This window comes from Leptodactylus fuscus, chromosome 5 (genome assembly GCF_031893055.1).
Source record: "Leptodactylus fuscus isolate aLepFus1 chromosome 5, aLepFus1.hap2, whole genome shotgun sequence".
Taxonomy (NCBI): domain Eukaryota; kingdom Metazoa; phylum Chordata; class Amphibia; order Anura; family Leptodactylidae; genus Leptodactylus; species Leptodactylus fuscus.
This window is the reverse complement of record NC_134269.1, coordinates 212,886,454-213,030,632: the sequence shown is the minus strand read 5'-3', so window position 1 is coordinate 213,030,632 and position 144,179 is coordinate 212,886,454. Positions and strand designations below refer to the sequence as shown.

The 144,179-nt window shown below is 43.7% G+C and overlaps 1 protein-coding gene across 1 annotated transcript; it reads left to right on the top strand.

Moving 5' to 3' along the window:
• Positions 1–83,053: 83,053 nt before the first annotated feature.
• AGBL3 (AGBL carboxypeptidase 3) lies at positions 83,054–143,388 on the top strand. Its single transcript, XM_075275308.1, has 20 exons — positions 83,054–83,123; positions 90,483–90,589; positions 94,123–94,174; positions 106,064–106,249; positions 106,420–106,527; positions 117,786–117,936; positions 120,944–121,732; positions 124,330–124,486; positions 124,639–124,765; positions 125,799–125,899; positions 132,063–132,181; positions 132,343–132,409; positions 132,676–132,765; positions 134,763–134,831; positions 137,408–137,512; positions 139,420–139,473; positions 139,695–139,740; positions 140,972–141,151; positions 142,050–142,236; positions 142,894–143,388. The coding sequence occupies exons 2-20, from the start codon at positions 90,524–90,526 to the stop codon at positions 143,294–143,296; spliced, it is 3,057 nt and encodes a 1,018-aa protein (XP_075131409.1). The 5' UTR covers positions 83,054–83,123; positions 90,483–90,523; the 3' UTR covers positions 143,297–143,388.
• The last annotated feature ends 791 nt before the right edge of the window (positions 143,389–144,179 follow it).

Genomic DNA, 144,179 nt, shown 5'->3' with positions numbered 1-144,179 from the left:
GGAAGTTTTTAATGTTCCTTCAATCGAAATTAGAAAATGAGATTTCTACCGCTTTATCCTCAAGTGGAGGAGAGACACAATGAGCGAGGATGATTAGCAATTTACCCGTACATAGAGCTTTATGGGTTTTCAATGACTGGTAGAAGAAATTAAGGGGTGAACACACGCTGGCGAGCATAGTGAGATGCTGAGCAAGCGTTGGAGCATGCGATATAGTAGCGAGCAAATAAAAACATAGTGGTGACCACGCCGTGATGTAGTCGTGAGCATACAGTGAAGTAGTGAGCATACATAGTACACCATCATGAGCATACAGTGACATAGGGAGCATATCGTGGTGAGCTTACCGTGATAAACACATAGTACGCCATGATGAATAGATAGTCGTGAGTGTACAGTGAAGTAGTGAGCATACATAGTACACCATAGTGAGCATACAGTGACATAGGGAGTGTATCGTGGTGAGCAAACCGTGATAAACACATAGTACGCCATGATGAATATACAGTCGTGAACGTACGGTGAAGTAGTGAGCATATAATGGTGATCACACTATGATGAGCATATAGTCATGAGCATACATTGATGGAGTAAGTGCATAGTGGTGATCACACCATCATGAGCATACAGTCGTGAGCATACATTGATGGAGTGAGTGTATAGTGATGAGCATACCGTCATGGGCATGCAGTAAAGTAGTACAGTACTGAGTACATGAGTACAGTAAAGTAGTAAACTCATAGGTTTGAGCACTTAGTGGTGACCACGATCAGCATACAGTTGTGGGCGTACCGTGAAGTAGTGAGCGTGGTTAAGCCGATCTTGAGATTTCAGGATCGTTTTTAAAATCCGATTTCCAATCATTTTACAGCCGATCCTGATCACAATCGTGAAATTTGCTTGATCGCCGATCGGGAGCCGATCTTTCCTGATCCCGATTGCTCAACCCTAGTCAAAACTTCTCTATGGGAAAAGTCACTTTTAGGGTTGAGCCGATCTTGAGATTTCAAAATCCGATTTCCGATCATTTTCCAGCCGATCGCGATCGTGAAATTTGCTCGATCGCCGATTGGGATCTGATCTTTCCCAATACTGATCACTCAACCCTAGTAGTGAGCATACACAGCGGTAGACATAAGTGGTTTCCATTCAGACTAGTGGTGACTAGTGACTACTGGTCTAGTGACCAGCTTACAATATGCTGGTGCAGATATTGGTGACTGCTGAGCAGAAAGTAGTGTGAGCTTACAAAGTAGTGAGCAAACAGTGGTGAACATACAGAGAGTGGTAAACATACAGTGGTATGAACATACTAGTGAGCATACAGTGACGTGATGAGAATACAATAGTGAGCATACACTGGAATTGTGAGGAGACAGGGGTGACCAGCCACTATGTCACTACTCTCCATGTTACAGACAGAAACTTGGACAGCTAGAGCAACTCAACAACTTGAGGAAAGGATTGAGCGATGGGGATTGGGAAAGATCTGATCCCGATCGGCGATCGAGCAAATTTCACGATCACGATCGGGATCAGCTGGAAGACGATCGGAAATCGGATTTTGAAATCTCAAGATCGGCTCAACCCTAAAAGTGACTTTTCCCATAGAGAAGAATTGACTAGGGTTGAGCAATCGGGATCGGGATAGATCTGATCCCGATCGGCGATCGAGCAAATTTCATGATCGCGATCGGCTGGAAAATGACCGGAAATCGGATTTTAAAATCGATCCTGAAAACTAAAGATCGGCTCAACCCTACTTGAGGACCCCAGCTAGTAAGAATTGTCAGGTAGTACAAGGGTGTCCTCCGTTATGGTAATTAACACTATACCCCTTCACCACACTCGACTAGGGTGACCAAAACCCCTTTACAGGAGTGGTGACCTCATCCGCTTCCCTGCTCAGGACCACCAAGAATGATTACTTTAACCCTTCTCTGTCCTTGACCACCAGGGATGCCGACATCAATCCTTTCTCTACACTAGACCACCAGGGATGTCGACATCAATCCTTTCTCTACACTAGACCACCAGGGATGCCGACATCAATCCTTTCTCTACACTAGACCACCAGGGATGTCGACATCAATCCTTTCTCTACACTAGACCACCAGGGATGCCGACATCAATCCTTTCTCTACACTAGACCACCAGGGATGCCGACATCAATCCTTTCTCTACACTAGACCACCAGGGATGCCGACATCAATCCTTTCTCTACACTAGACCACCAGGGATGCTGACATCAATCCTTTCTCTACACTAGACCACCAGGGATGACTCCATTACCCTACTCTACCCTAGACCACCATATCCTGATCTAGACCACCATATTAACCCCTTCACTACTCTAGTTCACCACAGCTGATGACATAAACCCCCTCCATGCCCTGGACTACCCTTAACCCCTGCAGTACCCTTTCTTTTTATACTACCCCACCATGGATATTCATTTTACCTCTTCAGCACCTAGACCACCAAAGAACCTGTCATTAACCTATTGACCACCCGAGACCCCAGGACAAAAAGTCTAAGCTATGCTACATCAGCTCGTAAAATCATTACAAGGCGTCAGCCAATTAACCTTTGTCCGCCATAATTTATTGTTCCCAGAATCCTGTCCTGCCTGACATCAATGAGGCTTTACCACCCCGCTGTGGGAAATACATTGACTGCTAGTATGGCAGACCCCCGACACCAGAGTGCAGAGCACTGTACACACTAGATTATTGCTAACAACATAAACCTGCAGGGCACGCTACTTCACAGAGACATATCTCTATACAAACTGACTGAAAAACCAAGATATTCCCCATCTATTGCCTAGGGAGCAGCGATCACTTTCTCCAAGTTTCTGACACTCAGCGTGATGTGCCGTAGATATATATTTAGATAAATATAGTCACTGCTTCCTCGAAACTAATTGGGACAATTCTATCTTCGGTATGGAGCCTGCCGCATAGCGGAGGGCGAGAGGTGGGTGATATGTTGGCTCATTAATCACAAGCATCCGCATCCATGATACTGATTCACAGCACGCCCGTAACTGGAAGTCATATCGCATTGAGCATAAGAGCAAATTAGGGTCACCGACGCGTTTCGAGTCCTGAAGATTCTCGCATATTATAGAGAAGACAGAATGGATCGAGATGCTAAAACCTCGGGTCAAAGATTACACACTTGAATCATGATATTATTTTTCTCCTGGGGTAAAACACAAGGAATTGGACTACATTAGAATAGCGTCTGTCCAAATAAATTCTACGATGCCTTGAAACTAATTGGGGCTATTTCATCTCCAATATGGCGGTAGAGAGAAACAGAGGGCTCATTACAGGCACTGATAACGTAGATTTATGTGGGGGTGCTTAAGAATAACCAATTGGAAGCGACAACATACTGAGTCTAAGACTAAAGTACTGGATACCAACGCATTTCAAGTCCTGACACTTTTACTATAACACACAGGGGACACTGTGTAGCTGTCTTGCACCTAGAAATTAAAATTTTGGCATTAAATATGACAGACATGAACCACAATTTTACTTCTCTCTCAACTGAGATTCCTTACAATCTCAATAAATTCTCCAATAGCTGGAAACGTGTTGGTACCATTAAAGTGTTGTATAAGGGGTTTGCTGTCTTACAGGGGGATAAAGTGGGTCATTATAGGAAGCAATAATGTAAATTTGTGGTAGGCTAGAGAATAAGTGAAATAACAATAAGCATAATAGAAAAGTAAGGGCGCCGTCGCATTTCAAATCTTGAAACTTTTACCATATAATATAGGGGACACAGTATATCTTTCTGGTACACAGAGATCAGAATATTGGCCTGAAAAATCTGAAACATGAATCATGTTTTTACTTTGCTTTCCTGGAGAAAAACAGGAAGAGAACTATATTAGAAAATAAATGACAATAAATTCTCCAATATCTTGAAATGTGTTGGCCCTATTCTGTGTTATAAATGGGGTTTGCTGTCTAGCAGAAGGATAAAGTGGATCATTGTACGCACTAATAATATAGGTTCCTGGTGTGCTAAAGAGTAAGTGACATCACACCGAGCACAAATCAAAGAAAGGTCCCAACGCATTTCAAGTCCTGACATGTCTATTGTATTATCTAGCGGACATAGTAGATCTTTCTAGTACTCTGAAATTAAAATATTAGCCTGAAATTCTCACAGACTCAAACCATAATTTTATTTACCTCCCCTAGAATAAAATAGAAGGAGAATTATATGAGACAAACAAAACACTTGAAATGCGTTGGGATATTCTGTGTACACTATAGGGTTTGCTGTCAGTAAAGGGATAAAGCAGGCCATTTCAGACATGAATAATGTGCCCAAGAATTAGAGATATCAAACTAAGCATAGTATCTATGAAAGGCATACAAGTACTAACGCATTTCAAGTCCTGACACATCTTCCATGTTATATAGGAGATACAGTGAATCTGATACATCCAGATATTGAAATATTGGCATGAAATCACACAGACTTGAAACTTGATTTTACTTTTCTCACCCTGGAATAAAATAGGCGAATTATATTAGACAAACATTCCCAATAAATTCTCTGTTAGCTTGGCCCCATACTGCATCGTATTTAGGGTTTGCTGTCGAGTAGAAGGATAAAGCTGGTTATTATTAGTATAGGAACTAATAATGCAGGTTCATGGTGGACTAGAGAATAAGCGACATCACACTGAGTATGATATCAAAGTAGGGTCACCGACGCATTTCAAGTCCTGACACTTCTACCATACCCTAGGATTCCTTGAAACTAATTGAGGCTGTTCCATCTTCAATGTGGAGTTTGCATTGTAGTTGAGGGATAGAGGAGGCTCATTACTGGTACTGATAATGAAGATACATAAGACTAAAGTAAGCTCATCTACGCACTTCGATTCTAACACTTTTTCCATCTTATATAGGGGTAGAGTGTATCTTACTTGCACCTGGATATTTAAAAAATGGCTTGCAATCTTGCAGTCATGAGCCATGATTTTATTTCTCTTCTGTAACGTAAAACAGGAAGTGAATTATACAGTATATAATATTAGATAAATAATTCCAATAAATTCTCCATGCTCTTGAAATGCGTTGGAACAATTCTGTGTTGTATATGGGGTCTATTGTCTAGTTGAGGTATAAAACAGCTTATAGGCAGTAATATTACGGGTTCAGAGAATAACACATTACAGTAAACATATTACTTAAGTAATGCAACAAACGCATTTCGAGTCCTTACAGTTCTACTCCCCTGGAGTAAAGTAGGGGAAGATTTCTATTAGACAAACAATCCCTATAAATTATATGGTAGCATGAAACGCATTGGTACCTTTCTATATTGTATATAACGTTATAAGGACTAATAATGTTGGATTGTCATGTGTTAGAAAATAAGTGACATCACACTCAATTTAGGCAACAAAGTAACGCACAAACAACGCATTTCACGTTCTGATCCTTCTTCCATATTAAAGAGGGGACAAAGTGTCTATTTCTTGGACCCAGCTATTAAAATGTTAACATGAAATATCTTAGACTTGGACCATTTTAACTATTTATGGTGGTTGCTATCTAGTAGAGAAATAAACCTGATTTTTATAGGCACTAATAATGAAGTTTTAGAGATGAACAGATATCACATTAAACATAATATCACAGTGCGGATACCAACGCATTTTGAGTCCTGAGCCTTCTACCATATTATATAGGGGAAATAAGTATCTTTCTTGTTTCCAGATACTTAAATATTGATATCAAATGTCACAGACTTGACATCACACTGAACATAACACCAATGAAATATTGCAAACGCATTTCAAGCCCTGACACTTACACCATGTTATTTAGTTGACAATGGTGATCTGTCTTGCACCCAGATTTTTATCATCATTCCCTGCAGTATCATTGAAAGAACTGAAATTTTACATGAACCTCCAGTAGCTTGAGAAGGTAGTGATATTGCACCAAGCATAAGACCAAAGTAATGTCAACAACGCATTTCGAGTCCTGACACACTCTATTCTTTAGTTGACAAAGATGATCTGTTTTGCCCCCAAATTTTTATTATCATTGCCTGGAGTATCATGGAAAGAACTGAATTTTTATGAGAGCCTCAAGTAACTTGAGACAGTAGTGACATTGCACCAAGCATAAGACCAAAGTAATGTCAACAACGCATTTCGAGTCCTGACACTATTCTAACATATAAGGTACAGGATATATTTTCCTGTCGCCAAGACACTCAAACATTGGTATCACAGATTACAGGCCTGAATTATTTAGTTTTTCGACCCTGGAATAAAATAGGAGACTTAGAATTATAGAAGACAAAATTCTTTCAGTGACTTGAAACGCATCGGTCCCAATCTGTCTACACGACGGAATGTATGTTATATAGATTTACAGGGTGATAGGATAAGTAACCAGAAGTGACATCACACTGAACATAGACCAAATTAGAGTTAGCAATGCATTTTGAGTCCTGACATTTTCGCTATATTATATAGGGGTTGAAATGTACAGTATCTTCGTGACACCCATGTAATAAAGCTCTAAAAATCTAAGACTGCAAATTTTAATCTTACTTTTTCTTTTTTTAGAGTAATTTTTGTTTCACCCTAAAGCTAATTGGGACCATTTGTGTCTTGTCTATGGAGCCTGCGGTGTAGCGGAAGACAGGAGGTGGGTGATATGTGGGCTCATTAATTAGAGGCGAGCACTTTATAATACATATTCACAGCACGCGGGTGACTGGAAGTGGTATCACACCAAGAGGAGGGGAAATTAGTGTCACCCAACGCGCTTCAGGTCCAGTCACCTTCAGTGTTTTACACAGAGAACAGAATGTACTTTCCCGGCACCCAAATGTTAGAGCCTCAGGGTGACAGCATCGTAGCCTCCAGTCAAGATGTTAGACTTCTCAAGCTGGTCAGATAAGATCAAAAAGTTGATAATATACCGATTGTACGTTACCTGGATTGTCTACGGTCAGGGCCTATTCGTATTCAATGTCAGTGTGAGCAGCATAAATATGTTACATCATACATATCCGCAACCTGTCATGGATGAAAGAAGCTGTGTAGTCAAACTTTTTAGAAAACTTTTTGGGAAATTTTGTCACCAGATATGTTTTATGTAACACTAAACCAAGAGATGACTCAAGTAAAGGAGCTGCTCTCACTGTTTTGGATGTATTTTATTGCGTGTCCTATTGTACATACAACAGAGGGGAGAGGATCCTACTGCAGCCAGTTGTCTTACAGCCAGAGAACTGAAACAAGGAGGTGGAATGTGTGGTTACCTTTCACGTCCTCAGACACATGCGGTATTATATACCACTAGAAAGCCGACAGTGCCCTGAATTCGGCTTTCCCGTTATGTGCCCTCACTGAAGAAGTATCGGTGCCGTTACTGTAGTTCTTCTGTGTCAGAAGGGGCATTTCTGACCGTCTGGAATGCCCCTCCTGGCAGTAGAGTCCATAGCGCTATACTGTGAGGGGGCATTCTTTGACGCTGAGTGGTGAGGAACCCCCCCCCCCGCTGACTTAGAGTAACGGCACTGATCACTCTTCAGCAGGGGCACATAATGAGAAAGCTGATAGTGTCCTGAATTCGGATTTCTAGTGGTATATAATACCACATGTGCCCGAGGACATGAAAAGTCCTCTTTAAAGGGAGTCTATCACTAGAACCAAAAATGTCACCCTAGCCTGCAGATAGATAGGTTAGTGTCACCTGAATTACACAGTGTTTTCCCCTTGTGAATCGCTCCCTCCGTCGTTGAGATATTCCTATTTTTGTCATATGCAAATGAGCTCTTTTGAACAATGGCGGCTCCCTCGTGGCCTGAACATCTGGACAAAAACAATGATATCTCGGCAAAGGAAAGAGCGATTTACAAGGGGAAAACACCGTTTGATTCAGGTGACCCTAAACTATCTAACTGCGGGGTTCAGTTGACAGGCTGGGTTCTGGTGATAGTGTCCCTTTAAGGTGACCATTATCATTGTGACAGTTATAAATAAATTGCACAATACAATACCCGATGATCAAAGCATTGGAAGAGTATCCAAAAATTTAGGGCACGGCCTATAACTATGAGTAGGTGATCTTTTTAGGCTGTTTTTTTGTGCAAATGACAAGAAAAATTTAGTAAAACGTGATAAAAACGAAGAATCGAGGTATAGTATGGGATATTTTTGAAGGAATAATGAACATACTGTACTGTATGTACTTTCTTATCCTTCAAGGTCAGTCTGTGTGCAAGGTAGACGTCGGCGCTGTTACAAATGGCTTTTAATGAATGCAGCCTTTTACGGATTCATCCGGCCATGCAATATACTTTAATTATTAGGAAGGACGGCGCTTTGTATAATTAGCGATGCGCCCTCCAGATCTGAGACTGTACCAAAGTGGCCGCTCCTAATTAATGAGATTACGTCTGGAATCGGACACATTATTTCTGTTACAGAACTATCTGCAAGGACTCGAGGGGGAAGACATATCAACCCCCAACGGGTCAAGGTAACGAAACATATTTACAGTAGGGTTTCCAAACTTTCACAGTACGGAGCCAACCATTGTGCCCCAAGTGACTATCACAATGGCCCCAGTAACAGCCAATGTGTTCCAACCACACTGCCCCAGTGCCAGCCACAATGACCATTGATCCATTTGGTGATCTGACCCATTCAAAAAGTGTCTGTGGTAGATTACTTCTGCCTGGAAGGAAACATGGATCCATGGACAATGCTGGTGCTAACCTGGACTGTCTCATTGGATCAGGTCAAAAACAGCACTGAGCTGTATATGGTGAAGTAACATTAGGTGAGTTGGTAAGTAGAAGACAAGAGCCTCTCAACCTTGCGTGGTTGTGAGATCCACAACCACCAAATAGCTTGTGAACCACTTGGTAGGGGGGTTCTTCCCTACGTCCCGTGGGACCTTAGGTGTCAGTCAAATGTCAGTAGGACCAGGAGATAAGGATCACTGCGCTTCACCAGGTGGATACAAAACCAAACTTTCTTTATTGAAGTCCAAAAGTACACAACGCGTTTCGGGCTTCTACTGCCCTTTCTCAAGTGTAGTGGTTTTGTATTCATCCGGTGAAGTGCAGTGATCCTTATTTCCTGGTCCTCCTAGCATTGGATCAGGACAGAGAATCCCTTATATAAGATGCCCTATGAAAATTGAAATAGTGAGTACAGGTGCGTAGACTAAAGTGCCCTCCAAAGTACCAGTCAGGGGAATGAAGAAAGCAAGCCCAACCTCCCATATTCCTGAGTAGTATGGGTCATTTGGTTTTTTAAGGGTGGCAGGAACCTGTATGGGGTCCATAATGGTGCCAACATCATAGGACACTGTACCAATGAATATACATCCCCTTTAAAGAATCCCTCACCAGCAGAGACTGTTCCTTTAAAGATGTTCTTCCATACTTGCGCACAGTTTCCAGGGACGCTTTACTTCTGGATGGATGCAAACACATCATGCTCAATGCTGGTCTCGGTGGACCTTGAAGCCACACAATCACCTCATGAATATTTCATCTAATGCTGAGTTATTTTTTGCATCTTAAATACATCTCTTCAGTAAAGTTTAACATATAAATCCCGGGAGATAAGAGAAAGAGATGCGATAATTTAATTTATTATGTGTAACTGGGGACATTTATTGTGCGGCCAGTCAATGCTGAAAAACAGGGCATTTCCAGGAGCAAAAAGTTTCCAAGAACAAAACTTTACGGGTTTGTAATAAAGTTTATTGAAGAAACACAGAACACGCCCGCCCTTCAAGCACATGAGAAAATCTGAAGTTCAAAATGGCCGACATATTGGTTGACATCTCAAGGAACAAGGCCTAGGGCATATATAAAACCCAACACAGTCCGGTTTTTTCTTGGATTTGGGATGACTTCTGACTTTGTACACAACTGGACAAGGCTTAAAGGACCCGTACATGTAAGAATAAAGTTAGTCTATCCCACCAATGTCGAAGGCCAGATAGCACAGTGTCAGACTAGCCCTCCAAAGTGACATAGGAACCTCTGGTGGGTCCACGCTCAATATTGGTCCAGTAGAAGACACATAAATTAGACAGGTAATGTGGTCTATTTCCTGGGGTTGTTGGATGGCGGCCCTCCAGAACCTTACTTTAATACCGCAGAGCAATGACAAAAATGAGGCCCCTTTGAGGAGCTGCTTGATTCTATTCTGCTTCTAAGCACCTTCAACTGGAGGACCTTCTGCCCCAATCCATGACTTTTAATTACAAGGACCTGTATACCGAAGAGTAAAGTTAGTCTAACCCACCACTGTCAAAGGCCAGATAGCACAGTGTAAGACTAGCCCTCCAAAGTACCAGCTGAACCCCTGGTGGGTCCAGACTCAATAATGGTCTAGTAGAAGACACATAAATTAGACAGGTAATGTGGTCTATTTCCTGGGTTGTTGGATGGTGGCCCTCCAGAATCATTTTATCCGGTAGGCCCAAGGAACCTTACTTTAATACTGCAGAACAATGACAAAAATGAGGCCCCTTTGAGTAGCTGCTTGACTCTATTCTGCTCCTAACCACCTACAACTGGAGGACCTGCTGCCCCAATCCATGACTTTCCACTAACATTGCTCTACCTTTTGAGATCCCATCGTTGAGTAGTGTCCCACCATCCTGACCTGGTCTCCATTCTTGTGGCCCTATAGGAGCTGCCACTATGGTACACATGGGGGGCGTAACACCCAGTCTCTCACCTTCAATGGTAGGATCAGAGGCCTTCTTGGACATATAACCTCTTATTTTAGCAATTGTTGACTCTCTCGGGGATGGTAAGGAGAAAATATCTACAGCAAATATCAGCCCAAGGTTTTAGTCTATATCGGACGAATAGACAGGTTGTTCAGCACCTCAGATTACTTAATCTTTCTAAATGGTACGGTGACCGATTGCCCTCGCGTTATCGCAGCCTCGACCGCTGTCCGACCTCAGCTGCTGTATGCCCATGGGGGGGGGGGATAATTCATGTTATCTCTGGGAGGCCATAAAGTTATTTCACAGTAATTAGAAACCCAACAAACTCAAAGCCATTTACAGCCGCTCCATGCAGTTTCACCTGCTTTATCTTCTATGCAGTTACCTGTAGATTTCTGAGGTGCCATAAACTTGTCAATGTGAACTGAGTCACGTCTCAGGAAGAGGAAGAATCAAGAATAACCACAAAAAGACGTTGTCCTATGTGTCCTAGTGGTCCTATGGATCAGACTCCATCATGGAAGATTTGTCTAATATCAAGAAGTCCATAAGTCATTCTCTTCTATGAATCCCCTCTGCCATATAAGAAGATGTCTACATGGCACATTCTCGATGGGGAGCCCACTTATAGACTTATTATTCGGGGCTCAGGAACCTAGGGAGAGACAAGAAGACTAGAGATGAGCGAACAGTGTTCTATCGAACTCATGTTCGATCGGATATTAGGCTGTTCGGCATGTTCGAATCGAATCGAACACCGCGTGGTAAAGTGCGCCATTACTCGATTCCCCTCCCACCTTCCCTGGCGCCTTTTTTGCTCCAATAACAGCGCAGGGTAGGTGGGACAGGAACTACGACACCGGTGACGTTGAAAAAAGTAGGCAAAACCCATTGGCTGCCGAAAACATGTGACCTCTAATTTAAAAGAACAGCGCCGCCCAGGTTCGCGTCATTCTGAGCTTGCAATTCACCGAGGACGGAGGTTTCCGTCCAGCTAGCTAGGGGTTAGATTCTGGGTAGGCAGGGACAGGCTAGGATAGGAAGGAGAAGACAACCAACAGCTCTTGTAAGAGCTAAATTCCAGGGAGAAGCTTGTCAGTGTAACGTGGCACTGACGGGCTCAATCGCCGCAACCCAGCTTTCCCAGGATCCTGAATGGAATACACTGTCAGTGTATTCCCGTATACCCGATATATACCCCGATACCCGTTCCAACGGTGTGCCCCCCCACCTTCACCCCAGAAATACCCTGCAAGTCCCCTAGCAATAGAATTGGGGCTATATACACCCACAATTTTTACTACTGGTATACAGTGCCATTGTCTGACTGGGAATTCAAAGAATATATTGGGAATACAAATACCCTCATTTCTTGCTACTGCCATATAGTGCCAGTGTCTGACTGGGAATTCAAAGAATATATTGGGGTTACGTGCACCCACAATTTTTACTACTGGTATACAGTGCCATTGTCTGACTGGGAATTCAAAGAATATATTGGGAATACAAATACCCTCATTTCTTGCTACTGCCATATAGTGCCAGTGTCTGACTGGTAATTCAAAGAATATATTGGGGTTACGTGCACCCACAATTTTTACTACTGGTATACAGTGCCATTGTCTGACTGGGAATTCAAAGAATATATTGGGGTTATAAATACCCTCATTTCTTGCTACTGCCATATAGTGCCAGTTTCTGACTGGTAATTCAAAGAATATATTGGGGTTACGTGCACCCACAATTTTTACTACTGGTATACAGTGCCATTGTCTGACTGGGAATTCAAAGAGTATATTGGGAATACAAATACCCTCATTTCTTGCTACTGCCATATAGTGCCAGTTTCTGACTGGTAATTCAAAGAATATATTGGGGTTACGTGCACCCACAATTTTTACTACTGGTATACAGTGCCATTGTCTGACTGGGAATTCAAAGAGTATATTGGGAATACAAATACCCTCATTTCTTGCTACTGCCATATAGTGCCAGTTTCTGACTGGTAATTCAAAGAATATATTGGGGTTACGTGCACCCACAATTTTTACTACTGGTATACAGTGCCATTGTCTGACTGGGAATTCAAAGAATATATTGGGGTTATAAATACCCTCATTTCTTGCTACTGCCATATAGTGCCAGTTTCTGACTGGGAATTCAAAGAATATATTGGGGTTACGTGCACCCACAATTTTTACTACTGGTATACAGTGCCATTGTCTGACTGGGAATTCAAAGAATATATTGGGGTTATAAATACCCTCATTTCTTGCTACTGCCATATAGTGCCAGTTTCTGACTGGTAATTCAAAGAATATATTGGGGTTACGTGCACCCACAATTTTTACTACTGGTATACAGTGCCATTGTCTGACTGGGAATTCAAAGAATATATTGGGAATACAAATACCCTCATTTCTTGCTACTGCCATATAGTGCCAGTTTCTGACTGGGAATTCAAAGAATATATTGGGGTTACGTGCACCCACAATTTTTACTACTGGTATACAGTGCCATTGTCTGACTGGGAATTCAAAGAATATATTGGGGTTATAAATACCCTCATTTCTTGCTACTGCCATATAGTGCCAGTTTCTGACTGGTAATTCAAAGAATATATTGGGGTTACGTGCACCCACAATTTTTACTACTGGTATACAGTGCCATTGTCTGACTGGGAATTCAAAGAGTATATTGGGAATACAAATACCCTCATTTCTTGCTACTGCCATATAGTGCCAGTTTCTGACTGGTAATTCAAAGAATATATTGGGGTTACGTGCACCCACAATTTTTACTACTGGTATACAGTGCCATTGTCTGACTGGGAATTCAAAGAGTATATTGGGAATACAAATACCCTCATTTCTTGCTACTGCCATATAGTGCCAGTGTCTGACTGGGAATTCAAAGAATATATTGGGGTTACGTGCACCCACAATTTTTACTACTGGTATACAGTGCCAATTTCTAACTAGGAATTCAAAATGCGCAAGGCTCCCGGAAAGGGACGTGGACGAGGCCGTGGGCGAGGTCGGGGGAATGGTTCTGGGGAGCAAGGTAGCAGTGAAGCCGCAGGGCGTCCCGTGCCTACTCCTGTGGGGCAGCAAGCATTGCGCCACTCCACAGTGCCAGGGTTGCTTGCCACATTAACTAAACTGCAGGGTACAAACCTTAGTAGGCCCGAGAACCAGGAACAGGTCTTGCAATGGCTGTCAGAGAACGCTTACAGCACATTGTCCAGCAGCCAGTCAGACTCTGCCTCCTCTCCTCCTATTACCCAACAGTCTTGTCTTCCTTCCTCCCAAAATTCCGAAGCTTTACAGAACAATAACCCAAACTGTCCCTGCTCCCCAGAGCTGTTCTCCGCTCCTTTCATTGTCCCTCAACCTGCCTCTCCACGTCACGATTCCACGAACCTAACAGAGGAGCATCTGTGTCCAGATGCTCAAACACTAGAGTCTCCTCCATCTCCGTTCGATTTGGTGGTGGATGACCAGCAACCCACCCTCATCGACGATGATGTGACGCAGTTGCCGTCAGGGCATCCAGTTGACCGGCGCATTGTGCGGGAGGAGGAGATGAGACAGGAGTTGGAAGAGGAAGTGGTGGATGATGAGGACACTGACCCGACCTGGACAGGGGGGATGTCAAGCGGGGAAAGTAGTGTGGATGTTGAGGCAGGTGCAGCACCAAAAAGGGTAGCTAGAGGCAGAGGCAGAGGTCAGCAGCTTAGGCGAAGCCAGGCCACACCCGGAATCTCCCAAGATGTTCCAGTTCGTACCCAGCCCCGAAAAACTCCCACCTCGAGGGCACGTTTCTCGAAGGTGTGGAGTTTTTTCAAGGAATGCGCCGAGGACAGATATAGTGTTGTCTGCACAATTTGCCTCTCGAAATTGATTAGGGGCTCTGAGAAGAGCAACCTGTCCACCACTTCAATGCGCCGTCATTTGGAATCCAAGCACTGGAATCAGTGGCAGGCAGCAACGGCAGGACAAAGGCCGCCTGCCGTTCACGCCACTGCCACTGCCTCTGCCACTGCCTCTGCCTCTGCCACTGCCACTGCTGACTGTGCTGGCGATGCACTCCAGAGGACGAGCCAGGACACCACTTCATCTGCCTCCACCACTTTGTTGACTTCTACCTCATCCTCCCCTGGTCCTGTCTTATCTCCTTCTCCTGCACCATCAAAGGCACCATCAGGCGTTTCTTTACAACAACCCACCATCTCTCAGACATTGGAGCGGCGGCAGAAATACACTGCTAACCACCCACACGCGCAAGCCTTGAACGCCAACATCGCTAAACTGCTGGCCCAGGAGATGTTGGCGTTCCGGCTTGTTGAAACTCCCGCCTTCCTGGACCTGATGGCAACTGCGGCACCTCGCTATGCCGTCCCTAGCCGTCACTACTTCTCCCGGTGTGCCGTCCCCGCCTTGCACCAGCACGTGTCACTCAACATCAGGCGGGCCCTTAGTTCCGCGCTTTGCACAAAGGTCCACTTGACCACCGACGCGTGGACAAGTGCATGCGGACAGGGACGCTACATTTCACTGACGGCACACTGGGTGAATGTAGTTGAGGCTGGGACTGCTTCCCAAACTGGCCCGGTGTACCTCGTCTCCCCGCCTAACATTCCTGGCAGGGACACGAGAAGAACACCCCCCTCCTCCTCCTCCTCTACCGCCTCCTCCTCCGCCACCGCCTCCTCCTCCGCCACCGCCTCCTCCTCCGCTGTTAGATTGACCCCAGCTACGAGTTGGAAACGTTGCAGCACTGGCGTTGGTAGACGTCAGCAGGCTGTGCTGAAGCTGATCAGCTTGGGGGACAGACAGCACACTGCCTCCGAGGTGAGGGATGCCCTCCTCGATGAGACGGCAATATGGTTTGAGCCGCTGCACCTGGGCCCAGGCATGGTCGTTTGTGATAACGGCCGGAACCTGGTAGCAGCTCTGGAGCTTGCCGGACTCCAACATGTTCCATGCCTGGCCCACGTCTTCAACCTAGTGGTGCAACGTTTCCTAAAGAGCTACCCCAATGTTCCAGAGCTACTGGTGAAAGTGCGGCGCATGTGCGCCCACTTTCGCAAGTCGACAGTAGCCGCTGCTAGCTTAAAATCTCTCCAGCAACGCCTGCATGTGCCACAACACCGGCTTTTGTGCGACGTCCCCACACGCTGGAACTCAACGTTTCAGATGTTGAATAGAGTGGTTGAGCAGCAGAGACCTTTGATGGAATACCAGCTACAAAACCCTAGGGTGCCACAAAGTCAGCTGCCTCAGTTTCACATCCATGAGTGGCCATGGATGAGAGACCTTTGTGACATCCTACGGGTCTTTGAGGAGTCCACAAGGAGGGTGAGCTCTGAGGATGCGATGGTGAGCCTTACAATCCCGCTCTTGTGTGTTCTGAGAGAATCCCTGATTGACATCAGGGATAACTCAGATCACACAGAGGAGTTAGGGATAGCATCCGATCCGTCACAGCTGGAGAGTAGGTCCACACATCTGTCCGCTTCACTGCGTTTAATGGAGGAGGAGGAGGAGGAGGAGGAGGAGGAAGAAGAGTTGTCCGATGATGTGATGGTGATACAGGAGGCTTCCGGGCAACTTCGAATCGTCCCATTGTTGCAGCGCGGATGGGTAGACATGGAGGATGAGGAGGAAATGGAGATTGAACTTTCCGGTGGGGCCAGAGGAGTCATGCCAACTAACACTGTGGCAGACATGGCTGAGTTCATGTTGGGGTGCTTTACAACCGACAAGCGTATTGTCAAAATCATGGAGGACAACCAGTACTGGATCTTTGCTATCCTTGACCCCCGGTATAAAAACAACATCTCGTCTTTTATTCCGGTAGAGGGGAGGGCCAATCGCATCAATGCTTGCCACAGGCAATTGGTGCAGAATATGATGGAGATGTTTCCAGCATGTGACGTTGGCGGCAGGGAGGGCAGTTCCTCCAGTAGGCAACCAAGTTCTCACCGGTCCACACAAACGAGGGGCACACTGTCTAAGGTCTGGGACACCTTGATGGCACCCCCTCGCCAAAGTGCCGCCACGGAGGGTCCTAGTGTCACCAGGCGTGAGAAGTATAGGCGCATGTTGCGGGAATACCTTTCCGACCACAGCCCTGTCCTCTCCGACCCCTCTGCGCCCTACACGTATTGGGTGTCGAAGTTGGACCTGTGGCTTGAACTTGCCCTATATGCCTTGGAGGTGCTGTCCTGTCCTGCCGCCAGCGTCCTATCTGAGAGGGTGTTCAGTGCAGCCGGTGGCATCATCACTGACAAGCGCACCCGTCTGTCAGCTGAGAGTGCCGACCGGCTCACTTTGATAAAAATGAACCACCACTGGGTAGAGCCGTCATTTTTGTGCCCACCTGTGTAAAGCACCCCAACATGAAACTCCATGTCTGTACTCAACCTCTCCAATTCCTCCGCATCCTCATACTCATCCACCATAAGCGTTGCACAATTCTGCTAATACTAGGCTCCCTCCAACATGATTTCCCCCAACTCTGCTGGTTAGAGGCTCCCTCCACCCTGATTTCCACCAACTCTGCTGGTTAGAGGCTCCCTCCACCCTGCTTTCCCACAACTCTGCTGGTTAGAGGCTCCTTCCACCATGAATTTGCCCAAACTGGGCTGTTTAGAGGCTCCCTCCACCATGAATTGGTCCAAACTGGGCTGTTTAGAGGCTCCCTCCACCATGAATTTGCCCAAACTGGGCTGTTTAGAGGCTCCCTCCACCATGAATTGGTCCAAACTGGGTTTTTTAGAGGCTCCCTCCACCATTAATTGGTCCAAAGTGGGCTGGTTAGAGGCTCCCTCCACCATGAATTTGCCCAAACTGGGCTGTTTAGAGGCTCCCTCCACCATGAATTTGCCCAAACTGGGCTGGTTAGAGGCTCCCTCCACCATGAATTGGTCCAAACTGGGTTTTTTAGAGGCTCCCTCCACCATTAATTGGTCCAAACTGGGCTGGTTAGAGGCTCCCTCCACCATGAATTTGCCCAAACTGGGCTGTTTAGAGGCTCCCTCCACCATGAATTTGCCCAAACTGGGCTGGTTAGAGGCTCCCTCCACCATGAATTGGTCCAAACGGGTTTTTAGAGGCTCCCTTCACCATGAATTGGTCCAAACTTGGCTGTTTAGAGGCTCCCTCCACCATGAATTGGTCCAAACTTGGCTGTTTAGAGGCTCCCTCCACCATGAATTGGTCCAAACTGGGTTTTTTAGAGGCTCCCTCCACCATGAATTTGCCCAAACTGGGCTGTTTAGAGGCTCCCTCCACCATGAATTTGCCCAAACTGGGCTGGTTAGAGGCTCCCTCCACCATGAATTGGTCCAAACGGGTTTTTAGAGGCTCCCTTCACCATGAATTGGTCCAAACTTGGCTGGTTAGAGGCTCCCTCCACCATTAATTGGTCCAAACTGGGCTGGTTAGAGGCTCCCTCCACCATGAATTGGTCCAAACTGGGGTTTTTAGAGGCTCCCTCCACCATGAATTGGTCCAAACTTGGCTGTTTAGAGGCTCCCTCCACCATTAATTGGTCCAAACTGGGCTGGTTAGAGGCTCCCTCCACCATTAATTGGTCCAAACTGGGCTGGTTAGAGGCTCCCTCCACCATGAATTGGTCCAAACGGGTTTTTAGAGGCTCCCTTCACCATGAATTGGTCCAAACTTGGCTGTTTAGAGGCTCCCTCCACCATGAATTGGTCCAAACTTGGCTGTTTAGAGGCTCCCTTCACCATGAATTGGTCCAAACTTGGCTGTTTAGAGGCTCCCTCCACCATGAATTGGTCCAAACTTGGCTGTTTAGAGGCTCCCTCCACCATGAATTGGTCCAAACTGGGTTTTTTAGAGGCTCCCTCCACCATGAATTTGCCCAAACTGGGCTGTTTAGAGGCTCCCTCCACCATGAATTTGCCCAAACTGGGCTGGTTAGAGGCTCCCTCCACCATGAATTGGTCCAAACGGGTTTTTAGAGGCTCCCTTCACCATGAATTGGTCCAAACTTGGCTGGTTAGAGGCTCCCTCCACCATTAATTGGTCCAAACTGGGCTGGTTAGAGGCTCCCTCCACCATGAATTGGTCCAAACTGGGGTGGTTAGAGGCTCCCTCCACCATTAATTGGTCCAAACTGGGCTGGTTAGAGGCTCCCTCCACCATTAATTGGTCCAAACTGGGCTGGTTAGAGGCTCCCTCCACCATGAATTTGCCCAAACTGGGCTGTTTAGAGGCTCCCTCCACCATGAATTTGCCCAAACTGGGCTGGTTAGAGGCTCCCTCCACCATGAATTGGTCCAAACTGGGGTTTTTAGAGGCTCCCTCCACCATGAATTGGTCCAAACTTGGCTGTTTAGAGGCTCCCTCCACCATGAATTGGTCCAAACTGGGGTGGTTAGAGGCTCCCTCCACCATTAATTGGTCCAAACTGGGCTGGTTAGAGGCTCCCTCCACCATTAATTGGTCCAAACTGGGCTGGTTAGAGGCTCCCTCCACCATGAATTTGCCCAAACTGGGCTGGTTAGAGGCTCCCTCCACCATGAATTGGTCCAAACTGGGGTGGTTAGAGGCTCCCTCCACCATTAATTGGTCCAAACTGGGCTGGTTAGAGGCTCCCTCCACCATTAATTGGTCCAAACTGGGCTGGTTAGAGGCTCCCTCCACCATTAATTGGTCCAAACTGGGCTGGTTAGAGGCTCCCTCCACCATGAATTTGCCCAAACTGGGCTGTTTAGAGGCTCCCTCCACCATGAATTTGCCCAAACTGGGCTGGTTAGAGGCTCCCTCCACCATGAATTGGTCCAAACGGGTTTTTAGAGGCTCCCTTCACCATGAATTGGTCCAAACTTGGCTGTTTAGAGGCTCCCTCCACCATGAATTGGTCCAAACTTGGCTGTTTAGAGGCTCCCTCCACCATGAATTGGTCCAAACTGGGTTTTTTAGAGGCTCCCTCCACCATGAATTTGCCCAAACTGGGCTGTTTAGAGGCTCCCTCCACCATGAATTTGCCCAAACTGGGCTGGTTAGAGGCTCCCTCCACCATGAATTGGTCCAAACTGGGGTTTTTAGAGGCTCCCTCCACCATGAATTGGTCCAAACTTGGCTGTTTAGAGGCTCCCTCCACCATGAATTGGTCCAAACTGGGGTGGTTAGAGGCTCCCTCCACCATTAATTGGTCCAAACTGGGCTGGTTAGAGGCTCCCTCCACCATGAATTTGCCCAAACTGGGCTGTTTAGAGGCTCCCTCCACCATGAATTTGCCCAAACTGGGCTGGTTAGAGGCTCCCTCCACCATGAATTGGTCCAAACGGGTTTTTAGAGGCTCCCTTCACCATGAATTGGTCCAAACTTGGCTGTTTAGAGGCTCCCTCCACCATGAATTGGTCCAAACTTGGCTGTTTAGAGGCTCCCTCCACCATGAATTGGTCCAAACTGGGTTTTTTAGAGGCTCCCTCCACCATGAATTTGCCCAAACTGGGCTGTTTAGAGGCTCCCTCCACCATGAATTTGCCCAAACTGGGCTGGTTAGAGGCTCCCTCCACCATGAATTGGTCCAAACTGGGGTTTTTAGAGGCTCCCTCCACCATGAATTGGTCCAAACTTGGCTGTTTAGAGGCTCCCTCCACCATGAATTGGTCCAAACTGGGTTTTTTAGAGGCTCCCTCCACCATTAATTGGTCCAAAGTGGGCTGGTTAGAGGCTCCCTCCACCATGAATTTGCCCAAACTGGGCTGTTTAGAGGCTCCCTCCACCATGAATTTGCCCAAACTGGGCTGGTTAGAGGCTCCCTCCACCATGAATTGGTCCAAACTGGGTTTTTTAGAGGCTCCCTCCACCATTAATTGGTCCAAACTGGGCTGGTTAGAGGCTCCCTCCACCATGAATTTGCCCAAACTGGGCTGTTTAGAGGCTCCCTCCACCATGAATTTGCCCAAACTGGGCTGGTTAGAGGCTCCCTCCACCATGAATTGGTCCAAACGGGTTTTTAGAGGCTCCCTTCACCATGAATTGGTCCAAACTTGGCTGTTTAGAGGCTCCCTCCACCATGAATTGGTCCAAACTTGGCTGTTTAGAGGCTCCCTCCACCATGAATTGGTCCAAACTGGGTTTTTTAGAGGCTCCCTCCACCATGAATTTGCCCAAACTGGGCTGTTTAGAGGCTCCCTCCACCATGAATTTGCCCAAACTGGGCTGGTTAGAGGCTCCCTCCACCATGAATTGGTCCAAACGGGTTTTTAGAGGCTCCCTTCACCATGAATTGGTCCAAACTTGGCTGGTTAGAGGCTCCCTCCACCATTAATTGGTCCAAACTGGGCTGGTTAGAGGCTCCCTCCACCATGAATTGGTCCAAACTGGGGTTTTTAGAGGCTCCCTCCACCATGAATTGGTCCAAACTTGGCTGTTTAGAGGCTCCCTCCACCATTAATTGGTCCAAACTGGGCTGGTTAGAGGCTCCCTCCACCATTAATTGGTCCAAACTGGGCTGGTTAGAGGCTCCCTCCACCATGAATTGGTCCAAACGGGTTTTTAGAGGCTCCCTTCACCATGAATTGGTCCAAACTTGGCTGTTTAGAGGCTCCCTCCACCATGAATTGGTCCAAACTTGGCTGTTTAGAGGCTCCCTTCACCATGAATTGGTCCAAACTTGGCTGTTTAGAGGCTCCCTCCACCATGAATTGGTCCAAACTTGGCTGTTTAGAGGCTCCCTCCACCATGAATTGGTCCAAACTGGGTTTTTTAGAGGCTCCCTCCACCATGAATTTGCCCAAACTGGGCTGTTTAGAGGCTCCCTCCACCATGAATTTGCCCAAACTGGGCTGGTTAGAGGCTCCCTCCACCATGAATTGGTCCAAACGGGTTTTTAGAGGCTCCCTTCACCATGAATTGGTCCAAACTTGGCTGGTTAGAGGCTCCCTCCACCATTAATTGGTCCAAACTGGGCTGGTTAGAGGCTCCCTCCACCATGAATTGGTCCAAACTGGGGTGGTTAGAGGCTCCCTCCACCATTAATTGGTCCAAACTGGGCTGGTTAGAGGCTCCCTCCACCATTAATTGGTCCAAACTGGGCTGGTTAGAGGCTCCCTCCACCATGAATTTGCCCAAACTGGGCTGTTTAGAGGCTCCCTCCACCATGAATTTGCCCAAACTGGGCTGGTTAGAGGCTCCCTCCACCATGAATTGGTCCAAACTGGGGTTTTTAGAGGCTCCCTCCACCATGAATTGGTCCAAACTTGGCTGTTTAGAGGCTCCCTCCACCATGAATTGGTCCAAACTGGGGTGGTTAGAGGCTCCCTCCACCATTAATTGGTCCAAACTGGGCTGGTTAGAGGCTCCCTCCACCATTAATTGGTCCAAACTGGGCTGGTTAGAGGCTCCCTCCACCATGAATTTGCCCAAACTGGGCTGGTTAGAGGCTCCCTCCACCATGAATTGGTCCAAACTGGGGTGGTTAGAGGCTCCCTCCACCATTAATTGGTCCAAACTGGGCTGGTTAGAGGCTCCCTCCACCATTAATTGGTCCAAACTGGGCTGGTTAGAGGCTCCCTCCACCATTAATTGGTCCAAACTGGGCTGGTTAGAGGCTCCCTCCACCATGAATTTGCCCAAACTGGGCTGTTTAGAGGCTCCCTCCACCATGAATTTGCCCAAACTGGGCTGGTTAGAGGCTCCCTCCACCATGAATTGGTCCAAACGGGTTTTTAGAGGCTCCCTTCACCATGAATTGGTCCAAACTTGGCTGTTTAGAGGCTCCCTCCACCATGAATTGGTCCAAACTTGGCTGTTTAGAGGCTCCCTCCACCATGAATTGGTCCAAACTGGGTTTTTTAGAGGCTCCCTCCACCATGAATTTGCCCAAACTGGGCTGTTTAGAGGCTCCCTCCACCATGAATTTGCCCAAACTGGGCTGGTTAGAGGCTCCCTCCACCATGAATTGGTCCAAACTGGGGTTTTTAGAGGCTCCCTCCACCATGAATTGGTCCAAACTTGGCTGTTTAGAGGCTCCCTCCACCATGAATTGGTCCAAACTGGGGTGGTTAGAGGCTCCCTCCACCATTAATTGGTCCAAACTGGGCTGGTTAGAGGCTCCCTCCACCATGAATTTGCCCAAACTGGGCTGTTTAGAGGCTCCCTCCACCATGAATTTGCCCAAACTGGGCTGGTTAGAGGCTCCCTCCACCATGAATTGGTCCAAACGGGTTTTTAGAGGCTCCCTTCACCATGAATTGGTCCAAACTTGGCTGTTTAGAGGCTCCCTCCACCATGAATTGGTCCAAACTTGGCTGTTTAGAGGCTCCCTCCACCATGAATTGGTCCAAACTGGGTTTTTTAGAGGCTCCCTCCACCATGAATTTGCCCAAACTGGGCTGTTTAGAGGCTCCCTCCACCATGAATTTGCCCAAACTGGGCTGGTTAGAGGCTCCCTCCACCATGAATTGGTCCAAACTGGGGTTTTTAGAGGCTCCCTCCACCATGAATTGGTCCAAACTTGGCTGTTTAGAGGCTCCCTCCACCATGAATTGGTCCAAACTGGGGTGGTTAGAGGCTCCCTCCACCATTAATTGGTCCAAACTGGGCTGGTTAGAGGCTCCCTCCACCATTAATTGGTCCAAACTGGGCTGGTTAGAGGCTCCCTCCACCATGAATTTGCCCAAACTGGGCTGTTTAGAGGCTCCCTCCACCATGAATTTGCCCAAACTGGGCTGTTTAGAGGCTCCCTCCACCATGAATTGGTCCAAACTGGGTTTTTTAGAGGCTCCCTCCACCATGAATTGGTCCAAACTGGGCTGGTTAGAGGCTCCCTCCACCATGAATTGGTCCAAACTGGGGTGGTTAGAGGCTCCCTCCACCATTAATTGGTCCAAACTGGGCTGGTTAGAGGCTCCCTCCACCATTAATTGGTCCAAACTGGGCTGGTTAGAGGCTCCCTCCACCATTAATTGGTCCAAACTGGGCTGGTTAGAGGCTCCCTCCACCATGAATTTGCCCAAACTGGGCTGTTTAGAGGCTCCCTCCACCATGAATTTGCCCAAACTGGGCTGGTTAGAGGCTCCCTCCACCATGAATTGGTCCAAACGGGTTTTTAGAGGCTCCCTTCACCATGAATTGGTCCAAACTTGGCTGTTTAGAGGCTCCCTCCACCATGAATTGGTCCAAACTTGGCTGTTTAGAGGCTCCCTCCACCATGAATTGGTCCAAACTGGGTTTTTTAGAGGCTCCCTCCACCATGAATTTGCCCAAACTGGGCTGTTTAGAGGCTCCCTCCACCATGAATTTGCCCAAACTGGGCTGGTTAGAGGCTCCCTCCACCATGAATTGGTCCAAACGGGTTTTTAGAGGCTCCCTTCACCATGAATTGGTCCAAACTTGGCTGGTTAGAGGCTCCCTCCACCATTAATTGGTCCAAACTGGGCTGGTTAGAGGCTCCCTCCACCATGAATTGGTCCAAACTGGGGTTTTTAGAGGCTCCCTCCACCATGAATTGGTCCAAACTTGGCTGTTTAGAGGCTCCCTCCACCATTAATTGGTCCAAACTGGGCTGGTTAGAGGCTCCCTCCACCATTAATTGGTCCAAACTGGGCTGGTTAGAGGCTCCCTCCACCATGAATTGGTCCAAACGGGTTTTTAGAGGCTCCCTTCACCATGAATTGGTCCAAACTTGGCTGTTTAGAGGCTCCCTCCACCATGAATTGGTCCAAACTTGGCTGTTTAGAGGCTCCCTTCACCATGAATTGGTCCAAACTTGGCTGTTTAGAGGCTCCCTCCACCATGAATTGGTCCAAACTTGGCTGTTTAGAGGCTCCCTCCACCATGAATTGGTCCAAACTGGGTTTTTTAGAGGCTCCCTCCACCATGAATTTGCCCAAACTGGGCTGTTTAGAGGCTCCCTCCACCATGAATTTGCCCAAACTGGGCTGGTTAGAGGCTCCCTCCACCATGAATTGGTCCAAACGGGTTTTTAGAGGCTCCCTTCACCATGAATTGGTACAAACTTGGCTGGTTAGAGGCTCCCTCCACCATTAATTGGTCCAAACTGGGCTGGTTAGAGGCTCCCTCCACCATGAATTGGTCCAAACTGGGGTGGTTAGAGGCTCCCTCCACCATTAATTGGTCCAAACTGGGCTGGTTAGAGGCTCCCTCCACCATTAATTGGTCCAAACTGGGCTGGTTAGAGGCTCCCTCCACCATGAATTTGCCCAAACTGGGCTGTTTAGAGGCTCCCTCCACCATGAATTTGCCCAAACTGGGCTGGTTAGAGGCTCCCTCCACCATGAATTGGTCCAAACTGGGGTTTTTAGAGGCTCCCTCCACCATGAATTGGTCCAAACTTGGCTGTTTAGAGGCTCCCTCCACCATGAATTGGTCCAAACTGGGGTGGTTAGAGGCTCCCTCCACCATTAATTGGTCCAAACTGGGCTGGTTAGAGGCTCCCTCCACCATTAATTGGTCCAAACTGGGCTGGTTAGAGGCTCCCTCCACCATGAATTTGCCCAAACTGGGCTGGTTAGAGGCTCCCTCCACCATGAATTGGTCCAAACTGGGGTGGTTAGAGGCTCCCTCCACCATTAATTGGTCCAAACTGGGCTGGTTAGAGGCTCCCTCCACCATTAATTGGTCCAAACTGGGCTGGTTAGAGGCTCCCTCCACCATTAATTGGTCCAAACTGGGCTGGTTAGAGGCTCCCTCCACCATGAATTTGCCCAAACTGGGCTGTTTAGAGGCTCCCTCCACCATGAATTTGCCCAAACTGGGCTGGTTAGAGGCTCCCTCCACCATGAATTGGTCCAAACGGGTTTTTAGAGGCTCCCTTCACCATGAATTGGTCCAAACTTGGCTGTTTAGAGGCTCCCTCCACCATGAATTGGTCCAAACTTGGCTGTTTAGAGGCTCCCTCCACCATGAATTGGTCCAAACTGGGTTTTTTAGAGGCTCCCTCCACCATGAATTTGCCCAAACTGGGCTGTTTAGAGGCTCCCTCCACCATGAATTTGCCCAAACTGGGCTGGTTAGAGGCTCCCTCCACCATGAATTGGTCCAAACTGGGGTTTTTAGAGGCTCCCTCCACCATGAATTGGTCCAAACTTGGCTGTTTAGAGGCTCCCTCCACCATGAATTGGTCCAAACTGGGGTGGTTAGAGGCTCCCTCCACCATTAATTGGTCCAAACTGGGCTGGTTAGAGGCTCCCTCCACCATGAATTTGCCCAAACTGGGCTGTTTAGAGGCTCCCTCCACCATGAATTTGCCCAAACTGGGCTGGTTAGAGGCTCCCTCCACCATGAATTGGTCCAAACGGGTTTTTAGAGGCTCCCTTCACCATGAATTGGTCCAAACTTGGCTGTTTAGAGGCTCCCTCCACCATGAATTGGTCCAAACTTGGCTGTTTAGAGGCTCCCTCCACCATGAATTGGTCCAAACTGGGTTTTTTAGAGGCTCCCTCCACCATGAATTTGCCCAAACTGGGCTGTTTAGAGGCTCCCTCCACCATGAATTTGCCCAAACTGGGCTGGTTAGAGGCTCCCTCCACCATGAATTGGTCCAAACTGGGGTTTTTAGAGGCTCCCTCCACCATGAATTGGTCCAAACTTGGCTGTTTAGAGGCTCCCTCCACCATGAATTGGTCCAAACTGGGGTGGTTAGAGGCTCCCTCCACCATTAATTGGTCCAAACTGGGCTGGTTAGAGGCTCCCTCCACCATTAATTGGTCCAAACTGGGCTGGTTAGAGGCTCCCTCCACCATGAATTTGCCCAAACTGGGCTGTTTAGAGGCTCCCTCCACCATGAATTTGCCCAAACTGGGCTGTTTAGAGGCTCCCTCCACCATGAATTGGTCCAAACTGGGTTTTTTAGAGGCTCCCTCCACCATGAATTGGTCCAAACTGGGCTGGTTAGAGGCTCCCTCCACCATGAATTGGTCCAAACTGGGGTGGTTAGAGGCTCCCTCCACCATTAATTGGTCCAAACTGGGCTGGTTAGAGGCTCCCTCCACCATTAATTGGTCCAAACTGGGCTGGTTAGAGGCTCCCTCCACCATTAATTGGTCCAAACTGGGCTGGTTAGAGGCTCCCTCCACCATGAATTTGCCCAAACTGGGCTGTTTAGAGGCTCCCTCCACCATGAATTTGCCCAAACTGGGCTGGTTAGAGGCTCCCTCCACCATGAATTGGTCCAAACGGGTTTTTAGAGGCTCCCTTCACCATGAATTGGTCCAAACTTGGCTGTTTAGAGGCTCCCTCCACCATGAATTGGTCCAAACTTGGCTGTTTAGAGGCTCCCTCCACCATGAATTGGTCCAAACTGGGTTTTTTAGAGGCTCCCTCCACCATGAATTTGCCCAAACTGGGCTGTTTAGAGGCTCCCTCCACCATGAATTTGCCCAAACTGGGCTGGTTAGAGGCTCCCTCCACCATGAATTGGTCCAAACTGGGGTTTTTAGAGGCTCCCTCCACCATGAATTGGTCCAAACTTGGCAGTTTAGAGGCTCCCTCCACCATGAATTGGTCCAAACTGGGGTGGTTAGAGGCTCCCTCCACCATTAATTGGTCCAAACTGGGCTGGTTAGAGGCTCCCTCCACCATTAATTGGTCCAAACTGGGCTAGTTAGAGGCTCCCTCCACCATGAATTTGCCCAAACTGGGCTGTTTAGAGGCTCCCTCCACCATGAATTTGCCCAAACTGGGCTGGTTAGAGGCTCCCTCCACCATGAATTGGTCCAAACGGGTTTTTAGAGGCTCCCTTCACCATGAATTGGTCCAAACTTGGCTGTTTAGAGGCTCCCTCCACCATGAATTGGTCCAAACTGGGCTGGTTAGAGGCTCCCTCCACCATGAATTGGTCCAAACTGGGGTTTTTAGAGGCTCCCTCCACCATGAATTGGTCCAAACTTGGCTGTTTAGAGGCTCCCTCCACCATTAATTGGTCCAAACTGGGCTGGTTAGAGGCTCCCTCCACCATTAATTGGTCCAAACTGGGCTGGTTAGAGGCTCCCTCCACCATGAATTGGTCCAAACGGGTTTTTAGAGGCTCCCTTCACCATGAATTGGTCCAAACTTGGCTGTTTAGAGGCTCCCTCCACCATGAATTGGTCCAAACTTGGCTGTTTAGAGGCTCCCTTCACCATGAATTGGTCCAAACTTGGCTGTTTAGAGGCTCCCTCCACCATGAATTGGTCCAAACTTGGCTGTTTAGAGGCTCCCTCCACCATGAATTGGTCCAAACTGGGTTTTTTAGAGGCTCCCTCCACCATGAATTTGCCCAAACTGGGCTGTTTAGAGGCTCCCTCCACCATGAATTTGCCCAAACTGGGCTGGTTAGAGGCTCCCTCCACCATGAATTGGTCCAAACGGGTTTTTAGAGGCTCCCTTCACCATGAATTGGTCCAAACTTGGCTGGTTAGAGGCTCCCTCCACCATTAATTGGTCCAAACTGGGCTGGTTAGAGGCTCCCTCCACCATGAATTGGTCCAAACTGGGGTGGTTAGAGGCTCCCTCCACCATTAATTGGTCCAAACTGGGCTGGTTAGAGGCTCCCTCCACCATTAATTGGTCCAAACTGGGCTGGTTAGAGGCTCCCTCCACCATGAATTTGCCCAAACTGGGCTGTTTAGAGGCTCCCTCCACCATGAATTTGCCCAAACTGGGCTGGTTAGAGGCTCCCTCCACCATGAATTGGTCCAAACTGGGGTTTTTAGAGGCTCCCTCCACCATGAATTGGTCCAAACTTGGCTGTTTAGAGGCTCCCTCCACCATGAATTGGTCCAAACTGGGGTGGTTAGAGGCTCCCTCCACCATTAATTGGTCCAAACTGGGCTGGTTAGAGGCTCCCTCCACCATTAATTGGTCCAAACTGGGCTGGTTAGAGGCTCCCTCCACCATGAATTTGCCCAAACTGGGCTGGTTAGAGGCTCCCTCCACCATGAATTGGTCCAAACTGGGGTGGTTAGAGGCTCCCTCCACCATTAATTGGTCCAAACTGGGCTGGTTAGAGGCTCCCTCCACCATTAATTGGTCCAAACTGGGCTGGTTAGAGGCTCCCTCCACCATTAATTGGTCCAAACTGGGCTGGTTAGAGGCTCCCTCCACCATGAATTTGCCCAAACTGGGCTGTTTAGAGGCTCCCTCCACCATGAATTTGCCCAAACTGGGCTGGTTAGAGGCTCCCTCCACCATGAATTGGTCCAAACGGGTTTTTAGAGGCTCCCTTCACCATGAATTGGTCCAAACTTGGCTGTTTAGAGGCTCCCTCCACCATGAATTGGTCCAAACTTGGCTGTTTAGAGGCTCCCTCCACCATGAATTGGTCCAAACTGGGTTTTTTAGAGGCTCCCTCCACCATGAATTTGCCCAAACTGGGCTGTTTAGAGGCTCCCTCCACCATGAATTTGCCCAAACTGGGCTGGTTAGAGGCTCCCTCCACCATGAATTGGTCCAAACTGGGGTTTTTAGAGGCTCCCTCCACCATGAATTGGTCCAAACTTGGCTGTTTAGAGGCTCCCTCCACCATGAATTGGTCCAAACTGGGGTGGTTAGAGGCTCCCTCCACCATTAATTGGTCCAAACTGGGCTGGTTAGAGGCTCCCTCCACCATGAATTTGCCCAAACTGGGCTGTTTAGAGGCTCCCTCCACCATGAATTTGCCCAAACTGGGCTGGTTAGAGGCTCCCTCCACCATGAATTGGTCCAAACGGGTTTTTAGAGGCTCCCTTCACCATGAATTGGTCCAAACTTGGCTGTTTAGAGGCTCCCTCCACCATGAATTGGTCCAAACTTGGCTGTTTAGAGGCTCCCTCCACCATGAATTGGTCCAAACTGGGTTTTTTAGAGGCTCCCTCCACCATGAATTTGCCCAAACTGGGCTGTTTAGAGGCTCCCTCCACCATGAATTTGCCCAAACTGGGCTGGTTAGAGGCTCCCTCCACCATGAATTGGTCCAAACTGGGGTTTTTAGAGGCTCCCTCCACCATGAATTCGTCCAAACTTGGCTGTTTAGAGGCTCCCTCCACCATGAATTGGTCCAAACTGGGGTGGTTAGAGGCTCCCTCCACCATTAATTGGTCCAAACTGGGCTGGTTAGAGGCTCCCTCCACCATTAATTGGTCCAAACTGGGCTGGTTAGAGGCTCCCTCCACCATGAATTTGCCCAAACTGGGCTGTTTAGAGGCTCCCTCCACCATGAATTTGCCCAAACTGGGCTGTTTAGAGGCTCCCTCCACCATGAATTGGTCCAAACTGGGTTTTTTAGAGGCTCCCTCCACCATGAATTGGTCCAAACTGGGCTGGTTAGAGGCTCCCTCCACCATGAATTGGTCCAAACTGGGGTGGTTAGAGGCTCCCTCCACCATTAATTGGTCCAAACTGGGCTGGTTAGAGGCTCCCTCCACCATTAATTGGTCCAAACTGGGCTGGTTAGAGGCTCCCTCCACCATTAATTGGTCCAAACTGGGCTGGTTAGAGGCTCCCTCCACCATGAATTTGCCCAAACTGGGCTGTTTAGAGGCTCCCTCCACCATGAATTTGCCCAAACTGGGCTGGTTAGAGGCTCCCTCCACCATGAATTGGTCCAAACGGGTTTTTAGAGGCTCCCTTCACCATGAATTGGTCCAAACTTGGCTGTTTAGAGGCTCCCTCCACAATGAATTGGTCCAAACTTGGCTGTTTAGAGGCTCCCTCCACCATGAATTGGTCCAAACTGGGTTTTTTAGAGGCTCCCTCCACCATGAATTTGCCCAAACTGGGCTGTTTAGAGGCTCCCTCCACCATGAATTTGCCCAAACTGGGCTGGTTAGAGGCTCCCTCCACCATGAATTGGTCCAAACTGGGGTTTTTAGAGGCTCCCTCCACCATGAATTGGTCCAAACTTGGCTGTTTAGAGGCTCCCTCCACCATGAATTGGTCCAAACTGGGGTGGTTAGAGGCTCCCTCCACCATTAATTGGTCCAAACTGGGCTGGTTAGAGGCTCCCTCCACCATTAATTGGTCCAAACTGGGCTGGTTAGAGGCTCCCTCCACCATGAATTTGCCCAAACTGGGCTGTTTAGAGGCTCCCTCCACCATGAATTTGCCCAAACTGGGCTGTTTAGAGGCTCCCTCCACCATGAATTGGTCCAAACTGGGTTTTTTAGAGGCTCCCTCCACCATGAATTGGTCCAAACTGGGCTGGTTAGAGGCTCCCTCCACCATGAATTGGTCCAAACTGGGGTGGTTAGAGGCTCCCTCCACCATTAATTGGTCCAAACTGGGCTGGTTAGAGGCTCCCTCCACCATTAATTGGTCCAAACTGGGCTGGTTAGAGGCTCCCTCCACCATTAATTGGTCCAAACTGGGCTGGTTAGAGGCTCCCTCCACCATGAATTTGCCCAAACTGGGCTGTTTAGAGGCTCCCTCCACCATGAATTTGCCCAAACTGGGCTGGTTAGAGGCTCCCTCCACCATGAATTGGTCCAAACTGGGGTTTTTAGAGGCTCCCTCCACCATGAATTGGTCCAAACTTGGCTGTTTAGAGGCTCCCTCCACCATTAATTGGTCCAAACTGGGCTGGTTAGAGGCTCCCTCCACCATGAATTGGTCCAAACTGGGTTTTTTAGAGGCTCCCTCCACCATGAATTTGCCCAAACTGGGCTGTTTAGAGGCTCCCTCCACCATGAATTGGTCCAAACTGGGGTGGTTAGAGGCTCCCTCCACCATTAATTGGTCCAAACTGGGCTGGTTAGAGGCTCCCTCCACCATTAATTGGTCCAAACTGGGCTGGTTAGAGGCTCCCTCCACCATGAATTTGCCCAAACTGGGCTGGTTAGAGGCTCCCTCCACCATGAATTGGTCCAAACTGGGTTTTTTAGAGGCTCCCTCCACCATGAATTTGCCCAAACTGGGCTGTTTAGAGGCTCCCTCCACCATGAATTGGTCCAAACTGGGGTGGTTAGAGGCTCCCTCCACCATTAATTGGTCCAAACTGGGCTGGTTAGAGGCTCCCTCCACCATTAATTGGTCCAAACTGGGCTGGTTAGAGGCTCCCTCCACCATTAATTGGTCCAAACTGGGCTGGTTAGAGGCTCCCTCCACCATGAATTTGCCCAAACTGGGCTGTTTAGAGGCTCCCTCCACCATGAATTTGCCCAAACTGGGCTGGTTAGAGGCTCCCTCCACCATGAATTGGTCCAAACTGGGGTTTTTAGAGGCTCCCTCCACCATGAATTGGTCCAAACTTGGCTGTTTAGAGGCTCCCTCCACCATTAATTGGTCCAAACTGGGCTGGTTAGAGGCTCCCTCCACCATGAATTGGTCCAAACTGGGTTTTTTAGAGGCTCCCTCCACCATGAATTTGCCCAAACTGGGCTGTTTAGAGGCTCCCTCCACCATGAATTGGTCCAAACTGGGGTGGTTAGAGGCTCCCTCCACCATTAATTGGTCCAAACTGGGCTGGTTAGAGGCTCCCTCCACCATTAATTGGTCCAAACTGGGCTGGTTAGAGGCTCCCTCCACCATGAATTTGCCCAAACTGGGCTGGTTAGAGGCTCCCTCCACCATGAATTGGTCCAAACTGGGTTTTTTAGAGGCTCCCTCCACCATGAATTTGCCCAAACTGGGCTGGTTAGAGGCTCCCTCCACCATGAATTGGTCCAAACTGGGGTTTTTAGAGGCTCCCTCCACCATGAATTTGCCCAAACTCTGCTGGTTAGAGGCTCAATCCACCCTGATTTTCAAAACAAATGTTGGTGCCAACCTCAACTTACTACAAGGGCCAAATTCACTGCTGGTGACAAGCTCTCCTCACTGCAAGTGCCAAATACACATGTTTCAAGGTGTTTTCCTACTGTCAGAGAGGTGGTATTGAGTGTGTAAAGTGTGTAGTTGTTAGGCTGTGATGTTGGGGTAATAGAGGGTCTTTGGTGTGTTAGATGCCCCCAGACATGCTTCCCCTGCTGTCCCAGTGTCATTCCAGAGGTGTTGGCATCATTTCCTGGGGTGTCATAGTGGACTTGGTGACCCTCCAGACACGGATTTGGGTTTCCCCCTTAACGAGTATCTGTTCCCCATAGACTATAATGGGGTTCGAAACCCGTTCGAACACACGAACATTGAGCGGCTGTTCGAATCGAATTTCGAACCTCGAACATTTTAGTGTTCGCTCATCTCTAAAGAAGACAGTACTGTCTGTACCTATACCATTTACAGAAAGAGGCATGGCAGTATAGGCATCATAAGGAGAGATGATAAAGCATTATATATGTCTTTATGTACAAGGAGGAAGTGCTATCTGTGCCTATGCCACTTATATGGAGAAACAAGGAGGCAGTACTATCTATGCCTATAATGTTTACAGGGAAAGCAATTGCAAATTCATAGACAGCAAGAATGAGAGAAAGGAATACTATCTGGAGCTACATAATTTACAGGGAGGCCGTACTATATTACACGAAGAGACAAGGAGGCAGTAGTATCTGTACCAATATCATTTACAGAAGGAGCGGTAGTATTATCTGTACCTATATCAATCATATGAAGACACGCGGAGGAGGTATCATCTGTACCTATATCATATATAGGAAGAGATAGGGAGGAGGTATTATCAGTACCTATATCATTTATAGGAAGAGACAAGGAGGCAGTAGTATCTGTACCTATATCCTTTACAGAAGGAGCGGTAGTATAATCTGTACCTATATCACTTACAGAAAGAGACATGGCAGTATAGGCATCATTTATAAGGAGAGATGACAAAGCATTATATATGTGTTTATGTACAAGGAGGAAGTGCTATCTGGGCCTATGCCACTTATAAGGAGAAACAAGGAGGCAGTACTATCTATGCCTATAATGTTTACAGGGAAAGCAATTGCCAATTCATAGCTAGCAAGAATGAGAGAGGGAATACTATCTGGAGCTATGTAATTTACAGGGAGGCCATATCATCCTACAGGAAGAGACAAGGAGGCAGTAGTATCTGTACCTATATCATTTATATGAAGAGACAGAAAGGAGGTATTATCTGTACCTATATCATTTCTAGGAAGAGAGAAGGAGGAGGTATTGTCTGTACTTACATCATTTATTGAAAGAGTCAGTGAGGAGGTATTATCTGTACCTATATCATCTAAAGGGAGAGACAGGGAGGTAGAACTATCTGTGCCTATATAAATTACAGGTAGATACAAGAAAGTATTAAAATCTATATTTGTATAATGGTTCCTATTTGTGTCAGAGAATCTTTGTCAAAATTCCTTTGCATATTCTATCACTACAGACATTGCAATTGGACATAAGAACATAACAAGAAGAGACAGGGAGACAGCACTATCTGAGTATATACAAATTACTGGCACAGGCTGTTTCTCGATTTCAGATTACACACAGTATCTATTGAATAGTTGTTGGTTTCCAGAATGCAAATCATCCCACTAATCTCTGTGCAGACACCAAACAAGCATGGAACGTGCCGAGAGCGCAGCTCTGAAGTTTGACAGTTGTGAATACAACTCAGAACTGCTGTAAGACAATGTCAATTAGAAATTGGCTCAATTCTATATGTAAACTAATGTGAAGCATCTTTTTAAATCAATGAGCATACAAGGTCAGCAGCAAAGATTTCTAAAGAAAAAGTTACCCAAGGAGAGCGTCATGGACAAGACTTTGCTCCCCATTGCGCCCCGTGTCTCCCTTTTTTTCCAATGTTCTGCATAATCTGCTGAACGGCAGATAAGATAGAATAAGATTATATATACAACGTACAACTCAAAGGGCACCAAGAAACAAGTATTTAAGAAAAACATAACAGGTCACCCTGATCATTTTTCTAATCCAAAGCTCCAATTCCCCAGTAAACACCTAGAGTTAACATTTTAAGTGATTGTATCCACCACTAGGGGGAGTTTAGGAGCGTACTGAAGACAGGTTTACTATTGGTTTCCATTGAAGTTATACATATTTGAGTAGAGTAACATATCTATTGGTGTTAATTAGTGTCCCTATGGCTGTATGAAGTAAAGCGGGGGATATAATATGAAAAGCCAAAAAAAAAGTGGGTTGGGCCAGGTCACAGTATCATTCCCTCCCTTCAGCCTATGTGCAAAAGTTCAGATATCAACTCTGAAACCAAAAAAGTCTGTCTAGTTTAAAACAATAAAGAGTAGACAAAGAGGAGGGAGATGTGGCTGCAGTGTCTCTACTTCAGTATGTGTATGAGAGTCATGCTGTGAGAGGGGAGGAGGAGCTGCATGAAGGAAAATGAGATATATCATGTGAAAAGCCAAAAAGTGAGTTGGGCCGGGGGGGGGGGGGGGTCAGCCTAGATGTAAAATGTAAGAAACCATCCTAAAGCCAAATATATTTATACAGCTTAAAACAATGAAAAGAAGGAGGGAGATGCGTCTGTATTAAGTATTAAGAGTCTTGCTGTGAGAGGGGAGAAGGAGCAGCAGAGGGAACACTCAGAAAACACATCCCTGACTCCTCAGACACCATCTCAAATCCCACATCTTTCTTCATTATTGCTTGACTAAATGTCACAAAACTCCCCACTAATCTTACGTATTGTAAGTCTAGTGCATGCTTTAAAGAGAACTTTTCACCACCCGCCCCAACTGCAACTCAATTCATCTTTCAATAGGCACGGCATCGCTAAAAGCAACGCAGTTGAAATTTTTCCTCTAGCCCCTACCGTTCCTGAGCAATCAGTTCTGGTAGTTTCAGCACAATAATGCTCTCCACTGTCAGGTGGGCGGTCCTGAACTGGACAAGAAAGTCAGGGACCGCCCACCTATCCACTGACAACATAATTGTGCTGAAACTAACAGCCACAATTGCTCAGGAATGGTGAGGGTTAGAGGAAAAATTCCAACTATGCCAGAATCAGTGGAGTGACGCCTATTAAAAGATGCAAAGAGCTGGAGTTAGTGGAGGTGGTGAAGGGTTCCCCTTTAAGGGGTGGAATATGACACAGGAATTATCTTTCAGGTGTTCTTTAGATCCATCTTGATTTTAGCTATAGGACAGTGTTCCTCTTGATCTATTACATATGTATATACCTCGCAGCTCCTGAAGCAACCAGGCCCTGGAGACTAAAGGGGGGCCCAAAGGACAACCTAAGAAGACGTCATATAATAAGTGGGGGCCCCATTACAGGTTGTGCATTGAGGTTCAGGTGCTACAAGTTACACCTGTATTTCTCAGGTTTCATAGATATAGTCCAAGCTGTTCCCGCCAATCTATCAATACCAAGAGGAAAAGCTGAACTTGTAACTAACCTGCAGGTGAACCCGACTAAATGACTTTACGACCATTATCTACTTTATAACCCGGGTCATAAATTCTTCCCATAATATAATCTAAATTTATGATATGGAAGGGAAAAAAAAATACCTCTTCTAGGTATACAAAGACGTAAACAGCTCTACAAGCCAGGCCTACATCGCACACACTCAGGAGAGGATACCTGGATACACATATCATACAAGTCTAATATCCAGCAGAAATGTGCACAGTATAGGAGTAGTATTAGTCAAACATTTTGCAGGAATTTTTTGTTCTTGTTGCCCAGCAACCACTGGTCTTTCTGTCTGGGTGACCACTATTCGGTGGTTTGGTTGGTACACAAAGATATCTTCTATGTCTCTAATCTAACCGGCAAAAGGTCGATATATCTGCCTCTTGGACTTTCTATAAGGGATCCTCCGGACTGTACACAGTGCCCCCCCTCAGCCTTGGCCTTATCTCTATTTAGGACTGAACTCTACCAGCCTTGTCCTGACTCTTATCTACAGCAATGGAGAAGTTATTATACTCTGGTACATAGGAGCAGTATTATAGTAGTTATATTCATGTACATAGGAGTAGTATTATAGTAGTTATATTCTTATACATAGGCGCAGTATTATAGTAGTTATATTCTTATACATAGGGGCAGTATTATAGTAGTTATATTCTTATACATAGGGGCAGTATTATAGTAGTTATATTCTTGTACATAGGAGTAGTATTATAGTAGTTATATTCTTGTACATAGGAGGTAGTATTATAGTAGTTATATTCTTATACATAGGGGCAGTATTATAGTAGTTATATTCTTGTACATAGGAGCAGTATTATAGTAGTTATATTCTTGTACATAGGAGTAGTATTATAGTAGTTATATTCTTGTACATAGGAGCAGTATTATAGTAGTTATATTCTTGTACATAGGAGGTAGTATTATAGTAGTTATATTCTTGTACATAGGAGTAGTATTATAGTAGTTATATTCTTGTACATAGGAGCAGTATCATAGTAGTTATATTCTTGTATATAGGAGGTAATATTATAGTAGTTATATTCTTGTACATAGGAGTAGTATTATAGTAGTTATATTCTTGTACATAGGAGCAGTATTATAGTAGTTATATTCTTGTACATAGGAGTAGTATTATAGTAGTTATATTCTTGTACATAGGAGCAGTATTATAGTAGTTATATTCTTGTACATAGGAGCAGTATTATAGTAGTTATATTCTTGTACATAGGAGCAGTATTATAGTAGTTATATTCTTGTACATAGGGGCAGTATTATAGTAGTTATATTCTTGTACATAGGGGCAGTATTATAGTAGTTATATTCTTGTACATAGGAGGTAGTATTATAGTAGTTATATTCTTATACATAGGGGCAGTATTATAGTAGTTATATTCTTATACATAGGAGTAGTATTATAGTAGTTATATTCTTGTACATAGGAGCAGTATTATAGTAGTTATATTCTTGTACATAGGAGTAGTATTATAGTAGTTATATTCTTGTACATAGGAGTAGTATTATAGTAGTTATATTCTTGTACATAGGAGCAGTATTATAGTAGTTATATTCTTGTACATAGGAGCAGTATTATAGTAGTTATATTCTTGTACATAGGAGCAGTATTATAGTAGTTATATTCTTATACATAGGGGCAGTATTATAGTAGTTATATTCTTGTACATAGGAGCAGTATTATAGTAGTTATATTCTTGTATATAGGGGCAGTATTATAGTAGTTATATTCTTGTACATAGGAGCAGTATTATAGTAGTTATATTCTTGTACATAGGAGTAGTATTATAGTAGTTATATTCTTGTACATAGGAGTAGTATTATAGTAGTTATATTCTTGTACATAGGAGTAGTATTATAGTAGTTATATTCTTGTACATAGGAGTAGTATTATAGTAGTTATATTCTTGTACATAGGAGCTAGTATTATAGTAGTTATATTCTTGTACATAGGGGCAGTATTATAGTAGTTATATTCTTGTACATAGGAGTAGTATTATAGTAGTTATATTCTTGTACATAGGAGTAGTATTATAGTAGTTATATTCTTGTACATAGGAGTAGTATTATAGTAGTTATATTCTTGTACATAGGAGCTAGTATTATAGTAGTTATATTCTTGTACATAGGGGCAGTATTATAGTAGTTATATTCTTGTACATAGGAGCAGTATTATAGTAGTAATATTCTTGCACATAGGAGTAGTATTATAGTAGTTATATTCTTGTACATAGGAGCAGTATTATAGTAGTTATATTCTTGTACATAGGAGGTAGTATTATAGTAGTTATATTCTTGTACATAGGAGCAGTATTATAGTAGTTATATTCTTGTACATAGGAGCAGTAGTATAGTAGTTATATTCTTGTACATAGGAGCAGTATTATAGTAGTTATATTCTTGTACATAGGGGCAGTATTATAGTAGTTATATTCTTGTACATAGGAGCTAGTATTATAGTAGTTATATTCTTGTACATAGGAGCAGTATTATAGTAGTTATATTCTTGTACATAGGAGCAGTATTATAGTAGTTATAGTCTTGTACATAGGAGCAGTATTATAGTAGTTATATTCTTGTACATAGGAGGCGGTATTATAGTAGTTATATTCTTGTACATAGGAGGTAGTATTATAGTAGTTATATTCTTGTACATAGGAGCAGTATTATAGTAGTTATATTCTTGTACATAGGAGCAGTATCATAGTAGTTATATTCTTGTATATAGGAGGTAATATTATAGTAGTTATATTCTTGTACATAGGAGTAGTATTATAGTAGTTATATTCTTGTACATAGGAGCAGTATCATAGTAGTTATATTCTTGTACATAGGAGCAGTATTATAGCAGTTATATTCTTGTACATAGGAGGTAGTATTATAGTAGTTATATTCTTGTACATAGGGGGCAGTATTATAGTAGTTATTTTCTTGTACATAGGAGGTAGTATTATAGTAGTTATATTCTTGTACATAGGAGCAGTATTATAGTAGTTATATTCTTGTACATAGGAGGTAGTATTATAGTAGTTATATTCTTGTACATAGGAGCAGTATTATAGTAGTTATATTCTTGTACATAGGAGTAGTATTATAGTAGTTATATTATTGTACATAGAGGGCAGTATTATAGTAGTTATATTCTTGTACATAGGAGCTAGTATTATAGTAGTTATATTCTTGTACATAGGAGCAGTATTATAGTAGTTATATTCTTGTACATAGGAGCAGTATTATAGTAGTTATAGTCTTGTACATAGGAGCAGTATTATAGTAGTTATATTCTTGTACATAGGAGGCGGTATTATAGTAGTTATATTCTTGTACATAGGAGGTAGTATTATAGTAGTTATATTCTTGTACATAGGAGCAGTATTATAGTAGTTATATTCTTGTACATAGGAGCAGTATCATAGTAGTTATATTCTTGTATATAGGAGGTAATATTATAGTAGTTATATTCTTGTACATAGGAGTAGTATTATAGTAGTTATATTCTTGTACATAGGAGCAGTATCATAGTAGTTATATTCTTGTACATAGGAGCAGTATTATAGCAGTTATATTCTTGTACATAGGAGGTAGTATTATAGTAGTTATATTCTTGTACATAGGGGGCAGTATTATAGTAGTTATTTTCTTGTACATAGGAGTAGTATTATAGTAGTTATATTCTTGTACATAGGAGGTAGTATTATAGTAGTTATATTCTTGTACATAGGAGCAGTATTATAGTAGTTATATTCTTGTACATAGGAGTAGTATTATAGTAGTTATATTATTGTACATAGAGGGCAGTATTATAGTAGTTATATTCTTGTACATAGGAGCAGTATTATAGTAGTTATATTCTTGTACATAGGAGCAGTATTATAGTAGTTATATTCTTGTACATAGGAGTAGTATTATAGTAGTTATATTCTTGTACATAGGAGTAGTATTATAGTAGTTATATTCTTGTACATAGGAGCAGTATTATAGTAGTTATATTCTTGTACATAGGAGACAGTATTATAGTAGTTATATTCTTGTACATAGGAGTAGTATTATAGTAGTTATATTCTTGTACATAGGAGCAGTATTATAGTAGTTATGTTCTTGTACATAGGAGCAGTATTATAGTAGTTATATTCTTATACATAGGAGCAGTATTATAGCAGTTATATTCTTGTACATAGGAGGTAGTATTATAGTAGTTATATTCTTGTACATAGGGGGCAGTATTATAGTAGTTATTTTCTTGTACATAGGAGTAGTATTATAGTAGTTATATTCTTGTACATAGGAGCAGTATTATAGTAGTTATGTTCTTGTACATAGGAGCAGTATTATAGTAGTTATATTCTTATACATAGGAGCAGTATTATAGCAGTTATATTCTTGTACATAGGAGGTAGTATTATAGTAGTTATATTCTTGTACATAGGGGGCAGTATTATAGTAGTTATTTTCTTGTACATAGGAGTAGTATTATAGTAGTTATATTCTTGTACATAGGAGGTAGTATTATAGTAGTTATATTCTTGTACATAGGAGCAGTATTATAGTAGTTATATTCTTGTACATAGGAGTAGTATTATAGTAGTTATATTATTGTACATAGAGGGCAGTATTATAGTAGTTATATTCTTGTACATAGGAGCAGTATTATAGTAGTTATATTCTTGTACATAGGAGCAGTATTATAGTAGTTATATTCTTGTACATAGGAGTAGTATTATAGTAGTTATATTCTTGTACATAGGAGTAGTATTATAGTAGTTATATTCTTGTACATAGGAGCAGTATTATAGTAGTTATATTCTTGTACATAGGAGACAGTATTATAGTAGTTATATTCTTGTACATAGGAGTAGTATTATAGTAGTTATATTCTTGTACATAGGAGCAGTATTATAGTAGTTATATTCTTGTACATAGGAGACAGTATTATAGTAGTTATATTCTTGTACATAGGAGACAGTATTATAGTAGTTATATTCTTGTACATAGGAGACAGTATTATAGTAGTTATATTCTTGTACATAGGAGTAGTATTATAGTAGTTATATTCTTGTACATAGGAGCAGTATTATAGTAGTTATGTTCTTGTACATAGGAGCAGTATTATAGTAGTTATGTTCTTGTACATAGGAGCAGTGTTATAATAATATGATAATATCCTCTCTGCAGTTCTTACATAGTAAATTACTGATTATAGATAATAAATAGTATAGAAGGCTCCACCCAGGTGAAAAGTAAAGTAAATCAGTGCTCCATCCTACATGAAGCGTGATGGGCGGTATACTCTGCCCATAAACAAATTCATCTTCTGCATCACAAAACTTTTACATAATCCTGAGAGTTGATCAGTGACTTGTATGGTCTCCTCACTATATGAATGACAAGGCGGTGACCTCACATGGAGGCGCTATTATTTTGCAGCCTTTGGAGAAACAATAAAGTTTGCTCATTGTATGCATCTTGACTGAACAGCAGTTGCCAAAGTATGTGACATTTCGTTTTCTCCTGCCAGCGCTGTCTCTGTCATCATTTTTCCTGAACGAAGCCTCCAATTGTGAAAACAAAGCAGCTGCTCCCGGTGCTTCTTGCGGAAGTCTACCAGCTGGCTGAAGTGCCATGAACAGGACAATTAAACTGTATGAAAGCCGGGAAAGGTTGGGCTCTGCTCTTTCCACAACAATAAAGACAGCTTGTATACAGAGGCAGCTCGCGGTCTGTCTGCTCAGCGCAAATGTTAGGCTGAATTACTTCTTACCTCCTTTAGATTAAAATATAGTTCACACCAGCCGAAGGGATCATCATAAGTGTCTGCAAATCCCTACACAGTATTCACTCATATATATAGCAATGAAGGTAATATACAAAGTGAATAGTCCAATAGAAGTCCCAGGGGGGTATAGAAGTATTATAGTCGTTATATTCTTGTACATAGGAGGTAGTATTATAGTAGTTATATTCTTGTACATAGGAGCAGTATTATAGTAGTTATATTCTTGTACATAGGAGCAGTATTATAGTAGTTATATTCTTGTACATAGGAGCAGTGTTATAGTAGTTATATTCTTATACATAGGGGGCAGTATTATAGTAGTTATATTCTTGTACATAGAAGCAGTATTATAGTAGTTATATTCTTGTACATAGGAGTAGTATTATAGTAGTTATATTCTTGTACATAGGAGTAGTATTATAGTAGTTATATTCTTGTACATAGGAGGTAGTATTATAGTAGTTATATTCTTGTACATAGGAGTAGTATTATAGTAGTTATATTCTTGTACATAGGAGTAGTATTATAGTAGTTATATTCTTGTACATAGGAGTAGTATTATAGTAGTTATATTCTTGTACATAGGAGCAGTATTATAGTAGTTATATTCTTATACATAGGGGGCAGTATTATAGTAGTTATATTCTTGTACATAGAAGCAGTATTATAGTAGTTATATTCTTGTACATAGGAGCAGTATTATAGTAGTTATATTCTTGTACATAGGAGTAGTATTATAGTAGTTATATTCTTGTACATAGGAGTAGTATTATAGTAGTTATATTCTTGTACATAGGAGCAGTATTATAGTAGTTATATTCTTATACATAGGGGGCAGTATTATAGTAGTTATATTCTTGTACATAGAAGCAGTATTATAGTAGTTATATTCTTGTACATAGGAGTAGTATTATAGTAGTTATATTCTTGTACATAGGAGTAGTATTATAGTAGTTATATTCTTGTACATAGGAGGTAGTATTATAGTAGTTATATTCTTGTACATAGGAGTAGTATTATAGTAGTTATATTCTTGTACATAGGAGCAGTATTATAGTAGTTATATTCTTGTACATAGGAGTAGTATTATAGTAGTTATATTCTTGTACATAGGAGTAGTATTATAGTAGTTATATTCTTGTACATAGGAGCAGTATTATAGTAGTTATATTCTTATACATAGGGGGCAGTATTATAGTAGTTATATTCTTGTACATAGAAGCAGTATTATAGTAGTTATATTCTTGTACATAGGAGTAGTATTATAGTAGTTATATTCTTGTACATAGGAGTAATATTATAGTAGTTATATTCTTGTACATAGGAGGTAGTATTATAGTAGTTATATTCTTGTACATAGGAGTAGTATTATAGTAGTTATATTCTTGTACATAGGAGCAGTATTATAGTAGTTATATTCTTGTACATAGGAGTAGTATTATAGTAGTTATATTCTTGTACATAGGAGTAGTATTATAGTAGTTATATTCTTGTACATAGGAGCAGTATTATAGTAGTTATATTCTTGTACATAGGAGCAGTATTATAGTAGTTTTATTCTTGTATATAGGAGGTAGTATTATATTGATTATATCCTTATACATAGGGACAGCATTATTATTTTCCCTTAGATAAAATACGTATACATGTAACAATCCCCTTGTGTATCTTTACATAGAAACTATGTATACATTTAGTTTGGCAGCTTTAGTTCAATCCTCGGTGCAGTGGGAGATTGTGCCCGGGTCATAGACTCACACTTTAGTAGCTTGTGACAGACTTCATCATGAAAAATGTTTATCTAAGAATCAATAAATTCACAGATAGGGATAAAAAAAAATGTGCAGGGTTAGAAAGTCGGAGGTGAAGAGTTTACTGTGTGAAGTGATGATAGTGATTAGCTGCAGGGTGGTGTGAGCTGGTGGAGGATCAGCAACCTGCGCTTTATTTCATGGGAAATAGATTTTCATAGCGGCTCATTAAGGTGATAACCTCATTAGCTCATTAAAACCAGGAACCAAATGATCGCCATAAATCCTCAGGCGTGGCTGTAAAAGCTGAGGGTACAAAAGAGCAGCAGAAAATCTGTGCAGGGCTATAAACAGCAACAACGCGCCTCCGACCGAAACCCATTCGGCTATTGGGTTTGCATAAATATGTATATCCATGTATTTTTGCATAGTAGCTTTTTTTCTCTGACTTGACCCTCAATGATATAATGCTGGTTTCTTACAGCCACCACTAGGGGGAGCTCATTGTATTTGAATGTATACAAGCTGTGAAGCAGCTTTCTGCAGCAGAAACCTACCTTCACTAGTCTCTAAGAGTCTAATAGCTAAACACCAAGAGGTCTATTTGATCAGTGCGCACCCTAATACTGGGACCCCCTTAAATAACGTCAGTGAGGTTCTCATGGCCACATGTCGGTGCTAGATCTCTGCCTTTACTGTTGTGGGGCCCAGTGCAGTCATGTTAAGCTTCTGCCTGTCCACAACAGTAATGTTCCCCTTATATTAATATGGCCCCCCCAGTGGCCACACAGTATAATGCCCCCCTTAGTGCCCCCGACATAGTATAATAGTCCCACACAGTTTACTGGTCCCTTCTCTGCCCCTATACAGTGTAATGGACAGTTTAAGGATTTGGGAGCCAAATTTTGATAACTATAGAAGGGGCCCAGATCCCTCTCCGTCTTGGCCATGACTAATAAGACGCTCTTTATTCTCTGGCCACCTCTTACTACCGGGCAATGCCAAAGTCTAATCAGTAAAGTGAGATAAGCGGCCGCTCCAGACTCCTTGGCAGGAATAATAAGGTGATATCTAATTACAGCAGGAATCTTTGTGAATGGCGCGCTGGCCCTTTAATTTTCTGTATACCATTGATCCACCGACTTGAATAATACATGTGAGGTGGTTGTGAATATTTATGTAGCGGCTGCACATCCATTAATCCTGACTGGTAATGTCATCTCATTAGGTATAGACTCCATATTATACTGACTTTAGGGGCTTCCACCTGACCTTGTGCAGGATATTGTCAGGTACGAACCCAATTAGAGGATACACGTCAACGTTTTTGGCAGGTTTGGTCACCCATCTAAAGTCTTAACTCTCCTCGCAACGTCAGATGGAATGATAAGGATCATACGTGTTGGGTTTCATCTGCTTGATCCTTTTGTTCATCCTTAGCACGCATATGTTCTCCATGGGAAGAGGAGAATAATCTACAGTAGCGGCTCGTCCATATTGAAATGCAGCTTCATTCTCCCAAAATTGGGATACTGCCTTCCACATTGGATGGGCTGCACTGTCCAAAGTTCTTGGGCCACAACATAGAATTGGTAGTGGGGCCCACAACTGTGCGGCATTATTTATGCTACTGATCTCTTCATATGGAGCACAAGGACCTTTTTTAAGATTCTTTCCACCCAAGTGAAGCCAACCATACACTGTACTCTTCAGTCACGCCTGCATTGAGCGACCATGCCGGGACTCCGGCCCCGATTCCGCTTGAAATATGCAGAAAGAACCCCAGAGAACCCCATTATAGTTTATGGAGCCTGTGGTTCTACATGGGTATCCACCTTTTAAGTGGATTGGGTTTCCATTTATTCCAAAGAATGGAGACCCCCAACACTAGTGTCATCAGTGTTATCTCTTCTGACTTCCCCATACACAAGCGCTCTTGACTTGTTCTTCTGACAAGGAGGAAAGGTTAGGGGACACTTGTCCCAAGAACAAAAGGATCGGGGACACCCGGTATGTTCTTGCCCCAAGAACAAAAAGTTCAACAACGCTTCCAAAAAACGAAAGGGAAGCTCGGGACGTTCTTGCCTAAGAACAAAAGTATCAGACACACTCAACACACTCTCGCTCTCGACGCGCCCTTGTCCCAAGGACTAAAAGATCAGGCTCGCTTGGCACACTTTTACACGAGAACAAAAAGATCAGACACACTTGGAATGCTAATTGCCCATGATAGAAGGATTGGATGTGCCCAAACTGTTCCTAGCCAAGAACAAAGGGGACTCCCTGAACGGAATACCGAAGGCATTGACAAGTGGTGAGCAATGAAAGCACACAGACCCCATAGACTATAATGGGGTCCATGTGTTTTCCGCGTGGTCTCCACACGAGTCATCCAGAGATAAAAGTAGATCATGAAGTACTTTCCTCTCGGCGTGACTCGTGCGGAGACCACGTATGGAAAACACTCGGACCCCATTATAGTCTATGGGGTCCGTGTGCTTTCATTGCTCACCGCTTGTCAATGCCTGCCCCAAAAGGACTCCCCGAATAGAATACCGAACACAGATGTGAACCAGGCCATAAAGGATTAGGCTGTTAAAATCCAAGACCTCATACCTTATCTCCTCTGATGAAGAGTTGGGGGTCCACCCTACACAATATTGGATGGTAGACTGAACCTGCCGAATTCATAACGCCACATACACAATACTACAGACAATACTACATCTCAAGTTCCAGAATCAGCCTCCCGCCCGCGCTCTTACAATTCACAATCAATACATACGTTTATGAAGAATACAAGAAATGTGCAACTAATCTTAAACAGATAATATGGTAGAGAATTCCACCCGCTATAATGACGCTCCATTACGAGCAGCGTCTGCATCGATTCATCTGACGCCTTCTATAGATCGGTTTTGCTGCTTAGATGCTTTCAGACGATCCTTCAGCCGGGGCTCAGTGCAGTTGCGTTCATTTCCTTATCGCATTGATTTGGGTGATATGACGCCCACGCTCTCGGCCTCCATCTTTAATGCAGATACATATTAATATACTAGAGATAAGACCTGACAATTCTATTAATGGCGATAGCTCCTGGCGGTGATCATTAGGTGTAAGAGGTCTGTCTGATAACTGGAGTACTTTGGCACTTAGTTGTAAATCCCCTCCCGTGCGGGGGTGACACTAGTTTTTAAAAAACACAACAGAACTTTGTATTGGCTTTTGTATATTGTACTACGTAGGAACGTTAGGGAGACGAGAGATAATTGGGCCAAACAGGTTTTTTCTCCATTATTTTGGTGTATACTGAGGATTCCCTGAAGTAGAAGGAATTTACATGCTCAATTCCAGCCTATAGGCCAACAATAAGAGGTTTAATACTCATTTGGGGAAAGTGGGTGGAAACATGCAAATTTTATCTTTCTACCCCTAGTGGCCAATTTATGTATGCCAAATTTCTAGTAAAAAGCACAGATACAACCTCTTAACTCCTGGGGAGGAAAAAAATCTACTTTGGATAGCCCTACCAAGAGAGAAAAAACCCAAACCAGCCCATCTTGCGCTTCTGCTCTGTTACCAGCGTTTAGTGACATGCTTTACAGCATAGTTGTTGCCGTAGGCAGCAATAGTTTAGAACCAACTCATTGAGGTCGATGGGAATGTGTAGTGAGCATGCTTTGAACTTCTATGGGAATGTGTAGTGAGCGTGCTCTGAAATTCTATGATAATGTGTAGTGAGCGTGCTCTGAACTGCTATGGGAATGTGTATTGAGCATGCTCTGAACTTCGATGGGAATGTGTAGTGAGCGTGCTTTGAACTTCTATGGGAATGTGTAGTGAGCGTGCTCTGAACTTCTATAGGAACGTGTAGTGAGTGTGCTCTGAACTGCTATGGGAATGTGTAGTGAGCGTGCTTTGAACTTCTATGGAAATGTGTAGTGAGAGTGTTCTGAACTTCTATAGGAACGTGTAGTGAGTGTGCTCTGAACTGCTATGGGAATGTGTAGTGAGCGTGCTTTGAACTTCTATGGAAATGTGTAGTGAGAGTGCTCTGAACTTCTATAGGAACGTGTAGTGAGTGTGCTCTGAACTGCTATGGGAATGTGTATGGAGCATGCTCTTAACTACTATGGGAATGTGTAGTGAGCGTGCTCTGAACTTCTATGGGAATGTGTAGTGAGCGTGCTCTGAACTGCTATGGGAATGTGTAGTGAGCATGCTCTGAAATTCTATGGGAACGTGTAGTGAGCATGCTCTGAAATTCTATGGGAACGTGTAGTGAGCATGCTCTGAAATTCTATGGGAATGTGTAGTGAGCATTCTCTGAACTCCTATGGGAATGTGTAGTGAGCATGCTCTGAACTCCTATGGGAATGTGTAGTGAGCATGCTCTGAACTGCTATGAGAATGTGTAGTGAGCATGCTTTGAACTGCTATGGGAACGTATAGTGAGCATGCTTTGAAACGTTATGGGAACATATATTGAGCATGGTCTTAACTTCTATCCGAACATGTAGTGAGCATGCTTTTTGAAGTCCTGTATGTGATGTAGGTCTCCATTACCAGCAGTCAATGATGTGATCCTAATGCTAATTTCCCAATAATATAACAATAAGAACATACAAAGCAACGCAATTACAAACCAAATAGCCAAGCATGGGAAAAAGCAAAGATTTTTTTTTTTTTTTTTTTTTTTTTTTTAGCCGTAACACAAAATTCATTTCATCTCGATTGTAAAATCCATCCTAAACATGTCGCTCATTCTCACGTGTGACTCAGATGCGATTTGACGGATCTAAGGTTACAATATGAATTATTGGTTTGGTTCTTGAACTATGGCGCCTATAAATAATAGAAGGTCGGGATTGGAACTCATTCCCCACAGTCCTGCGGCGGTTCTGAAGGTCTCGCTGCGCGCGTTGCTGTAAATGATGTACAGATAAGGAACGTGACAATAAACAAGCTCATTCCTCTTCTTTTATTACCAGCCATCAATTTTCCCTTTTTTTGGAGGAAACAATATTTAATAGAGATTTCCATCTTCAAATGAGTTCTAGTTTATTATAATACATTCTCTGTGAGTTACAACCCAAAGACACACGAGTGAGGCGGAATTTAGGTGGCCATGGCCCTACGGGTATAGCATAAAACCTCGGTTGACCCCCAGCTGGAGGCTAATCACTGTATAATGCAACTTTCTTATCTGTTTTTTTGCTTAAATTCCTCAATTTTCAAGAAATCTCTGCTTAAAGGGAATGTCACCCGAAACCAACATATCAGCCCAGCTACGTAGATAGATAGGTTAGGGTCACCTGAGTCAAACATTGTTTTCCACTTCTGAATCGGAGCCTCCATTGCCGAGATATCGCTGATTTTTCCGTATGCAAATGAGCTATTTTGAACAACATGGGAGCCGCCATTGCTAAAGCTTAATTTGCATATGGACAAAAACAGCGATATCTCAGCAACAGAGCGACCGATTCACAAGGGGATTACGCCATTGGACTCGGATGATCTTAACCTATCTATCTGTGTGGCTGGGTTGATGCTAGGTTCGGGTGACAGACTCCCTTTAAGAAATGAATTAGTGCAGAATTTGGGATATAAAAATGACCAGTGATAAACATGGGCCATGGACATGACTTTCCTTCTAAGGACCTTTATTAATCCACTGTTTTGTTTGATAAGATAGAGGATTTTTGTGGCTTGGACTGATTTTGTGATCCTTAGACTAGGGTGAAGTGTCAATCAGGACCAGGAAGACAAGGAATGAGGTATGAAACAAGGATATGGACACCAAAAATGAACCAGGAGTGGAGCCAGGAGCTGGAACCAGAACCACAGAATCCAGACTGGAGAGTACAGACGGACATGGAACCGGACTGAGATGAGCTCTGTGAGAATAGAGTCAGGACAGGAATGTTTTATGAGGTCAGGACTGTGGGCAGTGGGAACAACATTGGAATATTGAGCCAGAACTGGACATCCAGGATAGAAACATGGAGCCATGGCACGACAGCTACATGGAGTAAGAATGTGGGACCAGAACAGGAATGTGGAGCCAGGACAGGAACCTGGAACCTTAATGATCTAGTACAGGAACATGAAGGACAGGGCAGGAGCGCGGAGATAGTACAGCATTTGGAGCCCGGACAAGAACTTGGAGACAGAACAAAAACATGGAACCAGGACAGGAATGTGAATTCGAAACTGGAACCGGGTACCAGGAGAATAATCTCAATCCAGAAGAATGTGGATCGAGGGTAGGGACATGAATCCAGGAGAGGGGTGTGGAGATAAAACAGGAGCATGCAACAAAGTCCGAAATAAGGGGAACCAGGACAGCATTGTGAAGTCAGAACCGAACATGGAGCCAAAATAGAGATATGGTCACAGCATAGGAACATAGTGACGGCAGAGGAACATAGTCTAGAAGAACAAGTCAAGGGTTGTCTTCAGGAATCAGATATTCAAGGGTCAGTGCAGGAGCCTTGTCGTGAATAGTCAGGTAGTACTAAAGGTACCAGGAAATGACTTACGACTTGGAAGGAACAATGCTCAGAACAAGACGTAAGGCAAAGGACCAGACAGGCCCTGCAAGGGACATGCTATGAAATGAACCCTGGTTGGACATATACAGAAGATCTAGATCAGCTCATCCCAAAAAGCTATAAAGTACGGCATGAGATGAAATGTAGAAAGACACAAACAACTGATTCGGAGACTTCATCAGGAACTAAGTCAACTCATTCCATTTCTTGACACTGGAGCAAGGAGTGCCCAAGGGCCTGACAACCAAAAGGGCCCACCACTGGTTCTTATCATGAATGAGGTCGCCCCCTATAGACAAGACTCTCTGAAGCGGATTCCTCTGTACTCCACTAAAGTCTTTCGACACTATTGGGCATCTCCTTGACTTGCAAACATCTAAGACAATTTTTTTTCTTAACTTGTTAAAAGTTGGACGTCTATTGACTGCTCCTCAAATACAGATCTTGGCGCCGCTAAATATCCGGGAGGGATTGATGTTGTTTTCCTTTTTTAGTGAGTTTATAGACAGATGGTGCGGGCAATCACATCACATAAAATCAGCAAAACCTACAAGCAAAAAACTCCAAAACCGTCTGAGAGATTAAAGGCGGCGATGAGGATCACATGTCTGAGTCCGGGGCCACACGTTAGCCATGTTACATTGATATTCTCACCTATTCCCCCGGAGTTCTCTCTGCTCTAGAAAAGAAGAATCTGCTTGTTTTATTCTATCACGTCTCGCACTGCAGCACTGACACATCTCGACCTACATAAACACCATGAATATTTCACACCAAGTGGGATTTTCAGAAAAAAAAAATGAGAAAAATGTTTCTCTCTAAGGTACAAAAACTGCAGATTGACTGGTGTTTTATGGCTTTATTTTTTCTTAAAGGAGAAGATCAATTAGGACAAAGGTGGACAAATGCCAAAATCTATTTATCTTTGTTCTCTTATATTCGGTCTTATGGGATGGTTTCTACATGGTAGCACCTAGAGGCTTTTACCTCCTCGATATCTATTTTCCTGCCAAAGCAAATTATCTGATTTCACTTGTTTGATTGATTTTTCCCTTAAAGGGGGCCTTTCACTATCTCTACCAACTTCATCTCTTTGCAGCCCTCGATAAGTGCCGTTCCTCTGATTCCAGCGCAGTTGGAATTTTTTGTCTAGTCCCTACCATTCCTGAGAAATCAGTGCTGTTAGTTGTAGCATCCAATAAGCTAAGTCTCTCTACTTTCAAGAGGGAGGTCTTAGACTACCTGCTCCAGCGCAAGACCGCCCACCTAATTAGCATATCAAGTGCTGAAACTAACAGTGCCAATTGCTCATGAATGGTAGGGGCTAGAGAAAAAATTCCAACTGTACCGGAATCAGTGGAGCAGCGCCTATTGAAAGGAGCAAAGAATTGAAGGTGATGAAGGTGGCGAAAGGAGCCTTAGGAAAGGTCAAGAAATCTTAGGAAAAGTCATCAATTCAAGATCTGCGGGGTTCCGATACCTGGCTCCCAAACTGAGAGCTGTGACCTCTTCTCAGAAGACCAAAGACAGTGCCATACATTGTGTTGTGGGATAGCTTGAAAATATTGGCCATCCCCTTGAAGATGCCCTTGAAGTTTCTCCGCCATACACAGGTGAGCCCTGTTTGGCCAAGCATGTATGTGTTGTGAATGGGGACTTCTAAAATTCACCTCACTTAGACCCCACCCTACAACAAGTCCTAGAAAATCGTACCATAGTATTCTTTAAATGTGGATGTCTTCTCATGAACTAGTGTTGTGTTAGAGCTTGGGCCCATTGGAGGATCCTCTTTTACTCTGCTGGGCCAGTCCAACATTGGGTCCACCTTCCAACAATACTGAACAAAAAGATAGTCCTGTTGGTAAGAAATTGGCTCCAAAGTCACCTCCTAATGGAGTTGTCTTCTGTTGGAACTTTGAGGACCATTATTGTGCCAGAACCTTGGCCTCTGTAGGATCTTTTGCCACTCTGGTGGGTTAGTCCGACACTCAGGTTGTCCAATTCCATTTTTTCCTTGGGGCAAGTTATGCTACAGTACAATAGGGAGCACAAACTAACTACATGGCCTTATATCCAGAGACCAAGAAGGTAAAAGAACCAGAAGGGTTACATTTTAATTTTTGCGGTGAGGGCTCATCTAGGTGGGTTCAATCTGATTCCCATTTTCCATATGGAACATCATCAACGTATCCTGCTCCAAAAATTTAAGGATGTAAACAACAGTTACGGTATACACAGTGTCTGACTGGCCCACCAGAGGATCCTTTGGGAAGCCAATAATGGTCCAACAGAAGATACCCAAATGTGAAGGGTCTATAGTCTATGGTTAGCCCCCTACAATTATTTTTCCAGGTGGGCCCAAGGAACTTCTGAGTATGGAGCATAAGTAATCATATGGTAGATGATCAGGGCTTGCAAAAATTTGATACCAGCCACTGAAGAGTTAATCAGCTCCCAATTATTTAGTCCGTGGAGACGTCAGTCACTGATTGGCCCATTAAAATCAGCGCTCTGATGATTACATAATAATGGCGCCCTCCTGAGAGGGTCATTGATAACGGGCCGCTAATTGTGTGAAGATTCTGGAATAATCCTGCTTAAAAATTGCAAAAAAAAAATTCTTACGGATGATTAATTCGTTCCCCTTCCAAACAAAAGTGGATGAAAGGCGATAGCGGTGTTACTGCTACAGATCAGACTGACCCACCAAAATACCTGAGGGTTCCCTAGCATGAGATGATATGATTTGAGAACCGTATTGTAGAACTATGCGGTGGTATTATCTACACTCTGAATGGGAGCTTTATTTAGATATGGCATAGGAGCCTCCTTATACGGTAGTATTATCTTTGCACTATATGGGGGTATTATATAATCAGGAGAGTATTATTCGGATAAGACATATAATCAAAGTGGTATTATGTTGGCTTCATATGACAGTATTATCTTTACACTATATGGTGGTATGATGACATTATGGGAGTATTATTTAGACACTGTATATAATCTAGGCGTCGTATGTTAGAGTATTATTTGGATACAGCAAATAACTAAGGTACTTTATAGTGGTGTTATGTGGACTCTTATATGTCGGTATTAACTTTATACCATATGGTATGATATTATTGGCGAAGTATTAAATAGACCTACTTCCTTTATGGTTGTGTTATGTGGATTTTATACGGCAGTATTATATTTGCACCATATGGGATGATGTCATTAGGGTTATTATTTAGATATTGCACATGATCTATGTACTTTATAGTGCTGTTATGTGTATAGCGGTGTCGTCTGCACTATATAGTGGTAGAATTTCATTAGGTCGCATTATTTAGAAACTATGTATAATGTAAGTGCTTTATGATGGTGTTATATAGCAGGCGGTATTACCATTGCACTATATGACAGTATGATGTCATTAGTGTTATGTAGATATTGCATATTATCCAGATGCTATATGGTGTTATAATGTGCGTTTTATGGCAGTATAACCTGTGAACTATATGATTGTTTTATGTGGGCTTAGTATGGCAGCATTATCTGTGCATGATCGGATGCTATTATGTGGGCTTTGTGTGGCAGCATTACTTTTGTGAGGTTGTCCTTTGCTACATCTGACTGCCTAAGATTATACAAACAGGATTGATTTGTTCCATAAATAGCGCCACACCTGTCCATGTCTGGTATTACACCTCAGTTCCAATAAAGTAAACAGGGCTGGGCTGCAATACCACACACAACCTGGACAAGGATGGCGCTGTTTAGGCAAGAAAGTAGCCATTGGGACCTCTGCCCAGTGTGATACGCCATCGAGCTTCTGTAATACCCTCGTACCTGCCCCCCCATAAGAAGCCGTAAACTGGTAACGCTCTGGTGTGCGCCCTCAGGCCCTGCCGCCGCGTCCTCTCATGTAAGCACAGTTCTGATGACTAATAATAATGTCAACAAGTAGAGGCCATGGTTCCCTGACCACGTCCGGCGAGCAGATGGCAGCATATGCACCAAGGCGCTCGCTAACTCCATAGAACTCCCAGTTGTGAGACAGACAAGCTGTCACACTGTGTCCAACATGCCCGAGACTTCCAAAGAGACCTTGACAGATGGACCATCCAAAGGCTCTAAAAACTTTTACCAGTCTCAGTGTCCAATTATAATGCACGGTGCGCGCTCACCCCATCCCCCTCCCCACTTACAGATGGGTTTATTTCCTTCCGAGGAAACACCAAGTTTCCAAAAAATTGTTTTTCTTCTCGTCCACAGCAAGGGTTAAATTATTTGTCCATACCCGAAATAAAATGTGTAATTTGGAAAGGCGACGATTGCTCCATTACCCAAACACTATTACTATAATTTATTTATAATAGACCTCAATACAGAGCGGGCGGCAGGGGGTGCGAAAGTAATAAGAATATAGGACAGCGAAGCATCAGTCAGCGACCGATCAAGAGAAGTAGTCACACTATGGGAGGAAATGATTACAGACCCCAGACCAGGCCCCAAACCCAATACAGACCCCAGACCTCTAATCTAATACAGACCCCAGACCAGCCCCCAAACCCAATACAGACCCCAGACCAGACCCCTAAACTAATACAGACCCAAGACCAGACCCCTAAACTAATACAGACCCCTAAACTAATACAGACCCAAGACCAGACCCCTAAACTAATACAGACCCCTAAACTAATACAGACCCCAGACCAGACCCCTAAACTAATACAGACCTCTAAACTAATACAGACCCCAGACCAGAATCCTAAACTAATACAGAGCCCAGACCTCTAAACTAATACAGACCCCAGACCAGACCCCTAAACTAATACAGACCCCAGACCAGACCCCTAAACTAATACAGACCCCAGACCAGACCCCTAAAGTAATACAGACCTCTAAACTAATACAGACCCCAGACCAGACCCCTAAACTAATACAGACCTCTAAACTAATACAGACCCCAGACCAGACTCCTAAACTAATACAGAGCCCAGACCTCTAAACTAATACAGACCCCAGACCAGACCCCTAAACTAATACAGACCCCAGACCAGACCCCTAAACTAATACAGACCCCAGACCAGACCCCTAAACTAATATAGAACCCAGACCAGACCCCTAAACTAATACAGACCCCAGACCAGACCCCTAAACTAATACAGACCCCAGACCGGACCCCTAAACTAATACAGACCCCAGACCAGACCCCTAAACTAATACAGACCCCAGACCGGACCCCTAAACTAATACAGACCCCAGACCAGACCCCTAAACTAATACAGACCCCAGACCGGACCCCTAAACTAATACAGACCCCAGACCAGGCCCCTAAACTAATACAGACCCCAGACCAGACCCCTAAACTAATACAGACCCCAGACCAGACCCCTAAACTAATACAGACCCCAGACCAGACCCCTAAACTAATACAGACCCCAGACCAGGCCCCTAAACTAATACAGACCCCAGACCAGGCCCCTAAACTAATACAGACCCCAGACCAGACCCCTAAACTAATACAGACCCCAGACCAAAGCCCTAAACTAATATAAACCCCAGACCAGACCCCTAAACTAATACAGACCCCAGACCGGACCCCTAAACTAATACAGACCCCAGACCAGACCCCTAAACTAATACAGACCCCAGACCAGGCCCCTAAACTAATACAGACCCCAGACCAGACCCCTAAACTAATACAGACCCCAGCATATCAATCCAGCCCTGCAGATAGATAGGTTACGATCACCTGAATGAGATAGTGTCTTTCCTTTGTGAATCGCTGCCTCCGTTGCCAAAATATCACTGTTTTTGTCCATATGCAAATGAGTTTTGGAACAACATGGGAACCGCCATTACAATAGCTCATTTACATATGGGCAAAAATGGCAACATCTCAGCAATGGATTCATAAGGGGCAAATGCCGTTAGATTGAGGTGACCGTAACCTATCTATCTGTGGGGCTGGGTTGATATTCTGGGGTCTGGTGACATTCCCTTCCCAGGCTGCGTGCGGGGTGTTGGGCCCACTTTAATCTATCGCCTATGAAGAGGCGAGTCAGAGGTTAAGATACTGATATGTTAGTGCAGTATTTGTGCTGAGGTTGGATTACACATTGTAAGGCAGAGGTCGCCTGCTTGGATTTAGACAGCTCCATGCCGCCTGCACTCCACGTTACCTCTTCACCTCTCCCTGCCCTGCCAGTAATGTAAACTTTATCATATAATTACCGCTCACATGGCTGAAATTGCCTCTATTACACCGCACAACAACAGGATCACACACTGCGACAACATTTCACCTCTGGCCATAAAAAGAACCTTCTTCTGGTTCCCATCTGGTGCCCTCGCTATAATATACTGTTTAACCCTTTCCTAGCAAACCGGTAATTTTTACTTTGTGGCTGTGATGGAAGTACAACTCCCAGCATGCCCTAAGAAGCAATTCCTCACTACCCCACCACTTATTAACGATAATGAGAAGATCACATTCCGTTTTACTGCAGGTTGTAAAGTGAGAAGCCTTTCCTGCATCAAGCTTGGATTCTTGACTGACATCTAGTGGTCAATGCATAAACTGCAATTTTATTGAGGAAACATAGAAAAAAATGAATAATTTCCAAAACATTGTAAAACATGATGGTGTCACAGTGGCACATGTAGCTCAGGCCAAAAATTTAGGGACAGTCCTTGCAATGAAATGGGGCTCATAAGAAGAGGAAGTTCAGACTGGCCCTATGTCCAATTGCTCTTCTACACCATTTACGGTAGTTTTTTGGTTTGGAGAACCTTCTACTCTACGACGTCCTCGCGCTCTTTGGCCCCTCTCTGGTCCAGGCCCAGCAATGGCCTACAGAATCTTCTGCTCTATGATGCCTCATATGATACAACATGCCAGGTTTCTAATATATCTGCCATACCGTACCCACATACTACCAAATAGTTCCCAAAAAGTGCCATACTTTGTCCACAGAATCCTATTATTAATATTATAAATGTGAAAGTTTGTGAGTTTGTGGGTTTGTGTGTTTGGATGTTTGCATGTTCGGATGTTTGTTCCTCAATCACGGAAAAACCGCTCGACCGATTTGGCTGAAATTTTCCACAAACATAGTCACTACACCCGATTAAACAATAGGCTACTTTTCGTCACAATAGCGCACATACGTTTGTGCCAGGACCCCCACAAACCCCAAACTCACACCACCATCTCTGCAATCTCACACACTTTGAACCATAGCAAGCCACAAAATTCATATTACCCTCTACAGCCTCGCCCCTAACCCCACACAATCACATATACATATACTTTACCACTTTGCCCCTCACCTTAACGATTCTCCAGGAGGCGCTCTTTAACGCTCCGGAGCAGCCATGTTTGCCGACCCCCACCGCTCTGACAATCCGCGACACCCCCCACCCATGTCAATACCCCTAGGCGGTCTAATAAATACAAAAAAAAAAGTTTAAAAAAAGTAAAAAAATATAAAAATAAAAATAAAAAGGATTAAAAATTCTAATCACCCCCCTTTCCCTAGAACACATATAAAAGTAGTTAAAAACTGTGAAACACAAACATCTTAGGTATCCCCGCGTCCAAAATCGCCCGCTCTACAAAGCTATACAAATATTTTTCCTGTTCGGTAAACGCTGTAGTGGGAAAAATGGTCAAAAGTGCAAAACCGCCATTTTTTCACTGTTTTGATTCTGATAAAAATTTGAATAAAAAGTGATCAAAGCAATAACATTTCCCAAAAATGGTAGAATTACAAAGTACACCCGGTCCCGCAAAAAAAGACGCCCTATACATCCCCGTACATGCACGTATAAAAAAGTTACAGCTGTCGGAATATGGCGACTTTTCTAAAAATAATTTTTTAACAGTTTTGGATTTTTTTAAGGGGTCCAAATTTAAATAAAACCATATACATTTGGTATCCCCGGAATCGTAACGAAACACAGAATACAGGGGACATGTCATTTTGGTTGCACAGTGAACGCAGTAAAACCAAAGCCCGTAAGAAAGTCGCAGAAATGCATTTTTTCTTCAAATCCACCCCATTCTGAATTTTTTCCCTGCTTCCCAGTACATTATATAGAATAAATAATGGTGGCATCATGAAGAAAAATTTGTCCCAGGAAAAATTAAGACCTCATATGGCTCTGGGAGCGGAGAAATAAAAAAGTTATGGGGTTTGGAAGGAGGGGAGTCAAAAACGAAAATCAAAAAATGCCATCGGCGGGAAAGGGTTAACTTCAAATACTTCTGTCCCAAATATATACCCACTTCTACAATCACCGCAGACGAAGTCGCGGGTAACAGCTAGTGATCTATATACCCGATATGGTGCCGGCACTGAGTGAGTACCATACTGTGCCCATATTGTGTCTACAGTCTCTGGGCCCACAGTGACACTTATGGTACAACCAGCGACCAACGAATGTCTATGTTTTTGAACCATCCCTGACTAGTATTGGCTGCAGATAGTAAAACTAGTTATGTCTCATGGACAATACTAGTTTTACTTCAAGATGATGGAAATGTTAGGATTAAACCGGATTCAATCCAAATTTTCCAAAAGTGTTGGGCTTGTCTGTCTTGCTTTCGGGATCCTCTTCTAATGTCCCAGGCTAAAGGTGGACCACTGAAGCCTTGGCGTCACATGGGGTGCACCAACGTCATGACATCAGTGCACCCCTATGTGACCATAGAGTCCCAATCACAGGCCTTAATAGCTGTTACGGGACATATGGCCTCACCCAGGAGGCCGGAAAAGTACCCAGATGCCGCAAGGATGCCCAGCAAAGGGAAGGGAAGGTGAGTATCAGGTTGCCGCACCTTCCTTGGGCCTCCAATTGTTATGCTCTGGGGTCTAAAGAGACCCCACATAGTTCAGCCCAAAACAAATCTTTGGACCCAACCACCCGAAACAAAACCAATCTTCACGGTTCAGCCATCTCTAGTCTTCCTATGTAGAGTTTCGACAATAGGCTCATTCACCAAAATTTTCCATCCGATATTCTCGGACAGCTCTATAAGCCGTGCCATGGTGACCATCTTGTTTGTCGTTGAGCTTTCTCATAAACTAATGTGACAAAGAATTCTTTAAGAGTTAGAGGGAAGAGGTCGAATCAACGTCTGGGGAAAGTGCTGCGACAAATCTGGTAACCATGGTCCAACGTTGACCTCTACCCCCGCACGCTCCATGTTGTTCCTTGGTCCACGCTGTGATTGCCATGGCTACAACATGTGATAAGATGCCAAGTTCCCGCTTCTCCGTGCTCCCGGATACCTGTAAACAATTATAATCCATGTTTGACTCTAAAATCAAAACCATAAGAAGCAAATGACTCATATTTATGATAGACGACCATTTTTAGTTGTTATTGGTGACAAGAAAAAAGATGTATGCATACGGACAGGGCTAAAAACAAGTAATGGTCGTGGCTGATGGGTTTTGGCCGGAGTGGATAGAGTAGATGGATCGATAGAGTGGATCGGTGAATAGGATAGATGTTACTCAGCTTGTCCTTGGCCATGGTGGTTCTCCATGATGGTCTGATGATCTCACCCAAGTGATGTTCTTCTGGATACACCAGCCTGTGGAGTAAGGTTAATTTTTCTTCTGTGTTTTGACCCTGAACTTAGCCCATCAACAAATTTTGCCTACTTCTTGGTCCTTGTCACCTGGTCTTTATCCCTGGCCCCATCTCCTGGTTGCATCTTCAAATTGAGTCCACTTGGTGAACACATTGGGTACCATGACCTGGGAATCTGACTCCTTGCAGGGGTGAAGAATGGGGATCCTCATCTCTTAGCCCCGCACCTTAGTTTAGACAGCAGATTGGGTGTAATGGCGGACATGGTAGATAGGGTAGATTGGACAGTAGGGTGAATATAGAGGATCAGTGGATAGAGTAGATGGTAGATTGGTGGAAAGAGTGGATTGGATGGAATGATGGACAAGGCAAAATGCAAGATACAGTGGGCACCGTGGATCAGTGGGTAGGGCAGATAAGGTGGGCCAATGGGTAGGGTGGATGTGGTCAGATCAATGGAAAGCGAGATTACTAGATAGGGAAGATATGTTGCATAAGGATTAGTGGACAGAGTAACTCAATGGATGGGGCAATTAGGCAGAAGGGCACAATAGGGCAGATTGGTAGATAGGGCATATATAGTAGATAGGTGGATAGAGTGGCTAAATGGATAGGTCAGATTGGTAGTGTAAGGTTGATATAGGGGATCAGTGGATGGTGACGATTGGTATATTTGGGCAGATTTGGCAGATGAGTGAACAGTAGATTGGTAGATAAAGTGGGTGGAATGGGTTAGTGGACAGGACAGATTGGTAGATAGAACAGATATAGTAGATAAAGTGGGTTAGATGAAGTAAATAGTGTAAATTGATAGATGGGTGGATAGGGTGACTCAGTGGATAGGGCAGATTGGTAGATAGCATGCATATAGTGGATTTGTGGATAGGGTGGCTCAGTGGATAGGGCAAATCGGTGGATAGGGTGGCTCATCCGATAGGATAGATTGGTAGATAAGGTGGATAGAGTGAAGTAGTGGAAAAGTTGACTCAGTGGATAGGGCAGATTGGTAGATAGGATAAATAGAGTGGAACAGTTGGTAAGGCAGATTGGTGGATATGTTGACTCATTGGATAGGGCAGATTGTTGGATAGGGTGGCTCAGTAGATAGGGCAGATTGGTGGATAGGATAGACAGAGTGGATCAGTGGGTAAGTCAGATTGGTGGATAGGTTGACTCAGTGGATAGGGCAGATTGGTGGATAGGATAGACAGAGTGTGTCAGTGGGTAAGTCAGATTGGTGGATAGGTTGACTCATTGGATAGGGCAGATTGTTGGATAGGGTGGCTCAGTAGATAGGGCAGATTGGTGGATAGGATAGACAGAGTGTGTCAGTGGGTAAGTCAGATTGGTGGATAGGTTGACTCATTGGATAGGGCAGATTGTTGGATAGGGTGGCTCAGTAGATAGGGCAGATTGGTGGATAGGATAGACAGAGTGGATCAGTGGGTAAGTCAGATTGGTGGATAGGTTGACTGAGTGGATAGGGCAGATTGATGGATAGGATAGATAGAATGGATCAGTGGGTAAGGCAGATGGGTGAAGGAAAGCAATGAATTCTTCAGATCGATTGACTCTTCTCTGGCTATTCAATAGTTAACACATTTTCACCGCGAAATATCCCCGACTCTGCGCTTAGAGGCAACAAGAAAGAAAATCAAACCGGCGGAGCGCACAGGTTTTTCTTTGCAATTATTCCATACTGCGTGTCATGGAGAAGATTAATTGAGAATTATGGTTAAGGCTTCACAATGGATAACCTGCCATCTGTTCCATCCTTTTTCCTTGGATAATTTATGTATTTTCCCTTAAAAGAACTGCACAGATGTTTCTTTCTGGAGTCACATGGTACGGAAAAAAAAATCACTAGCGGTGCAAGCCCGCAACGCCACGTGCCTGCCATGACGACACAAACACTCTCTGTACAGCGTATGGAGTATATCAGGAACAACCGGAGTCCAAATCAGACAAATAGTAGTGCCCTTATAGATGTGCCATCTACATAGTAGTGCCCATATGTCAATGTCTGCTGTGTTGGTGCCTAGATAATAATGCCAGCCATTGAAGTGATCATATAAAGGTACCAACCATGATAGTGCCCATAAAATAATAAGACATTGCTCTTATCAGTGCCCGTATAACAGGGTCAACCACCCCAGTGCATATACTAATACCCCATGTACCGTAGTAGTGTTAGTCCTCTAGTATCCATATAGTAATACCAACCATCTAGGTGCCCAAATAATACTATCAATATGAGAGCTCCTACTGTGAACAACAATATAATACTGCCAGTCATAGTAGTGCCCATATAATAATACTATCAATATTACAGGCACCAGATATAACAGGGAGCAAATAATAATACCAGTCCTAAAAGTAACTATATAATAGGACCAGCCATATTAGGGTCCATAGAACAATACCCTTGACATCAGTGCCCATATACCAATATCATTAATATCAGTACCCATATACTACCAGCCATGTTAGTGCCCATTTAATAGTATCAATCATATTAGTGCCCATATAACAATATCATTGATATCTGAGCCCATATCATATTACCAATCATATTTGTGCCCCTGTAACAATATCATTGATATTAGTACCCATATAACAGTATCAGCCACATTAGTGCCCATATCACAATACCAGTGTCCATATATTAGTGCCAGTCATATTAGTGTCCATATAACAATACCAGTGCCCATATATTAGTGCCAGTCATATTATTGTCCATATAACAATACCAGCGCCCATATACTAGTGCCAGTCATATTAGTGTCCATATAACAATACCAGTGCCCATATACTAGTGCCAGTCATATTAGTGTCCATATAACAATACCAGAGCCCATATACTAGTGCCAGTCATATTAGTGTCCATATAACAATACCAGCGCCCATATACTAGTGCCAGTCATATTAGTGTCCATATAACAATACCAGAGCCCATATACTAGTGCCAGTCATATTAGTGTCCATATAACAATACCAGCGCCCATATACTAGTGCCAGTCACATTAGTGCCCATATCATAATACCAGAGCCCATATACTAGTGCCAGTCATATTAGTGTCCATATAACAATACCAGCGCCCATATACTAGTGCCAGTCATATTAGTGTCCATATAACAATACCAGAGCCCATATACTAGTGCCAGTCATTAGTGTCCATATAACAATACCAGCGCCCATATACTAGTGCCAGTCACATTAGTGCCCATATCATAATACCAGAGCCCATATACTAGTGCCAGTCATATTAGTGTCCATATAACAATACCAGCGCCCATATACTAGTGCCAGTCATTAGTGTCCATATAACAATACCAGCGCCCATATACTAGTGCCAGTCACATTAGTGCCCATATCATAATACCAGAGCCCATATACTAATGCCAGTCATATCAGTGCCCATATAACATTACCAGTGCCCATATACTAGTGCCAGTCATATTAGTGTCCATATAACAATACCAGCGCCCATATACTAGTGCCAGTCACATTAGTGCCCATATCATAATACCAGTGCCCATATACTAATGCCAGTTATATCAGTGCCCATATAACATTACCAGTGCCCATATATTAGTGCCAGTCATATTAGTGTCCATATAACAATACCAGTGCCCATATACTTGCGCCACTCATATTAGTGTCCATATAACAATACCAGCGCCCATATACTAGTGCCAGTCATGTTGCCGGTGTCTGACATATTTGCGTATGATCATTGGGGTCACTGTATTTTGATCAGATTTCCGCCGCCCCCTTACGGCCGCTGCTGTTTTTGTGGCCTTTTATATTTCGTGAGATCGCAGTTCCTCCGCCAACTTCTCATTACCATATGAAATGGCTGCTCGGGAGTATAAAGAAGTATAAGGATGTCTTTTGGACATAGTCGCCCTCCTGAGTTAACCGAGCTTCAGATACCGCAGTACGAATATCTGAAGATCCGCAGCCTCTGGAAATCCCAGTCCAGAATATATCAGTCAGCCCGGCTTGTCACATTCCTCCTCGACAGACCATACAAGACGTGTGTCCGGGGATCTGTCAGCTGGGAGACGCCGTCAGGAGCTGTCGATCAAGGGTTAATCAACTGCTGCAAAGAACATCTCCGCACTGCCCGGGCCCGAGACGTGTGCGAAGGAAAAGTGACACACGAGAGACTCTGGGCCCGGGCCAAGACTGGCGGTCGTGGGGTTAATGGGACGTCGCCTGATCTCTGCGGGGTCTGAGACACACAACAGATACTGGAATCCATGGAAGATTCAAACATGAGAATGTCTTAAAGGAATTCTCCATTTTAGTTGTAAATATACTTTGTGTCAATGGGGGGGCGCTCTTCAGACCTAATACACATCTGAGTAGAGATGGGTGAACCGATTCTATTCGAGCTGGGTTTGTTATGAATTTTTGTTCTACCAAACGTGAAATTTTTTGGTTTCTCCTCACATAAATCCAACAAAATGGCGGCCAACTGGGCACCATTTTGCTTTTCGCTGTAGGGGGTAGCAAATGTGGGTAAAAAAACAGGGTTCTACTCCTCAGCCCCCAGGTCACCATTGAGGCCATGGGTATGTCACAAAGAGGGGGCATGGCACTCCCCAAAATGGCCATGGTCTTGCAGGAAGGGGGGCATGTTCTCAAAATACTAATCTGCCTTGACGCTACAACGTCATCTTGGACACTATAGCATCGAAGCGTGATGACTTAGTCGCCCCCACATACAGTGGCGTATTTCAGTGTGATCGGGGGCGCTATATTGTGATGTGCTTTGCACTGCCCTCCTCTAGGCCTGCTGTTTTGGGGGCAATGTTGTTGCGCTCCCCCATGTGACTTCTGAGGCCCAATCAGAACCCTCAGTGGTGACCAAATAACATGGCGGACGGACCAGAATGCCATTGGTCACCATGGCAGAGCCCTAAAAAGGTGGCAATTTTTTACCCCGCGAAGTGCCCGAATATTCGCAGAACGACTCTCGCAAGGTCCATCCGTTACTATACTCAGACTATGGGAAGAATATGCAAATCTGTCTTCCATGATGTAATTAGGAAGTCAGCTGCTGCCTCAGTATTGCAAACCAATAGAGGGCGCTCACTGGAATGGGCAAGCCTGTCTTCCCTGATGTAGTTAGGAAGACAGAACTCCAGTGAAATAACCCAATAAAGGTTGCTTATTTCACTGGAATTCTGTCTTCCTAACTACATCAGGGAAGACAGGCTTGCACATTCCAGTGAGCGCCCTCTATTGGTTTGCAATACTGAGGCAGCAGCTGACTTCCTAATTACATCATGGAAGACAGATTTGCATATTCTTCCCATGGTCCTTTGCGAAGTGGAGTGCTAAAGGCTTAATAAGTCTCCACACACCTATATGGTGGACAATATCCCCTATACTCAGACTAGACGTCACTCTTTGAAGTAAACCACAAATCTCTCTCCTGTCTCTCGTCCCATCCCGCCCTCGCCCATCGTGGGCCTAAATTTAGGTCTTGTCACAGCACCGTGACCGTGGGCACCTTCATGTACCCTGTCATATTTCTCTGGAACGTATAAAACACCTTGTTACCCGGGTGATGCTGCAGCGAGCGCCTGCTTATTTATTCACTGAACACAAGCGCCACCTACAGGTCAGAGGAGGTATAGTCGCAGCACGAAAAGAAAAAGGAGACAATTTACTTAACGTAACCCTGCAGTAAAAAAAAATATATATACTTTTTGCACGCCTAGTGACACCCAAAATCCTCCAGAATAGCGGGAAGCCTCGTATGGGTAATTCCTTTAAATTTGAACTATTTGCATGCAACAGAAGGTTTCTGTGTCACTTAAAGGGCCAGTCCACTGCCGATAAGCTTCGATGCTAGGTGCGTGGATAATATATTCGTCTTGTGCTCCGGGCTAAGCGTTATTCATGAGGAAATATCTCCTGCCATGTCGGCGTCTGACGGCCCAGAACTGTTCTGCATTACTGGACTGTGGCGACTGCTAATAGCAAATCCCTATTACGCTCGGCTTGATCGCCATCGGTTTATACATCACATAATAATGTATCGCGTGTAGCCGAAATTAGAATTTATCCTAGTGGAATGATTGTAATACCGGTGAATATGGAACAGGCAGTATATATACATGATATAATATAGGAGGCTACAGCCATAACATTAAAACCGCCAAGAGGTGTTGTAAATTATACTAATTATCTGGTGACAATGGCGCCTAAGGGTGGTGACGGGGTCAAAACAGCTCCATAGTGGCCCATCCTGCAGGGCGTTCCTGGTATGGAGTGGTACAGAACTGGTGTCATGGTCGTGGGCACCCAATGTGTGTGGGCAGAGAAGGCTAACCAGTCTGGTTTGATCCCATAGAAGAGATACTGGAAAGCAAATTGCTGAAAAGTTTCTGCGGGCTATGATAGAAATGAGCCAGGACACACAGGGCATCGCAGTGATGCAGTTGCAGGACGGTCAGGTCACTCATGGTGACCCCTGACCACTGCTATAAGCGTCTACAATGGGACATGGGCATCAAACTTGGACCATGGGGCAACAGAAGAATGGGGAACAATGGCACCTGGAAGCACTATGGGAAGAAAGTGCCCACTGAGATAAGTACCACCTACCTAAACCTAATACAGACCAAGTTCCCCCTTCATGGCAGAAGAGTCTCCTAGTGGTCTGAGGAACATGTCGAAGAGTTCGAGGTGATGACTTGGATCCAAAATTCGCCAAATCTCAATCTGATCAGGCATATGGAAGAAAACACGTGCAATCCATGGAGGCCGCTCGGAACAACTTATAGGACATAAGGGATCTGCTGTAGGATAGCAGAGGAACCTACAGAGGACTTGTGGAGTCCATGAGATGGTCAAACTGTGAACCGATTTGGAACAAACCAGATTAGTATCTACGTATGCTAAAGTTTTGAGTTTGACTGAATCCAAACCTTTTGGGGTTCACCGCCCGTGCCAGGGGAGGTGCAAACGCCTAATAAACACTGATCTTCACCTTCCCTAACCTCTCCGCTTTGGTCATCTTCTGGCCTCCTGGGTGATGTCACAGGCCACGTCCTAAGACCTGTGATCGGGCCTCAGCAGTCACATGGGGCGTAGTGGTGTCATAACACTTGCGTTAAAGCACCATAAGGTCACCATACCCCAAATGACAGGCCACAGCAGTCTTCCCGGGTAGGCGAGGAGGCCAGAAGATGACCAACGAGGACCCCAATGGAGCCCATTGAGGAGAGAAGAGTATCAGTGTTTATTATGTTTCCAGCCCTCAATGGCAGTTCTGATTTAGGCTACTAGGTCCACGCAGGTCTAACCCACCAGACTATGGGGACTACCCTATGGACACATGGTGGACCCCATTATAGGCTATGGGGTTTGTGGGTAACCACTGTTTAATCGGGCCAGCCCGAACGGCGTAGATGTGATTCTCACAAGGTTGGTCTATCTCCGTCAGAGCAGGAGACCTACATATTAGTAAGTGGTTTTAATGTTGTGGCTGATTGGTGTATACTGCTCTGCCCCTTCTGTCATGCCCCTCGGATACGGCAGCGTGGTATCCTGCCAGGTCTACAGGTTGTCATATAACATTATAGCGGTACACGGTGTATATCGCTCCTAACTAGCAGGAAATCTTCCATCTTACTTATTGCAGCGCTCGGCTATTTTAGGCTCCCTTGGGCCGGGAGCTGCAGGCGCTCCGAGATGTCCTGTCATCCCTTATAATACCCAGAGAATGTCACAATTACCGGATCGCGTCAGCATCATGCGAAACCTATGAAGAGTCCGGGGTCGCTGCCCCTCCCTAATGCGGATCTAGGGGGCGAGAGTGGCCTCCGGCCGCTGACAATCCCATGCCCACCCACCCCCGTCACATCACCGATCCCATACAACCAGGGCAGATAATTGACTGGAGGAGACGCGGACATGGCAGGAAGTCAGCGACTAATGTGTAATTACAAGTAACCCTGGAGACCGGCCCTCGGGGCGCTCTGTGAACTTCCCCCGGATAATCATTTATACCATAGGTAACTTAGATACGGAACGCGGCCACGACCGGGGCCTGTCATCTGTAGGACATATAACGTAGGGCTGACGACACCTTGTAGGGTGCTGTATTATTAATGGACTGTGTCATAATAGCAGCGGATCTAACGGAGAGACCGCTACACCGTGTGCCGCCCTATACGAGAGACGAATAATGCTGCTTTATATGTATACAGCTCAATTCTCTGTAGGCGAGATATGGTATACAGGTCACGAGTCTGACAAGTGATAAGAGGTGAGTAGGAGGCGGACGGGGTCGCATGAATTATTCCCTTCTTAGTATTCCGCTTAATATGAAAACAATGAAACTCGCGGACGCCGGAATCGATCGCACCGGGGAATGAAATTTGCTGCATTATTAAGTGTCGAAATTTTTTACCGCCGATATATTCAGATTCAGGGACTTTGAACCCCGATCACATTGTCAAATGTCAAATTCTTTACATGAAATCCCTCCTCTATCCTCTGTCCATGCACCCCTAATCCCAGCCAGAGCCCCACACCAACATTCATGGTGTCCATTGTGTGCGACACGGTAAAATCCTCAAAAAAAAGGCCTCATAACTGCCCCCCACCCCAAAGTAATGATACACCCGTAGTTCCCCCTCATGGTAGTGATGCCCTACACATTAAAGATGCCCTCTTAGAGCTTTCCACACAGTACTGATACCCATTGAGTGCCCACTTAGACTAATGATGTCCCCTTAGTGCCCCTTCACAGTAGTGATACAACATTTGTGGCCCTTCAAAGTAGTGATGCCCCCGAGAGTCTCTCTACACATTAAAGATGCCCCCTTACAGCTCTTTGCATACGCCTGATGCCCATTTAGTGCCCCCTCACAGAAATGATGCCTCCTTTGAGCCCCCATTACGGTCTCTTCTTACACTACGGGTACAACATTAGCTCCCAGTCACAGAAATGATGCCTCCCTCCTTTGTGCCCCTACAATCTGATGCCCCATGGTGTAATGATGCCTCCATTGGCCCCTTTGCAATAAAGATGGCTCCTAGGTGCCCTCTCATAGTAGTCATGCTCTCAAATAGTGCCCCTAATGTCTCCTCCTCACATTAAAGATACCCCCTAAGTGCCCCTTCACTGTAGTGATGCTTCCTTATTGACCCCTACACAGTAAAAATGTCCCTTTCACCACCCCCATGTAGTAAAAACACCCACCTGGAGTGCCCAGCACAGAAATAGTGCCACCAGCAATGATCCCTTAGTGCCCCCCACACACTATGATGCCCCCTTAGTGTCACCAAAATGAATGATCATAACCCGGTTCCCGCAACAAGCACTGCACCAAGCCACCGACAGCTCTCAGGCCAAGCTGACATCTCCTTGCTTAAAAATTATATTCAACTGTATCTGCATCCTCAGGGTGCAGTTATAGTTGTTTTCTGGGCATGCAGCAGGCACCATGGGGCAGCAGGATAGTCCCTGAAATCTGGTACTATCCCACTGGATTGGGCATGGTTGGTAAGCATTAGGGTTGAGCCGATCTTGAGATTTCAGGATCAATTTTAAAATCCAATTTCCGATCATTTTCCAGCCGATCGAGGTCGTAAAATTTGCTCGATCGCCGATCGCTCAAACCCACTTGTACATTATATACAGTAGGGTTGAGCCGATCTTGAGATTTCAAAATCCGATTTTTGATCATTTTCCAGTCGATCCCGATCGTGAAATTTGCTCGATCTCTGATCAGGATCTGATCTTTTCCGATCCCGATCGCTCAGTCCTACTTGTATTACTTGTATATTATATATACAGCAGGGTTGAACCGATCTTGAGATTTCAAAATCCGATTTTTGATCATTTTCCACCCAATCGTGAAATTTGCTCGATCGCCGATCAGGTTCCGATCTTTCCCGATCCCGATCGCTCAACCCTACAGCTGGCATCATGGGCAGCAGGATAGTCCCTGAAATCTGGTACTATCCCACTGACTCGGGCACAGTTGGTAGGCATGTATTGGTGACTGATATATCCTAACTGTAGGCCACGTCTTTTGTTATTAGACCGCTCCGTGAACGCATAAGTGGAATAGAAATAAAGTCATGACATCATCCACCAGCCTGCTTGTTGATGGTTTCCAGGTATTGTTGTCTTCTACCTTGTCCAAAAAAACTATGTTTTCTTTTTATTATAGCGTCAGGATTAGGTTTGAACAATCGGGATCGGGAAAGATCGGATTCCAATCGGCGATCAAGCAAATTTCACGGCTGGAAAATGATCGAAAATCAGATTTTAAAAACGATCCTGAAATCTCAAGATTAGCTCAACGCTAGTCAGGATACTCATCGTAGCGGGCACTGCCTTGCCGTATACAGTAGTCACCTAGTCTTGGGATACGGCAATACTTGACTTAGAGTCCAAGTGAAGACGTTGATGAATATCCCCGATACCGGTGGACTCATTAGGTCAGCATTGCCTATGGATCGGCCCGTTTTGATGAATGGCCCTTACGTTCCGTCCTTCTGCTTTCTCGCCTGGTCTTTGATACATGATATATTTAAGGCTCCAATAATCTCCTTAGTAGGGGCCAATAATCTATGTAAACGCGGGACCCGTATAATCGCTCCTTTTTACCGCCGCCCTGACATTGCCGCATTAATTGCATTTACGTTACATCTGCGTCCTCCTCTCTCCATTATTTATAGTGATCTATAGCGATATCTATAATTTATACCTCGTCATTTATTATTTACCTTACAGGCCGCATTTACACATCGGAAAGGTAAAGTAAGTGAACCTCCCCCTAGAGACTATACAGGGCATTGCAGGGGTTAATCGCTTACATTATAACGTATAGGCTTATTGATATACAATATCCCATGTTATAGGCAATGGAAAGGATCGATGCAAAGACCCGGGAAGATGGGAAAGATGGCTTACTGTATAAAATGTAAAGATATACACCACTGGACACCAGGGACCAGGCAGTAAGCTATACTAGCCCAGCGGACAACAGGGACTGAATACTGAACCACTGGACACCAGGGACCAGGCAGTAAGCTATACTAGCCCAGCGGACTACAGGGACTGAATACTGAACCACTGGACACCAGGGACCAGGCAGTAAGCTATACTAGCCCGCTAGACTACAGGGACTGAATATTGAACCACTGGACACCAGGGACTAGACAGTAAACTATACTAGCCCAGCGGACTACAGGGACTGAATACTGAACCACTAGACACCAGGGACCAGGCAGTAAGCTATACTAGCCCAGCGGACTACAGGGACTGAATACTGAACCACTAGACACCAGGGACCAGGCAGTAAGCTATACTAGCCCAGCGGACTACAGGGACTGAATACTGAACCACTGGACACCAGGGACCAGGCAGTAAGCTATACTAGCCCAGCGGACTACAGGGACTGAATACTGAACCACTGGACACCAGGGACCAGGCAGTAAGCTATACTAGCCCAGCGGACTACAGGGACTGAATACTGAACCACTGGACACCAGGGACCAGGCAGTAAGCTATACTAACCCGCTGGACTACAGGGACTGAATACTGAACCACTGGACACCAGGGATCAGACAGTAAACTATACTAGCCCAGCGGACTACAGGGACTGAATATTGAACCACTGGACACCAGGGACCAGGCAGTAAGCTATACTAACCCGCTGGACTACAGGGACTGAATACTGAACCACTGGACACCAGGGATCAGACAGTAAACTATACTAGCCCAGCGGACTACAGGGACTGAATACTGAACCACTGGACACCAGGGACCAGACAGTAAACTATACTAGCCCAGCGGACTACAGGGACTGAATACTGAACCACTGGACACCAGGGACCAGGCAGTAAGCTATACTGACCCGCTGGACTACAGGGACTGAATACTGAACCACTGGACACCAGGGACCAGACAGTAAGCTATACTAGCCCAGCGGACTACAGGGACTGAATACTGAACCACTGGACACCAGGGACCAGGCAGTAAGCTATACTAGCCCAGCGGACTACAGGGACTGAATACTGAAACACTGGACACCAGGGACCAGACAGTAAGCTATACTAGCCCAGCGGACTACAGGGACTGAATACTGAACCACTGGACACCAGGGACCAGACAGTAAACTATACTAGCCCAGCGGACTACAGGGACTGAATACTGAACCACTGGACACCAGGGACCAGGCAATAAACTATACTAGCCCAGCGGACTACAGGGACTGAATACTGAACCACTGGACACCAGGGACCAGGCAGTAAGCTATACTAGCCCAGCGGACTACAGGGACTGAATACTGAACCACTGGACACCAGGGACCAGGCAGTAAGCTATACTGACCCGCTGGACTACAGGGACTGAATACTGAACCACTGGACACCAGGGACCAGGCAATAAACTATACTAGCCCAGCGGACTACAGGGACTGAATACTGAACCACTGGACACCAGGGACCAGGCAATAAACTATACTAGCCCAGCGGACTACAGGGACTGAATACTGAACCACTGGACACCAGGGACCAGGCAATAAACTATACTAGCCCAGCGGACTACAGGGACTGAATACTGAACCACTGGACACCAGGGACCAGGCAATAAACTATACTAACCCACCACACTACAGGGACTAAATAATAAACCACTGGCCAGAGACCAGGCAGTAAGCCACACCACACCACTGACCTACAGGAACTAAACCCCGAACCTCTGGCCACCAGGGACACGGCAGTCCACACCAGAGATGCCATTTTGCAGCCTCTTTAAATAAAGAAACGCGTTGGGAGAAAGAAACTATTTCTTAAACTTCTCATTTTCCTGTAGACTGAAGGAATAAAAGGGATTAATCTCAGGAGACTATATGGAGTCATCATAAATAGCGGATTTATCTCCAGCACTACAACGCACCGCCATGAATAAATTATTGATTGTCAGGACAGATCTGGGCTTTACGATGACTGATTAGCACCGCGTTACGGATTTAACCCCTTCCTAGATCAATATTTTTTCACGATTTCCTTCTAGTTCTTGCCAACGGCACGTTACAGGATTTTTTGGCCTCCATCATGTGAATAAGGACCTCCGAATAACTTTTGGGTTAACCTGATATGTGCATCCAATGGATGCAGTGTGAACTGAGCCTAAGGTTTCATGTGTTCCAATTGGGGGTCTGATTCTCTATTCCGTTCCAATAACTATAGAGCCGGCCTTATCCTGCTTTGTGAATTAATAATGGAACCCCCCCCCCATTGAAATAACGGAGACCATTGGGACGACGTTCGGATGTTGTGTGTCTTCCACCAAAAAAATCAGAACTCAAAAATCTCAAGATATATTGATATTGTATCAAGAGATACTCAAGATAGTTCCAATCAGTGACTTGTAGTTCTCAGTTTATCCTGTGGGTGTGCTGTTGGGAAAATGAACAGTTACACAAAGGCTCCTTTACATATGAACACATTATTGTCCAAAAACATCCCCAAAAATGTTCTTATATTTGGTAAAACATCCAAAAAGGGTTAACTGAACTGAAGATCCCTAATCCCCAACCTAGGCACGCCCCATTCCGTTATTCCCTCAAAATCTTCACCAGCCTGAAGGAAGAAGCGAGTCTGAGCCAAATTCACATTGATCACACTTCCCATTTTATTCCTTCTGGCAAGTTTTATGTTATTATTTGTTATTTATGCGCCCTGGACCCCCCCTACCGACCCGCACAGTGGACTATGGACACGTGGGACCACTTTATGACAAGTCAATTGACCTACTCATGCAAAAACAAGTAGTGTATAAAACTGTCTATAGCTCCAGCCCGAATACTAATGGCGCCAGTGGCCGCGCGCCAACAGTGTCACTGATTCAGAATGATTAAAGGAAAAGTCCAGCCAAAATTAAGGGAAGATGGAGGCCTGCTGATGACTCTGAGCCAGGCAATCTTCACTCACTCCTTGAATATTATAGCCATACAGTGCCTATGTAATACCGCCATATTGCCCAAATACAAGCACTACACATACAATACACCTGCGCTCGATGAACATTTGGGGATTCCGCCCCCCTATTCCGCCTAATAAATGCAGAGAGGAAAGCCCTGCAAATATTTATCGGGCGGATACCCAGAAGATCTCATTATAGTCTATCGGGGTCGCGGGTTTCTGTGGGTAACCGCTTTATAACCGGATTGGGTTTCTGCTTCGGCACCCAAAGAATCGAGACCCCCAGCGTAAGTAACATGCAAGTGAATGCACTGCACAGCACCTCACTGCATCAAAAATCTCGTAAAACACTTAGGGACCGTTCACGGAAAGGAATTTCAAAGAAATTCGAGTTTTTCAAGGAATATTTTTCTGTCCTACAGAAATTGATCCATTTTTGTTTAAAGGGATCCTATCTTTCAAACACATTATTTTCACGTAAGAATAGACTTAAGAAAGTCTATTCTTCTCCTACCTTTCGTTGTCTTCTCCGCGCGGCTGTTCTGTAGGAATCCCGGTTTTTGTCTGTTATGCAAATGAGTTCTCTTGCAGCACTGGGGGCAGTCCCTAGCACTCAAACAGCACTGTGGGCGTTCCCAATGCTGTCAGAGAACTCTCTAGCTCCACCTCCATCTTCTTCAGCAACGTCCTCTTCACACGTCTTCTTCTAATGCAGGTTTCAGACTTCGAGGCCTAGGGTAGAGCTGACTGCGCATGCCCACAGGCCACAAGAAAATGGCCGCTTACACAGTATTGTAAGCCTGAATAGAAGTCTGAAACCTGCGTTGGAAGAAGAGGATGAAGATGATGTTCCTGATGAACATGGAGGCGGCGCTGGAGAGTTCTCTCGCAGCATTGGGGACGCCCCCAGTGCTGTGAGAGAACTCATTTGCATACCGACAAAAAACGGGATTCCTACGGAACGGTGGCGTGGAGAAGACATCTAAAGGTAGGAGAAGAATAGCTTTTCTTAAGGCTAGTCCGACATGCTACTAAGAAAAAATTGAGTTTGAAAGATAGGATCCCTTTAACCCCATTTTATCAGTTTATTTTTGAGGGCTTATTTTTTGTGGGACAAATTGTACTTTGCAATGTACGATGTACAGGGGAGCTGAAAAAAATTCAGAATGGGGTGGAATTGGAAAAAAACTGCATGCGTGCTAATTTTTTACGTGCTTCATTTGTCCATTGTTCACACTATAGATAAAATGACATTTCACTTGTATCCTATGAGTCGGCACAATTCCAGGGATATGAAATTTATATATTTTTGACATTTTAACCCCTTAAAAAATCCAAAACTTAAAAAAAAAAACATTTCGTGGAGTCGCCTGACACCAATTCTTTTTTTACATTTCCACGCACTGGGACTCATAAGAGGATATCAAATTAATTGATAGTCTCAATGAAATCTGCGACTTTTTCAGCCCGCCCATACCAAAAAAACGTACAAGGCTTAAAAAATAAAAACTCCCGGAACGCAAGACGTTAACCCACTCTAAACCAGTTGCCATGGAAACGTATAGAAAGCATAAATTCTTGTCTCTCCCTTCCCATAGCTGAAAGATTAATGAGCAGCAACTCAGACATGTCAACTACGGGTGAATTACCGAGGGCCTCACCGGCTCCAGTCCTTCATGCCGAATTTTAGCATAAGTGGCCCATAAACATCAATTGGTTCTTAAGAGGAAAAAGCTGAACTTTTTGCTTCTCGATGACAGATGAAATTTAGGAGTGCCGCAGTGTATGACATTAGTATTTATGGCGGCCGCGCTTATCATCGCACTGCTTTATGAGAAGTGTCAAAATGATGTGTAGTACTACAAGTGTCAGCATGACCTGCACCCAACGTATCATACACATTACTAGTGAAGATTTCTATGCTTTTGTATTATAGTAGTTATATTCTTGTACATAGGAGGCGGTATTATAGTAGTTATATTCTTGTACATAGGAGGCGGTATTATAGTAGTTATATTCTTGTACATAGGAGCAGTATTATAGTAGTTATATTCTTGTATATAGGAGTAGTATTATAGTAGTTATATTCTTGTACATAGGAGGTAGTATTATAGTAGTTATATTCTTGTACATAGGAGCAGTATTATAGTAGTTATATTCTTGTACATATGACAGTATTATAGTAGTTATATTCTTGTATATAGTAGTAGTATTATAGTAGTTATATTCTTGTACATAGGAGCAGTATTATAGTAGTTATATTCTTGTACATAGGAGCAGTATTATAGTAGTTATATTCTTGTACATAGGAGCAGTATTATAGTAGTTATATTCTTGTACATAGGAGGCGGTATTATAGTAGTTATATTCTTGTACATAGGAGGCGGTATTATAGTAGTTATATTCTTGTACATAGGAGCAGTATTATAGTAGTTATATTCTTGTATATAGGAGTAGTATTATAGTAGTTATATTCTTGTACATAGGAGGTAGTATTATAGTAGTTATATTCTTGTACATAGGAGCAGTATTATAGTAGTTATATTCTTGTACATATGACAGTATTATAGTAGTTATATTCTTGTATATAGTAGTAGTATTATAGTAGTTATATTCTTGTACATAGGAGCAGTATTATAGTAGTTATATTCTTGTACATATGAGTAGTATTATAGTAGTTATATTCTTGTACATAGGAGAAGTATTATAGTAGTTATATTCTTGTACATAGGAGCAGTATTATAGTAGTTATATTCTTGTACATAGGAGCAGTATTATAGTAGTTATATTCTTGTACATAGGAGGTAGTATTATGGTAGTTATATTCTTGTACATAGGAGTAGTATTATAGTAGTAATATTCTTGTACATAGGAGCAGTATTATAGTAGTTATATTCTTGTACATAGGAGTAGTATTATAGTAGTTATATTCTTGTACATAGGAGCAGTATTATAGTAGTTATATTCTTGTACATAGGAGGTAGTATTATAGTAGTTATATTCTTGTACATAGGAGCAGTATTATAGTAGTTATATTCTTATACATAGGAGTAGTATTATAGTAGTTATATTCTTATACATAGGGGGCAGTATTATAGTAGTTATATTCTTGTACATAGGAGTAGTATTATAGTAGTTATATTCTTGTACATAGGAGCAGTATTATAGTAGTTATATTCTTGTACATAGGAGGTAGTATTATAGTAGTTATATTCTTGTACATAGGAGCAGTATTATAGTAGTTATATTCTTATACATAGGAGTAGTATTATAGTAGTTATATTCTTATACATAGGGGGCAGTATTATAGTAGTTATATTCTTGTACATAGGAGTAGTATTATAGTAGTTATATTCTTGTACATAGGAGCAGTATTATAGTAGTTATATTCTTGTACATAGGAGCATTATTATAGTAGTTATATTCTTGTACATAGGAGGTAGTATTATAGTAGATATACTCTTGTACATAGGAGTAGTATTATAGTAGTTATATTCTTGTACATAGGAGTAGTATTATAGTAGTTATATTCTTGTACATAGGAGGTAGTATTATAGTAGTTATATTCTTGTACATAGGAGTAGTATTATAGTAGTTATATTCTTGTACATAGGAGGTAGTATTATAGTAGTTATATTCTTGTACATAGGAGCAGTATTATAGTAGTTATATTCTTGTACATAGGAGTAGTATTATAGTAGTTATATTCTTATACATAGGGGGCAGTATTATAGTAGTTATATTCTTGTACATAGGAGTAGTATTATAGTAGTTATATTCTTGTACATAGGAGCAGTATTATAGTAGTTATATTCTTGTACATAGGAGCATTATTATAGTAGTTATATTCTTGTACATAGGAGGTAGTATTATAGTAGATATACTCTTGTACATAGGAGTAGTATTATAGTAGTTATATTCTTGTACATAGGAGTAGTATTATAGTAGTTATATTCTTGTACATAGGAGGTAGTATTATAGTAGTTATATTCTTGTACATAGGAGTAGTATTATAGTAGTTATATTCTTGTACATAGGAGTAGTATTATAGTAGTTATATTCTTGTACATAGGAGTAGTATTATAGTAGTTATATTCTTGTACATAGGAGGCAGTATTATAGTAGTTATATTCTTGTACATAGGAGGTAGTATTATAGTAGTTATATTCTTGTACATAGGAGCAGTATTATAGTAGTTATATTCTTGTACATAGGAGCAGTATTATAGTAGTTATATTCTTGTACATAGGAGGCAGTATTATAGTAGTTATATTCTTGTACATAGGAGCAGTATTATAGTAGTTATATTCTTGTACATAGGAGGTAGTATTATAGTAGTTATATTCTTGTACATAGGAGCAGTATTATAGTAGTTATATTCTTATACATAGGAGTAGTATTATAGTAGTTATATTCTTATACATAGGGGGCAGTATTATAGTAGTTATATTCTTGTACATAGGAGTAGTATTATAGTAGTTATATTCTTGTACATAGGAGCAGTATTATAGTAGTTATATTCTTGTACATAGGAGTAGTATTATAGTAGTTATATTCTTGTACATAGGAGTAGTATTATAGTAGTTATATTCTTGTACATAGGAGCATTATTATAGTAGTTATATTCTTGTACATAGGAGGTAGTATTATAGTAGATATACTCTTGTACATAGGAGTAGTATTATAGTAGTTATATTCTTGTACATAGGAGTAGTATTATAGTAGTTATATTCTTGTACATAGGAGGTAGTATTATAGTAGTTATATTCTTGTACATAGGAGTAGTATTATAGTAGTTATATTCTTGTACATAGGAGTAGTATTATAGTAGTTATATTCTTGTACATAGGAGCAGTATTATAGTAGTTATATTCTTGTACATAGGAGCAGTATTATAGTAGTTATATTCTTGTACATAGGAGTAGTATTATAGTAGTTATATTCTTGTACATAGGAGTAGTATTATAGTAGTTATATTCTTATACATAGGGGGCAGTATTATAGTAGTTATATTCTTGTACATAGGAGTAGTATTATAGTAGTTATATTCTTGTACATAGGAGTAGTATTATAGTAGTTATATTCTTGTACATAGGAGTAGTATTATAGTAGTTATATTCTTGTACATAGGAGGCAGTATTATAGTAGTTATATTCTTGTACATAGGAGCAGTATTATAGTAGTTATATTCTTGTACATAGGAGGTAGTATTATAGTAGTTATATTCTTGTACATAGGAGTAGTATTATAGTAGTTATATTCTTGTACATAGGAGTAGTATTATAGTAGTTATATTCTTGTACATAGGAGTAGTATTATAGTAGTTATATTCTTGTACATAGGAGGCAGTATTATAGTAGTTATATTCTTGTACATAGGAGCAGTATTATAGTAGTTATATTCTTGTACATAGGAGGTAGTATTATAGTAGTTATATTCTTGTACATAGGAGCAGTATTATAGTAGTTATATTCTTGTACATAGGAGTAGTATTATAGTAGTTATATTCTTGTATATAGGGAGCAGTATTATAGTAGTTATATTCTTGTACATAGGAGTAGTATTATAGTAGTTATATTCTTGTACATAGGAGTAGTATTATAGTAGTTATATTCTTGTACATAGGAGTAGTATTATAGTAGTTATATTCTTGTACATAGGAGTAGTATTATAGTAGTTATATTCTTGTACATAGGGGTAGTATTATAGTATTTATATTCTTGTACATAGGAGGTAGTATTATAGTAGTTATATTCTTGTACATAGGAGCAGTATTATAGTAGTTATATTCTTGTACATAGGAGCAGTATTATAGTAGTTATATTCTTGTACATAGGAGTAGTATTATAGTAGTTATATTCTTGTACATAGGAGCAGTATTATAGTAGTTATATTCTTGTACATAGGAGCAGTATTATAGTAGTTATATTCTTGTACATAGGAGCAGTATTATAGTAGTTATATTCTTGTACATAGGAGCAGTATTATAGTAGTTATATTCTTGTACATAAGAGCTGTATTAGAATAGTTATATTTCTTTCCACAGGGGGCAGTATTATAGTAGTTATTGTTTATCATGATATTTAGCACAATTCAATAACGTTTATGGCATTATTGACGTTTATATCCTTAATAATTGGAGTTGTCCTTTAAATGAACTTTGCCAAGTTTCAACTCAGTAAAGAAAAAATATCTACATTTCGTTTTCTGTACGCAGCGCAGTCACTAAAATATACACAAGGGGAAATGTTTCTAAATCATATTATAACAAGTTTAGGCTGACAGATTTCCTTCAGAAGACATGGATTGATTCAATTTGTTCAGATGCAGTACACAATCTGCACCATCTGCTATGTAAACACGTCATGCTTTGTGGCAGTAATGCAAGTTAATCGACTTACCTTCCGAATCAAAGAAGAAAATTTGCAAGCAAAATAAGAAATACTGTAGCCCGCGGGCTCATATACATTAGTTAACGGGGTTCTCTCATGGTGACAGCCCCTGTCCATAGACTTTTAGGGCATAAGGACATCCTAAGTAGAGAGGGTCCTCCACTTGGGGGCTCCACCAGAGTAAAGTGCAACTTTAAGACATCAGGTCTGCGGGTGGACGTGGTGGTCTATGTATTATAGACACCATGTAATACTTCATTTATCCACTAGTGGTCACTGTGGGGAAACGCGTGGCTATTACAACTGGCTAGTCATCGGGGGTTTCGGGAGCTGAGTCCCTTGAGCTACCTGCCAACTTTTTACATTGCTATTTATAAAAGTCCCCCCCCAAAAAAAGATGAGCAATGTGAAGTCGTGGCTACAATACCCTCAGGGTGCCAATATGACTCCATTGCCTAATATTAATGAACTGGTCACAAAGCAAACCATCAATCTTTGGTCATGTGACAAAACTTGGTAGCCACCGTGGCTAGAAGCCTATTGAAGACTTCCAGATCTACCATCCTTGTCGTTCTATTAAACCCTGCTACAAAAATGCACAAAAATATGAAAAATTCATAACACCTACTTCTATGTACCCTTGAAAACTACAGCTCGGCACAAAAAAAAAAAAGCCCTCATAAGAGCGAAATATGCAGGACAACGCAAAGCAAATTTTTTTAAAAAAAAATGTTTTTAAGGGAATAAAGCTTCAAAATAATTATTTATCTTTAGTTTCACCATTACCTGCTGACCCGCAGCATCAAAGTGACAGCTAAATTTTTACAACACAGTAAATGCCATAAACACAAAACCTATAAAATAATTGGCGGAACTGTGATTTTTTTTTTTTCTCCACATTACCCGACAAATAATTTGTTCACTGACTGCAACACAATTGGGAGGAATTTTTTAAGACTGGCGTTTCTTACGCCAGCTTCATTAATGTCTCTCACTAGCCCGAGGAACGCGTAAGGGGGCGCTCACACTACCGTCGGTGTCCGACATGTAGTGTCCGCTCCTAGTGTCCGCTCAAAATCTGTCACGGACACTAGGAGCGGACACTAGCTGTGTCCGTGACACCTGTCATTTATTTCAATGGGCATCGGGTGCGTTCTTTTGCACTCCGTGCCCTTCCTTCCCTGTCCGCATGTAAAAATGTCCGACTTCTCAAGCGGACAGAAAAACCCGACATGTAGGGTTCTTCTGTCCGCTTGAGAAGTCGGACATCTTTACATGAGGACAGGGAAGGACAGGCACGGAGTGCAAAAGAACGCACCCGATGCCCATTTAAATGAATGACAAGTGTCACAGACACAGCTAGTGTCTGCTCCTAATGTCCGTGCCAGATTTTGAGCGGACACTACCTGTCGGACACCGACGGTAGTGTGAGCGCCCCCTAAAAGAAGGGAATGTAAAGCCACACCAGTCAGGAACTAGTGTAGATTATCTATGTATGGGCTGGTTTACATCTGCGCCCGCTCTCCGCTTTGTGGGTTTCCGTCTTCTGCCAACAGGAGACGTAAACCTGGCAGTCAGTGTCCACCCGTGAGCGTCTTCTGGTCTCCTACATGTGCGACTTTGTGTCCGGTTAAAGAAACAGGTTTCGCCACAGAGAGGCACAAGACACTCACGGGCGCTCACAGGCGGACACTTTGCAAACCCATTCAAACCTGCCGGTTTCCGTCTCCTGTGCAGTTGCTCGGGCAGAAGACGGAAACCTGAAAACGGAGACTGGGCGCAGGTGTGAACCCGCCCTAATTTGTTCCAGTTTTCTGTCATCATTTGTAATAAAGTTGTCAGGATGAGACGTATTTGGTTTTGCCTCAATCCGCCAAAAGTGGCGAGCGAGGCATAGAACAAGGAATGTGGCACATGAAAAGGCCGCCACGTACCCTAGTTCTGACACACTGACACCCATTTACATCAGAAAACTGGGGTCGATAGCTTAAAAAATTCCCCCCTTATAAGACAGAATGATAAACAAGCCCATAGATGTCGACGAAAAAATAACAAAGGTCAAACATTGAAAATGGCCGTGTCTTTAAGGGGTTAAATAGATCACTTACACATGTAGTGGACAAAAATTTGCAAATAATAAAGCGGCGGCGCGCTATTTATGCTTTGTATTGCTTAGAAATTCGTAGCAAATTTGAAGCAATCGCACGCAAAATATGCAACAAAAAACCGCACGATTTTGTGAATTTTTGCATCAATGGATTCCGGTGCGGATTTTGCACAGCGGAAATTAAGCATGGTGTACGTCCCGTCATTACACTATCCTTTAGGCATATTATTTTTGCCTTGTTTTTGCCGTTATACCGCACGGAATACGTTTTTCTTTTTAACGTTGTGACAAATGGATGTCTGGCGTATGACATGGAAAGAGATGTACAGTCTATCTGTAGAAGTGATGGATAACGTAAGTAAACGGTGGGCGACAAGAAGACCGCGCCGCTTGTTTGTGCCGCAAATGGCAGCGTGTCAGGGGTCTTTATAAATATTATATTCTCAACGGGCCTCAAGTCTGAAAATTGAATCCAGGCTTTGTTAATTCTCCTCCATTTTGGGTGAGATTTATTAAAATATTGTCTTTAGCAACCATTTTATTAAGACTGCTGGCAGGGCCTTTTCCCTGAGCAACCAATCAGATTCCAGCTCTCATTTTGAAGAAGCCCTCTGAGAAATGAAAGCAGCCATCGGATTGGGCAGCTGTTGTGTCTATGAGGCTGCACACAACACACACGGCCGTCTGTCACAGCCACAGTGGGCGTGGTCACGCACTTGTAACCAATCACAGCACCGCTTCAGAGCGAGGCTCGGAACGCAGTAGAGGGAGGTGAATGGTTGTCGTGGAGATAAGTATACACAGACTCTCCAGGGCTGGCACATGGCCCCGGAGGAGGAGGAGGAGGAGGAGGAGGAGGATGAGGAGGATGAGCTGCGCTTACTAGTACGTGAGGGGCAGAGAGGATGCCCGGGAGAGCCCGGAGGGGAGAAGGTGAGAGGATGAGGGGGCAGAGACTGGGGGGTGTATAGTGACTGTGTGCACGGGGAATGTCATGTCATATCTATAGAAGTGTATAATACTGAGTGATGTATAGTCCTGTGTTATACTGCTGGGATACTATTATATATATTATACTATTGTAACGTATTGGGCCCCACCGGAGCTGCCAACAAAGGGGCCACAGGGCTGATACTGAGCAGGAGCGAGCAGTGTATATACCCCAACCTGAAAGGGTTAATGACAAGGACACCTGCAATACAAATAGTACCCCCCTCAGCTCACCCCTATCTGTACAGACCCCAGACCCTCCATCTATACAGACCCCAGACCCTCCATCTATACAGACCCCAGACCCTCCATCTATACAGACCCCAGACCCTCCATCTATACAGACCCCAGACCCTCCATCTATACAGACCCCAGACCCTCCATCTATACAGACCCCAGACCCTCCATCTATACAGACCCCAGACCCTCCATCTATACAGACCCCAGACCCTCCATCTATACAGACCCCAGACCCTCCATCTATACAGACCCCAGACCCTCCATCCATACAGACCCCAGACCCTCCATCTATACAAACCCCAGACTCTCCATCTATACAGACCCCAGACCCTCCATCTATACAGACCCCAGACCCTCCATCTATACAGACCCCAGACCCTCCATCTATACAGACCCCAGACCCTCCATCTATACAGACCCCAGACCCTCCATCTATACAGACCCCAGACCCTCCATCTATACAGACCCCAGACCCTCCATCCATACAGACCCCAGACCCTCCATCTATACAGACCCCAGACCCTCCATCTATACAGACCCTCCATCTGTACAGACCCCAGACCCTCCATCTATACAAACCCCAGACCCTCCATCTATACAGACCCCAGACCCCCCATCTATACAGACCCCAGACCCTCCATCTATACAGACCCCAGACCCTCCATCTATACAGACCCCAGACCCTCCATCTATACAGACCCCAGACCCTCCATCTGTACAGACCCCAGACTCTCCATCTATACAGACCCCAGACCCTCCATCTATACAGACCCCAGACCCTCCATCTATACAGACCCCAGACCCTCCATCTATACAGACCCCAGACTCTCCATCTATACAGACCCTCCATCTATACAGACCCCAGACCCTCCATCTATACAGACCCTCCATCTATACAGACCCCAGACCCTCCATCTATACAGACCCCAGACCCTCCATCTATACAGACCCTCCATCTATACAGACCCCAGACCCTCCATCTATACAAACCCCAGACCCTCCATCTATACAGACCCCAGACCCCCCATCTATACAGACCCCAGACCCTCCATCTATACAGACCCCAGACCCTCCATCTATACAGACCCCAGACCCTCCATCTATACAGACCCCAGACCCTCCATCTATACAGACCCTCCATCTATACAGACCCCAGACCCTCCATCTATACAAACCCCAGACCCTCCATCTATACAGACCCCAGACCCCCCATCTATACAGACCCCAGACCCTCCATCTATACAGACCCCAGACCCTCCATCTATACAGACCCCAGACCCTCCATCTATACAGACCCCAGACTCTCCATCTATACAGACCCCAGACCCTCCATCTATACAGACCCCCCATCTATACAGACCCCAGACCCTCCATCTATACAGACCCTCCATCTATACAGACCCCAGACCCTCCATCTATACAAACCCCAGACCCTCCATCTATACAGACCCCAGACCCCCCATCTATACAGACCCCAGACCCTCCATCTATACAGACCCCAGACTCTCCATCTATACAGACCCCAGACCCTCCATCTATACAGACCCCAGACTCTCCATCTATACAGACCCCAGACCCTCCATCTATACAGACCCCAGACCGTCCATCTATACAGACCCCAGACCCTCCATCTATACAGACCCCAGACCCTCCATCTATACAGACCCCAGACTCTCCATCTATACAGACCCCAGACCCTCCATCTATACAGACCCCAGACTCTCCATCTATACAGACCCCAGACTCTCCATCTATACAGACCCCAGACCCTCCATCTATACAAACCCCAGACCCTCCATCTATACAGACCCCCCATCTATACAGACCCCAGACCCTCCATCTATACAGACCCCAGACCCTCCATCTATACAGACCCCAGACTCTCCATCTATACAGACCCCAGACCCTCCATCTATACAGACCCCAGACCCCCCATCTATACAGACCCCAGACCCTCCATCTATACAGACCCTCCATCTATACAGACCCCAGACCCTCCATCTATACAAACCCCAGACCCTCCATCTATACAGACCCCAGACCCTCCATCTATACAGACCCCAGACCCCCCATCTATACAGACCCCAGACCCTCCATCTATACAGACCCCAGACCCTCCATCTATACAGACCCCAGACCCTCCATCTATACAGACCCCAGACTCTCCATCTATACAGACCCCAGACTCTCCATCTATACAGACCCCAGACCCTCCATCTATACAGACCCCAGACTCTCCATCTATACAGACCCCAGACTCTCCATCTATACAGACCCCAGACCCTCCATCTATACAGACCCCAGACCCTCCATCTATACAGACCCCAGACCCTCCATCTATACAGACCCCAGACCCTCCATCTATACAGACCCCAGACCCTTCATCTATACAGACCCCAGACCCTCCATCTATACAGACCCCAGACCCTCCATCTATACAGACCCCAGACTCTCCATCTATACAGACCCCAGACCCTCCATCTATACAGACCCCAGACCCTCCATCTATACAGACCCCAGACCCTCCATCTATACAGACCCTCCATCTATACAGACCCCAGACCCTCCATCTATACAGACCCCAGACCCTCCATCTATACAGACCCCAGACCCTCCATCTATACAGACCCCAGACCCTCCATCTATACAGACCCCAGACCGTCCATCTATACAGACCCCAGACCGTCCATCTATACAGACCCCAGACTCTCCATCTATACAGACCCCAGACCCTCCATCTATACAGACCCCAGACTCTCCATCTATACAGACCCCAGACCCTCCATCTATACAGACCCCAGACCCTCCATCTATACAGACCCCAGACCCTTCATCTATACAGACCCCAGACCCTTCATCTATACAGACCCCAGACCCTTCATCTATACAGACCCCAGACCCTCCATCTATACAGACCCCAGACCCTTCATCTATACAGACCCCAGACCCTCCATCTATACAGACCCCAGACCCTCCATCTATACAGACCCCAGACCCTTCATCTATACAGACCCTCCATCTATACAGACCCCAGACCCTCCATCTATACAAACCCCAGACCCTCCATCTATACAGACCCTAGACCCTCCATCTATACAGACCCCAGACCCTCCATCTATACAGACCCCAGACCCTCCATCTATACAGACCCCAGACCCTCCATCTATACAGACCCCAGACCCTCCATCTATACAGACCCCAGACCCTCCATCTATACAGACCCCAGACCCTCCATCTATACAGACCCCAGACCCTCCATCTATACAGACCCCAGACCCTCCATCTATACAGACCCCAGACCCTCCATCTATACAGACCCCAGACCCTCCATCTATACAGACCCCAGACTCTCCATCTATACAGACCCCAGACCCTCCATCTATACAGACCCCAGACTCTCCATCTATACAGACCCCAGACCCTCCATCTATACAGACCCCAGACCCTCCATCTATACAGACCCCAGACCCTCCATCTATACAGACCCCAGACCCTTCATCTATACAGACCCCAGACCCTTCATCTATACAGACCCCAGACCCTCCATCTATACAGACCCCAGACCCTTCATCTATACAGACCCCAGACCCTCCATCTATACAGACCCCAGACCCTCCATCTATACAGACCCCAGACCCTTCATCTATACAGACCCTCCATCTATACAGACCCCAGACCCTCCATCTATACAAACCCCAGACCCTCCATCTATACAGACCCTAGACCCTCCATCTATACAGACCCCAGACCCTCCATCTATACAGATCCCAGACCCTCCATCTATACAGACCCCAGACCCTCCATCTATACAGACCCCAGACCCTCCATCTATACAGACCCCAGACCCTCCATCTATACAGACCCCAGACTCTCCATCTATACAGACCCCAGACCCTCCATCTATACAGACCCCAGACCCTCCATCTATACAGACCCCAGACCCTTCATCTATACAGACCCCAGACCCTCCATCTATACAGACCCTCCATCTATACAGACCCCAGACCCTCCATCTATACAGACCCCAGACCCTCCATCTATACAGACCCCAGACCCTCCATCTATACAGACCCCAGACCCTCCATCTATACAGACCCCAGACCCTTCATCTATACAGACCCCAGACCCTTCATCTATACAGACCCAAGATCATAACCTCCATCTATACAGTCCTCCCATCTGCGGTATGCAGACCTCAGACTCTCCATATATACAGACCCTCCATGTATATAGACCCAAGATCAGACCCTCCATCTATACAGTCTGTCCACCTATGTAGACCTCAGACTCTCCAGCTATACAGACCCTCCATCTATATGCACCAAAGACCCTCCATCTATACAGACCCCAGACCCTTCATCTATACAGACCCAAGATCATACCCTCCATCTATACAGTCCCTCCATCTATGCAGACCTCAGACTCTCCATATATACAGACCCTCCATGTATATAGACCCAAGATCAGACCCTCCATCTATACAGACCCTCCCTCTATATGGACCCAAGACCCTCCAACTATACAGACCCAAGATCAGACCCTCCATCTATACAGACCCCAGACCTCATATAATGCACAGATCAGCACCCCCTCTTTTATACAAGACACAGACCAGACCCCCAACCATATGGGACCTGCATTTTAACAGATCCCAGACACTACTATTTATACAGACCTCAGATCATACCCTCCATCTATACCGACTCCCAAACATTAAAGACACCAAATCAGACTTCCCCATTTATACAGATCCTAGATCAAACACCCTACTATACAGACCCCAGACCCTTAATCTATACAGAGCATAGATCAGCACCCCCCATCTATACAGCATGAACTCCACCTTTGCCTCCTTCACATGATGCCAGTGACCCCCTACCTAATATCATCTCTAGTGCATCAGAAACTTATAGGGCAATGAAGGGGTCCTAAAAGAACATTGCAATGCCTTTATTCTCCAGTTCAGTGGGGGGTCCCAGAGGTCAGACCACCACTAGTCATAAAGCAACGACATATCTGGCCATCCAAATTATAAGATAGTGATACCAATGCTGGACCTGGACCTCATGTATCGGACAGTCTATGGGGCATGCCACTTGCAAAAATCATGACCGATGGCGCCAAAATACTGGGTCAGGTCACACCCCCAACTGATGGTGACGCCCCAATATCGATGCACCGATGTAAAAGTTGCGATGCTCATGGCCATCTGGCAAATAATAGGACCCCCAAACCACTGGACCACAGATATACATCATCTGTGTATGGGGACGCTCTGATTTTCAGATTTAGTAAATGATACAGGCACCCCTGGGGTGCAAGCCTGAAAGGGTTAATGACAAGGAGGACTGGTGAGAAAGTCGCCATCGCAGCGCCGCCGGCGGTCACCCATCTGTGTAGATGACATTCCTGAGCGGCCGGCCATGAATAGGAAGACATGACTGTGGTTAATGTGTAAACCTTCCCGCAAACAGAGGGATCGAAAGACGGGATCATGTCTGGATTAGGAGGTAAACACACAGAGACTGCTCTTAAAGGGGCGGCCAGGTCAGCTTTAATTTGTCCCACTACGCCATACTCCAGACCAGACCTCGTACATTTATACAGACGTCCGTCCAGATCCCAAACCAGACCCGCTACTTATATAGACCCCGATCAAATATCCCCATCTATACAGACCATAGAACAGATCCCCCAAACCAGACCCTCTAAATCTATACAGAATCCTGACCAGATCCCCCCCCCCCATCTTTACAGAACCTCATTCTTTCCAAACTCCAAACCAGATTCACCATCTTTAGAGACCCCCATGTATGTCAGCCAGATATCTATACAGACCCCAAACCATATATCTCCCTATCGCTACAGAATCCTGAGCAGATCCCCCATCTTTACAAACCCCAAACCAGATTCACCCTCTTTAAAGACCCCAGACCATATCCCCATCTATACAGATGCCAGATCAGACCCCCATGTAGGTCAGCCAGATATCAGAAGCCCATCTATACAGACCCCAGACCATATTTCCCCATCTATACAGACCACATATCGTAACCCATATCTATACAGACCCAAAGCCGTATATACAGAATCCTGCCCAGATCCCCCATCACTACAAAACCCCATTCTGGACCCCCCATCTTTCTAAACCCCAAAACAGATTCACCAGACCATGGAACAAACCCCTATCTATTCAGACCCCAACTATACAGACCCCCCCCCCAACCTATACAAGCCCCCAATCTCTACAGGCTGTAAATCCGATCCTCCCTCTGCACAGGATACACCCCAGACCCCCCATCTATACAGGAATGAGACCTCTCTATACACATAATGTAATGGACAGAGATGTGCGGCCTATTCGCTACCTCAGAGAACAGTTCCCAAATATGAGGGTCCCACAAATGTCCGGGGGCCTACAGAGACTATAAGGGATGGAATAAACTAAATTCAGGCAGGTTGATTTTTTGTTTCCCTTTAAGATAAGCGGCATTGCTTGCCTCTGGTCGCCGCTGATCTCCACCTATTAAAGTAACATGAACCCTGAGCTGAATGGACTTGTATGTGGATAGTGATGTAGACTGAATGCAGCGTTAGGGGGCCCCCGGGGGCCCAGCAAGTCCCGGCCCCCGGGGGCTGATTGTCTGTGCAGTACATGGACATCGTGTAATTAGTGTAATTACCTGGATACCATTAAGTACCTCAGAGCAGGGAAGCCGGAAACAATAAGATGCAGGTAATCCCCGCTGCAGGCATCCGAGAGATCAGGGCGTGGACGGACTCACAGCTAAGTACTTAAAGGGATGACGAGACCTGTTTACTATACATGTACGTGCAAGCTATTGCTCTGTGTTATCAGCCACTTCGAGTGCTCGTAGTGTTATCATCTCTGCTCCCTCCTTGCTTTACACTGCAGCACTGCTTCTTCATATTGGCCGGTGTGTATAAGTCTAGGCTCGGTAGACAAGTCACACTAATTCCATTTGTATGAGATTTTTTTTGCAGTAGAGTTTGCTGTGTAGTATTGGGGCAACAAAATAATTTTCTGACTCCTCTTCGCAGAGCTGGAGACCGTCCGCCATTGTACCGTTTACTGACACGTCATGTCCTACAACACAGAAACCCAGGACGTTGCGTCCGAGCAGACGAGCAGCAGCGAATCAGAATCGGTAGGTGCTAGTAAAATTATAGTGAAGTCTTAGCACTTGTCATAAACCAAAGCTGTGTGGTGTTAAAGGGAGTCTGTCAGCAGGTTTGACCCCTCTGGTATATAGAGGACGGGGAGAGCAGGGAGACACCGTACATGAAGGGGCCTCCTCCTGGGCACTAGGGGGCATTACAACATGGATTTCTCAGTCCTACCCGTAGCTCCGGGTATGTTTATATGTATCCACTGTGGGGGTCAAACCTGCTGACTGACTCCCTTTAATCTGACATCAAGGGAGTTGAGAGATTCTCGATGACTTCCCTGACTGATCCAACGCTCGTTCTACTTTTGGATTCTCCGATTTTTTTTGATATTTGGGGTCATGAGATATTCCAGATCATCAGAAGTCACATTAGAGGAAATATTACCCGCCCCATGCTGATAATTACCCATCCCTCTAACATTGTCTCCCTATAATCCGCATCGCCCGCACACTGCGGTGTCTGTTACATGTTTCCGTATAACTCCCGGCGCAGCACAATAGCGGCAGGGACAGAACAGGTGAAGAAGCTGTGAATGAAGAATCACTGAACTGTGGGTAACCTCCACTGAAAACCAAAGCACGGAGTGTGAAACAACAGCGCCCTGCCCGCTCGCCTGCGCCTGTCGTACAACATACAATATATTGAGTAACAAGGCCACCAAGGCTGGGTGTCTGTGACATTGGAAATCTGCAGCGTACTCAGGTATTCACATATGGTACCATACATAGGGTTAAAGGGGTTGGACCAAGTTTTAATGATATCCCTTATCCATAGGATAGAGGATAGCATGCTCAGTGGTGGGGGTTATCCTGCCATTCATAGTTCCCGTTGCCCCATCCAAAAGGAGCAGTCGCTAGACATGAGCACTGCCACTCTATTTACTGTGTAAGTGGCCATTTTCTTGTGGCCCGGGCATGCGCAGTCCAAGAATATTGAAACCTAGGAAGGAAGAAGAAACAGGGAGAGAGCATTCCAGAAGAAGATGGAGGCGGCGCTGGAGAGTTCTCTCACAGCATTGGGGACACCCCCAGTGCTGTTTGAGCGCTAGGGCCCTCCCCCAGTGCTGCAAGAGAACTCATTTACATCCCGATGAAAACCAGGATTTCTGCTAAACGGCGGCGCGGAGAAGACATCTATAGGTAGGAGAAGAATAGCCTTTCTTAAGGCCATTCGGATGTGTGAGTCAGAAAAAAAAGGGTATCCAATGATAGGATCCCTTTAACACCTTTGCAATGTGTGACATACATATGCTTCACATGCTGAGGGGGATGGCTAACATGATAACCCCACTCCATACACAGAAGGTGCTGGCTGGGGTATACAGTTAGCCCCTGTGGGATTGGAAATAACTGCATAGTGACGCCTAAAAAAAAATAGGCATTGCTTGAGTTGCTGATTTTTGGCCCTTTCTGTAAAAAAATATTATAAAAAATTATCAAAAAGACATACTGCAATGTAGTACCTATAAAACTACGGCTTACTCCACAAAAAACAAGTCCTCATACAGTTCCTTCAACAAAAAGTTATGGGGACACAAAACAAACTAACAAAAAAAAAACATTGAATTTGTGGAAACAATAAAATATATCAAACCTATAGACATCTGGAATCGATGTAATCGGACTGACTTGCCGTATGCAGTAAACCCTGTAAAAATGAAAACTAAAAAAAAAAAAGAGACATTGCATTCTTTTCTTTTTGATTCCACCCCACAAAGATTTTTTTACTTAAGTTTTTTAATACATTATATGGAGCATTAAATGGTGCCATTAAAAAGCGCAGCTCATCCTACAAAAAAACAAGCCCCTGAATGGTAATATTGATGAAAATATGAAAAAATGATGATTCCTGGAAGGCAAGGATGAAAAAAGTGATGCCAAGCTATGTCTATGGCGCCATGGGGTGCAATCCACAGCCTATCGTCCCCTTCGGTGACAACCTCGTAACTTTATTGGTTCGGGACGTTTGTGAAATACGGTCTTGTCTGGCGGGGTGGACTTGATGGAAATGTATCTGTCAGTACATTATATCCTACCTGCGCCTGTCACATTGACATCAGGAGCAGCATCGTCTTCCTTCCCTTCATGAATTTATAATAGGAGCAGCAGGGAGGGGGCGCCACATCACATATCAGCTTCATCCCTGGTTTATTCCTGGTGGCTTTAGGGCTGGAGGTTTAATATACATGGAGCGTTACCCGGGAAATATCTGCAAGATCAGGATTACAAATCGTCTGACAGAATGAGACAATTTTCCACAGTGACTTGAGAGAGCTCAGCGGGACGTCTCGAGGTAGCTGCTCGCTGACTACAAATGGCGCGTGGAGACTATAGGATTCATGCAGGATTTACACGGCAGTGTAAGGGCGCGTTCACATGGCATACCAGACCTATAGGCACTTTGTGTGGCACCCTACAGAGGCCATGTATAAAATCGGAGGGATCATGGACCTTATGTAGATTCAGTGGTCTATAAATGAGACACCACTGAAATGCTTTCCTCATTCTCCTATAGACGTGCACACTTGGCTTGGTAGGGGACAGCTTTGCACTGTTGTACTTATGTCTATAGGGGCTTACGTTCTGTTCTGATGACCCAGACCTGCTGTATTTTCAACGGAAAGGACCCTCAGACTCCCCTCCGATGGCACATTTGGGTGCACGGAGCCTTACAGTGCACCTATTATGCCCACATGTACGTCTACAGTGACATAACATCCTTTGGCATCAGCACATACGGCTATGTGTAAGTGTGCTACAGATGCAACGTCACTGAGGTCTCTCTCCATCAAGCTAGAACTTTTGATGGTTGATATTTGACTAAACAGAAGGATCATATTTTCAACATTTCTATTGTTTCTGTCATAATCTCTACAGTGACGTAATATCCTTTGGCATCGGGACATGCAGCCATGAGTAGGCACACTACAGACACAACGTCACTGAAGTCTTATGGACTGGTGAACTAGTAGTTTTTTTGGTCTTTATTGGACCAAAGAGGAGGATGTCAAGGTCAGCAGTTCTATTTTGTTCAGTGATATGTCTTGGCATCAGGACAGGCAGCCATGTGCAGGGCACTACAGACTCTACGTCACAGAGACCTAATGTGTATACAAACATAATGGGGAATGGCAGACAACTAGAACTTTTGATGGTCCGTATTGGTCCAGCCAGGATCTTATGGTTACCATTCCGAGTATTTTTGTTTTACGTTATTTTAAGTTCTTTGGTCCTTTCCAGTCTCACCTCAGAAGAAACAGAAATATATAAAAACGTTGAGATTATTTTCCCCTCTTCCTCATAAACTTTAGATCGGACCTGGTGTAAGGCAACTTGCTGCAGCACTAGCCCTTCTCCCTGCATCTACTGAAGACTAAGCCACGCCCCTTAGCTAAGCTCCTCCTTCGTTTTCCATAATGTTTTTGTGTACATTTTATCATTTAGTTCCAGGCTTACTGTCCCTTTAAGTAGTCCCCACGGTCACTCATGATGTTCCTTTGCCTGTTGTGCAGGATGAAGATCCCTATGAGTCAGAAGACAATCTTGGCTATGATGTGTACTCAGGTAAGTGCCCAGAAATCTTGTGTTTTTACCGTTAATTCCATCATCAGAAGTATAAGCCGGAGCAGAGAGTTGATCACCAGCAGGGCCTCTTATTTCCAGGGTCTTAGACTGTCCATGTATTACATCCAGTCATCTGAGTGATTACCATGTAATACCCTATTTGCCCTGCGGGGGAGATGTCTGTCTGCGGCCGATCTCACATAGGCGCTCATTGACTACAAACACATCAGATTTTGGAATAAGCCACTTCTGGGGGAATAACGTGTGCCTTATAGCAGTAGCTCACAGGAATGGAAGCACCACACTATAGTCGTAAACGATGACACCCCTAGACTGGTCAACCCTGGAGACGGGGGACTGTCCTGACTCTTGAATGGGGTTGAGCCGATCTTGAGATTTCAGGATCGATTTTAAAATCCGATTTCCGATCATTTTCCAGCCAATTGCAATTGTGAAATTTGCTCGATTGGGATCTGATCTTTCCTGATCCCGATCGCTCAACCCCAATTGTATATTATATATACAGTAGGGATGAGCCGATCTTGAGATTCCAGGATGGATTGTAAAATTCGATTTTCGATCATTTTCCAGCCGATCGCAATCGTGAAATTTGCTCGATCGCCAATTGGGATCCGATCTTTCCCGATCCCTCAACCCTACTCTTGACTGCTAGAAAGCGGTAGTAGGTATGTATTATGGCCTCTCTACGGCCTCGAGACTATGGAGACTGCTAGATACCATGTCTGACTGCCGTGACTGGATAGAGAGAGACCGAGTCCCTGCTTCTGAGACTGCTTGAGACCAGTCTAAGATAGATTGACGTGCAAACAGTTGAACTACGCACATTAAAGGGATTTTCAGAGACTATGATATTGAAATAAACTTCCTCTTCTGAGACAGTGACATCATTGGTCACATGGCCATGCTGCAGCGCAATGAATGGGGCTGAGATGCAATACCAAGCAAGGCCACTATGTAATGTGTGGCACTGTACTTAGTAAGTAGTGAAGAGTCTTCAGCAATTTATATCATAGCCCTGGACCAACCCTTTAAGGCTGACCTGGGCTTTGGAACCAAGACAGTGAGACAACGCCAACACAACTGGTATGTGGAGACGGGAGAGAAGCGGAATGAGACTAGAGTGTATGGTTGCAATCTACTAGGAATCAGCAGTACAGCCCCCTTACTGAAGAGGTTGTTTGTGATGATACATCCCCTTTAAGAAAATCGACCCCTATTAATGTAGTGTGATGATTTTCTGGCCAGACGCAGCTGCTTCTTGTGTTCTGTAGAGCGGTGGCGGCGGACCGGAGTGTGAATATTTTATAAGCGTACTCCCTATTTGACCCTTTTTCCAAACAAATCTGTCAAGAAAAGAAGGACCACACGCCACCGCTCTCCGTGTCCCCGTGTGCCCCCTTCATAGAAATGTGACATCATCTGCGTTAAATCCTAAGAATATTCTTGACAAATACAAATACTTTCTCTTATGTAAAACCTGCGGCCTTGACTGCTGCAACACGACAGCCGAAAAAATTCACAAATGCACCAAAATTCACAAATGGATCACAATAGAGCAATTATCTCTGGGATTACTGTCTAGCTCTGAACATGATGTGCAAGGGAGACATTAATGTCTGGAATCCATCGTACTATTCACATTCCTGTACAGCCAAGGCTGTCACCTGATAGATTTACCCTGTAAACCTGAAACTGCCAACCTTAAAGGACTTTACCAGGACTTTCTCGATATCTGAGTAGTGGGGGGTCTGACACCTTTGCTTTCATTCATCACCTGGTCTATTTGCAGCTTCGTCCCACCCAAGTGAATGGGGCTGAAATGCAACACCAATCACAGACACTATATAATATAATACTGCTTCTATGTACAAGAATATAACTACTATAATACTGCCCCCTATGTACAAGAATATAACTACTATAATACTGCTCCTATGTACAAGAATATAACTACTATAATACTACTCCTATGTACAAGAATATAACTACTATAATACTACTCCTATGTACAAGAATATAACTACTATAATACTACCTCCTATGTACAAGAATATAACTACTATAATACTACTCCTATGTACAAGAATATAACTACTATAATACTACCTCCTATGTACAAGAATATAACTACTATAATACTGCTCCTATGTACAAGAATATAACTACTATAATACTACTCCTATGTACAAGAATATAACTACTATAATACTACCTCCTATGTACAAGAATATAACTACTATAATACTGCTCCTATATACAAGAATATAACTACTATAATACTACCTCCTATGTACAAGAATATAACTACTATAATACTGCTCCTATGTACAAGAATATAACTACTATAATACTACTCCTATGTACAAGGATATAACTACTATAATACTACTCCTATGTACAAGAATATAACTACTATAATACTGCTCCTATGTACAAGAATATAACTACTATAATACTGCTCCTATGTACAAGAATAGAACTACTATAATACTGCCTCCTATGTACAAGAATATAACTGCTATAATACTACTCCTATGTACAAGAATATAACTACTATAATACTGCCTCCTATGTACAAGAATATAACTACTATAATACTGCCCCTATGTACAAGAATATAACTACTATAATACTACTCCTATGTACAAGCATATAACTACTATAATACTACTCCTATGTGCAAGAATATAACTACTATAATACTGCTCCTATGTACAAGAATATAACTACTATAATACTGCTCCTATGTGCAAGAATATAACTACTATTATACTGCTCCTATGTACAGGAATGTAACTACTATAATACTGCTCCTATGTACAAGAATATAACTACTATAATACTGCTCCTATGTACAAGAATATAACTACTATAATACTGCCCGCTATGTACAAGAATATAACTACTATAATACTACTCCTATGTACAAGAATATAACTACTATAATACTGCTCCTATGTACAATGAATATAACTACTATAATACTGCTACTCCTATGTACAAGAATATTACTACTATAATACTACCTCCTATGTACAAGAATATAACTGCTATAATACTGCTCCTATGTACAAGAATATAACTACTATAATACTACTCCTATGTACAAGAATATAACTACTATAATACTGCTCCTATGTACAAGAATATAACTGCTATAATACTGCTCCTATGCACATTGTGCCAGAGTCGTCCTCTTTATTTTTGGATTATTCGGGGCCCTGTGAGTCCTGCCGGGTCGCTCTCGGCTGTCGGTGACTTTTCCTGCCAGTGATATATTCCAGTAATCACACCTCGGCGGGGGGGTTGCTGTATACCAGTGGTTTCTCCTCGCTGCTTTATATCATGCCATGCTTTGTAGCCGCGATATAATGGCTGTAAGCTATGGCTTCCCTCACCATCTATAACTGGAACAAATCCCCCACGTGGACGCTTCTATCCTGCGAGTGTAAGGGTTCGTTCTGCTTTCACACCTATTATTGTCTGATCAATCCTCTAAAGCCACATGGTCACTAAGGCAATTATCTATCCTGTGACCCGATGGGTCGGTCTTTAGAGACAGATTTTTAGGAGACTTCGAGAGCACAAAACTGCTCGACACACATTAAAGTTAGCAATGTATGGAAGTAGGACACTCGGTTCTGCCACACAGTCACAATTAGAAGAGCAGAAAAGCTTTCATTGCATTTTTCTTAGAAGCCTCACTGTTGTTAAAGGGGATGTTCTCTATAAAAAACGAGTATTCTGAGGCTCGCCGATGGAGTGGCAGGAGCCCTATCACATACACCCCCACGGATCAGTCCCAGTGATATCCTTTGTGTGGATGAGAAAGCGCATATCAGTCATATATAGCCTTCTATATCAGTATCAACTGTAACAGTCAATGCCAGGAAGCTGCTGCCAAGCCAAATGAAACTGGGATACAGATAAAGGGGCCTAGTAACTACGGTTGGGGTGTCATGGTGTGAGAAAGAAATAACAGAACCAGAATAAATGCTAAGCAGGGTGCAATGCAGTAGCAAGAAACGTTAGCTAATTTAAAGGGAGTGTGCCACCAGAAACCAGCATATCAACCTAGGCTGCAGATAGATAGGTTAGGGTCATCTGAATGAAACGGTGTTTTCCCCTTGTGAATCGGTGTCTTTGTTGCCAAGATATTGCCCTTTTATTGATATGCAAATGAGCTCATTGAAGTAATGGCTGCGCCCTTATTGCTCCAGTATCGCAGCGATATCTCAGCAATGGAGGCAACTATTCACACGGGGCAAACACGGTTTGATTCAGGTGACCCTAACCTATCCAGCTGTAGGTTTTGTTGATATACTTTTTCTGGTGACAGAGTCCCTTTAAGAGGGTTAGTTTGGAATAAGGGTGGCTTAGAGGCCTTGTAATCATGGTGGACAGAGATCTGATACCAAACATGTAATTTAATTGTTCATATATGGACAGGTATGACATTTAAAGGGAATGTCACCAAAACTTAAACCGTAATCTGCACTCTGACCACTAAGCCTAATAATAGACTGACAATTTTCAGTTCTGTGGACGTTTTCTTGGCAGCAGTTACATTATACACATGGCCGACAGATAACACCTCTATAGATAACACCTCTAGTGACAATAGATGATGTCACCGCTTATCTCCTTGCACAGAGCATGCCTAGAAAACAGCTGTGCTGTAAAGGACGTCACCAAATGCTGCAAACAGAGCAGAGGAGAAGCCCTATAGAATAAAAAAAATCTATAATAAAATAAATCAAACGAAGACCGACTAGAAAATCTGGTTTTAATGAATAAATTAAAAAATCGGTGACAAATAAAAAATTGGCAGCTCCTTTTAACCCTTTGTCCTCCTCTCCTTGCCAGGGTTAAAAGCCACCTATTGACCCGGTATTATTTTTTGTATTATTACTCCATTGCGTGCGGCCTGATTCCGCCCTCCCACGTCGCACTCACACATGTAATAGGAGCGGAGGGACGGCGTGGGAGATTGATGGGTGCGGCGGTCTTATTTATTGTTTGCGGCGCGGTGATTAATGGCCTCTTCTGGTCTGTAATGTAGTACTCATTTGCCTCGGCGTTAAAGGATCGGGTGATTTATTTGTCTCGGCGTAGGTGTTGCATTTCAATAGCTCTGACAGTGATAACATTATATCCTCGCGGACTATCAATTAGGCACGAATCTACGAGAGCCACGCGCTCCGGCGCCATTGTCGACCTGAATGCGAGATTTACTGAGGGTGGACGGCTGTAAGGAGAAGCCTGGTACGGAGCGTGCGGCTGATTAAACGCGGAGCTGCATTATTTATGGAGGCGCGGGGCGAGCAAACACCTGTTCTGTACTGTACGCGGCGGAGTCTTCGAGGTGCGCGACGAGAAACTATTAGACGTTATGTGGCGGTAATTAGAATGGATGATCACAAAGGGGATGGAAATGACTGTCATTTGCTTATAATTACTTGGGTTTTTGTTTTTTTTTATCAAATGCATTTTGTGGGCGTCAGAAATAAGAGACAGGGGGAATGGAGAATTCACTTATAATGGTAATTACCCCCCCCCCCATGTAATGTACAGGAAAGTGACAGGACAGGCGCCTCATCCGTACACCCATTGGAAGGGGAGCGTGATAACATTTTGGCTGCTTTCCAGGGGCTGCCTGACATTACAGGTCGGAGGACGCGGCACTATGGGGAGCAGAGGTTTGCAGCATTGCAGGTGTGCTTTACTGTAAATCCACAGGGCGCTTTGTCCTAGGATATAGATAGATAGATAGATAGATAGATAGATAGATAGATAGATAGATAGATAGATAGATAGGAGATATAGATAGATAGATAGATAGATAGATAGATAGATAGATAGATAGATAGATAGATAGATCGATAGGAGATAGATAGATAGATAGATAGATAGATAGATAGATAGATAGATAGATAGATAGATAGGAGATAGATAGATAGATAAATAGGAGATAGATAGATAGATAGATAGATAGATAGATAGATAGATAGATAGGAGATAGATAGATAGGAGATAGATAGATAGATAAATAGGAGATAGATAGATAGATAGATAGATAGATAGATAAATAGGAGATAGATGATAGGAGATGGATAGATAGATAGATAGATAGGAGATAGATAGATAGATAGATAGATAGATAGATAGATAGATAGATAGATAGATAGATAAATAGGAGATAGATGATAGGAGATGGATAGATAGATAGATAGATAGATAGATAGATAGATAGATAGATAGATAGATAGGAGATAGATAGATAGATAGATGATAGATAGATAGATAGATAGATAGATAGATAGATAGATAGATAGATAGATGACACATAGATATGTGATAGACAGACAGACAGATATGAGGAGTACAGACACGTTTCCACACACAAACACCCTCTGCATTATTTTGGTAATTTTCCATCCCTCCATTATCTCCTTAGCTCAGAGGACACATACTGTAACCGGAGAGATAATGATTTTTAATCAAATGCGGCTGAGACTAGAAATTCTCTTCTCTCCAGTCAATTTCATTTTTGTATAAAGCCATTAAAGCGAGACGTTCTGTTTATCCGTGAGTCAGACGCCTCAATGTACACTACACAGGTAATGTCCAGATGTACTGGATGCTCCATGTGCTGGAGATAGATAGATAGATAGATAGATAGATAGATAATAGATACAGTGCTGTTCAAAAGTATTGGCACCCCTGCAATCTTATCAGATAATACTCAGTTTCTTCCAGATAATGATTGCAATCACACATTCTTTGGTATTATCTTCATTTAATTTGTCTTCAATGGAAAACCACAAAAAGAATTGTCAAAAAGCCAAATTGGATATAATTCCACAGCAAACATAAAAAAGGGGGTGGACAAAAGTATTGGCACTGTTTGAATTATGTGATGCTTCTCTAATTTGTGTAATTAACAGCACCTGTTACTTACCTGAGGCACCTAACAGGTGGTGGCAATAACTAAATCATACTTGCAGCCAGTTGAAATGGATTAAAGTTGACTCAACCTCTGTCCTGTGTCCTTGTGTCCTGTGTCCACATTGAGCATGGAGAAAAGAAAGAAGACCAAAGAAGTCCATCTCCAAAGACCTGAATGTTCCTGTGTCTAGATAGATAGATAGATAGATAGATAGATAGATAGATAGATAGATAGATAGATAGATAGTGTATAGTAATACCTAACCCCTTGACCATGCAGATTTGCAGTTCAGGAGTCTGGGAAAGTTGAATTACACTCCATTTACCCTGAAAAAAAACTTCTAAACATCTGAATAGATTTTTTTTTTAACAACTTCAGAAAACAGGACGACTCAAGGACTTACTCAAAAATTTTTCCTTTTTTTCGGGGGGAAATGATCTTTAAAATGAAAGCGTCTTCTGTGATGCGGAAGTTCTCTGTAAATACATCACAATTATGAGAAGAAGGAGACAGCAGAGTAAACAGATGCTGACACGCTCCATTTACATCCATCCGTGCCGCCATCTCCTCGCCGTGTCTGAATCAGTAGGATATATAAAAGTCATCTCATTAAAAATCTCTCCGAATCTGGAAGAAAAAAAAAAAAACAATCAAAATAAATGAAAACGTGTTTAATTAAAAAGCCTGTTATGTTAATGAGATGAGGGCTTCTCCTTATTATTACCGATTCACGAGACGCACGGCTGTGAATAACTGCCGTAAAATGAGCACATTTACCGCATAGATCTAAAGAGCGCCTGGCGACCTACAGCAACCCAGCTGTTGCAGAATTATGTGTCCCCGGGGAGGATCATGGGAATTTTTTTAGACTGGAGTCGAAATGGCAAAATATGTTCACTTGAAATGTCATAATATTTCCAATATGCCTTCTTAAAGGGCATCTGTCAGCTACTCTATCAATGCCGACTCTTTCAATTCATCAATAGGTGGCGCTCCACGGATTCTGGCGCAGTTGGAATTTTTTCTCTAGCCCCTACCATTCTTGAGTAATCAGTGCTATTACTATTCAAGATAGGCTCTTTGCTGTTGGGGCGGTCCAGGGCTGGAGCAGAGAGTCTGGGACCCGCCCACCCTACAGTAGAGAAGCCAATTAGCATAGGGTGTGCTGAAAGTAATAGAAACGATTTCTCAGGACTGGTAGGGGCTAGAGAAAAAATTCCAACTGCGCTGGAATCAGCAGAGTGGCGCCTATTGAGGGGTGCAAAAGGTTGGAGTTAATGGAAGTGGTGAAAGGTCCCCTTTAAAGGGAATCTGTCAGATCCTTGACAAGTCTGTGTAAGTAAATGATTGTATTCTCCATGAACTATCAACGCCAGGACACATTCTATTGATAAGAGGAACCAAGTTGTTTTCGATACATTTCCAGGAGGAGTAACAGAGGAACAGAACAAAGAATTGTAAACCTGCAATAGCACCTAACCAATGCTACCAAACTGGTAGCTACAGTGCGATGAAGCCAGGCAGGGGATCCCGCTGTTAATCTTTGGTGTGAACATGCAGTAGCGCTGCTTCCGATCACAGGTCGGTGATGTCACATGTTCATCGGTCACATGGCCTGTTTGCAGAGCTGCAGTACCAAGAACAACCACTAGATCATATATGGCACTGTGGTATTCAGTGAAGAGGCTGCAGGACTTATTTGATCATTCCAAACTGCTGATCGGTGGGGGTCCTGGGTGTCGGACCCCCATCGATCAGATATAGATGACTTATCCTAAGGAACATTTCCCCATTAAGAACTCCATGTGTATAAGCAATGACCTTCTTAGAACAATTGACTCCTGTTCAGTCTGGTAACGGAATCTCCCCGTCTTGGCGTCATGTTTGCGCCTCTCGGCCCCGCGAATGTTTACATTGCTAAATCACTTGAGTGTCCTTCGCAGAGAACAAGTGAAATCATTATCTCACATTCTTATCTAATTACTAATCCCCCACGTTACGGCGCCCGAAGTCACTTATATACCCACTAGAAGCAACGTCCTATGTGGTAACCAATACAGCGCCTTCTGCTGTATCACAGATGCGTGACTACATTATACCCCCCAGGATTTGTCTTCTTGTTTGTTGTACTTCCTCTTTAAATTGTCATGTTTAAAGGGATTATCTACTTCGAACAATCTCTTTAGGCTGGATTCAGCTGCAATCCATGGAGGAACCCGCCAGAAAGTGTTTAATAATCTATCCTACAGTGCCTCCGCAGGGGGGTTGAAGTATTACAGTCTTGCCATTGAAATCAATTGGTTCTCCGTATACTGCATGGACATGTGGGGTCCTCCACAGTGTGGGACCCTCTTTGTAGCTGCAATATGAGCCAACGATAGGTGATCAATATGTAAGTCCTGGAAAACCTCTTTAAAGGGATCCTATCATTAAAAGTAATTTTTTTTTGTCCCTAACACTTAGGAATAGCCTTAAGGGAGTCTATTCTTCTCCCACCTTTAGATGTCTTCTCGGCAACGCCGTTCGCCTGAAATCCCAGTTTTCACCGGTATGCAAATGAGTTCTCTTGCAGCACTGGGGGCGTTCCCTAGCACTCAAACAGCACTGGGAGTGTCCCCAATGCTGCAAGAGAACTCTCCAGCGCCGCCTCCATCTTCTTCAAGAACGGCCTCTCTTTGCATCTTCTTCCGGCGGTGGCTTCAAACTTCTAGGCCTCGGGCAGCCGACTGCGCATGCCTGCCGGCCACAAGAGAGTAAGCGGCCATTTTCTTGTAGCCGGCAGGCATGCGTAGTCGGCTTTGCCCTAGGCCCGAGACCTACAAGTTTGAAGCCAACCCCGGAAGAAGACCCGTTCCTGAAGTAGATGGAGGCGGCGCTGGAGAGTTCCATAGGAGCCCCGAATGATCCATTTGTAAAGCTGATTGGTTCATCATTCACATGTATAGGATCCATATGACAGGGATGTTTGTAAAAGTATACACACCCTTTAAGCCTCCTTCGTTCCATGTAATTGTGAACAAACATCTAAACCTTTAAATAATTAATTCCCTTTAATTACCAGCGCTGAGCAGAAGGACGACAGTATCTCTAATTCATGCGAGCGGCGGCGGCGGCTAACACCGTGCACCTAGTGACAGCGCGCGACGTGTTTCCACCCTCCCCGAGTGTCAGAAGACAAATTATTCAGCTTCTCAGCGAGTTTTGTCGTTTTCCTGTTACAGCTACTAAAACGGAGCTTTTGAAATATCACAAAGTGACACGTTAATGGCCGCCGAGTCCGGGCGCTTCACAATTCAATGAGACGCAAAGTAATGTTCTGCCATTTCAGAATGGGAAACGGGTTAATGTAAATGTTCAGTAACAAAGTGGCTTCCAGTCTTTACAGTAAGTCGGCATATTGATGGGCTGCGGAACAGGCGGAAAGCCAGCCGAGGTACGGAAAGGCGGCCGAGGGGTCAATAGCGCGCTCTCCTGCCGAGGATATTAATGGAAGCACTTTGCATAGAGCCGCTACCTGCTCTGAGTCACTAACACATTTAAAGGGATATTCTATCTGATAAAGGGGTACTCCGGGCGTTGACTTTTGATCAGCAGTTTAACTAGGGACAAGCTGCAGTACCAGGCACGGCCACTTGGGTTCCCACCAATGTTTGATTGGTTGAAATAGAACGTGTGCAAAATATGGCTGCTGATTTGATCCCAAATTTTCCATTCTCCACTGAGTCCTCAACCAGACCTATCAACCCATCCCCACAGAAAGGTAGGTTAGGGTCACCATACTCAAGTGTTGTTTTCCCCTTGTGAATTGGTGCCTCTGTTGCCGAGACATCACCATTTTCTTTAATATGAGCTCTTTGGACGTGATCACTTACCTCCTTGGAGCAATGTCAACGCCCCCTTTGCTCCAAAGACCTCATTTGCATATTAACAAAGAAGGCAATGTAGGCAGCAATCCCAAGGGTTCAGGTGACCCTAACCTATCTATATACAGGGCTGGGTCCATATGCTGAGTTATGGTGAGACTCCCTATGGCCCTGAAGAAGCTCTCTCGCGCATATTACCTATCTACGGTGTTGAGTCAATGGAGGTCCAACCAGTAGAGGTGGAGGTCCGGCTGCTATAATAGAGTTGTTCTCACCATGAACACAATATTGTAGATGGGCAGAGACTCTAACAAGTGGTTGACCCCTATGGATCTAATATATATCACCTAACCCATGAGTGGGTGAGAAATTTTATGAAGACGGCCCCTGTCCATCTACAGAATGTAAAGCCACTGTGTACATACAAGCTAACCATCTTTGAATGACATGTCTGGCCACAAATTTCTGTGGTAGAATCAACTGTTTGAGAGTGGAAACCATGGCTATCAGGGAATCACTCTGGTGGCCATATTTTATTAGGGGCTTTCTCTTATGAAACATCTCCTTTAACTACTGGGAATCTGTCCCCATAAGTCCTCTTCCATCCTAGAAAAGCTTGAGCGACTGGATGTCATGGCACCCACTTAAAATAGCCTTTTTGGGGGAGTAAGAAATTCGTTTTCGAAATAGGCCCCTCCCCTGAGGAGTCCTAGGGATGCTGCAGAGCTTAAAGAAGTCACATGACCATATCCTGCTACATAGTTTCAACAGAGCGGAATTGGTGGCAATTCTTCTGGCCTCTTGGAGAGGTCCGCTTTGATAGAACATTGTACAGATGCCCAAATATGAGAGATCGTTCTTGTGACTGGTGCCCTTTAAGGAATTGTTTCCCAACTTGCCACATCTCTCACATTACCAGACTCATCGGATAATACATGTGTCAAGTCCAAAAAGTATGATAATAGGTGGTGTCTATAGAAGTCTTCTTCAGAACTGGACATGTTCTGGCCCACATAACTGGCCATTTTGCACTAATTTAACCTTTTTGTCCTACAGGTAACTCCCCTCTATATACCTACACCCAGAAGACCAACCAGATTGTGTATGAATACCACTCTGGAAGGAAGGTGGCACGTCTTCGAGAGCCACGAGACCTCTATGGTGTGTCCTCCAATAGCTTCTTCCAACAACCACGGTGGCCATATGAGTGTCAGGTTCTCAAGGAAAAAATTGAGCACATAGGTAAGGTCTTCACAGAAACATAGGGGTGTACTTCAAACGTACAGCTATTAGAAAAGGTTTTACCAAATTTTTGGATTTATTGTTTGGTTTGGTCCTGTCCGGCCACCTGTCCAAATGTATATAAAAAAAGATGGTGGCTGTAGAGATTTCATCTTTATGTGTTTTTCTAGAATGGGACCCGCCTGTTCCGGAACCAATGTACAAGTCTTCAGGTCTAGAGCAGGAACCTACTTATGATAACCTTACAGAACGCAAGGTGATCTACCAACTTAATGAAGGTGGGTACATAACCTTGAGTCCCATATGGGCAGATGGTCAGGTCCCCTTTTATGTCCATTGTGTACCATATTGTATATCCATTAAGGATATTGTATTTCTCTTCTTTCATTGGAACCCCTTTGTCATCTGGTCCCCAGACGCGATTCTCATCCTCCCACTTTAGACTACCTAGATTTACTATAAGCGATCTGTGTGATCTGCCCTCCCTGATAACTTGGATGCTCCACCAACTCTCTGCTATCTCTAATCGTGAGAGAGGAGGGGGAGCTGAAAAGTCAACACTGCCAGGAAAATGTACCATCGGAAGCATAGGAAGGATTTACACAGACTCTACAACAACAAAATAATAGGGAACCGTAGTGAGGATTATTTTGCCAGGACCAGCATCCTTTTAGATTTATGTCAGATTGTACTGCACTGTCAGCTATATGAAGGAGTTACACAGACTTTAAAACAGCAAAATAATATGAAATTTTTAATGAAGACTATAGCTTCATTCACATCACATGTTTTATATCTATTTAGCATATCTGTTTAATGGATGAAAAAAACAGGAACATATAAACAAGGACACAAAATTGTAGTATACACTGATCTATATGTAAATGGAAGGCCATCTGTTTGTACCCGTTAAATGGATGCAAAAAACTGATGTAAAAATCATGATGTGAATAGACCATATTTAGCCAGGAGCATTGTGCTATCAGATTTGTGTCAGATTGTACAGCATAGTAAGCTGTGTGAAGTAGTTAAACAGACTTTACAACTGCAAATTAATATGAAATTTTTCATGAAGACTTTTTTGCCAGTAAAGCCGGGTTCACATGGGGTTATTTGGTCTGGAAACTGAGGCGGAGGCCGCCTCAGGTTCCGGACCAAAAAACGGGTAGCTGCAACTGGATGCCAGTGCATTATACCAGCATCCAGTCATGCACTCCGCTCCGGATTAGTCCCAATAATTGGGCCTAGTTGGTAGGAGGGAGTGTCTTCAGGTGGATTCGTGAAGTGAAACTGCCTGAAGAATGAGTATGTTGCTTCTTTTAACTGATTGGCTCCGATTTTGAGGCGTATACGGCCCCAAAATCCTGACCAAAATACCCCGTGTGAACTCAGCCTAATGCTGTCTAATCTGTATCAGATTGTGCAGCACAGTCTGCTATGTGAAGGTGCTACACAAACTTTAGAACAGCAAAATAAAGGGCAATTTTCAATGAAGACTATTTTGCCAGGAGAAGTGTACTATCAGACCTACTTCAGGTTGTGCAATACAGTCAGATACTGTATGTGAAGGTGTTACACAGTCTCTACAACAGCAAGATAATAATACATTTATAATTAGTATGATTTTGCCAGGAGCAATGTATTATCAGGATCTACATCAGATTGTGCAGCACAGTCAGATATGTGAAGGTGTTACACAGCCTCTACAACTGCAAAATTACAGGAAATTTTTAATGAAGAGTGTTCAAAATTGCTTAACTTTGCATCTAAGTAGCAAATGAGCAGTAAAGAAGAAATTTCAACGCAAAGGTGGTCACAGTCTTTACGCTCAGTATTTTCCGACAAGCTATTTTGATAACCACGGTTAGCTGCACATGCTTATTATTATTATTGTTATTATTATTATTTCTGCCTTTTTCAGTCTGCCGTTTTTTTACGGCTCGATCCTCATAAAAATATGTTTACTAATTTCCACTTAATTTCATCTCCATAATATGCAGATGAGGCGACGAGCACTTCCATCTCCATAGAGACGTAATGGTCCCGTTCTGTACCTAAACTGATTAAATTCTTTACAGTTTCTTATTAGCGCGCGGCGCGCGTGACTCACAGCAGAGGCATTGTTTCTCTGACACTCTATTTTTGCCTTCCGCCCCATCCCGCGTTCTATTTTTAATCAAATCTCTTTATTTTTTTGGAGGGGGGGGGAGGAGGAGAAAAATAATTGCGCTATAAAATGCTCTTTGAAAATGTCAGATCCATCGTCTCCCTTACAGAACGGCGCCGTAATTGCTAATATTTTGAAATTCTGTAGAATTCTCTCGTTTTCTCACAAAACTCCCTCCTGTCACGCTGAGACTGGTTTGTGGCTTTTTTTTTTTTTTTTTGCTACCGAAATGAATAAACATAATTTAACCTGCTCTGAGCGAGACAGGACTGGGGGGAGATTGCATCGAAAGAGTCGAGATCTAAAAGTTAATTGCATCTCTGGGCTGGATATGTATATTTGTGCGGCAATTAAGCCCGCCATAACTTTGAACCTCCCGTCTCCGTGTCACACAATCGTACAATTTCGTGACTAACTTGACAGTAGTTACTACGGAAACCCTCGAATTTGGGTCAGCCGAAAATGTCAGCCATTTTGCGCTGAACCGCGGTGGATTATGTTGATCCTATAGATAACCTGTGATTGGAATAATAATGAAGTTTCCAGTTTTTTTCTTCCGTCTCTCGTCTCCATTATGCCTTTAGCGCTGAATAAATAATTTGTTTTTATAACCGGCCGTTGTCCCCGCTGATCGACTTTCTCTGCTTTCTTCTCTGCTTTGTCTGTCCCGCTTTTAGTCGTACTTTCTTGTACCTTCCCCTTACTTTGCCGTCCTGCTTCCTCTCACTTTCCTTCTTCCTCCCTCTTCCTGTTACTTTTCTGTTTCCTTTATTAGATCTTCCTCTCGTAGGTACTTCATTTTTTTTCTCAATCTTCTGTTTCCTCCTTTTTTCCTTTCTTCATCTTCCTTACACCACCTGCATAGTCTTTCTTACCATGTCCTCCTTCTTCCTTGGTGCGCTTATTTACTCACTTTTGTTTCTCTTCTTTCTTTCCTTTATCCTACTATATTCTGTTTCCTCCCTTTCCCTAGTGCTCTCCTATGTCCTTCTGCTTTTTCTCACTCCTTCTGCCTCTTCTCCGATGTGCTTCTACTTTTTCTTACTTTACTACGCCCACACTTTTTCTCTCCTTTTGACTCTTCCTGTCCTTTCCTTCTGTTTTTTCTTCTGCTGTGTCTTTCTGCTTTCTTCTACACTCTGTTTTCTCTTTCTCCCACTTCTTTACCTAAATGCTTCTGATTCCTCCTGCTTTTGTGTCCTCCTGCTTCAGTTTACTCTCTGTTGTCCAACTTCTCACCCATCTTCCTTTCCTGTGTCCTCCTGCTTCTTCTTCATGTTTTCTTTTTTTACTCTTCTTTTTATCTGGCCTTCTACTACTTCTTCCTTTACTGTGCCCTCCTCCTGCTTCCCTTTCCTCTCTCCATGTTCTGCTTCCCTTTCCTCTCTCCATGTCCTGCTTCCCTTTCCTCTCTCCATGTCCTGCTTCCCTTTCCTCTCTCCATGTCCTGCTTCCCTTTCCTCTCTCCATGTCCTCCTGATTCCCTTTCCTTTCTCCATGTCCTGCTTCCCTTTCCTCTCTCCATGTCCTGCTTCCCTTTCCTCTCTCCATGTCCTGCTTCCCTTTCCTCTCTCCATGTCCTGCTTCCCTTTCCTCTCTCCATGTCCTGCTTCCCTTTCCTCTCTCCATGTCCTGCTTCCCTTTCCTCTCTCCATGTCCTCCTGCTTCCCTTTCCTCTCTCCATGTCCTCCTGCTTCCCTTTCCTCTCTCCATGTCCTCCTGCTTCCCTTTCCTCTCTCCATGTCCTCCTGCTTCCCTTTCCTCTCTCCGTGTCCTCCTGCTTCCCTTTCCTCTCTCCATGTCCTCCTGCTTCCCTTTCCTCTCTCCATGTCCTGCTTCCCTTTCCTCTCTCCATGTCCTGCTTCCCTTTCCTCTCTCCATGTCCTGCTTCCCTTTCCTCTCTCCATGTCCTGCTTCCCTTTCCTCTCTCCATGCCCTGCTTCCCTTTCCTCTCTCCATGCCCTGCTTCCCTTTCCTCTCTCCATGTCCTGCTTCCCTTTCCTCTCTCCGTGTACTCCTGCTTCCCTTTCCTCTCTCCATGTCCTGCTTCCCTTTCCTCTCTCCATGTCCTTCTCCTTTCTTTTCTCCTCTTCTTTCCCCACATTCACCTTATACGCCTTACTCCCTCGTACCTGCCGGACCCCTGAGTCCTGTGTATTGGTATCACAATTTCATACAATTCAATGAGTAGCTCCAATTACTACAGAAACCTCCCCGGAATTTGGGTCATCCCCATGTCGGCCATTTTGTCCTGAGACGCAAAGAATTATGTTGATCTCGTAGATAACCTGTGTCAGGGATAGAAATGAATTTGACTTTTCCCCTTATCTTCAGTTCTCGTTTTGCTTTTGGCTCTGAACAAATCCTTTCCATTTTTAACCATTTCTTCTCCGGCCTGATCTACATTTTCGTGATTCGCTTCTTTAATTTCCTGTCTGCAGCGTTTCATTAAGGGACTGCCAATCTATCTCAGCCCATGTCCCTAATTCTAGTCCGTCTTATCTCTCCCCCGTCTTTATAATTAGTTCCTTCTCTTGGGAATTATCTACCATCTGTAACTTACATGAATTCGCCTTTGTTACGTGCCTTCGGTACGCGACTTATTTTTTCCTCTTTTATCTGCTTTCTTGTCTTCCTGTATTGTCAGCCTGTCCTTCTTCTCATATCTTAATCCAATCTCCTTGCCACCTCTTCAGTTTTCCTTATCGGTTTATCCGTCTCCTGCTGGTTTTCTATCCCAAGGATATTCCGTTTCACCTTCATGGTTCCATATTAAGCCAAATAGTTATCGTACAAAGACTCATTTTCTCCTTTCAAGGGGTTCTGTTTTCTCGTTACGTCTCGCCTGTTCTTCCATTGCATATTCTTAGTGTTGTCTTTGACTCATTTTCCGTCTTCCTCCATTTCTTCCTATCTCATACACTCTAGATGTATGGCGGCTTTCACATCACCCCCTAACCGTGTATATGGGACCTCTCCCATGACAGAAGTTGGGGAAGAATGGCATCAGACATGCCTACTGCGTTTGTTCCAAAGGTGTCTATCTGGGCCTTAGTCCCCTCTCCTTATTCAGAACACATGCACACTCGGCTAAGCCAAAAATACATTTGTATGGCGGGATGAAGAGAGCTCATTCAGCCAGCCCTATTTCTTCTTACTTCCCTGTATCCTTCTTCTTCCTCTTCTTTCCCTTCTATCTCCTCCTAAGCTATTTCTGTTCATTTTTTTGTTTTTTAGCACTCTTTATCCTTCTCCTGTCTCTTCTTTACCTGCTCCTTTTTCTTTCTCTTGTGTTCTATAACTTTTCCTTACTTCTGTGTGCTATTTTCTTTCAGGTTTCTATATCCCCCTTACTTACACCGGTCTTTCCGTTTCCTATTTGTGTTTTTTCTTTTTTCTCTTACATGCTATTTTTTCTTTACTTTTTTTTTTACCTCTGCTTTATCTTGTATTCTTGTGCTTCTTCTTCTTCATCTCGTGTCCTTCTTCTTTTTCATACTCCTCTTAGTATCCTAGTGTCTCTTACTTTCCTGCGTCCCTCTGCCTCCTCATACTACTCCTCTTAGTATCCTAGTGTCTCTTACTTTCCTGCACCCCTCTTCCTCCTCACACTACTCCTCTTAGTATCTTAGTGTCTCTTACTTACCTGCACCCCTCTGCCTCCTCATACTACTCCTCTTAGTATCCTAGTGTCTCTTACTTTCCTGCGCCCCTCTTCCTCCTCATACTACTCCTCTTAGTATCCTAGTGTCTCTTACTTTCCTGCGCCCCTCTGCCTCCTCATACTACTCCTCTTAGTATCCTAGTGTCTCTTACTTTCCTGCGCCCCTCTGCCTCCTCATACTACTCCTCTTAGTATCCTAGTGTCTCTTACTTTCCTGCGCCCCTCTGCCTCCTCATACTACTCCTCTTAGTATCCTAGTGTCTCTTACTTTCCTGCGTCCCTCTGCCTCCTCATACTACTCCTCTTAGTATCCTAGTGTCTCTTACTTTCCTGCACCCCTCTGCCTCCTCATACTACTCCTCTTAGTATCCTAGTGTCTCTTACTTTCCTGCACCCTTCTGCCTCCTCATACTACTCCTCTTAGTATCCTAGTGTCTCTTACTTTCCTGCGTCCCTCTGCCTCCTCATACTACTCCTCTTAGTATCCTAGTGTCTCTTACTTTCCTGCACCCTCTGCCTCCTCATACTACTCCTCTTAGTATCCTAGTGTCTCTTACTTTCCTGCGCCCCTCTGCCTCCTCATACTACTCCTCTTAGTATCCTAGTGTCTCTTACTTTCCTGCGCCCCTCTTCCTCCTCGTACTACTCCTCTTAGTATCCTAGTATCTCTTACTTTCCTGCACCCCTCTTCCCCCTCACACTACTCCTCTTAGTATCCTAGTGTCTCTTACTTTCCTGCGCCCCTCTGCCTCCTCATACTACTCCTCTCAGTATCCTAGTGTCTCTTACTTTCCTGCGCCCCTCTGCCTCCTCATACTACTCCTCTCAGTATCCTAGTGTCTCTTACTTACCTGCGCCCCTCTGCCTCCTCATACTACTCCTCTTAGTATCCTGGTGTCTCTTACTTTCCTGTGCCCCTCTGCCTCCTCATACTACTCCTCTTAGTATCCTAGTGTCTCTTACTTTCCTGCACCCCTCTGCCTCCTCATACTACTCCTCTCAGTATCCTAGTGTCTCTTACTTACCTGCGCCCCTCTGCCTCCTCATACTACTCCTCTTAGTATCCTGGTGTCTCTTACTTTCCTGCGCCCCTCTGCCTCCTCATACTACTCCTCTTAGTATCCTAGTGTCTCTTACTTTCCTGCACCCCTCTGCCTCCTCATACTACTCCTCTTAGTATCCTAGTGTCTCTTTCTTTCCTGCGCCCCTCTGCCTGCTCATACTACTCCTATTAGTATCCTAGTGTCTCTTACTTTCCTGCACCCTCTGCCTCCTCATACTACTCCTCTTAGTATCCTAGTGTCTCTTACTTTCCTGCGCCCCTCTGCCTCCTCATACTACTCCTCTTAGTATCCTAGTGTCTCTTACTTTCCTGCACCCTCTTCCTCCTCGTACTACTCCTCTTAGTATCCTAGTATCTCTTACTTTCCTGCACCCCTCTTCCCCCTCACACTACTCCTCTTAGTATCCTAGTGTCTCTTACTTTCCTGCGCCCCTCTGCCTCCTCATACTACTCCTCTTAGTATCCTAGTGTCTCTTACTTTCCTGCGCCCCTCTTCCTCCTCATACTACTCCTCTTAGTATCCTAGTGTCTCTTACTTTCCTGCGCCCCTCTGCCTCCTCATACTACTCCTCTCAGTATCCTAGTGTCTCTTACTTTCCTGCGCCCCTCTGCCTCCTCATACTACTCCTCTTAGTATCCTAGTGTCTCTTACTTACCTGCGCCCCTCTGCCTCCTCATACTACTCCTCTTAGTATCCTAGTGTCTCTTACTTTCCTGCACCCCTCTGCCTCCTCATACTACTTCTCTTAGTATCCTAGTGTCTCTTACTTTCCTGCGCCCCTCTGCCTGCTCATACTACTCCTCTTAGTATCCTAGTGTCTCTTACTTCCCTGCGACCCTCTGCCTCCTCACACTACTCCTCTTAGTATCCTAGTGTCTCTTACTTTCCTGCGCCCCTCTGCCTCCTCATACTACTCCTCTTAGTATCCTAGTGTCTCTTACTTACCTGTGCCCCTCTGCCTCCTCATACTACTCCTCTTAGTATCCTGGTGTCTCTTACTTTCCTGCGCCCCTCTGCCTCCTCATACTACTCCTCTTAGTATCCTAGTGTCTCTTACTTTCCTGCGTCCCTCTGCCTCCTCATACACTCCTCTTAGTATCCTAGTGTCTCTTACTTTCCTGTGCCCCTCTGCCTCCTCATACTACTCCTCTTAGTATCCTAGTGTCTCTTACTTACCTGCGCCCCTCTGCCTCCTCATACTACTCCTCTTAGTATCCTAGTGTCTCTTACTTACCTGTGCCCCTCTGCCTCCTCATACTACTCCTCTTAGTATCCTGGTGTCTCTTACTTTCCTGCGCCCCTCTGCCTCCTCATACTACTCCTCTTAGTATCCTAGTGTCTCTTACTTACCTGCGCCCCTCTGCCTCCTCATACACTCCTATTAGTATCCTAGTGTCTCTTACTTACCTGTGCCCCTCTGCCTCCTCATACTACTCCTCTCAGTATCCTAGTGTCTCTTACTTTCCTGCGCCCCTCTGCCTCCTCATACTACTCCTCTCAGTATCCTAGTGTCTCTTACTTACCTGCGCCCCTCTGCCTCCTCATACTACTCCTCTTAGTATCCTGGTGTCTCTTACTTTCCTGTGCCCCTCTGCCTCCTCATACTACTCCTCTTAGTATCCTAGTGTCTCTTACTTTCTTGCGTCCCTCTGCCTCCTCATAGTACTCCTCTTAGTATCCTAGTGTCTCTTACTTACCTGTGCCCCTCTGCCTCCTCATACTACTCCTCTTAGTATCCTAGTGTCTCTTACTTACCTGCACCCTTCTGCCTCCTCATACTACTCCTCTTAGTATCCTAGTGTCTCTTACTTTCCTGCGTCCCTCTGCCTCCTCATAGTACTCCTCTTAGTATCCTAGTGTCTCTTACTTACCTGCGCCCCTCTGCCTCCTCATACTACTCCTCTTAGTATCCTAGTGTCTCTTACTTACCTGTGCCCCTCTGCCTCCTCATACTACTCCTCTTAGTATCCTGGTGTCTCTTACTTTCCTGCGCCCCTCTGCCTCCTCATACTACTCCTCTTAGTATCCTAGTGTCTCTTACTTACCTGCGCCCCTCTGCCTCCTCACACTACTCCTCTTAGTATCCTAGTGTCTCTTACTTACCTGTGCCCCTCTGCCTCCTCATACTACTCCTCTTAGTATCCTGGTGTCTCTTACTTTCCTGCGCCCCTCTGCCTCCTCATACTACTCCTCTTAGTATCCTAGTGTCTCTTACTTACCTGCGCCCCTCTGCCTCCTCACACTACTCCTCTTAGTATCCTAGTGTCTCTTACTTACCTGTGCCCCTCTGCCTCCTCATACTACTCCTCTTAGTATCCTAGTGTCTCTTACTTTCCTGCACCCCTCTGCCTCCTCATACACTCCTATTAGTATCCTAGTGTCTCTTACTTTCCTGCGCCCCTCTGCCTCCTCATAGTACTCCTCTTAGTATCCTAGTGTCTCTTACTTTCCTGCGCCCCTCTGCCTCCTCATACTACTCCTCTTAGTATCCTAGTGTCTCTTACTTACCTGTGCCCCTCTGCCTCCTCATACTACTCCTCTTAGTATCCTAGTGTCTCTTACTTTCCTGCGCCCCTCTGCCTCCTCACACTACTCCTCTTAGTATCCTAGTGTCTCTTACTTACCTGTGCCCCTCTGCCTCCTCATACTACTCCTCTTAGTATCCTAGTGTCTCTTACTTTCCTGCGCCCCTCTGCCTCCTCATAGTACTCCTCTTAGTATCCTAGTGTCTCTTACTTTCCTGCACCCCTCTGCCTCCTCATACTACTCCTCTTAGTATCCTAGTGTCTCTTACTTTCCTGCACCCCTCTGCCTCCTCATACACTCCTATTAGTATCCTAGTGTCTCTTACTTTCCTGCGCCCCTCTGCCTCCTCATAGTACTCCTCTTAGTATCCTAGTGTCTCTTACTTTCCTGCGCCCCTCTGCCTCCTCATACTACTCCTCTTAGTATCCTAGTGTCTCTTACTTACCTGCGCCCCTCTGCCTCCTCATACTACTCCTCTTAGTATCCTAGTGTCTCTTACTTACCTGCACCCTTCTGCCTCCTCATACTACTCCTCTTAGTATCCTAGTGTCTCTTACTTTCCTGCGCCCCTCTGCCTCCTCATACTACTCCTCTTAGTATCCTAGTGTCTCTTACTTACCTGTGCCCCTCTGCCTCCTCATACTACTCCTCTTAGTATCCTAGTGTCTCTTACTTTCCTGCGCCCCTCTGCCTCCTCATAGTACTCCTCTTAGTATCCTAGTGTCTCTTACTTTCCTGCGCCCCTCTGCCTCCTCATACTACTCCTCTTAGTATCCTAGTGTCTCTTACTTTCCTGCGCCCCTCTGCCTCCTCATACTACTCCTCTTAGTATCCTAGTGTCTCTTACTTTCCTGCGCCCCTCTGCCTCCTCATACTACTCCTCTTAGTATCCTAGTGTCTCTTACTTACCTGCGCCCCTCTGCCTCCTCATACACTCCTCTTAGTATCCTAGTGTCTCTTACTTTCCTGCGCCCCTCTGCCTCCTCATACTACTCCTCTTAGTATCCTAGTGTCTCTTACTTACCTGTGCCCCTCTGCCTCCTCATACTACTCCTCTTAGTATCCTAGTGTCTCTTACTTTCCTGCGCCCCTCTGCCTCCTCATACTACTCCTCTTAGTATCCTAGTGTCTCTTACTTACCTGCGCCCCTCTGCCTCCTCATACACTCCTCTTAGTATCCTAGTGTCTCTTACTTTCCTGCGCCCCTCTGCCTCCTCATACTACTCCTCTTAGTATCCTAGTGTCTCTTACTTACCTGCGCCCCTCTGCCTCCTCATAGTACTCCTCTTAGTATCCTAGTGTCTCTTACTTTCCTGCGCCCCTCTGCCTCCTCATACTACTCCTCTTAGTATCCTAGTGTCTCTTACTTACCTGCGCCCCTCTGCCTCCTCATACTACTCCTCTTAGTATCCTAGTGTCTCTTACTTTCCTGCGCCCCTCTGCCTCCTCACACTACTCCTCTTAGTATCCTAGTGTCTCTTACTTACCTGCACCCTTCTGCCTCCTCATACTACTCCTCTTAGTATCCTAGTGTCTCTTACTTTCCTGCGCCCCTCTGCCTCCTCATAGTACTCCTCTTAGTATCCTAGTGTCTCTTACTTTCCTGCACCCCTCTGCCTCCTCATACTACTCCTCTTAGTATCCTAGTGTCTCTTACTTTCCTGCGCCCCTCTGCCTCCTCATACACTCCTCTTAGTATCCTAGTGTCTCTTACTTACCTGCGCCCCTCTGCCTCCTCATAGTACTCCTCTTAGTATCCTAGTGTCTCTTACTTTCCTGCGCCCCTCTGCCTCCTCATAGTACTCCTCTTAGTATCCTAGTGTCTCTTACTTTCCTGCGCCCCTCTGCCTCCTCATACTACTCCTCTTAGTATCCTAGTGTCTCTTACTTTCCTGCGCCCCTCTGCCTCCTCACACTACTCCTCTGATTTTTAGCTTTTTACCCTACCCCATCTCCATTCCTCTTCCCGCCTCTTCTCTTCCATAGCCGATCCTCCTCCACCTTCTCCATCTTTTTTCTTTCTTTCCTTCTCATCTTCTTCCTCGCTCTCTCACAATCCTTCTCCGTTATTTTCCCATCTTAGTTTCCTGTATTCTCTCTGTATTCTCTCTGTAGGTTGGAAGGAGTCTTACTTCATGTGTTCCCGTGTGGGTGGCAATCGCAGCCCCCTCAAGCCCGCGTCTCTGCACAGCTGTGAAGAATCTGACAACACTTTGGTCTTCGAGTCTCGATTCGAGAGCGGGAATCTGCAGAAAGTCGTCCAGGTGTAAGAGGCCGCGTACAGAAATGTGCATGATTGTCATTTATCTGCTGCTTTACAATACGGGATAAAGTAACGGAGCAACATCGCTTATAGATAGGCCGCGAAACCAGCCAACACCATTGTACCTGTCAGAATCTATTGCTCTCTGTCATCAGCCACTGCAAGTGGGACAAGGTTAACTATATATATTGCTCTCCAGGGACGCAAACGCCCTAAAATTTGGGGTACAGTCAAACCTGAAATTTTAGGAAGATTAATAACAACACAAGTTTGCTCATCTCCAGTAGTTACCTATAGGTGGCAGTGTAAAAGCATGAAGTTGTAAAATTTTGTTTAAAGGGATCCTATCAGTCAGACATAATTTTTTGTAGGTACCACGTTGGAATAGCCTTAAGAAAGGCTATTCGTCTCCTACCTTTCGTCGTCTTCTCCGCGCCACCGTTCGCCTACAATTATGATTCTTGTTGTATGCAAATTAGCTGTCACGCAGCACTGGGGGCGGGCCCCAGCGCTCAAACAGCACTAGGGGCGTCCCCAATGCTGCGAGAGAACTCTCTCCAGCGCCGCCTCCTCTTCTTCAGTAGCATCCTCTTCAGCCTCTTCTTCTGGCGATGGCTTGTAACTTCTAGGCCTTGGGCAGAGAGACTGCGCATGCCCACAGGCCACGAGAAAATGGCCGCTTACAATACTGTGCAAGCAGCCACTTGCTCGTGGCTTGTGGGCATGCGCACAATATGGAAGATCAACGTAAAACACTACAAAAAAAACCATAAAAAAGCCATGCTATAAATACCGGATTCGCTCGCCATCTATGCGTCCTCCGCCATGATTTCCGAAAACTTTTTTTTTTTTCTTTTTTTTACGAGATGTCTAGCGAAAGTTCAGCGAGCGAGCGATTGTTTTCTCCCGGTAATGTATTGGGCTTTGTACATCATTTGGCAGCTGATTATTGAAAAAAAATGGAAATAAATGCAGAGCCCGATTCAGTGTGTTACAGCGCCACCCAGTGGCCAGTCCCGGAACTTAAAAAAAAAAAAATCGCAACTTTTTCTTAACTTTTTCCAGGAAGCGAAAAAAATAAAAAAATCGAATTCATGTCAGGCGGCCGCCACGACCAGGAGCGTCCTGGGGCTCAGAACGACGGACGAGGTTGTCTTTGTCAGCCCAAGCCAATCACCGGCAGGTTTTTTTTCCCTGTTAATTCGGCGCACACGTATCGGAGGCGGTCGGGTCCATTTCAGTAATCTATTACCCGCATTAGCATTTTTATTCTCTCAGCGGGAAGGCTTTCTTTCCCCAGTCGTTCGGGCCGCTGTCTGCTTTTTATAGAATAAATTGCCATAAATTCAGTAAGTAGTTGCGCATAATAATGGTGTAACTCGCAGCCGTCACTCCGCAGGCTGACAGGACTCTCGCGTGTCAGCGGGAACGCGCGCCGTTCAGGGTATCCATATTATGTTTACTGCCCGCGCGCTCTGCTGGCACCGGCTGAGTTAAAACCATGAAGGTCTAGACAAGGGGTCTCCAGCTGTGGAGAACTACAAGTCACAGCATGCCCTGACACTCTGAGGCTATGGACCTTGTGCACAGATTGGTCATCACACAGCTTTCCCAGGAATAGACTCCCTGACTAGGACGATTTCCAGGCGTCTAGGAAAGATGAGTGACCGTATGTGGGCCTAGTTGGTGATAACACAGCTTTCCCCAGAAATTGGCCAAGGTGCTGCTACCTGACTAGGATGACTTGCCATTCAGGAGACTAGGAAAGCTAGGTTTAAGATAGGTTTGTTATCACACAACTTTTCTAGACATCAACCCTCATACAGCTCCCTGACTAGATTTTTCAGGCATCTAGGAAAGTTGTGTGATTGTAGATGTGTCTGGATGGCGATCACACAGCTTTCCCAAAAGTCAGCCCCTACATTACTAGGAAGATTTACCTTTCAGTGGACTAGGAAAGCTGTGTGACTGCAGTAAAGATTTGTTATCACGCAGCTTTCTCAGAACCTTGCACGGCTACCTGACTAGGAAGATCTGCCATTCAGGAGTTTAGGAAAGCTGTGTGACCACATAAGTGACAACTGTCACACAACTTTCCCAGAAGTCAGCCCCTACATTACTAGGAAGATTTACCATTCAGTGGACTAGGAAAGCTGTGTGACTGCCTATGTGGCAGCAGTAAAGATGTGTTATCACGCAGCTGTCTCAGAACCCTGCACGGCTACCTGACTAGGAAGGTTTGCCATTCAGGATTCTAGGAAAGCTTTGTGACCACATATGTGGGTGGACAGGTAAGTTGTCACACAGCTTTCCCAGACGTCAGCCCATATACTGCTACTTGCCTAGGAAGGTTTGCCATTCAGGAGTTTAGGAAAGCTGTGACCACATATGTGGCAGCTGCGAGGGTGGCCAGGTTAATTGTCACACAGCTTTCCCAAAAGTCAACAGCTACATTACTAGGAAGATTTACCATTCAGTGGACTAGGAAAGCTGTGTGACTGCCTATGTGGCAGCAATAAAGATTTGTTATCACGCAGCTTTCTCAGAACCCTGCACGGCTACCTGACTAAGAATAGTTGCCATTCAGGATTCTAGGAAAGCTTTGTGACCACATATGTGGCAGCTATGTGGGTGGCCAGGTAAGTTGTCACACAGCTTTCCCAGACGTCAGCCCATGTACTGTTACTTGCCTAGGAAGATTTGCCATTCAGGGGTCTAGGAAAGCTTTGTGATGACATATGTGGCAGCTGTGCGGGTGGCCAGGTGAGTTGTCACACAGCTTTCCTGGAAGCCAATCTAGAGTATTGCCTGGCTACGAATCCTAATATCTCACAGCTTTCCCAGGTTAACCATTCTACTGTTCACTGACGAGATTTACCATTCAGACGTTTGGGAAAGTTGTGTGACTGTCTATGTGTAAGCCGTTCAGGGTTCCCGGAGATATCCTAGGATTGGAATGACACAGTAACTATCCCGCCGCCCCTTATATCAGCCCTATGTCTTCCTCCAGCGGCGACTACGACTACGAGTTAACCCTTCGCACTGACCTGTACACGGAGCGGCACACCCAATGGTATTATTTCCGGGTGCAGAACACGAGGGCCGGCGTCCCTTACCGATTTACCATCACTAACTTCATGAAGCCCACGAGTCTGTACAGCCACGGCATGCGGCCCCTCATGTACTCCGAGACGGACGCCAACACCCGAGACGTGGGCTGGAGGAGGATCGGGGACGAGATCAAGTATTACAAGAACCGTCCCGGCGCCGCAGATCGGCAGAACTACTACTCCCTGTCCTGGACCTTCCGCTTCCCGCACACTGGCGACACCTGTTACTTCGCCCACTGTTACCCCTACACCTACTCTAACCTCCAAGATTACCTGGCGGCCATAGCCAACGACCCCGAGCGCTCCGGCTACTGTAAGATCCGAGTGCTGTGCCACTCCTTGGCCGGTAACATTGTCTACGTATTGACCATTACCAACCCTTCTCCGGCCACCGAGAAGCCCAAGAAGACGAAGAAGGCCGTGATAGTGACGGCCAGGGTCCACCCCGGGGAGACCAACAGCTCCTGGATGATGAAGGGTTTCTTGGACTACATCTTAAGCTCCAGGAGCGACGCCCGGCTGCTGAGAGACGCCTTTATCTTCAAGGTGGTGCCCATGTTAAACCCGGACGGAGTGATCGTGGGGAACTATCGCTGCTCGCTGGCCGGAAGGGACCTGAACCGCAACTATAGGTCCAGGCTGAAGGACTCATTCCCATCTATATGGTTCACCCGGAACATGATCAAGCGGTAAGAGGTGGGGGGGCACCTATAGCATCTATGTATTATCTATCTATCTACCTATCTATCTCCTATCTATCTATCTATCTATCTCCTATCTATCTATCTATCTCCTATCTATCTATTATCTATCTATCTCCTATCTATCTATCTCCTATCTATCTATTATCTATCTATCTCCTATCTATCTATTATCTATCTATCTCCTATCTATCTATCTATCTCCTATCTATCTATCTATCTATCTATCTATCTCCTATCTATCTATCTATCTATCTATCTATCTATCTATCTATCTATCTATCTCCTATCTATCTATCTCCTATCTATCTCCTATCTATCTATCTATCTCCTATCTATCTATCTCCTATCTATCTATCTATCTCCTATCTATCTATCTATCTCCTATCTATCTATCTCCTATCTATCTATCTATCTATCTATCTCCTATCTATCTATCTATCTATCTATATATCTCCTATCTATCTATCTATCTATCTATCTATCTATCTATCTATCTATCTATCTATCTATCTATCTCCTATCATCTATCTCCTATCTCCTATCTATCTATCTATCTATCTATCTATCTATCTATCTATCTATCTATCTATCCATCTCCTATCATCTATCTCCTATTTATCTATCTATCTACCTATCTATCTCCTATCTATCTATCTATCTATCTATCTATCTCCTATCTATCTATCTATCTATCTATCTATCTCCTATCTATCTATCTATCTATCTATCTATCTATCTATCTATCTGTCTATCTCCTATCTATCTATCTATCTATCTATCTATCTATCTATCTATCTATCTCCTATCTATCTTCTATCTATCTATCTATCTATCTCCTATCTATCTATCTATCTATCTATCTCCTATCTATCTATTATCTATCTATCTATCTATCTATCTATCTATCTATCTCCTATCTATCTCATATCTATCTATCTATCTATCTATCTACCTATCTATCTCCTATCTATCTATCTATCTATCTATCTATCTATCTATCTATCTATCTCATATCTATCTATCTATCTCCTATCTATCTATCTATCTATCTATCTATCTATCTCCTATCTATCTCCTATCTATCTATCTATCTATCTATCTATCTATCTATCTATCTACCTATCTATCTCCTATCTATCTATCTATCTATCTATCTATCTCCTGTCTATCTATCTATCTATCTATCTATCTATCTCCTGTCTATCTATCTATCTATCTCCTGTCTATCTATCTATCTATCTATCTATCTATCTATCTATCTCCTATCTATCTATCTATCTACCTATCTATCTCCTATCTATCTATCTATCTATCTATCTCCTGTCTATCTATCTATCTATCTATCTATCTATCTCCTGTCTATCTATCTATCTATCTATCTATCTATCTATCTATCTCCTGTCTATCTATCTATCTATCTATCTATCTATCTATCTCCTATCTATCTATCTATCTATCTATCTATCTATCTATCTATCTATCTATCTATCTATCTATCTATCTCTTATCTGTGTATAACAGTAAGATGAGGTGAGATGAGGTACAGACAGTGTCATGGCTCCCCGGGGCCTTTGTCCTCAGCATTCATTGGCTTTTCAGGCATATCCATAAACAGTTGACGTGACTATAGTACACCATATAGACCCGCTATCAGGCACCCGTCATATATCACGGTTATCCCACATTCTGGCAGCTGCAGTCGATCGTTGCTGTAAACAAATCCCAATATACTCAGCTTCACAAAGCTGTGAAAATTTACACAAAAATCACATGCAGTCAACAATTTCTAACTTTTATACATTGATTAAATAATACTGCCATACTATACCCGAATAATACCGCCAGTAGTATACAGCTCAGTGTATACTACTAAACAGAGGTGAAATAATACCGCTATATAGCATTCCAATAATACTATCATATGAATAATGCTGCTATATATAGACTAAATAATTCTGGCCATGTGTCACACACAAAATATTACCGCAGTACAACGATCAAATAATATCACCATACACTGTCCAAACACGTCTATAGAGTGTCCATATAATACCCTTTAGATAATACTATATAATACTTAGCTTAGATAATACATATCTCATAGTCCAAATAATACCTCCATACAAAGTTCAGGTTCAGATAATGTCGCCATACAGAGCCAAAGTAATACAACATACAAAGATCAATATTGACATACAGATTAAAAATGTGAACCCCATGCAAAGATGAAGTGATATCGTCATACAGAGTGCAAATAATACCGCATACAAAGATCAATATTGTAGCATACCAAGTCAAAATAATAACACCATACAAAGATGAAATGATATTGCCATACGGAGTGCAAATAATACCGCATACAAAGATCACGTAATATCGCTAAACACATTAAAAAATAATACCGCATACAAAGATGAAATGATAACGCCAAACAGATTAAAAGTAATGTCACCATACAAAGATGAAATGATATCGCGATACAGAGTACAAATAATACCGCATATAAAGATCAAACACCATTGCCAAACAGATTGAAATGATAGCTTTCAGTGACTTGTTTCTTGTCCTTTCCCCTCTTGCAGGGTTATGGGGGAGCGGGAGATCCTGCTGTATTGTGACCTGCACGGACACAGCAGGAAACAGAACATCTTTATGTACGGGTGTAAAGGCAGAGGTGGCGGCAGTCGCTTATGTGAGCGCGTCTTCCCGTTACTGCTCAGCAAGATCTCCCCTGACAAGGTAATCAATGAAGGGGAGGTGCTTAAAGGGGATGTATATAATACAGACAATCCTCTGTAAGCCAACCCCCTATCATATACATTCTTCCGTGGCCTTAGTTGTGGGCTGTGGTGGTCCGGCCTCGCTCACGTCCTCACCGATGTCCCATTCAGTTCTCATTTTCAGCCTGCAAGTTCAAAGTACAGAGGAGCAAGGAAGGGACGGGCCGCGTAGTCATGTGGAAAATGGGCATCCAGAACAGCTACACACTGGAGGCCACCTTCTGCGGGTCGTCACTGGGTAAGTCTTATTATTATTATATAGGGTATGTAAAAGGTGGTGGAAGCCGGATACTGGCCACAAGTAACGCACTGATACAGTAGTGCTCACTGTTGTGTGCAGTTTCATCCCAACACAGGACTGTGACATAACAAGATCTGAGAGGAAAATTGTTAATCACATTGCAGCCCCGCCCACTACAGCTGCTCAGCAGTGTAAACATTATCAGTACAGAGAATAGAGTGCTCACTGTTGTATACAGTTTAGCCCCGCCCACTACAGCTGCTCAGCAGTGTAAACATTATCAGTACAAAGAACAGAATGCTCACTGTTGTGTGTGGTTTATCCCACCTTAGCCCCGCCCACTACAGCTGCTCAGCAGTGTAAACATTATCAGTACAAAGAACAGAATGCTCACTGTTGTGTGTGGTTTATCCCACCTTAGCCCCGCCCACTACAGCTGCTCAGCATTGTAAACAATATCAGTACAGAGAACAGAGTGCTCACAGTTGTGTGCAGTTTATCCCAACTTAGCCCCGCCCACTACAAACTGCTCAGCATTGTAAACATTATCAGTACAGAGAACAGAGTGCTCACCCTTGTGTGGTTTATCCCACCTTAGCCCCGCCCACTACAAGCTGCTCAGCACTGTAAACATTAGCAATGCACACTAGAGAAATGTTTTCTTAAAGGGGTTGTCCAGGATTTTTTTTTCATGGCCTAATCTTGCTCTAGGCCATCAATATCTTATTGGTTGGGAGAGGTGAGGGGTGATATTTATCCAGTCCGCAAGGAAAAAAAATACAGACAACCCCTTTAATTAAAGCTGACACTTGTCCACTGGGGGCAGTCTTTATTCAGTTGTATATGATTCCAAGAATATTACCCAGAATACTCCTTTGTTGAATAATTTTTTGTTTTGTTTTTTATTTATTTTTGTTTTGATGTTTTTATCCCTAAACATTATAATCAGCGCCCCCTGTAGTCCGGATGAATTACAGCCATGACTCTTAAAGTGACCCTGTTATTCAGCTCCGTTCTTCATAAATTACAGGGAAACGGCGTGGAACCCATTTCAGCACAAAAGATCTGGAGTCACTGGGTTACCATATCTGCGACGCGCTGTTAGATTATTGTGACCCAGACCAAACGAAGGTAAGTGTGCCGGACCCCTGGGGAAATCTACAGGCAGGGCCCCGATACTCAGAGGTGAGGACATGTAGAGTCATGTTGTTCTGCGAGGACGAGGACCGCAGTGACAACACTGACTTGTATGTACTGTGAACATTCACAACCTGTGACAGCGCAACATTTGCAGATTATTCTATTAAGTTCTCACTGGTGACCTTACTGGCCACTGCAGCCCTGGGAATATGGCGGTATATTGTAGACGCTGAAGGTCTCATTTATGAGGTTACATTATAAAAACTCAGAGTAATGTACTCGTATGGTGAAGGCATTTATAAAATGGAACAGGTCCTTCTGGTCAACACTGAGCACGGAATACTGCCCCCTATGTATAAGATTATAACCACTATCATATTGTATCCTATGTACAAGAATATAACTACTGTAATACTGCCCCCTATGTATAAGATTATAACCACTATCATATTGTATCCTATGTACAAGAATATAACTACTATAATACTGCTCCTATGTACAAGAATATAACTGCTATAATACTACTCCTATATACAAGAATATAACTACTATAATACTACCTCCTATGTACAAGAATATAACTACTATAATACTGCTCTTATGTACAAGAATATAACTACTATAATACTACTCCTATGTACAAGAATATAACTGCTATAATACTACTCCTATGTACAAGAATATAACTACTATAATACTACCTCCTATGTACAAGAATATAACTACTATAATACTGCTCTTATGTACAAGAATATAACTACTATAATACTGCTCCTATGTACAAGAATATAACTGCTATAATACTACTCCTATGTACAAGAATATAACTACTATAATACTGCTCCAATGTACAAGAATATAACTACTATAATACTGCTCCAATGTACAAGAATATAACTACTATAATACTGCTCCTATGTACAAGAATATAACTACTATAATACTACCCACTATATACAAGAATATAACTACTATAATAGTGCTCCTATGTACAAGAATATAACTACTATAATACTTCCTCCTATGTACAAGAATATAACTACTATAATACTACTCCTATATACAAGAATATAACTACTATAATACTGTCCTATGTACAAGAATATAACTACTATAATACTGCTCCTATGTACAAGAATATAACTACTATAATACTACTTCTATGTACAAGAATATAACTACTATAATACTACTACTATGTACAAGAATATAACTACTATAATACTGCCTCCTATGTACAAGAATAGAACTACTATAATACTACTCCTATGTACAAGAATATAACTACTATAATACTACTCCTATGTACAAGAATATAACTACTATAATACTACTCCTATGTACAAGAATATAACTACTATAATACTTCCTCCTATGTACAAGAATATAACTACTATAATACTACTCCTATGTACAAGAATATAACTACTATAATACTGCTCCTATGTACAAGAATATAACTACTATAATACTGCTCCTATGTACAAGAATATAACTACTATAATACTACTCCTATGTACAAGAATATAACTACTATAATACTGCCCCCTATGTACAAGAATATAACTACTATAATACTGCTCCTATGTACAAGAATATAATTACTATAATACTGCTCCTATGTACAAGAATATAACTACTATAATACTGCTCCAATGTACAAGAATATAACTACTATAATACTGCTCCTATGTACAAGAATATAACTACTATAATACTACCTCCTATGTACAAGAATATAACTACTATAATACTGCTCCTATTTACAAGAATATAACTACTATAATACTTCCTCGTATGTACAAGAATATAACTACTATAATACAACCCACTATATACAAGAATATAACTACTATAATACTTCCTCCTATGTACAAGAATATAACTACTATAATACTACTCCTATATACAAGAATATAACTACTATAATACTACTCCTATGTACAAGAATATAACTACTATAATACTACCTCCTATGTACAAGAATATAACTACTATAATACTGCTCCTATGTACAAGAATATAACTACTATAATACTACTTCTATGTACAAGAATATAACTACTATAATACTGCTCCTATGTTCAAGAATATAACTACTATAATACTGCTCCAATGTACAAGAATATAACTACTATAATACTGCTCCTATGTACAAGAATATAACTACTATAATACTACCCACTATATACAAGAATATAACTACTATAATACTGCTCCTATGTACAAGAATATAACTACTATAATACTTCCTCCTATGTACAAGAATATAACTACTATAATACTACTCCTATATACAAGAATATAACTACTATAATACTGTCCTATGTACAAGAATATAACTACTATAATACTGCTCCTATGTACAAGAATATAACTACTATAATACTACTTCTATGTACAAGAATATAACTACTATAATACTGCCTCCTATGTACAAGAATAGAACTACTATAATACTACTCCTATGTACAAGAATATAACTACTATAATACTGGCTCCTATGTACAAGAATATAACTACTATAATACTACTCCTATGTACAAGAATATAACTACTATAATACTACTCCTATGTACAAGAATATAACTACTATAATACTTCCTCCTATGTACAAGAATATAACTACTATAATACTACTCCTATATACAAGAATATAACTACTATAATACTACTTCTATGTACAAGAATATAACTACTATAATACTGCTCCTATGTTCAAGAATATAACTACTATAATACTGCTCCTATGTACAAGAATATAACTACTATAATACTACTCCTATGTACAAGAATATAACTACTATAATACTACTCCTATGTACAAGAATACAACTACTATAATACTACTCCTATGTACAAGAATACAACTACTATAATACTACTCCTATGTACAAGAATATAACTACTATAATACTGCTCCTATGTACAAGAATATAACTACTATAATACTACCCACTATGTACAAGAATATAACTACTATAATACTGTCCTATGTACAAGAATATAACTACTATAATACTGCTCCTATGTACAAGAATATAACTACTATAATACTACTTCTATGTACAAGAATATAACTACTATAATACTGCTCCAATGTACAAGAATATAACTACTATAATACTGCTCCTATGTACAAGAATATAACTACTATAATACTACCCACTATATACAAGAATATAACTACTATAATACTGCTCCTATGTACAAGAATATAACTACTATAATACTACTCCTATATACAAGAATATAACTACTATAATACTGTCATATGTACAAGAATATAACTACTATAATACTGCTCCTATGTACAAGAATATAACTACTATAATACTGCTCCTATGTACAAGAATATAACTACTATAATACTGCTCCTATGTACAAGAATAGAACTACTATAATACTGCCTCCTATGTACAAGAATAGAACTACTATAATACTACTCCTATGTACAAGAATATAACTACTATAATACTGGCTCCTATGTACAAGAATATAACTACTATAATACTGCTCCTATGTACAAGAATATAACTACTATAATACTACTCCTATGTACAAGAATATAACTATTATAATACTGCCCCTTTGTACAAGAATATAACTACTATAATACTGCTCCTATGTACAAGAATATAACTACTATAATACTACTTCTATGTACAAGAATATAACTACTATAATACTGCTCCTATGTACAAGAATATAACTACTATAATACTACTTCTATGTACAAGAATATAACTACTATAATACTGCTCCTATGTTCAAGAATATAACTACTATAATACTGCTCCAATGTACAAGAATATAACTACTATAATACTGCTCCTATGTACAAGAATATAACTACTATAATACTTCCTCCTATGTACAAGAATATAACTACTATAATACTACTCCTATATACAAGAATATAACTACTATAATACTGTCCTATGTACAAGAATATAACTACTATAATACTGCTCCTATGTACAAGAATATAACTACTATAATACTACTTCTATGTACAAGAATATAACTACTATAATACTGCCTCCTATGTACAAGAATAGAACTACTATAATACTACTCCTATGTACAAGAATATAACTACTATAATACTGGCTCCTATGTACAAGAATATAACTACTATAATACTACTCCTATGTACAAGAATATAACTACTATAATACTACTCCTATGTACAAGAATATAACTACTATAATACTTCCTCCTATGTACAAGAATATAACTACTATAATACTACTCCTATATACAAGAATATAACTACTATAATACTGTCCTATGTACAAGAATATAACTACTATAATACTGCTCCTATGTACAAGAATATAACTACTATAATACTACTCCTATATACAAGAATATAACTACTATAATACTGCTCCTATGTACAAGAATATAACTACTATAATACTTCCTCCTATGTACAAGAATATAACTACTATAATACTGCTCCTATTTACAAGAATATAACTACTATAATACTTCCTCGTATGTACAAGAATATAACTACTATAATACTGCTCCTATGTACAAGAATATAACTACTATAATACTTCCTCCTATGTACAAGAATATAACTACTATAATACTACTCCTATATACAAGAATATAACTACTATAATACTACTTCTATGTACAAGAATATAACTACTATAATACTGCTCCTATATTCAAGAATATAACTACTATAATACTGCTCCAATGTACAAGAATATAACTACTATAATACTGCTCCTATGTACAAGAATATAACTACTATAATACTACCCACTATGTACAAGAATATAACTACTATAATACTGTCCTATGTACAAGAATATAACTACTATAATACTGCTCCTATGTACAAGAATATAACTACTATAATACTACTTCTATGTACAAGAATATAACTACTATAATACTGCTCCTATGTTCAAGAATATAACTACTATAATACTGCTCCAATGTACAAGAATATAACTACTATAATACTGCTCCTATGTACAAGAATATAACTACTATAATACTACCCACTATATACAAGAATATAACTACTATAATACTGCTCCTATGTACAAGAATATAACTACTATAATACTACTCCTATATACAAGAATATAACTACTATAATACTGTCATATGTACAAGAATATAACTACTATAATACTGCTCCTATGTACAAGAATATAACTACTATAATACTACTTCTATGTACAAGAATATAACTACTATAATACTGCTATGTACAAGAATAGAACTACTATAATACTGCCTCCTATGTACAAGAATAGAACTACTATAATACTACTCCTATGTACAAGAATATAACTACTATAATACTGGCTCCTATGTACAAGAATATAACTACTATAATACTACTCCTATGTACAAGAATATAACTATTATAATACTGCCCCTTTGTACAAGAATATAACTACTATAATACTGCTCCTATGTACAAGAATATAACTACTATAATACTACTTCTATGTACAAGAATATAACTACTATAATACTGCTCCTATGTACAAGAATATAACTACTCTAATACTGCCTCCTATGTACAAGAATAGAACTACTATAATACTACTCCTATGTACAAGAATATAACTACTATAATACTTCCTCCTATGTACAAGAATATAACTACTATAATACTACTCCTATATACAAGAATATAACTACTATAATACTGCTCCTATGTACAAGAATATAACTACTATAATACTACTCCTATATACAAGAATATAACTACTATAATACTTCCTCCTATGTACAAGAATATAACTACTATAATACTGCTCCTATGTACAAGAATATAACTACTATAATACTACTCCTATGTACAAGAATATAACTACTATAATACTACTCCTATGTACAAGAATATAACTACTATAATACTACTCCTATGTACAAGAATATAACTACTATAATACTACTCCTATGTACAAGAATATAACTACTATAACACTGCCCCCTATGTACAAGAATATAACTACTATAATACTGCTCCTATGTACAAGAATATAACTACTATAATACTGCTCCTATGTACAAGAATATAACTACTATAATACTACTCCTATGTACAAGAATACAACTACTGTAATACTGCCCCCTATGTTATACATGTGAATTGCTGGTCTCTTTCTAGTATTACTCCTGTCTGAGAGATTTGGAGGAGATGGTCTTACAGCGGGTCGGTCACCGTCACCCTCTTACCTTGGACTCTGAATCCACTCTTGAAGACGTCTTATCAGATCTTGATTCCAGGTCAGTTTTGGGTTTTCATCACCAAAATGCAGATCATGTTCTATAGAGATAAACGAACCAGTAGCAGAATTTGCAGCTCTGGATGTGACTGGAGTATGCAGACTGAAGTGATTGTACTCCGCTGTATATACAGTAAAGTGACTCCTCGATGTTGGTTTCAGCACCTTAGGATCGGACAGCTCTGACTCGAATGGTCCCCCCGCCCATCTGATGGAACTGGCCGGTCAGGTATGTGCTCCGGTCTCTTATATCAGGTGGACGCCTGTATCCTCTGTCTCTGACCCCGTCTGTACCTCACGGACAGCTAAGAGTGATAAAAATCTTACTCTACTTCCTGTGTGTCAGTCTTCACTGTCGATCTTGCATTCCATTCATGTACCAGAATGCTCAGGATGAACAGCACTAGCATTTCACCTTAGATAATGGTGGGATTTACCCTAATTTTTTCCTGTCCTGGTGACTGTATATTGGAATTTTTTTCTGCCAATGGACAGGTCAAGCCACGAAGAAAGCTGCTGAGGTCAAAGAGAGAAAGGGACTCGCATAGGAAAGCTGCGGAGAGGATCCTGATCCGAGATCCACAGGTAGGAGGCGCAGGGACGTTCACCCCGACTGGGCAAATACCAAGTAGGGGAGATAAGCGGCTGCCAGGTACATCCAAGGCGCCGCTTATCTGCTTACTTCTCCTTATCCTTGCACTTTGCTGCTTCCTTTGATCCTGATTTTATTTCGGTCCTGCCCCTACAATCCCCCAGAGAGGCATCAAACACGGAAAAGGTCACAGTAAGTACGCGGCGTGAAAATAATGGCGGCGATTACGTGAGATGTTACCGGCTGATCCGTCTCACCTTTCCTGGCATTTGGTTCCTGTAATTACGCCGTACCGTCATCTACAACTTCGCACATTTTCTGAGGAGTTTTTAGTTTTGTTTTTGTAAAAAAAAATTGTACATTCTGGAAGGTTTACATGCATTCTATGTAGCTGAATGGAGACTGTACCAGTATCGGCCACCAGGGGGTGGTCATGTGTAGTCACACAGGAGAGCGTCACTGTGACCCTGTTATGGTGGCGCTGAGACTGGCACTGTTATGGTGGCTCTGTCATGGCAACACCCTGGTTCAGATACATAGGCGGTACAGCGGGTACCATTATGGGGCATTGTGGGTGGTACTGTCATGGATGCTGTGTGGGTATTGGCACTGTGGCTGGCACTGTTATGGGGTCACTGTGGCTGGCACTGTTATGGGGTCACTGTGGCTGGCACTGTTATGGGGTCACTGGTTGGCACTGTTATAGGGTCACTGTGTGGCTGGCACTGTTATGGGGTCACTGGCTGGCACTGTTATGGGGTCACTGTGGCTGGTACTGTTATGGGGTCACTGTGTGGCTGGCACTGTTATGGGGTCACTGTGGCTGGCACTGTTATGGGGTCACTGTGGCTGGCACTGTTATGGGGTCACTGTGTGGCTGGCACTGTTATGGGGTCACTGGCTGGCACTGTTATGGGGTCACTGTGGCTGGTACTTTTATGGGGTCACTGTGTGGCTGGCACTGTTATGGGGTCACTGTGTGGCTGGCACTGTTATGGGGTCACTGTGTCTGGCACTGTTATGGGGTCACTGTGTGACTGGCACTGTTATGGGGTCACTGTGTCTGGCACTGTTATGGGGTCACTGTGTGGCTGGCACTGTTATGGGGTCACTGTGTCTGGCACTGTTATGGGGTCACTGTGTGGCTGGCACTGTTATGGGGTCACTGTGTGGCTGGCACTGTTATGGGGTCACTGTGTGGCTGGCACTGTTATGGGGTCACAGTGGCTGGTACTTTTATGGGGTCACTGTGTGGCTGGCACTGTTATGGGGTCACTGTGGCTGGTACTTTTATGGGGTCACTGTGTGGCTGGCACTTTTATGGGGTCACTCTGTGGCTGGCACTGTTATGGGGTCACTGGCTGGCACTGTTATGGGGTCACTGTGGCTGGTACTTTTATGGGGTCACTCTGTGGCTGGCACTGTTATGGGGTCACTGGCTGGCACTGTACTGACATTATTGTGACTAATAATAGTCTGAGACTGTTTGGAGTGACTGGGCACTATGGCTGGCACTGTTATGGGGTTTTGTTGATGACATTCCTGTTATGTGGGCACTTTTATTGGCACTGTAAAGGGGGCATGTGACTGTCATTATTAAGAGGTCACTTTGTTGCTGTGGCTAGCACTATTATGGTGACTGTTATTGTTATGGGGCTTTGTTGCTGGCACTGTTATATTAGTGTGGCTAGCATTTGATGGGTGACTCTGTTATGGGGTGACTGTGGCTGGCACTGTTATGGGGTGACTGTCTAGCACTATTGTGTCTGCCCTGTGGCTGTCACTGCTGGCATTGTTGCTGGCACTGTCACGACCTCACATATTGGTCACGGCACCCCACTATTATGGGGGTACTGACATCTCTGCCATGGCGTATACTTACAAGAGTGGGACAGCCAACTATCAAACATGAGCTTTCCCTCACTGGCAGATATTGGGGTAAGATTTGGGGAGAAGAGCGCCCCCTATGTGACTCCATTACTTTCATCAGGAAGAAGATGAGAATGCAACGGAGAAGGCGAGAGCGGCGATCATAGAGCGGCGGCTGAGCGCAGAGACGGTAAGTGACACCTGAGCCTCCATGTTATGGCCAAGCATATACTTGTCTAGGAAAGCTGGGTGACAACCCCTTTAAGAGCTATATTACTGACCATAGTGGTTGTCACCCAGCTTTCCCAGACTCCATGTGACAACTCAGATAGAAGCGATAATGGCGGCCATAGTGGTTGTCAGTGTCCAGTGTTACGTTCGCTTCCCCTTTAAGGAGTGACAAGATGTGATTTGTGTCTTTGCTCGTTTCTTTCTTTTTTCTTCCGTCTTAAGGAAGAGACAGAAACACCTCAAAAAACCGCGAGGAACTCGGGCGCAGAAACATACACCTGGTCAGAGCAGGCGAGCCCCGACAACCAGGACGTACGGCGTGTGGCGTGCTCAGGGGCTTGTAATGGGTTTCTTATTGCCTATAAGGTTACAGGATTATACTCTAGTCACCTCCAAAGCTGTATTCAGAACCTCCAGTCTAGTGCACAGGATATGCTCTGTAATGGTGCACAGCAGGAAATGTAATATAGACAGGGTGTCAGCCATCAGGGGAATGGGCTCTCTGCCAGTATAGGACAGATTTGAATGCAGCTTTGGATGTGACTGGAGTATATTTAAAATATCTTAAAGAGAAAACACATGAAAAGCTCAGGATTGTTCTGGATGTGATTGATACCGAATATCTGAAGCCAGTATACAGCCTCGCGACAGACTGGGCGAAGACTTAAAGGAGAACCCCAGACGTCACATGATCATTAAAGGAACCCCTACAATTATAGAACAAAAGTGTAGAAATAATGAGGTTTTATATAGGTGCACCCAAAAGTGCACCATCTGGGAGGGGAGGGGAAATACCAGGGAGGGCGGAGCCTGACACAGGAAAATACCGGCTGCCATGGTGATACGGTGCCCCTAGAATAGAGCCGGCCACAGCGCCCCCTAGAATAGAGCCGGCCGCAGCGCCCCCTAGAATAGAGCCGGCCGCAGCGCCCCCTAGAATAGAGCCGGCCGCAGCGCCCCCTAGAATAGAGCCGGCCGCAGCGCCCCCTAGAATAGAGCCGGCCGCAGCGCCCCCTAGAATAGAGCCGGCCGCAGCGCCCCCTAGAATAGAGCCGGCCGCAGCGCCCCCTAGAATAGAGCCGGCCGCAGCGCCCCCTAGAATAGAGCCGGCCGCAGCGCCCCCTAGAATAGAGCCGGCCGCAGCGCCCCCTAGAATAGAGCCGGCCGCATCGCCCCCTAGAATAGAGCCGGCCGCAGCGCCCCCTAGAATAGAGCCGGCCGCAGCGCCCCCTAGAATAGAGCCGGCCGCAGCGCCCCCTAGAATAGAGCCGGCCACAGCGTCCTCTAGAATAGAGCCGGGCTCAAACACTAGCTGCAGGTGACATGTCTGGAGTTCTCCTTTAACTTCGGTGCCTTCTTCCACATCACTAAGTGCTTTCTTGCATCTCCTCCAGACGTCTTATGGGGCTGATCATGGAGGATTCTTTGTTTTTATAAACCTTCCTATTCAGTCTGTGGATTCTCCACATTTCGGCCTCGGAGGTCGTGTAGGTCGTGTTTCAGACATGAGGTTTTGTGTGTGCTGTGATTGTGCAGTCTGTGATGTGGTGACTACAAGAAACATCTCCTGTTACAACCAATCATGGCTTCTATTAGAGCGCCCCTAGTGGTTATCACCCTTCCTTTCACATTTTGATGCCTTGCCTGTGTGTCAGTCTTCACTGTAGTTCTGAAATTTTATTCATTAAGCTTGAAGCATTGCTTCTATCTTTAAAAATAACATGAGCCTTCAACAGTGTGCAACTTTATTGCAAAGTCAACATGGCATCCTGTCAAGGGAAAGCAGGCGGGTATGTAAGTAACATAAATACACTCCTGAGGAAGCCATGACAGGTGTCGTAACGTGGCACACCATCTTTAACATCGGAACCAAAGTGGGCGGTTCCACATAGTTTAGAGGCGGTCCTTGGCGTTCAGGGGCAGGGCTTAATTGTCCCTATTTTACCTACTTCAAAGCTAACTTAAGCCCCGCCCCCATGACGAGCCTTTACCTGATGAAGAACTGTGCAACCAATCACAGCACAGCTTTCGTTTTCTAAGAGCACTGTAAGAATTGAAAGCTGTGCTGTGCTTTCAGAAAAAGGAGATGTGTCATGTGACCACTCATAGCCATCCAGCAGGAGGGAGGAGCTTATTGTCTGCCATGTTTTTGGGGGGCAGTTGTGCCTTCGAGGTCATTTGGGCCCCTGTAAGTGACATTAACCCTTTATTGTTGCTGTGTTGGGGGGGGGGGGTAGTTGTATTAATTGGTCGATAAAAATGTGTTTTTTTAATTAATATTTGTCGCTTGGATTTTACTGCAGAAGGAAAAGTCTGCGCCGGTAAGAGATGGGAGTGTGCTGTCAGATGTAAATCTTGTTTGGCCTAGTCCTGCCCACACTAGTGATCCATGTCCAGGAAAGCTGAGTTATAACCAATATGGCTGCCAGTGGGTTGTGGGGGGGTTGCTGGACTACAACTCCCATCATTGTCTGAGGGCTGCAGGGGAGATGAGATTGGTTAACGCAGACGATTTACAGATCTTTATCCTCCCAGGCAAAACTCAACTCCCTCCGCAAGCTGCACAACCTTCAGAAGGCATCCAAGAAGATGACCAAACAGCAGAGGGCGCCTCGCCTCCAGGACCTGAGTGCTAAGAAGGTCTGTATTCTGGATGAGGCTTCCCGGTCCTGTCATTACTACTGTGTTACACGACCTGCCATCCTCTTCATCTGCCGCCTTGAAAGCCGCCACATTGAGCACTAGATAACCCATACCTATCCCTAACCCACAGTGGCCAAGAGTCCCAGATTCACCAAAATTCAGGGGTGGAGAACCGGAAGCAAAAATGATCTCTCTCAAATCCAGTCATTTCAGCTTTAGAATTTCAAAAACTGCATACATAAAATAATTCTGCCATACAGTGCTTAAATAATACTTCCATACACTACAATATTACCAAATAGTGCCAACATATAGTAACACTGCCTTATAGTGTCCACATAAATCTGCCATGCATTGTCGAAAGAAAACTGACATTTAGTGTCCAAATAGTACTGCCATATGATCCCTAAATAACACTCCCATATACTATATATAATACTGCCATATGATCCCTAAATATCACTCCCATATACTATAAATAATACTGCCATATGATCCCTAAATAACACTCCCATATACTATAAACAATACTGCCATATGATCCCTAAATATCACTCCCATATACTATAAATAATACTGCCATATGATCCCTAAATATCACTCCCATATACTATAAATACTGCCATATGATCCCTAAATAACACTCCCATATACTATAAATAATACTGCCATATGATCCCTAAATAACACTCCCATATACTATAAATACTGCCATATGATCCCTAAATATCACTCCCATATACTATAAATAATACTGCCATATGATCCCTAAATAACACTCCCATATACTATAAATAATACTGCCATATGATCCCTAAATATCACTCCCATATACTATAAATAATACTGCCATATGATCCCTAAATATCACTCCCATATACTATAAATAATACTGCCATATGATCCCTAAATAACACTCCCATATACTATAAACAATACTGCCATATGATCCCTAAATATCACTCCCATATACTATAAATAATACTGCCATATGATCCCTAAATATCACTCCCATATACTATAAATAATACTGCCATATGATCCCTAAATATCACTCCCATATACTATAAATAATACTGCCATATGATCCCTAAATAACACTCCCATATACTATAAATAATACTGCCATATAATCCCTAAATAACACTCCCATATACTATAAATAATACTGCCATATGATTCCTAAATAACGCTCCCATATACTGTAAATAATACTGCCATGTGATTCCTAAATCACACCCATGTACTATAAATAATACTGCCATATTAGTACTGAATCTTACTCTTATTTAGTATTGAAATAATACCGACATACTATCCCTAAATAACAATCCCATATTCTGTTCAAATAATTCTGCCACTAACTGATACTAACTAAATTGTACTGCCATGTACAATCCACATAATACCACTCTATACCGGTATTACTGCCTTGTACAACCCATATAATACCACCGTATGGGACTGCCATGTATAACCCACATAATAGCGCCCTATAGTACTGCCATGTACAACCTATATAATACCACCATATAGTGCTGCCAATTACAACCTATATAATAGAACCATACTTGGATTCTGCAGTTTATTCAGGCAGTATATGTCAGTATTATTTAGGCGTTACATCGCAGTACTATGTGGGCTCTTTATGCCCATTTGTCCCTCCCCTGACCTGGACTAAATAAAAGTGTAATCTTGGAGCAGTTTCCCACCCAGTCTATTCTGAGTGTGACCACTAGAGGGCAGCACAATACCAATGTTTACTGAGACCAGAGAGTCTGTGTCTATAAATAGGGAGGACTAGTTATATACTGTATATGCAGCCTCATGTAATATATATATATATATATATATATATATACAGAGAGTCCGCTCTCCGTCTGACGTCTGTGTCTGTGTGACAGGTCTCCGTCATCTACCTCGTGTTCAACGCCAAAGGAGAAGTCATTACCACCAAGGTGACTCCGCACGCCAGGAGAGGGTTAACACTGTCCTGCTCCAGCCCGCCTACAATAAAAGAGAAAGTGAAACCATTTGCAAATAGTCTCCTCCCACTTTGTGTCTACAGATCTATGTGTTTCCAAACAAACCCTTAGTGGGGGAGGGGGCTCAAATCATCCTCTAAGTATGACGTATAATTTACATACAATTGTTCTGTTTTTCCATCTTTTACCCCCAGTCCCACTCCGGCCCCCGGAACCAGGACATGGTGGACATCACCAATAGTGAGTGCACTACTACTACACCCACTCTCTGCCTGTTCCCGCATGTTTGTGGATTTTGCTTTGTTTTTATTCTGTATAGTAATAAATCAGTGATTTGGAAACAGTCAGCAGGTTGATTTTGATAGATTTGTGCTTTCGAATGTGGAAACAGTCAGCAAGTAGTTGATAGATCTGTATGTTATCATTTGGAAACATATACCCCCAAAATTTATCATTTGGAAACAGTCAACAAGTTGCTCTTGATGGATATGTGCTTTAGAATTTGGAAACAGTCAGCAAGTTTCTATTGGTGCATCTGTGCTTAAGAATTGTGGAAACTGTCAACAAGTTGCTACACTTTGCTGTTCTTGCCGACCAGATTTTTAACTCGTAGATACACATATTTATATACAGCAACAATCCTGCTTGTTGACAGTTTCCATTTTTTTTTCTATGTGCAAGGCAAACTACCTGCCTTTGTGAATACACCTTACTGACCTTGTAGCCTGGATTTTTCACTCATAGATTCACATATCTATCAACAGAGATAATCCTGATTGCTGATAGTTTCCTTTTTTTTCTTCTGTGTACAAAGTACAACCACAGGGCAAACTATGTGTCCTTGTGAATAGACCTTACTGACCTTGCAGCCTGGATTTCTAACTCATAGATATCCATATTCATAAACAGTAACAGTCCTGCATGCTGATGGTTTCCAATGTTTCTCCACTGTACAGATTGTATGTGCGAGGCAAACTACCTGCCCTTGTAAATACACCTTACTGACCCTGCAGCCTGGATTATAACTCATAGACTTAATAATTCAATACACGTATCTATCAACAGCAACAGTCCTGCATGTTGATGGTTTCCATTTTTCTTTCAATGTACAAAATACAAGTAAATGAAAACAACATAAAGGTGACCCATATTAATGGGGTTTTACATGATTAAAAAAAACATGGTCGAATCTTCCCAAAATAGCGCCACCCCTGTGTACTGGTTTTGTGTGGTATTGCAGCTCATCCCCATACACTTCAGTGGAGCCAGCCTGCAATACCGAATACAACCAATAGACACATGTGGCGCTGTTTCACTAAAAAGTGCTTGACAACCAGCATCCCGCTCTCACCCAGCTTTCCTCAGGCCTCTCTTGTAGTGGTTATTTTTGTGATTTAAAGGGGAAGTTCTTTTTACCGCCATTCCACCCCCCCCCCCAGGTCATGGATTCATTTTGTGTTTATTCTCCCAGGTTTTTGCTGGAGACGGCCGCTCCCATTATTAAAAAACCTGCTTTCCCAGCGGTGCCCACTGAACAGCGTCCTAGAGCCATGCTGCTGCTACATCACCCCGGACGTCAGCGACTCCTACAGGCCTAACACTGCCAACCACCAGTGTGACCGTGGCGCTGGGGACGGGGCGTACAAGTCAGGTGGGTGCTGTGGCAACAGCTTATTAAAAGGATCCCTTAATAATGAACAGATGATGGGATGTCTAGCGATCAGAAAGTGTTTCATTTCCCTGCAGCACCTCCACAGGCGAAATGTGGTATTACACAATGTCCATTCATGTCAATGGCTTGTCTGTGTAATACCGGACGGGACGGGTCCTCCGCTGCAGGTTTGGGGAGGGACTGTATACTGTGTCCACATACCAGCCATATTGGACTATTGCTTGGCACCTACAGTCTCAGATTGGCCCCAATGTAAGGGCCCCCTCTGTGACCTCATGGGCCCCTGGGGCCCAATAAAAGTTCGAATCAAAGCTGGCGATTCGCAAAACAGATGTGAGGGCCGCCCATCTCTATTTGACATGATGACATTCTGGCTACCTGCAGTCACCACTAGGGGGAGCATAACTTTTTTCCAATGTACATTTAAAATTTTTTATAATTTTATCTATTTAAATTTTTATTTTAGTGAATATTTCCCTCCCCCCTCCTGTCCACGAGCAGCCGTCGCTCCGCTAGTAAGTGACACGTTTTATACTAAAATTGTAAATATATATATATAATATTATTACAATTTTTTTAATTTTTTTTTTTTTTTTTTTTTTTTTTAGTCCTAAGAAATTCTGGTCCGGACAGCTGTTTTTGGAAAACAAAGCCAAGTATCCTGCGCTGCCTCCACCTGCCAGAGCATCCGAGTCCGCTCCACCTGCGGTGCTGAAGGCTCAGGATCAGCCTGGTAATGTCCGTCTAGATAAAATACTGGTAGAATAAAAAAAATTTTTTGTCATTTTTGAGATTCGGCTTGCTGTCAGTGATTGGGGGCAACTTGTTACATCCAATGGCTGAAGTTCCGCACACACTGATAAGTTGTTTCTTAAAGGTCACTTTATGCAATGGAAGAGCAAAAAGATGGAGGCCAGGACGTCTGCCCCCCCGAACAATGGTGACAACCAGAAAAGGGAAAGGGGAGACCATGTGAGGCCCGAGAAGGGAGAGATTCTGCTGCCATCCATGGCTCTCTGTAATGGGGCGGACAACCTCTATACCAACGCTGCCACCAAAGTCGGGTATGTGTATATCAATCTGCTATATGGCCAAATTACCTAGAGCTACTGTAAAGCAAATTGCTGAAAAAGTTTCCCCCTTGGTACAGCTGGAGAAGTCAAGGATGTGCCACTAGAGCTCTCAGAGGTAGAGAAGTCAGGTTAGCTCCAGCCTTGTTCCTCGTGGGTGGTCTTATATTGACTCATGGCTCCTCCCCCAAGGAAACAGCATTGACAAATAAGACCTAACTGTCCTAGTAACCAGGTAACAGGAACTGTGTGTATCCAAACAGGTGACTGGGTGACCAGAAGACTCCGCATTGTATCTTCAGAGATCACTGACAATGGTTGCAACCTCCTCATCTCAGTTCCATAGAGAAGAGCAGCTCTGGAGTACAAAATGCTGCATTAACAAGAAAGAGGGACATCCGGGAGCTTATGAGAACCTGGAGATATCATGGATGTGCCATAGAGACAGTCAGTAGGGCCCTGAGAAGGAGAGAAGTAGGGTTAGCTCGAATCTTGGTCTTCATGGGCGGGTTTAAACTCACTCATGGCCCCTCCTCCGAGGAGCGCTAATGGCCACACCCACCACTATAACTAAGGCAGGCTTTTACTGACTGTTGTCGACTTGGACATTTTTCCAGACATCATAATATTTTATCTTCTCTTCTCCTTCAGGCCGGTGCAGAACATTTTACCAAAAATGATGTCCCACCCTCACCCATGGTACAAGACACCCCTAAACTCCAGGGCCCTGCCCCCTACCAAGGTCAGGGGTCAATCCACAGCAGTCCAGAAGAGGAGACTGGGAAAGCTTATCGGTCCACAGTCCCAGGAGGACCACGCCAACCTACCTGCTAACACCTGGAAGGACATCCTGATGGGTCTTCAGACGGGTGAAGGGGCGGGATCCCTAGAGAGTATTGCGCTGCAGCGGGATGTTGACCGACCTCTACCTGCACCGCCCAAGGGACATGTTCTAAAAAACGGGACCTCTAATGGGTTTGTGGGGTTCACCAGGAAACCTGGACAGCGGGTCAGTCTGGTGCCTCTTCCAAAAACAGTCCCGTCCTCCCACTGAGCATTATGGCTAAAGTCACACGGAACCACATGACCGCAGCACCTGACGACACGGGGTTTGTAGTCTGTAACCATGGAGACACAGATCCCAGTATCAGCTGCGTACATAAAACGGGGGAAGGTATTTCATGCCGTATTGGAGCAGAGTCGTTGTAAAAGTCTCCACGCCCCTGACTGAATGCACAAATTACTTATCTAGCTATCATGGTCCGCCTGCCCAGAGATGGTTCTCCCCTCGTGACTGAGATCAGTATGTGGTGCTCCTACTACTGGTTATTGGGGGTATTACATCTCTCTGACACGCCGCGCTCCGCACTTGTGATGTCACTCTTTCTATTATGTATTTTGTATTGATTCCTTCTTAAAATAAATCTGTCTCTGCGGCTCCGGATGACGAGACGTATTCATGTCAGTGTGTGTGTTGTTCTTGTGGTTTCCTTCTCCCAACTCCTTGGTGTATAATACAGTAGGGGGCGACAGGGAGCAAAGACGAGAACTCCTCCCTCCTAGGTGTTATATAGAGGTGTTATATTGAAATAAAGACTTAAAGGTAATGTCTATACCATACGCCGAAGCTAAAGTAGAGCTCTGTATACCATACGCCGAAGCTAAAGTAGAGCTCTGTATACCATACGCCGAAGCTAAAGTAGAGCTCTGTATACCATACCCTGAACCTAAAGTAGAGCTCTGTATACCATACCCTGAACCTAAAGTAGAGCTCTGTATACCAGACCCCCAACCTAAAGTAGAGCTCTGTATACCATACGCCGAAGCTAAAGTAGAGCTCTGTATACCATACCCTGAACCTAAAGTAGAGCTCTGTATACCATACATTGTACCTAAAGTAGAGCTCTGTATACCATACCCCCAACCTAAAGTAGAGC

What these genes read in the sequence shown, in the direction of transcription:
- AGBL3 (XM_075275308.1), top strand. Translation starts at nt 90,524, where the DNA reads ATGTCCTACAACACAGAAACCCAGGACGTTGCGTCCGAGCAGACGAGC. An exon ending in GCAGCAGCGAATCAGAATCG is followed by an intron (nt 90,590 to 94,122) that starts GTAGGTGCTAGT and finishes CCTGTTGTGCAG; the next exon opens with GATGAAGATCCCTATGAGTC. An exon ending in AGGACCTGAGTGCTAAGAAG is followed by an intron (nt 137,513 to 139,419) that starts GTCTGTATTCTG and finishes TCTGTGTGACAG; the next exon opens with GTCTCCGTCATCTACCTCGT.